Genomic DNA, 144,179 nt, shown 5'->3' on the forward strand with positions numbered 1-144,179 from the left:
TGATGATTCACAGCCGGTGGTTGATTTGAATTTCAACATGTTGCTCTATCATTTCGCTTCGAGGTTCGCGCTTTACATGGAAAGGCGGAACGGAACTGTCCAGCTTCATACACGCGATCCGACTCAATCGTGCAAACCGGTGGCCTAATAAATGTTAGGTACGGGCGCGAGTTGTGCGACAGCAAAAAAACACCCCATGAAACCGATCGAACGTGCAAATGGGTTCGAATTCTCGTACTAATTAAGAGCGCGCATATGTGGTCGAGCAAATTGTGACAAGATGTAGGGAGTAGTGGGTGTGTGAGATGAACCTGCTATTTTTTTCCGGGGGTTTGGGTTGTTGTGTTCTACCCAGTCTCATCAAACTGTTGCACAACTATTGCATAAACCAACCTGCACCACGATGTCGCATGAACGTGACACCAGCATGCCAGAATAAGCGACGTATTTGTATCCATTGGGCTGGGCGACGGCCGAAAACGGACCGAAAGCTAGGTAGGGACAGTTTTTCCACCGGCACACTGTGCCTGGTAGATAGAAAGTAATTTCAATCGTTTTTTTTCGCATTTTTTATCAGTATTGCCAGGTGAGGCCAGGAACAATCGAATCGTAATGCGACCAGGTGGATCGGGTTTCCGACATTCGAGCACGGGCGTCAGCGAGTATCCGGTTTTTAGTGCTGCCTAATTGGTGCTGGGTGTGTGTGTGTTTTTTTTTCTTTCTCCCTTTTCACCCCCTTTCAAACCCTTTTTCTATCGATTCGTGTGTGCGTGTGCGCGATTGGTGGACTTGTTTTGTGAACAAATTTGATTTAACTATGCACAGCAAACAGCGTGCCGTATGACTCTCTGTGCTGTTTGTGTTTGGGTGTTTGTGTCGTTCGATTTTTATTGAATTTTAGTATGTAACAGGTTGGAAAGGTTGTAAATAGGAGGTTGTTGCACATAGTTGCACGTTACTTCCCGGTGTCTGGGTGCTACTATATATAACATATTGAATGATTTACCTTTTTGTGTTTACTTGATTGTAATTGGTGATATTCCTGGGCAAGGCAGAACTCAAGAAAGTTCATCAAAAACCCTGCTATGTAAGGGTGCGATTGGAAAAAGATGAAGTTTCCGTACAATATTTAGTTTATTGTCTCTAAGAACAGTAGTATCAAACATATTGCTTCAAAAATATCTTCCAAGCTAACAAATTCACTCTATTTAGGATATCCAATGACATCCATTTAATGCATCAGTTTGTTGTTTTTACGGTAAACTTCACTCATACGATTGCAACTCTGGGCAGTATTCTTTAAAAGAGTTGGTTCATAGATTAATAATCGTCCTTCAATTTGAAGATAGTACAATTGTAGTTAAAAAGTAATACAATTTAAGCCTAGGATAGATAGAGAATACAGACCAGGACTCATCTTTGTTCTACTTGGCGTAACGTCTTACGCGGACATGCCGGCTTATACAGGCTTTCGAAACGTATTCAGGTACTACGCAGCCGGATAAGTCAGTCTATGTCTATGTCCATGTCCAGTCCATGTCAGGTATGTTGCTAGATCGTGTAAGTTGATGACGTACCATGAGACCGTGCTTACGAAACTTCCAAAAAAGGTAAAAAACAAAGCACAACCTAACCTATCAGCAATATAATCAAGAATTGGTAAAAATTCGATTTATGATTTCAATTTTTCAACAAGATGTCTTCAAATGTTAAATTGAGATTGCATCTGGTAGCTTCATAGTAAATTTCGAGAAAGCTAATATTAATTCTCCCAAGAAAATAATAATGCGAATGAAGTCTGTGGCCCAGATTCTGTATCACCTAAATAAACCATAATTCAATAATTCGCCCGTTAGGATCGTTTTGGAGACATTTAAATCTCATCTGATCGCCTCAACACCCTCTCAGGATATGTGTAGAGCACATATTAGCTATAGAGTCTATGTTGTCTGGTTACATTTGAATGACGAGGTCAACACATCGGAGTGCGCAAACTGGATCTTACAGCTCGGAGATTGTGTAATTAGGGTAAATGTACCTATAGTGGTGGTAGTACCAATAGTGGTGGTATTGCACTAAAATGCGGTTCATACGGCAAATTACAAGTAATTAAGTTATTTAAGTTAGTGTGAAATGTTCTTTAGCCTTTTACAAAGAGTTTAAAAGTTAAATGGGGCCATTCCGTTACTTAGTGACCGAAAAATCCATTATTTTGTGAAATGAGTCAACATTTTTCCAAAATCCTTAGGATTTCATAACGAAACTCATTTTTTTGTTAACGTTCTAAATGTCCACATAACCACGCAATTACTAGTTTTTCAACATAACTGTTATGAAATGTTATTGTTTTACTAAAATTATTTGCCTTTTGACCATATTTATGCATTTTTGAGTGTTTTTTACCAAAGTGCCATTATAGGTACACAAAACAGGCATGTTCCTATAGTGGTTATAGTTATAAAATCTATAAAAACAGGTCGTTTTAGATTTTTTCGAGAATAATTTTGACATGTCGTACTGTTTTCACTAAAATAAGCAACATAAATGAGTTTTATGTAGGTAATTTACCAAAAACAGGCCAAAATTCGCTTATATGGCTGAATGAAAAATTGACTTCAAATCAAGCACACTCTTCCGGGTGTAGGTTGACGACAGGTGTGATGCAGTACTTTAGTCAATAGTTTCATTGATCAAATTTATACATTTTTTTACGATCAAATTACGCAAGAAACCTATATTATGGCAGTAATCCTTGCTATTCATACGAAAACAGCTTCGAAACTAAGTTTCATTGATATTATACACCGTTTTTGATGCATCTTTGTTTACCACCACTATAGGAACACAATACGACGACTATAGGAACCATACCACCATTATAGGTACAACGAAGCAGTCACAAAAATATGTATTTTTTCGTAAATTTGATGTATTTCATGATAAAAATGGTTGTGATTGCGTAGATAAAACATATTCCAATTGCTATGTGTTAAAATATTCAGAAATTATCCTTCCTCACACGTTAAATCCATTAAAACACATCGGTACCACTACAAATTGCACCACTATTGGTACATTTACCCTATAGTCCTTCAATTATTTTGTGCCCTGACCTAAGAAACTCAAGTGACTGACGATCTTGGAATTAAATGATTCCGTAGAAAGGAACGTTTAGTTATCAGCCAGCTCTCTATGGTCCATGAAAGTTCATGCTGTTGTGGGAACTATATGTTGACTTTAAATTGAAATAAATCCTCTGATCTCAATGTAAGTGGTGAGCTTATATTATAGATATAATTCAAATACCAAGAAGTCCTGTCCAATCATTTCTAAACATTGTACCTTATTTGTCCGGTAAATAAACAATGCTCTAAGATACTAAAAATTACATAAAGATGCGATTTTGTATTGTTTATTAGGCCACAACGATACGGCCACGGGGGCGGTCCCGTGGTACAGTCGTCATCTCGAACGACTCAATAATATGCCCGTCATGGGTTCAAGCCCAGAATAGACCGTTCTCCCGTAGCAAGGATTAACTATCTGGTTATATGGTAATGAATTAGGTCTCGAAAGCCTGTATAGGCTGACATGTCCGCGTAGGACGTAACGCCAAATAGAAGAAGATTAGACCATAGAGAGAGACTTTTCTTTGCAGAATATTCGTTAAAGATGTTCTGTTCATCTTATCGCACAAACAAACAAATTATATTCAGTCCAAAAACTCTGCTCAAATGCTCAAAGCGGATTTGGCTCATCCACTCTTATGTGTCATCTACAGTGTAACATCACTCCACCAGCACCAAAGCCACACACAACCCGCATGTTTGTCCCGTTCCGATACCGAGCCCGCCGGTTTGCAAACCGTGCGGTTTATGTTGCGGTTTCCGTGGATTGATTGTTTCGGTTCGAAACGATGGTGTACGGCAAGGTTTGTTTAAATGGCTTTTTTGTGTGTTGCTGCTGATGCCACGACTCTTGAGATGCCCCCATTCATTTGCCAAAGCTTTACGCGAGCTTAACGCACAGCCACCGAGAAGAGCCGGGCCGGGCTTACGCGTGCGTGACGTTTGCATGTTTGCTCGCGCGGGTTGCTGTTTACGAATGCTAGTTTGAATACATTACTCGTTTTTTTACACCCCGTTTGGCATCAAGTCGGGGTCAACGAGTGAAACGAGTTGTGTTTCAGCCTGATGGGCCACCCAACGTTGTGTTGTTTTTTTTTGTGTTGCGTTTGAACGCGTACGTCGTACCTCAAGTTCACACATTAACCTCGGAGCAATGCGTCACTTTTCGCTAAAAACTCGTGCGAAGTGTTTGTGTTACACCGGGCCGTGGGATGGGAGGGGTTTCGCGTTACGTTTGCGTGCGTTATGCCCCGGAGCAAGATCACAATCCACCACCTCGCCTGGTCAAACTCTCCAGTTGAGCCGACTGGCGTGGCGTGGGCTGCATGCTGATAAGCAGTGCGGGAGAAGGAGTGCGAACGGAGCGTGTTTATTCCATTAAAGCTCATCATTTATTAATTTATCATCCAATTCCGATCGGGCCTCTGGTGGTGGTACCGAGTCCAGCCAGTGGACTCTCCGCTGCGCTTCGGCCCCCTTTACGCGCGCGCGTTTGTTTGTTTTGCCGCGCCGGGCCCGGGCACGTCCGCGCACGGCGGTCGCGCTTACTCGCGCTTCCATCATTTCAGCAGGTTTCAGGCTCCAGCTTCTCACGGCCGATTGACTTCCCGCACCGCATGGGCCCACCGCGCGGCTGTTCAGTTGCTTGTCCGCGGTCAATTCTGTGTCGTTTTTTTGTTGTTGTTCTGTGTCTCTATTGCTCTGCCCTGACCCAGGCCCCTAACCGGAATGTCCTATCGTTTGTTTTCCGGTGCAGGAAACTCGACACCCCGCCGTTCGACCCAAGGGTTGGGATGCGTTTGTGTGTGCCCGTGCCCTGGGTGTGTGTATGTGTATGCACACGTTGTCTGTTTTATGTTATATGGACTATCTCTTCCCTTCTCTCTCTCTATCTCTCTTTCTGCCTCACGAACGCCTGCTGCTCATGCCTAATTCTCTAATTTCGACGGCGGCCCTTCTATTTCGTTATTCTAATTCAATCGAGATACGGGATCTTATGCAATATAAATTATCGACAACCGGAAGCCGGACCCGCGCCCGATTGTGTGTATGTGTGTGAATGTGTGAGTGTTTTAGGAGAGGTTTTTTTTACACACAAGCTCAAACAAAGCGGGTCCGGCTAGTATTCTGGAGGTTATTTTTTTACTCCTCTTCACGTGCTATCCGATCTACACGTTTTTGAGGGTCGAGTACTCCCGAACTCCCCACAGGATTAGGCCACTGGCGGTGGAGATGGTGTGGAGTCTTCCTAACTACCCCACACCGGTAGCGAGGCTTTAAATAATTTAATCCGCAACTAGAACCAATGCAAAATGCAAACGGAACTAGTGTGCCTCGTTTATCATACATTTTTGTATTGCGGAGCATAACATTTGCAGCCACCGTGTGTAGAGGTGTATGATGCTGTGCGAGTATGGTGCTGTGTACAAGTATGAACCACAATGCGCGTTACAATAGCCAACAAAAAGGGGTAATAAAAAGGAACGACTACGGGATGATTACGTTCGCTAGCTGCTGCTGCTGCCGCTGCAGCAGCATGCTCATCCCTCAGTTCTAATCTCAGGTGAAGGTAAGTCCTCTACGTAGCTCTCAAGATTTATTGCTGTTTTCTCTTTGTGTGTTTTATGGCTGTGTTTGTGAGTGGGTTTTTGTTGGTGTGTGCAAATTTATGTAGCTTGGAACAAAAACACAGCACATAGAATAGGAATAGGAGGAGCATATGAGTTCATGGGTTTTTGGAATTATGTAAAATATATATGCCCCTGTGAAGGTATGTGAAGGTATGTACGCTGTTTGGAAATAGATACACTTCAATTGAATTTCATTTCAATGATTTACATACAATATTTATTTGATTGTGCATTGGTTTGCTTACCTGTTGTTTCGTTTTTTTCATGACGGTTAGATATAACGTTTGAATTTTAATATTTTTGGATGCATTCATTAAGCTTAGTATTTTACTGACAACTGACACACTAAAATTCTGAATATATCTCAAATTTATTTCTTATTACAGTTTAAATTTAATAGTTCTTAGTTTGTAATAGCCAAAATATGTGAAGAAGACAAGGATATACATAGATTTGTAATTTATGTACATGGTAATTTAGATGAACTGAAGATATTTTAGATATTTTATAACAAAATAAGCTTCTCCCATATCACAATATCCTTATATTGTGCTGTAATTAGGCCTGTTCTAGAGTTTGCTTCAATAATATGGATACCAACTCAAAAATACAGAATTTAACGGCTAGAATCAATCCAAAGAAAATTCACACGCGTCCTTCGGTACCGTCTGAATCGGTCTCGAGACCCTACTTATCCCTGCTACCGTACTAGGTGCCTACTTTTTGGACTGGAATCCCTCGAACACAGGCGAATGACGGCTCAGTGCACTTTCTTAGCTCATAAGCTCATTAGCGGATTCATTGACGCCTAGTCCATTATAAAAAAAAAAAAACATTTTCGGGCCCCTAGCAGGAGTTTAAGGAGTTTAACTTTACCATGTTAATGTGAGTGCAATGTATGGAAAGGTTTATAAGTTATTTTTGTCGGTTTATCTTATGAGATTCTATCAAGGGCGTGGATATGACAGTAAGAGAAACAACGATTCAAAACTCGAGTAGACACTCAACGTAACTTACTATTGAAGTCTTTCGGTTTAAAGCATTCTTCAACTGCCAAGACCTTCAAGATGAAAGAATAACGCAAAAATGAAAATAATCTAATTGACTATTTCACATCACAAGAAATGTTATTCTTCTGCAATATTCTTCTCGTGCTCAGCAGAAATCATTTCCAACCACAATCTCACCGTTCCAATGATTTATGTACACGCCTCATTATGCGATCATTCTTAAGCCATAAAAAAGGCGCAGCTTCACTTAAATCACGCAACAAGAAGCATCTCAGGAGTTGTACAATCCGAAGCGCGCAAAGATTCGCCAAATTTGGAGACTCGTTAATTGAATTTCCTGACAATTTCCGGCACGCTTTGCATCCAACACCGCTCAACCGCTTGCGTTGCGTTCTGTTTGGGGACTGGCTGTGAAGGACACTTGAAAGTGCCGTAATAAATTTCATAAATAGAACGAATGTCCCGAATTCTTTGCCGCATCAAAACTCTCTCCCTCTCTCCTCTTCTCTCCTTCTCCCACTCACACAATGTTATGCTACCCTTTTATTTATTCCAATGAAAAGTATTTTCTGCCGTAACGAGCATCTTTCCAACCAACCAGCCAGCCATCCAGCCAGCCGACTGTGATGCTTGTCCGCCGTCCATCATCGTCAGCCAGGGATTGGGACGGATTTGGACGCTGAGCATACCCATCCCAACAGAACCACTGCCGAAAAGATGGGGTTGTGTGTGTGTGTTTTTTTTGCAGGCATAACAAGATGGAAAAACGTGGCCGTGTGCTGCCGTGGTTGTAGTAAGGTGGACCAGCGGTAGAATCCAACAAACCCCAACCGGTAGGTTCGGCTGTAAACTGTGTTCTTCCCGCGCTTAATTGAGTTATGAAGGCTGCGAGCAGTAAATCTCCGACACCGCTCTCCCTGCGCCAAGTTCCCGTTTCTATTGCGGACGCTTCCGGGTTGGAGGGAGCTGCTGATGGGGTTGGCCGGCTGGGAGCAAAACTTTTTCCCATCTACACACACAAACCTCTACCACGACGAACACCGACGCGTTCCAATTTCACCTTGAATTGCCACGCTCCAGACGACCGGTGAGGATCATTCCAATGTCTGTGAACTCTCGGCGTGGACTCTCGGCGTGGAGAAGGATGAGACTAGCAAGTTTAAAGCCATCCTCTGTTAAACCGATGCCGTGGCAAAGAACGAGATGCAACGAACCAGAGCTGCATTGGAAAGAGAGAATGAGAAGCGTAAAGCACGGCGACCGGGCATCTTTTGCAACTTTCTAACCTCGAACGACCTTTCTTCTTGGTGAAACCGTAATGGACGCTCACACATCGCCGAGCCAGCGGGAAGGGAGTCGAAGCGTGAAACGAAGGCGGAAAAGTTCTGGTAGAAGAAATCTGCCATCTTTCCCACCGCCACTACGAAGGCTGTATGGTTTAGGGGCTGCTGTCCAGAGCCCGCTGGTTCGACCAGTCCAGTTGGAATGCTGGCAGCGTAGAAGGGATTAATTTTGCTGGTGTTCAAATCTTCCGACACGGTTCCACGATTTCTTCGGAGCGGTTTTTGGCTGGAATGCGCCAGCGCTGCCAGAAGGTGACAGAAGGCGTAAGAAATTATGTGCCAAAAGTGTGCCCGAAGCAAACAGTCCAGATAAAGGTTTATTTTATTTGTGTTTCTTTAGCAGCTCTTTAACCCCGGGCAGGAGTGAAAAGACGGGATGGATGGAGCAGTGGGCTAGCAAACTTTTTTTTTCTCCCACAGTTACTGCGGTGTGAGGGAGAAAGAGCGTAAAAGTTTGGTTTTATATTGGCGGTGTAGCTTAAGCCGAAGCGATAGAATTTTTAACGAGCAAAAAGGGTAAATAGACGCCTACGATAGGGATTGAACGGTTGAAGGCAACATCGTAACAGTCGTTACGATGAATATTAACGCTGTTTTGGGTAATTAATTTACCGCGTCATAACGAATTTCCAGCGTAAAGTGTCCAGTTTTGAGAATCATTTTGTATTTATTGTATTTTTTAATTGCTCCAGAAAGTAATTGCGATTAATAGATTAATAGATGAGCATTAATAGAAGACTCCGGTGTTGTGGTGTATATAATTCACTGATCTTCTGTAGTCTAGTGGTTATAGTACTAGATTAATTTAGGTATCAAAAGTCAACTATAATGATGAGTATAATTCAGTCACTTTACCTTTATTGGTTATTTGATTGCATCCTATTTTGTCATCATCATCATTCAGCCTCATTTAGAAGTTATATTAAAATTGTTCTAAACATTTTGGTACATTTTTTTAGTTTATTAATGCTTCAAGTAAGCCTGTCTCGTAGTAAAGTCGTCAATTCGTACGACTTAACAACATGCCCGTCATGGGTTCAATCCCCAAATGGACCGTGCCGCCATACGTAGGACTGACTATCCTGCTATGGGGGGAAATCAATTAGTCACTGAAAGCCAAGCCCACAAGTGGTACAGGCAGGCCTTGACCGACAACGGTTGTTGAGCCAAAGAAGAAGAATGCTTCAAGTTCTCCCTTTGTACTGCATATCATAATTGAAAGCTTTTTCTCTATGAACAATTCATCTGTTTTTAATATTTTCAGATAAAACCAACATATGTAACTATTGGTACAATTGATTTCCCATATCCAATGTATGTTTTAACTATCACACATTGATATCATCAATATAAAAGTGTTACTATTTGTATTTGTATGTTGGTGCCTTTTCATTCTTTTAGTAAGAAATGTAAAGATGATATTGAAAATCAACTCCCAATAAATTGTATAATTTCATTGAAGACATGGAAAGACTTAACCAAATAGCGTAAGTTTGGAAGAAGTTTCACATCGCTTGCTAAAACTCACAACATCTTGTTGTCATTTCACACATGAGTCACACATAATTCCATCATACGGTGGCAGATTCAGATCTAATCTTATCCGAGTGCCTTAACTAATTTTATCAAAATGCAGACCTGAACCAGTTATCCAAGATCATCAAAAATAGGTCACATTGACAAAACCCACTATGGTTATGTAAAGATAATAATGTCAAAATCATTTAATACAAGAGTCAATCTGATTTCAAACAAACAAACAAATACAACTCTACACTGCCTTTTTGACTTACCACAACAAAAAACTTCAAACCTACCCACATCATTCGTCAAATGCAAATCATTAGCGCTGCGGCATCAAAAAGCTTTCACTGTTAACTTAAGCAACTCTTTGCTCTTCGCAACAGCAAAGGATGCTAAATTTCATTAACTGACATGGAATCCTTTGCCAACGAGAAGGAGTTAGTCACAGGTTGTGGAAGAAAACCCGCAGAAATTCGTGCTTTGTACATCTTCCACCAAGAGGTAAACTCGATCAGCTTAAAACTTTTGTTTCCCGTGCACTGTGTTTCAATGCGATTCGTTTGTTTACTAGACTTTTTTTTGTAAATTGCATGGTGGAGAGAAGAAGAAAAAAAAGTAAACTTTCCCTTCCGGTTGTACCTGTCACTACTTTTCCTCCTTAGAAAGGTAGTACAAAAGCCAAAAATAAATGTTCTCTGTAAGTAAGACTAAACAAATCGAACAAACTTGTACCTGCCATTTAATCCTTCTACGGCCTCGGGGAAACATCGCGTCAAAATTAGCTTTCTTCGTGCTTTGGTTTGGCGTAAGTTCTCTCCCTTCTGGCAGCCTGAAGTTCAGACCACCCTGTGTCACCGTCAAACCGAAAAGGCAGAAAAGCTTTATTCACACACCGAGTAAAAAAAAACACGACCAAACAATCAAACACTGCGCAGTGTGCAAACATAAAACCCTGTGTGTGTACACGGTTCTGTACCGCTTTTCGCGGTGTACAGAATGTTGCCTGCCTGGCTGACGGGATAAAAGTTGTGCAAAACTGGCACAAAAAGGGGCGCTTCTGTGGGTGAGCTCAGCTCACCGTCGTGCTTATCGTGCTGGTGCATTACCACCACACCACGGGCCACGGTGGAAGCATTTATCAGCGCACTTTATTTGCACCTGTAACGAGGAAAAAGCCACGTTTGTACCGCGTTTCGTAAAAGGAAAAACCTCACCACTATGGCACTGGGGATGAAATTTCCCACCCAACCGTGGGTGAAACCGACGAAATATCGAACGAAATAATGTGATTGAAAAGTTTCGCATCAGGTAAGCGGGTCCGGGGACGGGGTAAAGAAAGGGGGATACATGGAGCATTCACCGCGCTGGGTGGCGTCAGTTCTGGTACTGGTACTTTAAACTTTTGCGTTGTTACGACACATTAGCCGAGCCGTGGTCTTTTTCCCCGTGGCGCTGTAGCCATACAATTACGGCCAAAGTTCCCATCCCAGCATTCCCCCGTTTGGTCGTGGTTTTATTCTATATCGCTAGAAAAAAACGCACACATTGAGAGTGATTATTTTGTGCATTCTGGAGAGAGAGGTATGCTTCTTGTTCCCTTTTTCCATCATCCTTCACATTGACGCATCGCGTACATTTTCTAACGGCAGGAGACGTGTTTTACCGACAAACTAGTTAATTAACTTCTGCACCCAGAGTATTATAGAATGTATGTATGTATGTATGTGTCTATGTACGAGTATGAACTTTCCCATCGGGACGCTTTTTCTCCCGATTTGCCACGCCACGTGTGTGCCGGCATGGGTGTATAAATTTCAATTTTCTATGCATTGCCTTTTTATTTTAATTATCTTGTTCTCTTTAGCTGCTAACAAAAAACGATAAAGTCCCACTTTTATGCTCATTTTACACCCTTTTTTTTTGTTGTTCTTGCACCATTTTTTCCTTCTCACATCCACTCACTTCATGCTCGCTTAGCTCGCTCGCGGGGCGGGCGTTACGGATGACAACATTTTTGCCGAATGATTGCTGATGTGGTTTAATTTAATTTCGCCACGATTAAGCGGTAAACTGCTGGCCACGATGGGGGGCGTGTGATGGGGCGATGGAGGAGGGAAAAGTAGTTTGATACCAAAACTGGGCTGGCTGGTTAATGTTTCAACACGCACGATGCACGATGCACGCAGGTACAATCGGATGTGTAACGTAAAGTGGAGAGTGGAAAATGATTAATTAGTTTCATTTACTTTTTTTCTGTATCGTTGAGGGGTTTTGTTTGTTTGTTTGTTTTTGTTTTTGTTTTTTTTTATCTCGTATCCTACCAGCCTGACTTTAACCTCTACAATTTATCATATTGATATATTGTTGATAGATCTTTCACGAATTTACAAACAAATCATCCTGCGGTATGATTCCATTGTGGGATGAATGATTTATGGCTTTAGTGTGGCATTCTTTTTGAATGCACGTAAAGTGCTACAAATTTCATTCTATTAACAATACTGGGATGATCCAAAACTTAACGTATGATGATTTATATTTGTTTTATGTAGTCATCAGTTACTATGAAACAGAGTCATCTATTTATAAGATTTTTTATTTAAATAGATTTAGTACGACAAAAAATTGCAAGCAATTGCTTTCCATGTTGGTATATGATAAGGTCAGCAACTCTGATGATGATCCTGGACCTAAAAATGTCTCCATGTCCAACCCATCCATTAAGGTAGTTAAGTGTATAAGAATCTTGTTAACATTTAATGTAAGGCCTTTAGAATTTCAGAGTAGAAGATATTCTTCTCGCCTTCTTGGCATTAGTTTCACGCTGCCGAAAAATCAAGTTCTTCCCTGGATACGGTGATCCGATTGGGTAACGATTCTGTTCTGCCTTATAAGAGCCATCCGATAGTCCACCAAACCCATGCTCAGGACCAACAGCAGATCAACACGAGTAGAGGTCCAAAGCGCCACATTAATGTAAGTCCTGTTCAAGTGTCTAGGTTCATGAAAGGATTCACATTTAAAAGAATGAACATAATCTTTTTCATCAATTCTTCAGACGACCACGGGCCGCTTAGTTTAGGTATTGCTTGATCCGCCACTGCTCAGGACATTCTGGTTAATGGTTAATATCTTTTGAAAAGAATAGCCTCCACAGAAGCTCTCTACGCATTCTTGGAGGTTTATCATCAGTAAATCCTTTCCTTTTTTCCTGAAGATTCTGGGGCACTGAACTGGAGCACATACAAAATGGAACTCGTCTCACATGAATGACCTGTCCCGTTTGTAACAATCAAAGAGGCCAAGTTCCTGAATATAGAATAAATTTAAAAACTCTGGAGCAAAAACGATAACAAGTTTAATTTGTGTTTAAATTAACATCATTTAGCATTGACAAGGGACAGCGAGATGAAGGACCTTGTACGTCGTTACGGTAATAGGACTTGAGGATCTTCATAACTACTTTGAAGTTCTTTTTGTAAGACACTTTTTAACAAAGTTTCGCTATTTTCTTCAGTCCCTTTCCATAATCAATTATGACATCATTTAAAGTTTTCCAACAACTCAACAGAAACCGCAACATCATTGCCGTTCGTGCCATTTTGACTAATGGCTCCCTTCCCCAACAATTAGCTTCTCCAAAAATATTCTTCAAAACCAGATTGCCTTCAATTTAAAAACACATTTATCTACAACATTAAACAGCAATAGTCTGTCGAGGTAGGGAGCGGGCCATAATTTCTTCAAAATTTATGTTATTAATCACTCCGCAAACCGAGATCAATTGAAAGTATAATTGCATTACTCTCTCTCTCTCCTGCTCGCTGCAGTGTGGAACCAGAATCACTTAACACCATTGAAAACCCCCCTCAGTGCAAAAGTGCCCCAGCGATGATGTGATTAAGATGCTCTTAAATCTTCATCCCGCGGGAATCGTAAAAACAAAAATAGGAAACAACCACTCAAACGATGATTGTTTGAATCGCGCTGTGCTGTGCCAAAAACCGTGCACCAACAAACCCATACAAAGCGATCGATCTTTGCCCATCTTTCATCGCAACCGGGTTTGAACGGGGTGGCAAATCATTCCCGTGCAGCGCCACCCGAGTCGGCCGAGCAAACCTAATGGCAAATCGCGGATAAAGCAAGTATGTACCGGAGGAGAAAAAAAGCCACAAAAACAACCTCCATCAAATGAAAAATCGCGATACAGCACACCCACGTAGAGTGGAAGATGAGGCAAAATAAATCTGCTTCCTAATGCAATAAATCTTCCCCCCCAATCTCCTCTGCCCGCGGGCCGGACGAACACATATCGCCCAGCAGGCCACTTTCCAGCAGCCGCAATGCCTCTCTCTACCTCGTTCGCTAGGCACGAAACAGCAACAAACAGATTCGAGATGCTCTTTCATGTCTTGATTTAATGATTTGTCTTAATTATTACCTTCCCTGCACAGGCGCCTGCCCTTTTGGGTTTGTAGAAAAATGCCGTTCCGTAGTTTTTCACTCCGGATGCTGCCATGGGAACGTTCGTTTCGATCGTTCGTTACCAATCATCGGCTTAGAGTGGAGTTGTGTTTTCCAATTTCCATACCATTCCGTACCAGTGTTTGCCACTTTGTATTGCCATGAAGCGAATGTGTGTTTGTGTGTTTTTATATCAAAACGTTGAAGTAGGATCAAACTCGCGAACATCCACTCCAACGAAACGAAATCGATCAATTTCAATCAAACCGCGGGACATTCGGGACACACCCGGAACACCCGCCGGTGCAGGAAGCGAAGCGAAAACGGGAAGGGCAGGCAACACTCGTGCAACAACCGGAACGACCGGAAAAGTAATAGCTTCAACCGGAAGCTTTATCCGACCGGTTCGCAATCGCTGTGGTGTATGTCCTTTACACACCGTGTTTCGATGAGTTCTTTGAAGATGGATGCCACCGGTGGATAGACCGGTGGAGTTTGTTGCCGGCGCAATATCAAGCGCACCGGGTTCCGTCGGGTTCATATCGTCCGTGCCGGCGGAGACGGAGACCATGTGAGAAGAGGTCATATAGTTCTGAAGGTGGGTTTATTTTTTCGTTCCTTCTTGCTTTATTCATCCTGTACACTGATGGACTCGAGTCCGTACACTATCTGCGCGCGACTGTATAAAGAGAGATAGACAGAGAGAGAGAGAGAGTGAGTGAGTGAGTGAACGATTCCGTGCATCGTGCAGCTCACTTGGCCGTGTTGTCTGAGCTGCTGAATTTCTCATACTTTTTCCCGGGGTTTCGGCAAAATGAAGGAGTTTTCCTTTCCAAACACACAGACACCACGTGTGCACTTGTTTTCTTTCGGTCTCTTTAATGCATCTTGTTTCACACCGGGAACATTTGGGAAGCCCGGGCAAAGGAAGCAAAATAACACCTTACGATGTTGCTGGCCGTGCTGCTGCCGTTAGTGCTTGTTTGGTGAAAGTTTTCCCACACGATTCCCCTGCTTCTGGCTGCTGCCGACCAGAGTTCGATCGATCTATTGGAAAAAGGAACTTCGAAATTCAGACTTTGCTTTCCGCTTTCCAAATGGTGGCATTAGTTCCTTCCCTCCTCTCACCTCTTCTCAGCCCCACAGAAAAGTCCTATTCCTAGTTAGCACACACACACACACGAACGGAAAAGCAGCACAACGAAATCCCACTCGAAATCAAAAATTCCTCTTCCTTTTTACAACTTAATCTCCGTTACCGTACCGGCTCGTTCTGCCTGGTGTGTGTGTGTATGTGTGTGAAGAAAACTTCTTCTTCTCTTTTCATGTGCAAGCTCTTTTTTTTGCTCATCACTTGGACTTGGACATACACACATTCATGCTATGCCTTAACCGTAGCTTTTCCTCCGCATTCCAGCATTGGGTTCGGGTGAAAATAACAGATTGGAAGCGAATTGGCAAAAGGCGTACATCTCTTGGTGCGAACGCTCCACACCCGGGACCTCGGGACGGGGGAAGAGTTTGGTAAGGATTCCCACAGTCCTTTTTCCTGACTCTTCCCGCGTTGGTGGCTTCTGGCTGTGTTGCTGTGTGTGTGTTTTTTTTATTACGCTCCTCGTTCGGGAAAAAGCATTTTCTCGGTGATAAATCTAACATGTCACTAGCCGTGATTGCCGTGAGCACGTCGCCGTCGTAGTACATCGCCACCTCCCACCCGGTTGGCGGGTGGAACACGTCAAAAGGCCGGGGTTCGAGGGAGACCGGTTTGGGGCCGAACTTTAGACGAATATCGGCCCAGTTAGGCGATGAAAATATATTGTGCAAGAGTGGAGCAAGCGTAGGGCATAAAGGGAGAGAAAGTGGGACAGGAAATGGAGACGAATAAAAAAGAATTTGCCAACGCTGGAATTGCGGAGAAGCTGTAAGTGAGTAGGGGGGCAAAATGGCTACGTAGGCACATTTTATGTTATTTTAAAGATGCGCTTCTTATTTAATGCTTTTTGTGCTTTTCGGCGTGTAAAAGCAATCACGAGATACCAGATGTAGGATTTAATCGGTTTGAAAAATGTAGCAAATTTGATTTCTTAGAGTCAAATTATAGTTTTTGGAAAAAAACTTCCACTTCCACATCGATTGTATGGTAACAATGTTCGTAATATTAAAGATATGCATCCTTCTGTGTGTAGAAATCAGTCATAGAGGACGATAAGTACAAATAAGGGATTGTACAGGCCAAAGTAGGTACTAAATAAACAGTTTCTTTATGTATTTATTTTGGAAAGATGATAGTTAAAACTGGTTTATTTTAAACACTTTGAACATAGACTCTTTCTCTAGTACTGTCAGATTTTGCACATTTTGTAGAATGAATTCTAAAACAAATCTCTTCAATCGTCATTACTTAATAGGAATTCCGGTATCTTTACTACGTATCTTGAAGATTAATAACTTTGCTAAGAAGTTTAACATGCATATTTGACCATTATAGCTCAAAATTGGAATGATTAGATGATATTTTGTTGAAATAAACTCGCTAGAACAAGGCTGAATAGGTTCGATTCTCATCTGAAACTCATCGTCACATAGCAAGTCTAGTTATCCTAGCGTTTAAGAACGAAGAATAATATGATCATGTTTAATATCTCTTTAAAACGATTCATTATGACAGTATTCCTGTTAATTTATTCGAATTGGTCCATCTTTATCTCACCAAGTGCTTCCTGATTCTCCTAAGTTTACTGATACATTAATGTTATATATGCTCTACAAATTACTACAAATTACAATTTACTGTTCTTAATTTCATGATTGGCATCCATTTCACTACATCAGCTGACCATCTTGCCCTGCTATTCCTTTTTTTTGTTGCGAAATTGGAATTAGAAAATCCCCCATTTTAAATCCTCGCTAGGCATGGCAGGGAAGGAACAAAAGGACGCTCCACCGGTGAGTGATTTCTGATGTCGTCTGTCTGCGATAGGGTGGGTGTGTGTGTAAGTGTTGGCTATATGTCCCTAAATACAAATACAAACACACACACACAGACGCTGTGCGATCGCGTAGGACACGTGACGGACGTATCTTTCGTCAGTGAAATGACGTTGTTCGGTGCTGTCGGTTAAAGTTTGATTTTTAAAGCCACCGCCACCGGTCGATGTCGTTTCGGTGTCAGTCACTTTTTTGCTCGCCCGCGCCTCTAAACATCCATCCATCCAATCCCTTCATGTTCATTCCAAAAAAAAATACAACAACCCTTCCCCAATGTGCATCCCCCGTCCGCGGAGGCCGTGGATGGAGTTATTTTATTTTATAACGCTAACGCACGGCTGCACTCGACAAATATGACGATGCTCGGTGCTCGATGCAGGCAAGCTCGGTATCGGAGCTTTTCCATGCTGGAGATGTCAGCCTCCCTTTCCCAAAGACATGGGACGACATCCGATGCACTTTGATGGTGTGTCGGTCTCATCTCCATCGTCTCCAGCCAGTTGCCTGAACTGATCGACGTTTGCCAGCTGGTGGAAATCGATGGCACTGACACGAAAAGGACCATCGCGGACAAGACCATCGGCGGAAGTGCACGGGAAGCGCAATGGAATGTTATATCTTGTTATGTTACTTTAATCTCCGGCCAAATCCGAGTGTACGAGTGACATTTTGCTTGCGAGATTCGTTTTTTCGCTCCCTCTTTTTTTGGGAGGAGGAGTTCTTTCCATTTTGCAAGCATTCTCAACACTCTGTGATGTGTAAGCGGTTCCGCATCGTTCGGAACCATGTGCCTGTAAAATGTATTTGCGTACCATTTCTGAGTGTTCTTGCATTTTCGGTGAGCATTTGCTTACCATCTTCTTGCGCACGCTCTTCCCCAAACGTCGGCGGCAATTGATCACGTCTTCAATAGGGCGTGGAAAATGGGAAAAAGACGCCGATGTGAGAGCGTTCCCTTTCATGCGATCGATTTTCTTCACGCGAATGCACCTTTCACCAAACGACGCGCCTTGATGTGAGCTTCACACACACACACACACACACACTATTTGGCACAAGGCAGTGAGAAGGAGTGCCTGTTTCGACGGACGGCCTGTCGAGCGCAAGAGGGGAGTCGTTTGGAAAAGTGCAATTATACGGTTGACAAATTGATACCGAGCGGCAGACGGCTGATGGATGCAAATATTTACCCATTCATGGCGCAATTGTTGCATGGTGTAGGGTAATTAGGGGAATCTTTTCTTCCCATTTCTATTCTCCCCGTGCGTAGTACGTGTGGCCCAATCAAGCAGTGCAATTTGATTGCCTATAAGAAGCTAGGGTGATGTATCGATTATTTGTCTGGTAATGTGCGTTGGGGTTTTTTTCCTTTACCCGCCAGACATTATTATGATTGATGATGTAAAAACAGTAATGATATCGTTATCATGGTTCCTATTTTTTCTTCTTATTCTCCAAGGAATTTCTCTCGATGCGTGTGTGGGTGTGTTTCAGACAGTTCAGTGTAATAGCTTGAAGAAATAAGCACTTTATCAAACGCTGCCTTCAACATTAAACTGCAATTAAATTAGTGTAGAGCATAACGTTTTGCAAGGTATGGTACATCCTCACAGATTGAATTTAGATTGCGCATGATTGTGCTTTGTTTGCTGTGTTGCCTATGAAAATACACATCAACTGACAAAGATTGTTTATATATCATTTTTTAAGTACGGAACATTTAAAGTCGCAATTTTTCTTAAAATCTGTGTAGCAGTTGTCGTGTACTCTTACACTTGCTAAGATCCCGGACTTCTCTATTTTCTCTAATTACATTTTTACTTTAGTTTTATACCCTTTTGCTTGTATTCATTTATTGAATTATTTATTTATTTGTTTTAAAATGTACTAATTCATTCATTTACTTCATTCCAAAGGGGGAAATGATAGATTGTACATGCCCCGCAAGGTCCTTTCACCAAAGTATTTGGAAAAAACACGCATAAATACTCGTTATGATCTGCTCGTATTAAGACAACACTACAGTAAATAATTATGGGATTTAACTGTCAATATAGGATAAACTGCTTAAGGAAGCGTTCAAGTAATGAAGTTAATTTCTAAATTCGATAGAACTAGCTGTTGAGAACTCGAACGACTTAATAACATTCCCGTCATGGGTTCAAGCCCCGAATAGACCGTGCCCCCATACGTAGGACTGACTATCCTGCTACGGTAACAAAAGTTCACTGAAAGCCAAGCCCACTTCACTATTGGGAACAGGCAGGCCATGACCGGCAGCGGTTGTTGTGCCAAAAGAAGAAGAAGAATAAGAAGCTATTGAGATATTGAGCTATTTTCAAACATATTGCAATAACATGTGTATTGTTTAATATGCAATAATATTAGTATTGTCAAGTGAGACGGTTGACACACCTTCCTGACTGTTTGGGATATGATTCCGTAATATTTCATATACAAAACAAGGCGCATAGGATCTAGAAGTTATGTCAAAACTTTCGTGCAATCTGAGAAACTGCGACATTGTGTTATATTATGTAGTTAAGCTAGTTTTCTTTTGATTTAAAATGTGAAATTACCTAGCATGTACACCAAACATCGTGTACAAACATGTATACGTAGATGTAAACGGCCTAATATTGACATAACAACTGTCAGAAGAGCCATAGTGTCATTGATCGTACTGCTAACTTGCTTGCTCTTCTGTCAAAGTTAATCATATTTTGTACCGATGACGTTTAATATAGATTAAATGCAAATCTAATAAATCAACCAGCGAGTTTCAAAGTTCTCTTTAACAAACATCACATTCTGTTGCAAAGATAATAGCGCATCACGCATGCTTTCGTTCCGGCCGTTTGTTACAATTATTTGAATCAAAATTCAACAGCACAATATAGCTCCGAAAAGGCCTCATCTCCACCGAGACGCTGTCGAGATTTAAATGATACCAATTTAAAATAGGGCCCCGGCGTGCACTCTTAAATCTTCAACCGGAACGCTATCAGGCCGGGCCGATCATTAAATCGATTTTTCATTGCCCTTTCCATCAAGGAGAGGGGCGGCGTGCCAATACGCCATTTTTCCCCTTTGGCAACCCCATTCAAATCAGTCCGGGGGCTTCAATTTTCTAGCCTGCAACTAATGATGGACTTCACTTCACATTTATCTTTTAATCGAATGCCCTTCCCCCCTCCCGTTCGGTCAACACCGTATTTCACACCGACTCACTCAGCTGCACTTTATCATTCGCAACCGAAGGGATGGTCGGATGCTCTGCCGGATTCGATTTCTGGTATGAATATTCAAGATTATTTTATTTAAATCAACCCATTTGCTGCTAGCTCACTCCTCCTTTTTAGTGTGAATATATGAGCGGGAGTGTGTGTGTGTGTGTGTGTGTGTGTGTGTGTTTGTGTGGAAGCTGAATTAGTAGCAGAGACGATATGTTGCTTTCAATTTAATGGTAGACAGCATTTCTTTTCCTTAACCTCTTAGGAGGAACGTCCCGTCGGAAGCTCCTGGAGCGCTCCGGAAGAAAAATCCCGAACCGAAGCTTCAGAATGAACTGCACCAGAATCTTCTTCCTGTACGGTGTGGCGTGGTTGACCATTTGTTGGTTTGTTATCTATACCCGGTCATGCTTGAAGACGAGCTGGCTAAAAGTCAACAAGCAGAAAACATCGTACAATATGAATATAAATGAATATACATTTAAATCGGTAAACCTCATTCGGCCGTTGCGGTGATCGAGGGGAAGGTAGCAAAGGAGGTGTGGAATAAAAATAAGAAAAACCTCCCATCTTCCTCCCCCTGTCCTGCAAAGAGAGAGAGAGAGAGACACTCACACAGAATCTCATAAAGAGGTGGTGAACATTCCTGTCCGAGCTGGGAGTCCCATCCACCGGTCGGAAATTACCCCGACGAAATAATTGCTTGAAATTGCTTAAAACACATTCAATCATTGGCAGTAACGATTGCGAAAGGTCCATCGTGTGTTACCCCCTCACATCGTGTGTGTGTGTGTACTCGACCCCTTAAGCAAGAATGGGTTCATTTATGCTGTGTCCTCCAGCTCGTCCAGCGGCTCCTTCCAAGCTCTCGGCAACCCAGCGAGACGACGTTCGGCACAGACACACAAGCAGCATACCCCAAAACGTGCCGGATTCCATTATCACCGGGAAAATGGCATTGTTCCTTACATACAACATTTATGTATACGGTACGGTTTCGGTACGGTATCGTCGTGCCTCGTGCATCGGACCGGACTGGACCGGCAGACGGACGGCGAGGTACAACTACAACACCAGAAAACCGGTGTTGGTCATGTCTCCGGTCACATCTAGGGGCTGGGTCACATACACTCACACGGGTGTACTTGAGCGTGTGCCCCATCGTTGTCGTGCTTTTTTCTCCCCCGTCTGTGGAGGAGCATTCCAGGGCCGGGAAGATGGTGGTGGGAAGATTCGAGAGCGCACTTCAACTATTAGTTCTTGCACGTCTTCTATGCTGCCACTACCTAAATGTGCTGTGCGGTGGCTGGCGCTTGCACGGGACCGTTGCAAGCAAGCCCTGAATATGCTCCAGGATGTGCTCCGGTGGTACTTTCATTCTTTCTTTTAGCTCAACCCCATCCCTCCTAAAACTGCACCACCCAAAACGGGATGGCTCTGGGTGAATGTGTCGAAGCAGAGAGTGGGGAGCGGATTGAGGGGTTAGGAACTCCCGCTAAAGGACTCCGGAGCAAACCAGCTGGGAATGTATGAACGACTTTGCTTTCATCTCCGTGTGTGGGTGTGTGGGTACTGTCGGTTCCTCCTCCAACTGCACTTATTCCTGGGAGGAATCTGTCAACTGGCGTTTCAATCAAGCCAACCAGCAAGCAGCCCCGGCTCGGATAGTGTTTCGAGATGCGGTCAAAAAGAAGCATGCGTAGGGGGCGGACGGTCGAAAAGCATTCATCTCGCCGAACAGAAGCACCGAACACAATTGGGAAATGAAAATGAGGGAATTGCCACTCGCTCGCACTAATGATATGATAATGTGTGTTGTGGGGAAGGGCGGAGACCGAAGAGAAGGAGCCTTTTTTTCTGGGTGTAAGGAAAAACTCCCAACAGAGCGAAGCGGAAGAAGGGGCAGCAATATTAATGACACATAATAAGCACACCCCTCGGCGCTAAATCTCGGACTAAATTCATCACCAGTCGAAATTAAATACCAGAAACACGGGTGGGCAAAGTGTGCCGTGGTAACATCTGCCATATGGGGGGGGTAGAAGCTTGCGTTCGTATACGCAACCGTACACACAAGCGCAAGTGATTATTGAGGTTTGGGAGCAGCTTGGAGCAGACGGTTTTATACAAGGAAAGAACCGCGAAAACTAATCCTTTCGCTGGGGAAAAGCAATAAAGAACGGTTTATTTCGAGGAGTTTTCAAGCAAGTTCAATGGCGTATTCTGAGATCTCAATTTTAATTGCTCTTTGTATATACAACGTAAAGAGAGACTCAAAAGAGAGGATTCAAAATGATTGCAATAAAAGTTAGGCAGTTCATAAAACACCAAGGACAGGACCAAAATCACCTAAATCTATTGCAAACAAACAGCTAAAATGTTACAGGCTCAATTTTAAGTTAGCCTTATAGAAACGGGATAAGGAGAAAAAGTCTTACAAAGGAGAGTGTATTAGATATAAAGATCCAGATTAAAGAAATGTTTAAGGGTTGCTGTAAACATAAACACAGAGGAGCGATATTTATGCAGGCTCAACGGGATTAGGCATCGCCCCGATTCTCAGATTACTTAGGTAATTGATCCAAGGGTTGTTTTATTGTAGGTCGTTTGGGTTTTTTTGCTACATTATCTTTTGGAATCCTTTTTTTTATTTTATATATATTTTAATAGAAAATATCAACAAATTGTTGAGAATTTTATTGGGTTTCATCGCGAGGTATTGTGTAATAACAGTTTCGCCTATCAAACCATTTCTTCAGTACAGAATAGTACTTTCCAATTGAATTGTCATTTCGAAATGATGAGGTCTACTAGAAGTCACGATATATGACATTTAACTGCAAAACACAAGAAGCAAATTCTCTAAAGAGATTTTGAAATTTGAGTCAAGAATTGGTTAATGTATTTTATAGTCCACAAAGAGTAAATAACGTAAACATTAGAGGTTATTTTAAGCAAATTTTAGACTAAGGAATAGTTCCTAGTTCTGAAGATAAGTAGCTGTCTCTGTCTTTCAGTCTTTTTTGAAAGAGAATAAAGTAAATTATGAGTAAGATGATATAGAAACATACATTTTAACATTGGTTTGTATATATTTCATCAGTCAATCAATCAGCAGGTGCTCCAGAAGATCTTAGTAGAGCGTCAAGCGCATGGCAAACATTACCAGAAAATCATTAAATCAATGCATAATATTATCCTAAATGAACTGGAGACTGTTGTTTATCTAATAATAGCATCTATTAAGCTATGGACTCTACTTTTTACATTTAACAACCTGTCTTTCAAGTCTAGTAACTAAAATCAATCCTTACTTAAAGCCCCATGCTACGAGTTTTCATAATCCTAGAACATAATCCTCTTTTTATATGATTAAGTATTTAGTTTCCCATCATTGTACACTTAAATCAACTTCAACCAAAATTTTGATACCCTTTTTTTGCATGCCATATCCATCACCCGTCTTTGGTGCTGACGGGTTGATGGGTCGCTTTTGCCTACACGGGCGAGCGTATCAGGCACAGCGGGCACACGCCACACAAAAGCCTGGCTAGCTGGCGAAGGCTATCCGAGATAAGGCACTCCGCAAACGGGGCAGGAGTGTTGACTGTTCGGTCTATCCGGTTTTTCGCAAGAGCCCATATATGTTTGCTTTGAAGTGATGCTGCGTGTGCCGTGCTGCTGCGGTGAGTACATAAAACAGATATCCTTTAATATAGTTTCCAATTTTGGAATGAGAGTCACGGGGCGAAGAGGAACTCGGAGGGAAATAGACAAGAGGTAGGGAAGCGATTCCAGTTTTTGCTGTGTACGGTCGGCTTTACCATCGACGAATTTGTTTAAATGATTTCAACTTCCAACCCTCCCAACGTGCGAGTGTGTGAGTTACGGGTGAGGAGCGACTCACATAAAAGGACTCATCCCCCCCGTTTTGGGTGAGTGTCCTGCTGGCGATGGAATAGGTTATGCTTGCTGCTGTTTCAGCTGTGTAAAGCAGTTTCTAACGGTTGAGCAAGGGTCGGTGGTGTGTGCCGGGGGAGGGGTGGAAACCCAGCAGACGAGGTGAGTGGTTGAGCGATGAAAGAAAAAGTAAATAGAACGAGCAAAAAACACGCCACCGAGCGCGCGCGCTCTCATTTTTTTATGTTTATTTTCTCTGTTTTGGAGTTGGGGGTGAGTTCTCGCTACACCACCCGGTTCGATTCCGGGGAACGTTCACCCGCATGGAAACGATAATGGGAGCAATCGGGAAAAAGGAATGAGGCGCACACACACACACACACACACACACACACACACACACACACTCGTAGCTGGGGGAAGAGAGGGGACGAAAGGGGGTAGAAGTGAAAGAAGAAAAAAGAAACACAAGCGTAGCGAAATGAACTGTGAACTGAGGCTGAATGTTGCTGCGAGCTGCTTAGTTGATGCTTTCTATGTTGCACTCAGCGCCCCGTACAACATTACATGCTGCTGCTGCTGGCCTGCATGCACTCTCACAAATACGCGCGCTCGTTCGTTCGCTCTCTTTCGCACTATCGCCGTTCCCATCGTAGCCGATCCTTGAGGAGCGCGCAGCTACCGCCGGAGGGTGTTTGGGGCACGTTTTTGAATAAGAAATGCTAGGGAAACACGAAGACGGTGAGTGCCGGAAGGGGGTGTTGTAGGCAGGGGGTAGCGCATTGGTACCGATATGGGTGAGAAAAAAAGACTGAAAACTGATGGTTGGCATGAGGGTTGCGGCAGCGAAAGAGAGAGAGAGAAAGGGACCCGAGGGTGCATGGCAATAGAGCTGGCGGCACGAACAGCTGAACAGCATTTGTAAGCTATTGTAGTGTGGATGTGTATACGGTACATCTAATGGTGTGTCTGTGTGTAAGCGGGAGAGAATGTGCCTTAGACCTAAACGCACGCGCGCGATAGAGAGAGAGAGAACGATTGAATGAGATTTGTAAACTGTATGTGTAAGCGATGGAGGGTTGAAGACGGTTAAATGGGATTGTAGAAGAACGCACGGTGGTGTTGGTGTTGATGGTGGTGGTGGTGGTACTGGAAGCACACTACTTGAAATAGCATAATATGACGATCACGAAGCGAGCTGCGAGTGAAAATATTTCAACAAATTCAAATGCTTGCCCGAGCGTCAGAGCGAACCCGAACCTCCCTAGCGGCGGCAGGGATGCCACACATTACGACGAGTTTGAGGAATAGGTATATCATCTATATTTTGAGCCTTCTATCGTTTATGTTCCATAAACGCGTTGAAGTATGTAAAAAAGGAAATAGCTAATGCAAAAATGAACAACAATCATAAAATATGAGCTCTTCAATCAATTTTAAAGATGCTAAAAAGAGTTATTTAACATTAGTTTTCAGTTATTTCACAACAACTCAGACAATTGTATTCAATTCTCTGTTGAGCTTTCGCATTCGTTGCCTTTATTATTAAAAATAAAAGTATAATAAGGAATTTGTGGCAAATTATAAATTATTAACGTAGAGGTCCACTTCAGAAGTGTTTAATTTAACATAAGTAGTAGTTTTAACATATGTTTATTATACTTGATATCGCAAATTCTTTAAGAAAATTATGAAAATAAAATAAATAACTTACGAATGTTGAAATGATAAGTTAAAATTTTAACTGACAAAAATCTACAATCTAAAATCTACAAAATAAATACGAAAAACCGAAAAATATATTAAACATGTGAAAAGATATGATAAAGTAATATTTAATTACACTCAAATAATTACACAATTGTTTCAAATATTTTTCATTATTTTTATTACGTTAATTTGAATGTAAATTAATAACATCTTCTCATTACGCATATGTTTTATTGTTATTACATTTTTTATTATCTATCTTCATTAGACTGCTAATCGCTGGATTATTAAAAAAAAAAAAACAAAACTCAAATGAGTTCCCAACGCTTCTAACATCTTTCCCAATATTTCCCATACAACTCTTAAATATACTGCTCAAAATTAAGGATCAAATTACAATACTTTTCCACAAATAGCTTCTTCTCATAAGCACGGCAAGAAGGCTTTGCTTCAATGTGCTGCTAAATCCCGCAGCTTTCCAACGGCAACTCTGGGTACGAAAACTGTAAGCAAACGCGTCGCTGCCCGCTGCCTACCACCGCTGCCCAAAAACCCGGTCACAGCCACACTTATCCGCACGCACCCGTAAAACCCCTTTGCGCTCTGCACCCTGCTGCATGCTGTCCATGCTACCGCGCGCTTTTCTATGCGAGCCGCTCAGCAACGGTGCTCTGGAGTGTATGTATGTGTGTGTGCGTGTATGTAAAAGAGAGATGTAAAATGTAAAAGACAAGAAGGAGAAAGAGAGAGAGAGAGAGAGAGAGAGCGATAGAGAATGCCAAGCGAAGGCTCCGGAGGGCTCAATACTACTACCCCGTCCGGTTTTATGGGCACAAGTGACCGCGCGTACGTTCGTTAGTTGCACGATCATCATCATCATCATCAGCAGCAGCAGCAGCAGCAAGACTACGTCATGGGTATCGTCAGTGGCATCATCGTCATCATCTGGTTCGATGCTACTATGCAAACGTAGCATCATCCCGCCGTAACACGGAGAGCCGTAAATGTGTGCCGCTTATGTATCCCAGCACACCGCCGCGCTCCCTGGCCTTGCGGAGAGCGCACACGGTGGCACACGGTGGCGTAAATACCAATTATATTTTGCTTCGAAATATGCGTTCCCCATTCCACGTCCCGTCCTTCTGGCGTGAGAGGTAGTGCCTCCAAAAAGGAAGGAGGAGTACATAAGCGAAGGCACCCGATATTAATCGCTACGGGCTTCGGACGCGCACATATGGGACCGGCTTTTCTGGCCGGCTTTGGCCACTGGAACTACTGGGCGAAGGGAATGGTGGAAGGGAAATGCACGCAACCAAACGCAGCAGAACATAATAACGCACATTTTCTTCTCCAGTTCGCTTGTGGGGTTCTCCCCGGCTTCCTATTTCACCGCAAATAGCGAGGGCGACTGTTCGCTGTTGTTTTCGTTCGCCGGGAGCCGGGGCAAGGGTATTGCGGGTGTGTCACAGGAGAATGTGTACAACATTGTTCGCGAGGCTGAGCGAGGGGTTGAAAGGATTCGTCCCAGCCGGCAAATGACTCGCTGGCAGGCGCAGCGGCCTGCTTCCAAGCGCTCGCACTCACGAAGCGTGTTTGGAAAGCAAATTGCTCACGGTGCTTGGCAAGGGGGAAAAGTGGCATTAAGATAATGAGGAAGCAAAGGGAGGGAGAGGAATTGGAAACCTCACAACTGCTGAGGAAAAATACATAATCAAAGAAATGGGCTTCGTGCAAGTAGTGTTGCTTTGCCCCGAGGGGTTGAGTTAAGGAAGTTAGTTAAAATAAGTGTTTTGATATAAAAGGAAAAATAAATTAGATTTGTTTTTAAATATATGTATTTTTAACAGTACCTCCAATAGAACTATCCTAATAGAAGCACTAAAAAGGCGCGCCAAAAACCGTCCAACAAACGAGTTTTACAAGGTTCGGGTGTGTATGTGTTGCGGAAAAAAGCTGTTGCGCGTCTGCGTTTTGCGTAGAGTGAGGCGAAACGGGCGCGACAACGTGGTCAATGGAGAAGCAGAGAGAGAGAGAGAGAGAGAGTGAGAGAGCGGGATGCAATGATGGAATGGGAAAAGAGGGTGAAAAACGGAAGGGGAGGAAAAGGAAAACGACGGGAGAATGAAAGAACATAAAAGAAATATAGTGGAAGCACATAAACACGCAGCGAGCATAGGAGCTCACCGCTGCTTTCATGCTACGGCGGTGAGTGGTGAGTGCCAGGCCGGCGTGTAGTGAGAGCCCTTCACATCCAGCGGAGTATCCTGTACCAACTGAGATCCCGTGGAGTTGAAGTTTTTGGGGGAATTTAAAATCACTTCCCAATTCTAACCCGCGCTCAGGCGGGCAACGAAAACCCGGAAGCCTGTGGAGACCGTGGGAGCATTATTTATGATTTCAAAAAGCCTTTAAACACACACACTCTCATGCACAAGGCTATAATATCACAAAACGCGTCTGGAAGAGCCCCGAGAAATGCCGGCGTTCGGGTCGGGTGTTGGAAATGAAGGTAATAAATAACAGATAAATTAAATCATGCGATCGAGGCATTGAGGTGGGTTCTTTCCAGCCAACTGCCGCCACGGTCGTCTGCCAGGAAAACGATCAACAGGATCTGGAGTTGGGGCTTGGGCTTGGGATTCAGGGGACAGTACATGGGGTAAAGGATTATGATTATTGGTGCCATTATACGCTCTCGGCGGCCCATACAGCGTTGGTGCGTTTTATGTTGGTGTGCCATTCATTCGACGGAACGGAATAAAATAAGCTTTTGTGTGCTGGTTTCCTTCATCGGGTTTGGAGGACCAGGCCCGGGTGGCTTTTTAATTTATGTCTTGCGAAAAAATGGCTGCATCCGTTCTTGTTGTTCGCCACAAACGCTCTCACACACGGGCCCCTGATATGCATCTGTTTGCATACAGAAGGTACGGTAAATAAGCCCACTCTCTCTCCCTCTCCCTTGGAGGCCCTGTGCATTTGCCAATCGATTCCCGGAACGAATCGTGACTGATCGTGGGCTATTTGGCTAAATTTTATTAGCTCACTTTGGTTGCAAATTTCGATTTGATTTTCTTCGAACGGCCTAGAGAGTGGCAGCATAACAACAGGAAGCAAAAAACGCACTCGGAGCAACATAAAACAGGATCGTCCGTTCCGTTCGGCGCCCTGCACAAAACAGGCCTCATTTGAACGAAAGCCATCAACCGACGGATCGATGCCCATCCGAAAGGTGGCCACAGTCTGTGTGTGTGTGTTTGTGATATTAATCTTTTACTGTTACCGCACCAAGGTTCCCCCCTCTGATTTATGGGGGCCATAATTTGCGTTAGGCTGACAGTCGAATTGCTGATTGTCGAACGGGATTGCTCCTCCAGCGGTGGGAGAGTTGGAAGGATTTCACCCCAAAACCCGAGTTTATGCTCGGGCGGGCGAGTCGTAAATATTAAGATTTGTGGTGCCAAGTGTTATCTCACTCACTGTGATGGGGGAACGATTGACAGTGGGTGTCATAGGGGGTGTTGTGTTGTACTGGAGATACACTTCGACGTGTGGACAGATAAAAGGTGTTCGGTGGAAGATCGTTCATCAGATCGGATCACAAAGGGATCGATCTAGAAGAAAACATTTACTACGGAATGTCCAGCTTTTTATTTGGAATTTCAGATTGAGTAGCTTTGAATTCTTCTCAAAATAGTTTCGTTGAAATACCTTCCTTTTTTGAAATAAATACCAGTTGAGCTTACTTATTCTTCTCCCCTTCCTACTCCAACATCCAGTCCAGTTCACTCGGCGAAACCTTATCGTATATGCTAGCTAGACAGCCAGTTATGGAAATGACATCAACCAGCAGCTGCGAGCGATGGTTAATCATCATCGTCATCAGATTGTGTGTCGATGCCTCAGAATGCCCGTTCTCGCGTTAGCATGACTCATACGACTGTGCTTTAAATTAGCAAAAGCATGCCAAGTGAAACGGTTGCGGTGAGTCATGGGTTTGCAAATTATGAGACCAGACAGGTCAGACTATACAACTGCTCTTTGTCTAACTCAGAATTACGTCAGAATGCAGCAATAACTTTGAACTTGAGAAGCAATGCATGTTGCTATACATGAATCATCTTGATAAATTGCAATTTTGAGTAATTTCGTCCTATTTTGTAAGTATTTCTCATTTTTTTAAATCATTTACCCTTATGCAGGCTTATCAGACATTTTGTTCCATTTATATATAGGTGGGAACCAATCCAGTTCCAATATTGTAAAAGCCAATATATCATTCCAGTGCCAAAAAAGCCACTCTTCATATCCTTAATTTATTTGTCTGCTTTGTATTATTTCATTTCATATCAACTGTAAAGCGTAAAATATAGCACTCAATCTTGCATTTATTATAGTGTAATTAAGCCACAACAGATCATCATGATAAGGATTTAGTTGTGCACGTTAGGATTGCCAACGATCATAGTTTGTGCAATTTGCTTTTATCAATAACGAATGAGAATATTTATTCAGGAAAGTCAGATACATACAATCTGTTCTCAGCGTTTAGGGCAAGTTTTTTTTGTCACCAATATAACTAATACACAAAAAATATAACTTTTCTAGACTATTAAAACTATCTTTAGAACGGTCAGTCGAGTCCATATTAATAGAATTATGGTAGAATCAGTTTCCCTAGACTCAATATTCGAGCTATCATCCATCATATTGTTTACTTTGCGCAAGTTGAACGCTAATGGGTATTATGTTTGTAATCTAATAACGTGAAAACGCCCAATAATTCATATTAGAGCAACTACCACAACGTAAGATGATACGCACTATTTTGTATGAATGAACGATATTTTCCGTAAAGATGACCATTACGATTCCCCCATTTTAGCTTGTCTGATAAGAGAGTCATATTTGTTTCTTCTGTCGGGAAGAAAATATTTGAGTCATGATGAGAAGCTGAAGCTTTATCGATTTGGATTAAGGAGTCATTTCAGAATAAATAACTAGCAGTACCCGACAAATTTGAGTGATAGCTTAGTTTCAAGACATATTCGTCTGAGTTAAGATGTTTTATTACAGAAGAATAACCTAGATCTTACCCAAGCTCTCAGATTGTACGCTCTCAGATGTAGATCTCTGTTATGAATTACCGATTAGTGTAAGTATAATGATAAAAATATCGAAAATATCGAGCATCGATCGCCTAACCAAACATTACAGTTTATTAAAATATGTTAAAAATCTTGAAAGCGGGCTATGTACATGTTTGCCAACAGTTCTAAACTCACGCTGCCAATTCATACCAATGTTTACGATTCGATAGTTTTCAATTACACTCATTCCGTGGCAAACTATTTGTTGAATTACTTATGCTTCGCGCAAAACACCCGCGTCCCACCATGGCGGAGAAGCGTTTGGTTGCGGAGTTGTTTGCACGCGGCAATCGCGGTGCAATTTGAAAAGATAAACATCTAACTAGCAAAAGCTTGGCGTATTTTCGCCATTTCCAAAACTCCCCCTGGCGGTGCAGCAACTATACGCCATATACGCTTTATTTTCTAGACAAATATCAAAACACTGCGCTCTAACTACCGGTAGGTGATTTCCACCGGCACGTGTGTGTGTGTGTGTGTGTGTGAATTTGAATATTCGCTTGTTTACTCACAAAACTGTAGCGCTCATCCTCCGTGCCTCTTTCACCACCACGCACTGTAGATCCACAGCAAACCTACCCGAAATGGGATTGCGGATTAATTTTTAACCAAAACACCGAACCCGTACCCGAACCGACCCGGTTTCCATTCTGTAATACATCATCCAGCAATGGGAGGTACCTGCCACTACAGCAGCACCAGGTGAGTACTGTCGTCTCCCCCACCCTTTGTCACGTGGCGTGTAACCGTAGAAATCAACTGGTGTTTTGAATATTTAACGACTTGTTGATTGCATCCATCCTGTACCACCGGTACACTGGGCCGGTCGAAATCGTACCGCAAAAGCGATCACCCGGGCGGCTTTTTCGCCATTTTGCCAAACCGACCCGAAAAAGTGCTGCGTTACTTTCATTTTTATGCCACAGCTTTAGGACCCTCCGTGTAAACAAAACATGCATGAGCACTATTTTCTTGCTTGTTTTTGTGTTTGACTCACCGTCTCATTTTTGCTTATGAAATACATTCTGTCCAGGGCAGAGTAATGCATCGCACGCTTACTTTACCACGCGCCGTGCACCGTCAGCAGCCAATGTTTTCCCACGCTCACAGTGCAGTCAGTTGGAGCGACGGACGGAAAGGACGGGGTGGTTTGTGGGGGACATTTTTGCTGTGTTTCAGGTCAGGTTGTTAGGCCAGGTTGTTGAACCGGGTCGCTCCGTGGCTGAGTGAAGTAACCACCGTACACGAAACCACCAATCGCTCAGGGACGGTGCGTACAGGCTTTTTTCGGAGGCTTTTCCCATTACTGTAACATGAAGTTTGCGCTGGATGGATGCTGATGTGCGTGGTGCAACTAACTGACGGAATAACATGCACACGGTTACAGATGTAGACGAATTTTATCTGCAGTTGTTTTGGATGTAAAGATGTTGTGTAGTTAAATTTTCCAGCCGATAGAACAATCGACTGTGCGTGTTCTTTTCTGATTACAGATACAACGAAGTTCATAAGCATTGAAGTATGTTCAAACTTAATTGAGCAAACAGTGAGATTCAAGGCTGATTATTCCATTCAAATCTCCACTACTCATAGATTAACCAACCCTTTTCAGAATAAAAATCTGTAATTTATTTTACTCTTATTTTGAAACTATAGGGAACTGAACATTGAGCATATTTTATAATGAATTTTAGCTGTAATGAAGGAGCATTTCTTCAAAATTGTCTTGATTGAAAGACCTGAAATGTTTCAAACTATCCTTTAAAGGTAACAAATATCCCAAAAAAAATCAGTCTACTAAAACCATCATAAAAGAAAGGTGCCTATAGTCGATTCATTGTGTTCTTATGCCAACACCATCACTCAAAAAGTCTTAATTTGAAGCAAAAACACAGTTTTTTTTTAATTTGTTTTCTCAAAGACTTGAACCTTTTGGTCTCATTCTGCTCTTAACATTGAAGTGTTTTTGTCAAAAAGCATTGTATACATTTATTTTTTTGAAATTAGTGTAAATCAACTACGGTTTCTATGATACTCAAAAATGTTGAAATAGCATTTCTTTCATTTCCTATGAAGAATGATGCTGCAATATATAATATAATAGTATAATCTGCCAAAAATGGAAGCATTCAACGTTAAATCAAATTGAATAAGAAAGAAAACTTTATATTGTTATAAATAATGTAATTTATCTAAATTTGACACAATGAATACATATCTAAGCAATGCAACTCCTGTTCGCATGGTTATCCTATCTGTTAAACAATTTATTTTATAATATTTGCATTTGGTCTTGCATCCTTTTCTGACCATAATCATTCAACCGAAAATTTTAGTGTATTTTGGAATAAACTTTAATCTCACGTAAGCGATATTCTCAATTTGTTAGTATTTTGCCAATTTTGCGAACGATTCTTTTAAAGCGCTTTTTAAACATGCCCTTCTCTACCCACACTTTTCAACTGCTGCTGACCCAACGGACCGAAATAGATAAGCGCGTTTAATTTTCCACCCTACTTAACGTTTAATACGTCTTATCTGATTCGCTAAAATTCGGGCCCGCACTGTAAGCAGCAGCATGCAGCAGCAGCACCGGGCACCGTGCCAAACACACATCAAAAGATCGCCATCGCTAGCACGCACACAGCCGTCCCACTTCAAAACCCACTTCTGCCACAGCAAAGGGACATTTTTCCTCCCAAATGTTCGTTCCCCTTTTGCTGTTTGTAATTTAAATATGTATATTTTGTAGAACAGGGCCCAAGAGTGCGGGCAGAGCCGTGGACGAGAATGGAAAAAATAGGGCGTGAATATTGTGACAGATTCCGTCCGGGCACGGCCATCCACAGGATTTTAAGCCACCACTTTCCTGTCCAATCTCCTTCGCTGCATGTCACCCGGTACGTTGGAGAATGGCTATTTACGTGGCCAGCCTTTGGTCCTGGAGGGTCCTGGGAAAGGAAAAAAAGTAGAAAGAGAGCCAAAAAAACACATCCCTCACTATCAGGTGTGCCTTGTTGCCATCTCGTGATGGTACAAAATCCGGTACGATTGTGACATTTCTACTTCCGGGCTAACGGCTGTGTGTGTACGAGAGTGTCCTGTGGGTGTGAACATTAATCTGTTCATATGCAAATTGTAGTCTATTGAATTTTCGGTAGAGATATTTTGCGCTCACACCACGCGGCTCCCGGGGGGAACTAAAGTCTGATTCCAGCAACTTCCAGAATGGAAAAGAGTTTTGATGGATACCAATAGATGATGGGAATGAGGGAGGGAAAGAATACAAGAGTTGAGCAGTCGTTTTTGGCATGTCTCCAGCCCGCCCCGGGATCAGTTCATCGTTTCCAGCTGACCGATTCTTGACGTTTTGTCTGATGGGCAAAATAAGTTGCCACTGAACCACGATCCGCAAGGGTCCGGACCACGACGAGGAAACCTGCTGCCCACCCCAGCCGAGAGGAGGATGTGTCACCATTTGCGCATCACACGTGGGAGGACGCCGTTGCACTTGGGCGCAGATGGAATTACAAATTGAACAACCGGGAGCTTCTTTGCCGCTCAACTCCTGGCGGAACGGTTTTCGGTTCACACTAAACAGTTGTGACCGAGAGGTTTATGTTTCATTCATAGCGTGTTTGTTGGAGGGTGCAGTGTACAACATCGGGATGGGGTGATGTACTAGGGAGACCCAAGCGGGGAAGTCCAATTGGAGAATAAATCACTCCCGGGGAAAACGATTGGACAGGGCGAAGCGACACAGATTGAACAGTTTCGGTTTCGTGTCGGGCGGCAGCCGTTCGAAAGCAGTTTGAGCAGTTTTGCAATTTCTCTCCCTCTCTCAGGGGTGTCCTTTGCAGTACCTCAACCCTCAGAAACCCCCCCCCCCCCCCCCCTTTGCTACTGGGTGGACAAAAGTCGTAACGGCCAGGCTTAGTCGTTGCGGTTTCGGTCTTCATTTCCATAACCAAATACCCAAATACCACTGCCCGCCTTTTGGGAAAGGGTACAATGAATGTAAATGCAATGCATATTTCAGAACACACATACTCACACACACTCACACACGGTCCGGGAGTTTTCGGAGTGCAGTTTAGTGCAGCATTGCATTGGTTCGACCTGTTTGCTCCACCAACACTACGCCTTGTTCTTGTTCAGTGCCACTGCGGTCGCTGTCAGTTGCAACGACGCTGACGGTTTGGAGGGAGGGGGGAGGTTTGAGTTGGGTGCCTCTCACTCTCTTTTCAAAACGAAAAACCACAATCAATATCCAGCCGTACGGCCCCCGAATGCAATCGATCGATTGAAGGTTTTATTGTTATGCTTTGCAGGTGCACCACGATGTCCCGCATGTGCACCTTGAACCTCTGCCGTGCTGCTCTCCCACAGTCAGCCGCCAGCTTCGTACCGATTAGAGCAAATAGTGCACCGCTGACATTGAGCCGAGATGACCTCAGCAATGAAAATATTCCATTACAAACCCTGTGTGTCCCTCTCACACACATACACACGACGGCCAACAGCCCCGAGTTGATATTAAGCAAGCATATTTCGGCTACCAATCCCGGCTAATGGGATGGAAAAATATTTGAGTTCTGTTATACAGTCCCCTCCTTCCCCATGCACAGACAGGGAGACAGGGAGGGTTTGAGTTTTCGCATCGGTATTCATTTGAACCTCCACCAACCTCCCACCCCATCGAGCCATCTCTTCCAATTTCAGACAGTAGTAACTCAATTAATGCGGACAATTTGATGATGCGTTGAGTCGTGCACTATTCGAATGCAATTTTGCACGACTCCTCTGAACCCCCTCCAGCCTTTTTGGTGCGTTCACTGCTGCAGTGTTGTGTTGATTGAATCAGTCGAATTAAGCTGCAAAGCAGGGAGAGTACAGCAGGGCAGCGATATTCAGGCGATTGGTTTCAGATTAGACTGGAAGTGCTTTGCATCTCGTCTATCTTTTTTTAGACTTTTTGCTGGTTCATGACTTCTTTTCGTGTGGTTTTGTGCTACAAGATGCAACTCGGCACACCATCACCACCTTTCCGATCGACGCTCACCCTCCTCCTCATCGTCGTCGTCGTCATCGTCTGTTTGCTTTTCATTTGCAGATGTTTGCCAAGACGAGAGCTTTCGATTTGCAAAAGCAACATGAGAACTGCTTTTGCTGTTCTTTCCCATCAAGCAATTAGAGTGGATCGTCGTTCGTCTTAGCAGCAGTTTTTTGGTTTTGTTTTGCTTTTGATGTTGGCTTCGGTTTGTTACGTTTCTTTATTTTTCTACCTGTGCGCAAATGAAGCTATCGATTGCAGGGCGGTGTGGGTGTGTGTATTGGGAAGTAAATTTCATTTCAGGCATTTCATTTCATAAGATCCAACCTTGTTGAGGAAGAACTTATTTAATTTGTACTGCCTTACTTGGTGAAGTCTCTGTAAAATGAGCTTATCGGGAGCGGGGCGTGTGTGTTTAATTAATGTTTACTTAACATAGCTTAACGTGGAATAAGTGTGAGATTCATAGTTGGTTTCATTTGATTAAGAGAAGTAAAGGCTGCTGTCTCTGTTATGCTGTTTTTACTTGACAAATAGCTTCAAGCTGATTATCGTGTGTGAAGTTTGGGTGTGGTTCTAGAAATACATCTCAATGATTCTTCCGAGATACTCAATGATTCTTGCGTACACTTGATATGTTTTCACTTGACTCAATTTTATGTGAATATTCTTCAAATAATTTTTTTTTCATACCTAATACTACCGCATTAAGCCAATTAACCAATAGTAAGGAAAACATACCTCACTAACACCAATACATTTATTAGAAATGTGTTATGTGCAGGTTTTATTTTGAGTTTATTGGCTTTACACCGGTTTTTTGTGCATTATCAGAACCATTATTCTATTCTTGAATTAAATAAACTCATTGATATCAATACTTTCGTTCAGTTACAGCAGATTAACTGTTATATATTTATCACATAGGCTCAAATAGACCTTCACATAAGCTTCAAAATAAATAAAATTAACATTAATTTCAGTTGAGCGTGACTACTAAAAGTGAGGGATCTCAATGAGAAAGAATTTGAATGATGACTTAAACATGACTTGATGACTTGAGCGTTTAGTAGAATAAAATAACTCCTACCGAGCAATTATCTGTTTAAGTTGCATTAATCATTTAATTTATTTATTTATTTATTTATTTCAAAATAACTTCCAAGATTCATGTAGGGATAGACTAAGGCAACACTAGGTATGCTGTTGCTGATGGAACCTCAGTAGGAGGAAATATAGGAGGAAATGTATAAAAGTACTATACAAATATAGCTCGATAAGCAGCAACAGACCTTATCGACATATAAATAAAGCATTTTTTTCTTCAACCTACTATTTCAACCAATATTCCTATTCACCACAAAAATGTTGTTAATTTCCATAAAACAAATATCTCTTTACCGCGTGAATTGTTCAAAAAGCATCAGTCGTATCGAAAGCTAATGACAGAAACCACCACTTGACTGAAATTGGAAAACATTATACACTCCATCCACTGCTGTCACCCCGAAAAGCTACAAAAACCATCAATTCAAAACCCCTTTCCCACACGGACGGCGCACTATTCACTGAGAATATTATTAACTAATTCCTCATTTCTCAATTTCAACTTGAGCAACAGCTGAAATCGAGTTCACTTTTTTGACACTCGAAAAACTATCCCAGCAACAGCAGCGCACATCCACTAAAAACATCTAAAACTCCAAAACACCGGGTCCGAGCCGGTGCCGGTGCCACTCTCGCTCGCATTCGAGTTAATGATTGCACTCGAAGCTGACGAGTGATCAATTAAGGATGCATATCATTTATCACTATCACTGTCCGGGGCGGGTACGGAAGAAGGTAAAAGGACAGGAGGGGGAAACTACCAGTTCCATGTGCAGCCTCGGTGACAGTTTGGAATTCAAAGGCTGGGTAGAATCGACGGGGATTGAGTTTGGATCGTTTTTCAAAATCTGGTCGCGCGGTTTGCTGCTGCCAAGGTAGAGAAGGGCCGTCACACCGCCACACTGTCATGTTTCGGTCAAATGCGTTTGAGTGGTAAGGATTTTGATAAATTATCCTTTTCGAGTCGGGTGTGTGTGTGGTGATGGTTAGTTCATATTTGGTTGAAGTTGTTTTTTTTTTCTTAAAGCCTCCAAGAATGGGTATTGGCAAGAAGCATTTGATGGTAATGAATGAAACCACCACCAGATACGTGATTGAATGGCTTTAATCCTACGCTGGAGTTGCAGCGATGCGGCTAACATGCTGCACAATCATCTGGCATAAGAAAACGAGGTAAATTAAATATGAATGAATTAAATGCTTCATCTTGTGCTGGTCGAATTGAATTAAGAATGCGGCGATCTTGGAAATAAATTACCCTGAAGTAGAGGGCGCCATCCGGACAACGGACCAGCGGCTAGTTGTCTGACCGGTCAGACACTGGTCCGGCTATTGCAGACAGTGGCAGGGAAATTAGAACCGTAATAATATATGTAGAATAATTAGTAAAATAAATAATCGCACTGCAACCCGTTGCATCCCTGGGACGCGGCGGTGCACTGCTCCCCGTCGGGTGGGCTCTTTTGCGCTCGGCTCTTCAAAAGAGAGATAAATTAATACGCATTTGTAGCAGGGGCTTTCGATTGAATTCGTTCGCAGTTTGCACACGGAAACGAATGCATGTCTTCTCATTTTCCACATTAAAGAACCCCGTCTACGTGCTGCGTGTGGTGCATTGGTAGAAGGAGGAGAGGTTGAACACGACTCAAACCGGGCTTGTATCTTGTTCGCTCGGCAGGTTCATCTCCGGGACCGAAACCGAAAGGAAAGTCTACCGCCAGCAAAGCCGTTCCTTCGCTTCCTAAAGATGGATAGTACAAATTGAACTTGCGGTTGTCTCCTCGAACATCGTTGGGTGCATCGTACTACCCAGCCCAGACGAATAGATAATGTGTGCCTGCTGGTTAGGAAGCGCACGCCGCCCGGTCCACTAGCTCGTAACGGCTACAAACTAACTGGAAGCTCGTCCATCGGAGACAGAACAAATTTGAACTTTGGAGGTTTTGGACTCCGGGCCCGGCTACCGAATACAACGGCACCACTTGCAGCTCGTATCGTAGTACATGCTCTGTGGACATTGGAGCCAGGGCCCTGCGGATTGATTGTGACAACAAATTCCGATGCGACATAGAGCGTACAAAGTGTGCACGCTGCTGCATACGGGAAGCATGATTCACGACGACGGATGCGTTGCGGTTGCGATAAGATGTGGCCTCCACTGATGTGTATGGTGTATGGCCGTGGCCCCCTGTACCACCCGGTTCTATTTACTTTTGATGCCGAACGTCGCTGGCCGGCATGTGTGCAGTAGCGTCCGTTGCACTATTGCATTATTGAGAGTAAAATTGATGAGTGTGTCAAACGACGAATCGTATGAGGGAAATGGGAAAAATGGTCATGCGGGTATAGTTTGGGGTTGTGTCGGTTCGGGACAGGGACAGGACACAGGTTGATAGGTCGGGGAAGGCGATAAATGGGATGATTTTGAAAACGGAATGGAAGAGCAGCGGTGTTTGTGAAACTTTAAAGCTTTCTCGATGGAGTAGGGGGGGAAAGTTTTCATTCAAGCATCGGACTAAAGTTTCCTAGTGGACAGCAAGAAAAGAGGCCTTTGATGTTGTGTTTCATCAAAGAGGCCGGTTGCGTGTATGGATTCAAGAGGAATAGATTGAGTGATGCAGCAAATGATAATGTGCATTGCTTCAATTAGGTGACCATGACTAATTTTTGAGTGGATTTTGTTTCTCTTAAAGCATCGGACTGCTTAGGATTTAAGAAATTCTTTGATATGAAGTACACAGTCTTGGTGAAGAGATTTGGTAGGCTTTAACACTGCAGTTTGCATATTTCATATTTTCTCAGTAGATTTCAAACAAGTGTTAGATTGTATAAAAATCAGTTTCACACAGTCACATAGTTTCTAATAAAACAGGGCAGACCTGGCTAGGTAGTGTTCGATAAAACTCTCTGTTTAATCTTTAATGCTCTAAGATTGTAGACTAATTAAATGTAAATCTACTGGTTCTGTTTTATCAGTCGTTTAGCTAGTTTTTACAAATAAATATGTTACTAAACCAGTACTCCATTAAAATTTTCGCAGAAAACAGCCAAATATTTGGTGGTTAAATTTATTTTGTATTTGTTACCATTTAATAAATCCTTCACTTTTGTTATCAGAAGTTATTGTCTCTGAAAACCATAAGAAGTTATAGGACCCATTAATAGTATGACACTTTAGTAGTCCGACAAAGCATTACATTTATTCAATTATGGCAATTCGAATGAAAAAGCTTCCTATTTTATACTACTGACTAGCTTCCATTGTTGTTATCAAGAACAGCAACAGAATTCTACGAGACAAGATGTTATTGATTCTCATCTGAAACGTGTCTCAATAGCAGCAAGAACTGGATAACCGGTTGCGTGGTAAAGTTAGTGAAGAAATAGGCATAATCGTGTAGGTCCAAGGTTACTCAAAATATTCAGTAGCTGCAACTGCATAGCAAATGCGCCCCAAGCGTATCACAATACATTCTTTGCAAACAAAACAAGAATGAGACAAATACGTTTAATTTCAATCTGAAGATGTTTGAGAGAATATATCAACCAGTAATGTGAAGCGTTTACTGCGGAACCTTTCAGTTAACCTGTTCCTATAAGGTTCTTTACCTATTAATGGCAGACATTTGAAAATATATCTAGATCTGAGTCCGAAGTCCCATGTTCTTTGTAAAACGCTTCAACAATTGAAAAAAAGCGCTTATTATAAAAATTAAGTACATGTATGATTATTTCTGTTCTCTAAGCCTGAATGTGAAGCAATAAACGGTTCAATCATTCCAGTTGATTCTGTCAATATGATTGCCGCTCAACCATTCCAATCAATAATCAGCAGCATCGATTAGTGGCTCAATGTTTCCTACAGCATGTAAAACATCATCTAATTTAGCTTATCCCGGAAACTCACCGTTAGCGTACCTTTGTTTTGAAATCGGTTTCCAACTCATTTAATCCATTTCAGTTTGACATATCCGCTTCGTCTCTACATCATTATTGCACACTATTTTTAGAGCCGTCACCCCAAAAAAACAGAACCATTCATTTGACAAATGATGCCAGCGGACGGCTTTGGCGCTCGATCACCAGTTACGAGATTTCAATCAGCCCATTTGCATTTGACGCCCCGCTAATCGCTCCTTAATTGCAGCTGGCCGTAATCCAAAAATCAAAATAAATAACTATCAAACAGCCGCGTCACCCGGGAGTCGAGGGTATCTATCGGAACAACTATGAAAAGAATTGAGGCATACAGAATACAGCAAAGTAGGGAAAAAACATGATCACAACATATGTCCGAAATGCCCCACTCGTCGCCAAACCTCAACTATCGAAACACATCAAAATCCGTGATAATCCAAATCAAAATGTTTGTTCTCGTCAGCATTCTGTGTTCGCTGTGTAAGCGGGTGGTTCTTTTTTCTCCTTCCTTCATTCCTCTCCCATCACGCTTTAGGTTTCATATTGAACCATCAAGAGGGGCAGCACACAAACGCCCACTGGTCCCAGCACGGGGACACAAGAACTTCGGCCGAACAGGGGCCAATAATATTCAAATTCTATTCCGCCCACCTGGGACGCCTCGGATCGTTAGGCGTTCTAATGTTTGAAGAGTGTAAGCGCGCTAGCGTAGCGTAGCTGCGGCTGACTTCTAATCCTCGGCGAGGGTGAGCAGAGCAACATAAAAAAGCCAATAAAAAAGAATAAATAAGCTGCTGATCAAGGCAAACTCCGGGAAGTAGTCGACGGACGCACAATACACACACACACGGACCGAACGTACGAACGAAACGAACTGAACGGATGAATGAAGTCCATACGTGTCATGTCAAATTGGACGTTTTTTGGATGCTGCATACCCCTCGCTCTCGCTGGGCACTCGCTTACCGGAAAGTGAAGTTCCCATTGGGAGACGGTGCGTTTGAAGGATGCTTCCAACGCCGAGCAACCGGCGAGTTGCCCGACGAAAAGGTGGAGTTTAAAAAAAGAAACAGAGTAAAACAAGAAAAATATACGTAACGTACGTACGTACGTCGGCACACAGAAGATAAACACACTCATAACGAAGACCACTGATTAAGTCGCACTCTGGCCGTACGCGCCGGTACGGCCTTATCTGTCCGTGTCGAAGGTCTTTCCTGCTGCGGCAAGGCATGAGCGCGCGTGCCCGTGTAGAAGCTTCAGGCAGTAATCATCTCATCAACATAATAATTGAATCGTTCATCTCTCACTCGGCAGTGCTGTCGGTTTATTTTTTATTTTTTGGAGACCACGAGAAGAAGACGATACAGAAAACGTAAAAAAAAAGACGCGGTCGGGAAATAGCCACAAGGTTTGGTTGGTGTTACAAAAAAACAGCGCGCGCTGTCTCCTAAGTAAAACACCAAAATGAAGCCACTGAAGCGAGAGAGCGGAAGGTCTCCCCTTGGGAGTATGTGTGGGATGAAATGATGAAGAAGACTCCAAACACTTGCCGACCCGAAGGCAGAATGTGTCTCGTCATCGCTCATCGTCACCCGAGCGAGTTGGCTGGAGTTGGTAGAGGACAGCTCCCTTAGTACATAGGCCGGTAGTGTGTAAGCTTGGTAGAGCGTTTACGTTTATACCTTTCCGTTCCAGACTTTGTGTACTTCCTTCTCCCACTCTCACCCTCTCCACTTTGCCACTTTTATCGTCATTTATTTCCTTTCTATTGGTCCTACTTCTGGCGCGGCCGTGCTTTCCAAACGCCTTTGACTTCCTGACGGCCTGAGGTTTTGCTGGTCCACCGCTGCACTGGGAAAGGGACTTGAATCAATGAGAGGATTTTTTTGCTTCTTTCTCTTCCTCTCTTTTACTCTCTTCATCCTTTTTATTCCTTTACATTTCTCACCGTACATTTCCTGTCCGTCAAGGATGGTGGTTCGATGTGGAAGGATGCTGTTGCCTACCCCATTGCCCCAAGGGGCTATCCCAGGAACGGGGGAAATTTCATCAAACTCTCCCATCCACTTCTTTGGGAGTTTTTGTGTGTAATTTTTCTTCGCAAAAAAAAACCGAAGCAGCATCCCCTGGTAGAAGCAAGAGGCACACCAACAACCACACGCACACGAGGGACTTCCTGCCCGGCAGCAGTATCTACCATCCCACGTTGTTCCGCATTTTACATCGTATCACATTGAAGCTTCACTGCCAAGTGACTGATGTTAGCAACAATTGCACAACGAACCGTACCGGGCGAATGGCAAAAGTATTGAAACGCGTACAGTACCCACAAACCAACCTCATTGGCCGGTAACCGGAGAATGACACGACTGACTCTGGCTCTGGCGGTTTCTCCGGAGCTGACGCGAAGCGTGCAGGAAAATGGGCCGCGAAAAGTAATTTCCTGTCCCAAGAGGTGGGAAACATGGGAAGGCAAAGAGGCGATGGTTATGGAGGAGTAGGGCGGTAGATCAAAAGTTCCAATCGATTGGGATAGTAGAACGAGGGGAGGTTGTTTTTTCCTGTCTCTGATTTTTCTACATTCTTTTGGAGTGGTGTTTTTGCCTAGCGTTTTCATTTTTCCCGCTGGAAAAATGGAATAGTTCATAATTTTGCTTCTCTTGGTTACGTTGAAGCATTTGAGGCAAGGACCTCATGAAAGGAGAAATTAATTTTGATAAGTGATAGTGAAGTGTTGCAGCAAAATTGATTAAAGTGAACCGTTTCGTACCGTTTTGCTGTCTTCAATAAGTAAGGAATTGTTGAAACCGTTTAAGATCGATGTTACAGATACATGAAACCATTATTGAACTAAGGATATTGCATATTTAGTGTACATCATAGAGGAAAAGAGAATCCAAAGATTTACTGAACGATAGCTGTGCACAGGTTCCAACAATAAATCAAATCAAACCTGCTCAGCGGTTGATGCTACTCCAAAAGCTCAAAAAATATACTGAAGCTTACCAGCAACGACTAGACAACGTAGCAAACTTGAGCGAAACGAACTTTGGGAAGACAATTTTTCATAATTCTCTCCTCCCTTCTCTCCTTAATGGTGCAATATGGTTTCCAAATTGTGGTCGCAACGAAGCTCTTCACGTCTGTCGCTTGATCCTTCACGGTTTACTACAACCCACCCACAGACTCGCGATGCCACAAAATGAAGTCTCGGAGCTGAGATCCCAGCACCGATGATCCGAGAGATAATCCGCTAGCGAAATTTGCTTGCCTCTCGACTAGAGTCAAGCAGTGTCGAACGGAACACCGCAAAAAAGCGAAACATACTGCTTACTACAACTCAAAAATAGCCCAAAAAGGTGCTCTTTTTTATTATTCTCTTTTTTTCAAGCTACCAAAACCTTACAAAACCCGAGAAGCTGCTGCTACACTCCAAAAGTCTTGTCATCGTGGCCGTCGTTCCTCCCATTTCGCTACCCTGCGGTGAATGGGCACGTAATAAAAACAGCAGTTTGCTAAAAAAAACACTGCGTCTGCAGAGAGCTGCGATGCTACATTACGATGCTTACTGGTGCTACACACACTCGTACCACATTATTCAATCACTCTCGCACTTGCCCCATGGCACTGTCGTACTGGGCAGCTTCAACCCCGTTGTCGAAAGAAGGGGAGGGGGGGTTGCGGCAATGATCATCGTTTGGATCAGAATGCTGACGTTTGGAGCAATGTTGCAGTGTTTCGCGAAAATCCCCGTGCGCAGGGCTAACAATTGCACAGTGAACAAGTGAGCTGGTGAACATAAATTTGGTAATGGTATAAAATAAAGAAGGTTAAGGATTTTTGCGATGTCAAGAACTTTCGTGTAAAAAATGAATGTATAAAGAAAGACAAAGATGTATTCCACCAACTATGGACCTAATATAATGGCAATTATTTTGAAATTAAGCTGCATTTTGAGCTGACTAAAAGCCTAAATATAGCTATTTATAGATGAGCTAAATATTTCTGCGAAAAGTTCAAGGTCTAGTAGAGAAATTACTTCAATCTACTCATATCTCAATAGCTATATATGATAAGGAAGTACATGCCTAGATTAAACTATTCAAATACAAACTTACTTAAAAAAATTGCGACCATCATCTAAGGTTGTTATCAAAAAGAAGAAAAAGGAAGTTTATAAAGCCATAGTTTAACTCATATCATTACAATTGCCATGAAATAAGTTAGACATTAATTAAAAATAAATAAATTGAAAGATAAATATCAACATTAGCATGACCTAAATAGAGCCTAACGTCCTTCATACTAGTACATAATTGTCTTTCATTTAATTTATTGTGGAAATACTGCATTAGGTATTCCTGGAAATCAGAATTATCTTAAATTCTTCAAAATATTAACCGAATTAAAGAAACATTATTGACACGATGAGATAGCAAAGCTCTCCTGGATAAAGACAATTTCCTGAACCAAAGGGTTCATCAACTTATCGTTTATTAACGTCAAGAGTGTCATTTTCTCGTAGAATTTGTATGACTTATCAATGGACCCATTGAACTTACACCACTCCACTAAATTCGGGAACAATTTGCGGTATTTGGGATGAAATATCCTTTCAGATTTCAACCCTTGAGGGACTTCTTGGGAAGTCTGACTGTTCAAACCCCATCCTAATACGATCAATGCCGAACTATTTTTCTATAAAACAATAGTTTAGTGAAATATACTATAAATATTGTTGCTTATTTCAGCGCAAATTTTTGACCGTGTCCCTTTTTTCCCATCGGAACTGCCCAGTGTTCTCTTCGGCCAATATAAAGAAACGTCATCTATTTACAAGTTTTGTTGCAATTGCTGCGGTGGCTGAGGTGCTTTCGCAACAACCTTGCCGATTCTTCCCAGCTCGTTCGCACTATCCCTTCCACACATTTTGCATCCACTAACATGCAAGCGCGCTGTGGAGTCATCACTTTCTCACTACCCAACGTGAACCGTTCCTTATGCTACGCCGCATACAGCTCCGTTGGCACCCCGGCGGCTATCTAGCGCTATTGCAAGGGATGGCTCCATAAAAAAGCTCCAAAGTATGGCTCGGTAGCTAGGGAAAGGCTACATAGTGAACACACACAAAAAAACACATACACAAGCGTAATACAAAATAGCTACAGAAGAGTTGTAGCCTCAAACAACAAGACCACATGGCGAAGATCGTTAGGTACGGAGGACCTCGGAACCGAACCCAATAAAAAAACAGACTGCGAACCCTGGGCTATTCCCTGGGTTCCCAGGTGGGATAGGGCCGGGGCTTTAATAACGGGTACAACGGAGACCGATGGAGACATACCGCAACAGTGCGGTGTGCCGAAAGGAATTGAGAGAAAATTAAAAGAAAACTTGGCCGGGCTTTGGAGCCCAAAAAACTGATACAACGCGGCAACGTCGTCTACGATGGAGGTGGGAGTGCGATGGGAGCAGCATAGCTGTAGGAATTCATTTGTTGGCGGTTTATGATGCTATAAAGCGTGTGTTTTGGTCGACGGATGCGTCGCAACCGATAGCCTAAAGCCTTTTTTTTGGTTTGTTCATACAGCGAGTAAGCGAAAAAAGCGGCAATCGCTTGTGAAGCTGCTGCTATGTTTTTTTTTGCTGCCGTTGCTGCTGCTGCTGCTGCTGCTACTGGTCATGTAGACCGGACCGGATAGAGCGGATGCCAGTGGAGCTAGATTTATGAGGAGTAAACAGAACGTAAAACAATATAAAAAGGATAACGTATTTGATGAGGTGGGGGGAGCTACCAGGATGGCCGCAGGGAGCAGGAGATGGAATAAAAATGCTTTTCTACCCTTTTGTTATCGGTAAATTTAATTTCTTTTTTATTTGTATCTGTATGTATGTGTACAACACACTCCACAAGAAGGTTGCAAAACGGGGGGATTTCAGGGTTTTGTTTTACTCTCCTGTTTGCCCAACCCCATCAAACTGCTCCTTAAAGGTTCGCTCGTCGTCTAGGGCTGTGCAGTGCTGTAGAGTGCTCCGTGCCGCATCGGAATGTGGACAAAGTATTGCAAAAATGTTTAATATTCCACGAACGGGTTTGAGTGGCGAGTATTGATTTTTTATCACAGTATCATATCATGTCGCCAGCGTCGTTGTCTTGTGAAGGCTGCAGTTCTTGTAGTTCGCTTTCCGCTTTATTAGAGCTTTCGTGCTTTCGCTGCAGCCACCGCCACAACAGGGCGCGGTCTTCTATTTGATTAAGATCATTGTTCGTTACGGTAGTGACCGAACCCCAACCCTCGGTGATGCGCTGGACGTAGTGGCACAAACGGCATAATAAATTGAATAAACTCCAGCAAATTAATCTAAATTTCATCGGGGTTTGTAAAAGTTTTGTTTCGATGGTGGAAGAAACCTGGTCGTTGGGACGAACAAAGGGCAGGTTCCCACCAACTACGATGCTTTGTTCTGGGCTAAAACAAAGCACATAACGCAGTGGAAAGCAATAAACCAATCGCGCTGACCGGTTGATTGAATTGATTTTTGAAAAGTAAATTGTAACTTTTTATGAGGAATTGTGGTGATATTAGAAGATTAACTGTTAGCCTGAAGCAATTGAGTGTTGTTGTATATGATTCAACATCGATTGTTCTTGCTTGGATTTTGATTTTTTAAACGTTTCTTAACATTTTTCTCTTCACTTTCATGCAAAATCTTTGAGAAATATGAAAAACTATGCCGTACAAGTGCCATTTTCCAAGAATCCAAGTCCAATTTTGACACTAATTTTGCAAAATTACAACATGTCCTATGCTTGTTGTTTAATATCGTTCAATTTATTGATATATCGTTGATGTTGACAATGGAGAGAAGTTCACTGGTCATCTACATTTGATATCTACTCAAGTAACATGAGGATCCACCTACAGTCACCGGGTCACAACTTAGGTATACAGTTGCAACAAAGCACTTTCTGCAGTTATGTGTACAATTTAATGGTTCAAGGTCCTGAAGCGAGAATTTCTTGCAACAAAAGACATAAATTAGATATGAACACTCACAGATCCTAGATTCTAAAGAGGAATTTCTGGAAAAGGAGATACGTAACACCATTACAAGCCATTAATTAAGATGAATCTTGTCCTTTATCAGGTTGAAATTACAATGCTCTTTGAAGTCTACAACATAAATGCATGTATGAATAACATGGTCATACGGGGTTGTATCCTGAAATCCTAATATGAGTTCTATCCTGAAATCCGGAATCTCTTGCTATGGCAAAATTCAGAGTTAGAAAACAGCATGACTGTGGAAAGTTTTATTTTTATTCAGTTTCTTGTAATACTGCTTGTTGTATCCTGAACATACTTTAAGTTTTGATTCTTTGATGATACATATGGGAAACATTAAGCAAGATAAATCACATCAAAATCAATTTCAATTCAAATTCCTCAGCCTCGCCAACGCACATGCGACCAACCACAAGATACTTGTGCTCGATGCTCGCGCACACCAAGGGCCCGCCAACTCCGCAGCATACGCCTACTTTGATATCGATACGCACGGAGGCCTTGGGCGTTGAGTGATGCGAAGCGCGAGCATTGAACTGGCACATGTGGATCGATTCGAACCGGAGAGTTCACTACCTGGCGATCATCCGGAACGTTTCCACTCACTCGCGGTCTGTGTGCGCTAGAGCCTAGGCAACAACAAAAACAAGTAGAAACACAACAACGTGCAAAAATAGACTGGTCGCGTACCAGCCGAGCGATTCTATTAGTTTCTAGAAATAGTTTGCCACTCGATTGATGGATGAATTCAACCTCCAAACGCGAGAGAGTGTTTGTATCTAATCGAACTTCCTTCTTGCAAATCGCCATCGCTCATGTGAGCCGGCATGAGTCAGCAGACGCAGCAGACGCTTAGCATTTATTTTCATTCCACATTCAATGAAATCCTCCTTCACTCTCTCGCTCTATTCTAAAGCTAGCTGTTTACACTAAATTATGCATCAACGCCTTCTGCTGATTGCGACAAACAGCATCACCACAAACAATTCAAAACTTATTCTTACAAAAAAAAATGCACCACGAAAGGAATAGATTTTTTGTGTTAAATGTGACGACAACAATTAATCGTACTATTTTGATGGTGGTGTGGAGAAAACTTCGCCTGCTGCAAAAAACTACAGCATCCGGCTGGATATTAATTATCGTTTAAATTTACTTTCTTGCCGTTTGTCCGTGCCACTGATAAGCTTTTTTCCACTTTTCCATCCACGCTTCTTCCTCCCTAGGTAGGTGGTAGATTGTGGACATTGTTTTCGTACCATCCAGAGAGGTCGTCCCTTCGCTACGCTTCGATAATGAGAAAAGTTTATGACAGTTTTGTTATTGCCCTTCGTTCCTTTAGCTATACCGTCGCCTTCTTGAAAGTAAAAAGAACTTAAAAGAGAACTTGCTCAGAAAAAGTAGACTGAGGAAAACCCTAGAACAACCTTGCCGAAATTGAAAACAAACGATAACGATGGTCAAGTAAAAACCATCAGTCCCCCCAAATCGAGCCACTGAGGCTGAATCGTTTGAAACGCGAAGCACGTTAAAGAACTGGCCAGCTGGCCGAAGAAAAGGAACAGTGAACGGTAAGGTGAGAGCAGGGAGAGCTCACACATACGTTGAGGGGATAGAAGAAAAAGAAGGCGAAGAAGGAAAAAACACATCGTGGAATAATTAAATGACTTGGCAGGTTTTTGAGGCGGAATTAAAATTGATCGTTTGTTGGAACCGTTCGAAAGCGCGCGCGCAGCACCGCGTTGCTTTGGAGGATGTTATTTTCATCCTCTTACACATTAAAATAGATAGCAAATAGGTTGGTTGGGGAGGTGGGCGAGGGCAGTGTTGATGTAAGGGGGAGATTGCAAAGAGGATGTGAGACCGTGTCGATTCGTGTGATTTTTCCCATGGGAGTTGTTATTTTTGTGGCCTGAGGGGCTTGGATCATTGGTGAAAATTCTGGGAATGTTAACTTACAACAGGCGATGTACATGCGATGAGGCGATGAGCAAGTAGGCAACAGTAAACTCAAGAATCGGTTTTTTTAAATTTATCTGAATTTTGTTCTCTTGCATTTGCTTTTGTTTTCTGCTCTTTTGAAATAGTTGTTATTTTAACTACACTCCAGGCAGTTTAAGGCAAAACATTTCAGCGAGTAGATACAGTTGATGCTTCATTTCGATGTACCAGTGAAATATCTAGTCTAGAACATGTCTTTTTATTTGAAATTTGTAATTTGCTCTTACTAATCCTTATCTTAGTATCTTCCCTTAGTTTCAAGAGTTTTACGAGCAACGTTTTAAGTTTTGTTAACATCCGTTTGCTTCTAGCCAATTTTATAATCAAACCTATCTTGTTAATATTTGTGGTTCATTTCAATCAATTCAACACTTACTTTTAGTAAAGTAAAACTAATATCTTATCGTTGTTGATTGTCTCTAGTTGTTCTATGGTGTATTTAGAACCATTCAACTGCATTGCTGTTTTTCGGCTTTAAATATCAACTATCGTTACTTCTTATTTTATATTCTACTTTATGTAAATGATTCTTTTATTGTACTTTTTAGGATATTTTTTTTATTTGCGATAGAAAAGGTCAAACCCATTTCTAAGTTCTTAGTCTAAACTTAATTCCATTTCCTGATTACCAAAATCTTTCAAACACAATAAATCATCACACAAAATCATGAATACATAATTCACGCTAAGCGCGGTCGAAAAACCGTCCACAGCAAACTTGAACGCTCAACCAACGAAGTAATAAAACTTTCCTTCCGTCGTCCATCCGTCCACCCAAAAGGGTAAACAACACGGCCAACAATCGACGCGCGAAATCCATCAATCAGATCATGAGGCGCGATCATGATCAGCAGCGTGCGTGTGCGCTCGAGAGCGCGCTCGCCTGGCCGCGGCCTTCGAATATTAAAACAGGCAATCTTAAAAGGCTGTACGAGTGAACGTGCCAGTGTCAATAGGTGGGAAAGAGATGAAGCAGTACGCAAAAGGCCACCAGCTTGGAGTCTGGCGACATCCAGTCGCGCTCCGGGGCGACGACGCCGCAGTGACAATTTTTCCTCTGTCCGCTGTATGGGGGTACGACCTCGCCAATGGATTGAGACAATCGAAATTCAATCCAGCTTCAGGTTTAATTTGTTTCTTTATTTTAAATAAAATTGACCACTCACATTAGGGTGTAAAGAAAATAAGAATTATTCAACAAGTGGTTAGTAGTTGTCTTCTTGTTTTATGCTCCTCTGTCCTTTAAAGCCTGAAAAATACTCACTTTTCGTTCTCTTAATCGTGTCGATCTTCATATCAAGTATCAAATTACGCACCATAAACCTCCGCCGTGCGCTGAAGCATTTTTGTACGCAGCAAACTGTGATGGTATTGGTGGGTCTGTACTGACGGTGTACAACACCACAAAAAATGCGTGCACACGATTGGCGCTCAGGGACGCGAACGGATGCGCTGTTGCCGTTGTTTCGATGTGCAAGTCGCTTTGTTATTGGAAGTGTGGGTCTTTACGTAGAAATCGCCTCAAATTGTTTTGTTCTATTTAACAACAGATAAGCAATTGATAAGATTGGAGAAAAAGTGTTATCTTGCAATGTAACAAGGTTTATTAGGAGGGTTCTTGGAACGATTTATTCATTGTTTATCTTAGTAGCATTTGGTATGAACTTTGCGGAACTTACAAAAATGATGTGTAGAGCAAAAAAAGTTACAACAAAATTTAAAAGTAGTTAAAGATGTATTTCTTATTGTTAGTGAAATGTTGAAGAAAATTAATATGCCATATGGTAGTGTAAGCTTATTTGAGTTGTTATTTTTTCAAGTGAAATCATCATGCCCTTTGTCGTCCGTATGAACTCATCGGTACTCACGCTGGAATGATTTTTTTTGTACATGCGCATATATGCTTAGGAAGAAGAAAATGTATGGTTTAACATGGTTAGAAATTCAAAATAATATCGTCAGCATATTAAAGAAATTACAGGAATTTGTGTTTTATTTTTATATACTCTGATCACTATACCAAGGAAACGTATAATATCTCATGCGTTATTTTAGTAATTTCTATGGCCGCTATTGTATGATGCCAGAAGGTTTAATACAACCCAGGTGACTTGTTGAAATGAAATAAATATAACTACAAAATAAGCTACCCAAAATTTGACGATTGCTCATTACAACTAAAATATCTTTATTCGACAAAAGTAGTCAAAACGTCTCCAGTGAACCATAATACTGATTAAGAAATAATCTTATTTTAAGCAAAGGATTATCTCAATTCGATTTAAATTTACCTTAATCTTAAGCACAAGAGAGATGTAATTAATAAGTAGTGACAAAATAAAGCTGTTCAATGTATTTTTTTCTTCAGTTGTCGTATCTAATATAAAAAAAACTATTATAATAAATGTAAAATGGTGTCAACCCTATAGAATATTTGTCCGAGCCAAGCTCCAAAGAACATTGTATTTCCAAAGGGCCTATCGTTGTATTTACCACAACGGCAACGTTGTAATAATTATCTATTTGATGTTCGATTTTTCTCGATTTTTAAACAAATTCGTCAAGATTTCTCAGATTCAATATGAAGTTTAGCTTCTGTTGTACTTTTGTCACAAGATTTCATCATCAGATTATAGAAAACGAGTTGAAAAAAGGTTAAAATAACGCAATTTTGCGTCTATTTCTACTGAAAAGACGCACCCAGCTTAGTTCAATTAAAGGTTTCTGCCGCATGAGGGCGATCAACGCACACTTCCACAAAATTGCACCCACGGTGTGAGTGTGTGAGGAAATGAGCGTGAATCAGCTATCGCTGTGTTGGTTTGTCGAAAGAGGCCCGTTTTAAGGCCAGAGTTGAAAGGTCCAGTTTATGCGGTGCCTTAAGTATTCGTATTTTAGAGTTTGATTTTATCAATTTTTTAAGACTTGCAGTAAACATCAGATAAAATTATGTTATGCTTTTACACTACTCTGATTTAGCCGCGCATAATACGTTTAATTGACTTGTTAAGCGTTTGTCAGCCTGTACTACAGCTCAGTTGGTATGAACTCATCGGTACTCATCTATGTAGGGAAGTGAATAATAAATCATACAAATATGAAAATAGTATGATTCCTCCAAGCCAGGTATGCCCAATGATTAGTTTTTGGTTTGTATTATTGTTAAATACGACAAACTCTAACCATGTATAATAGTTTTTTAAGCCAATCAAACTACGGGTACGACTCACCTGTATGAACTCATCGGAACTCAACCTTCCAACTGGTGGAAGGTCTTGTAATGAATAAAATCAAAACTTTCTGATTGACTGCTTAAAATTAAATCCAGGAAAATGCTAGCATAATTCGTGTGATATTCAATTACATTATTTTCTTTGTAAAATAGTTTGTATGAACATACTGAACATAATTCAGACAATCTCAAATGAACTCTGATGTATCGTACGTAACGACGAAAGTTTCAAAGTTAAAAAGCTTATTGTAAATTGATGCAAAAAAGTGGCCGCACAATTTGGCCAATCCGATTTTACGCTGTTGTAATCAAAATTTTAGATATGCCATTTGACTTCCGTCAAATTTCGGCTTGATATCAGGCTGGATAACGTATCGATTTCCTTATAATCCGTCTTACATACTCCCATCTCCTAATGTAAGCATTTAATTTGTTGACATATTAGTTAGCTCACATAAGGACGACGGCAAGTAGAAAGTTGATGACAGTTTTTTCCCATGGAAAAATAACCATATGGATTTTTGAAAAATTTCTAGAAATAAAAGAACATTTGGTTCTCATAGACATGGTGTAATAATCATATTCATATGGATATGGATTTGTTTTTCTTTGAAGTTATCAACGAATGGATTGTTTGATTATACACATATTTTAAAAATCAAATATATATCTTCTAATTTTCAAATATGTATGTCATACATAGTAAGAACCACATATTTTTTTAATAAAGAAATCTTGCACAGGCAGTTCTCATCGTAATTTTGGAATAATGAAGGAAATAGACCTACGCCACACAAACAACCATTTTGAATGTGAAATAATTTGAGCTAATAGTAGCAATAAATTTAATTTTGAAGATGAAAATATTATTGTTATACAGCATTTATATAGCAGTTGTATTGGAGAAGTGTTTAAATTTATGTGTAGTTACAGAGCAAATATTAACATGTAAGCAAACATTAACAAAAACGCAATATACAATGCAACAAAGCAATTTATATGGTAATATTCAAACGATCTTCTTAATTTGAATACTTTAACAAAAATAAAACTTTAAAACTAAAAATTTAATAGCCGTCATATCCTTATAAATTGATACACACCTTTTTCCTGCTTCCTGTCATCCGTTACAGAAATAGGAGTTACAAATTGTCGAACGCAGAGCGAACGTATGAACTTTGCGGAACTCGGCTACATAAGAGTTTTCTAATTTCGGAGAAAACAAAAATATTTTAATGTGTAAAGTGTTACTACAATCCTAAGACAAACATCAGCAACACACATAGCAGAAATAAATGTTACTTAAAGATCTATACTTTTCATAATCCTTTATTTTTGTTTGCATTGTCGGCTGCTAGCGACGTATGAACTTTTCGGTACTCACGTTCGCTCAAATGTATGCCGTACAACGCGTATAAAATGTAGTTGATTTATAGTGTAAACATGACTAAGATTGAAATGTACCTAGAGTTTTTTGTAAGATATCCCTTTTTAGTTTACAAAGTATTAATTAGAATCAGATTTTCAACACACCTATGCCCACCAAGCCAATAATAGAAAGCAAATAAATGATTTAAAACTACTACAATTATTGTTGAAGTTATATGAATTCATACAAAAATTTAAGAATTTGCTCTTTCATCATATGGCTCAAAAATAAACTTGATAAGTTTATGTACTAATGCTCAGGCGTTTAGGTTCAGTAGGTGATATTTGTATGTTACTGGGATATAGTCAAGAAGATACCACAAATCGTATTATTTAATAATATTTTCACATTTTGCACAAGTATGCCAAATATTATTTACATTTAAAAACGAATTTGCAAATCGAAAAACTTTGTAATTGAAAATACGGAATTTGATACTAAAAAATTGCCGTCGGTTGTTTATTTAAAAATTTAAATATAATATTTTCTTCAACAAGACATGAAAAGAACGAATCTACGAAACATTTTAAGAACAACAAACTGACTCATTTTTCACACAAGTGATAAGTCTAACAAACATAACCCCGCGTTGAAAAGTTATGCTATTTTTTAATTTAAGTTAAGAAGTAGTCATCATTCACAGTCTTCTAATACGCCTGTGCTCAAATACCATACCAAATAATGAGTTTTGTTCAATATGAACAAAATTTTCAATGTTTTATAACTATTAACTAAAATGGTAATAATAGCAATGTAATAATAATTGTAATAATAATATAATTCTTAATAGATGCTACAAAATGTTTTTTTCGAGACTCTTTGTAAAAATGACATCCAAATTTTTTTTATCATTGTCTCTTTTTCTTTTTTATTTTTGTTACGCTCTTAACCTTCGGTTTTTTATCTTCCTTTTTCGATCTCATGCTCGTTTATCATTTCCTTCTCCTCTTGCTCATCAGCATGCTCGCCATCATGTTCTCCTTCTGATTCTTATTCCTTTTTTGTGCTCCTCTTCGTCATCATTAGCACCATTATATATTTTTGTATAGTTGTGCAGCTTAGTTTTCTTGGATTTCTTACTTCTTCTTTACATTACGTTTCACTATTTCATAGATATTTCTATTTGATGTGTTGGGAGAAATTGCGTTATTATATGTGTGCTTTACGAAATAAAGTCAATTTGTCCAGTTCATTGCTATTTTTCATTTTTAAACCCATTGGATAATCCAGATTAAATAGACTCCAGCACATTTTTTGACGCTGAGTTCAATCGATTCATAATAATATGTCTGGCTTCTTGTGTATTGTCTATCTTTTTCAAACAGTTCTTGCTACAAATTTGCGTCCGATAATGATGAGATAAATCTGAAATCTGAAGATTCTTTCTTACGTTTACCGCAAAGTCCTTTTCTGAACAAGAAACAAAACCTGTTAATTGCTTAACACGTTTTGCCCTACGGCAGTCTCCAGGGACCGGCGGAACGGAAACCCTAACTGCAGCAAGTTATGCTAAGCTCTATGTGTTGCTTGCCTTGAAATGTTCAAATATTTGAAATGTTATGACTCCCCGAACGTATGAATATTATTCAATTCATTATTCATTATTTAAACTATGAAATATGTTTGTTGATTGATTCGGGATTTGAACCGACAACCCCACCCAGAATCGTTCGGAATCGTCCAAAAATGTCGAAGCCCGTCGGAATCGACTGGAATCTTCCGGAATTGTCCGGAATCATTGAAGAAACAGAATTGTTATTTTGCAAGCTCGCTTTGCTGTTTTACGGCTTGTACTTTACGTGTATGTATGGTAACCAGGTCTAGAATTGCTTCGGACAATAGAAATGTTTCTGATAATTTCAGTCAGGTCTGACGGTTCCACACGGATTCAGACTACTTCCCTTTTAGCTTCCTTCAGAAATTGATTTCAAACAAATTTCACAACCAACTTTCCGTCCCACCAGATAAAACCGACATGGAAAATATTATAGAAAAATAGCAATTCGATGAAAGGTTAAGTATTATCAGCCCTGCATTATGATGTATCGATCCCATCCTAGTGTAGCGAATGTTTCAGATCTGTGCATCTGAGGCATAAATAATATCAAATAGATAAAGAGGCAAATGTATTAAAGAAGGAGTAAAAGAAAAACATGTTTTTTTCTGTTTAAATTTCATTATTTTTTTATTAGACCATTACTAGTACAATTCTCGTCCATTTCCACATCTTTTAGTTTAATTCTAGTGTTTCCTTCTATTTCTTTCCTTCTAGTGTCCTTCTAGTGTGTTAGTTAACATGGCGCATAATCCAATTTATAACTTCTTTGTTTTATCTGGATTTCCACCAGGTATCAAGCGTTTAAGTTTTAATACAAAAGAAATACTTTCGCGTTTAGGACAAAAACCGTTGCTTAGTACTCACATGCAACTGGCTTACCGCTACACTGTACAGTAGCAGATTCACCAAACAAGAAAATACAACCAAAGTAGCGCATGGTTTGTATTCTGGTTCCTTAAAAAAAAAGAAAAAGTGGAGCTAAGCAGCGCAGCAGTAATATTTTGGCCTGCTAGGATCGATTTGTTACGTACTCGGCTTGGGTGGCACTTTCAGCAGCGTTCGGGCATTTCTCGGCACCTTCAAGTTTGTTTTCTCCCGCAGCAAGGCTAGCAGTGAGTTTAGTGCAAACCGTGTCTGCTTGGTAGAAATGGCCCAAGCTCGAAGATTTTGAACAAACGTATTTGATCCATAGTCTTCATCATCTGTACTGTCTTCAGTATCGTCATCAGTCTCACTGTACGGATCAGAACTGTCAAAAATGCTCCATTCGTCTTCGCTACCTACGTCGACGTCGCTTTCCTCCAAGCTATCAGTGGACTGTACAGATTTCTGCGGTGCAGTTTCCGCAGCTGCCGCCATCGCTACAGGTCCATCTAAAAGCAAAGCGCATACAAAATTATTGCTTCATTCTTACAAACAAACACAAACTGCTCGTTTCTAGCCAGAGAACATACCAGGTGCTGGAGAGTTGCTTGTCGGTGCGATTGGACTTTCAGGACGCAGTTTCGTCTGCCGTTCCTCCGCATCTAGCAAACGTTTCCGATTGCTGCCAATAGTACCATATCCACCCGGAGCCATTGATTATTTGATTCGCACCTTACGAAATAACAAAATTATCGCACTTGCTACGAGCTTTTTGCAACTGCTGCTTTCCTTGTAAGATTGATCACACAATTCTAAAACAAAAGTTAAAGGTAATTCTCCGTGCCGTGTGCGATCAGGAACGCGATGGTCAGAGTACTGAAGTTAAGATTGTAGAAAAGAGAAAGAGCGATAAACTGTTCGTACGCCAGAATGAAACAAAAGACACGTAGCAAGTGTCCACTGCGCGTATGAATGTGTGAGTTTGGTCCAATACAAAACAGAGCTTTTTCGTAAAAAAGCGCGTCAAAATTTTGCTTTGGCAGCTTTAGTTACTAACTTTCAAAACCAGAGGGCGCGTTAGGGCAAAGACGGATAGATGGTGCTAATATTTGAATTGAACGTTAAACTGGTATAAAATGGAAAATCAAAAATGAATTGAACTTTCACGATAGCTTTTAGCTGAAATCTTTTAAAATGAATGTAACGCATGCAACAAACAACTGGAATCAATTAAAATGAATAATGTATTCGGATAATCTAGACAACAAATTTGCTGCTGTTCGGTACAATCAACATTTGAGTTGATAAAGATTCTGTTTCTTTATTCGTCACATTTCATGGTACGGCTTCTGGTGAAGCGCTCTGCCTTCAACATACAGCTACAGCAAACGGATATCTGCATAGCATCGTTTAACATCCTAGCTCGTGGTAACTTTCCTTGCGTATCGTGTTTTCCCCTTCAACGTAGTGGCTTTTGGGCAGCGCAAGCCCTATACCCCTCACTGGCGGTGCAAATGTGGTTGAGCTACTATAACCAAAGTGGTTTCATGCATCTCCTGCCCTTCTTACCTCAATGAATGCAGATGAAACAACGATTAGATCCTAGGTGTAGATGTAGATATAGCCTACCTTACAGCAGATACGAGAAGAAAATCGACACGAAAGGGTGACACATTTTGGGCACGACAAACATCGATTTTAAGTAGTTTAAAAAGTGGTTCGTTTTTTGTTTGTTAGTTTCCCGTTCAATTATGCTACCGAGGCTGTAGTACACCTTTTTCTGCTGTTACATTTGATTTCCATACCCGCGCAGAGTAGTTTAGTGTTTTGATTGGGTGCGTGTGCGAGGTGGCTATGGTTAGTGCATGCCAATGTGCGTAAGACATGTAAGAAGAAACGTGATTTTTTTCCAGATGGACTCTATGGATCATTTGTATGAGGGTTAGTTTTGCGCTGTATTGTTAGCTACGGTAATATGCTCTGTTACTGCTCAATGTGTTTTACGATGTTATTTGCATGGAACAGGTTGGAATCGAAAATGTTCAAAACAAAGGCATTTGAATAGGTTTTTCTTAGGAAAAAAAATACAAATACATCAACAAAAATCTATACCAAACTGTATAAGGATACTACAACAATAATATTACAACAGAAAAAATCAAATACAATCAAAATTGATTAGTAGAATAATAAAGAAAATAAATTCAATAATGTTAAACTTACCAAAGCAAACAAGTCGTCAAAAATAGAAAGTAAGGGGTAAACAAATTTTAAATGGACGAATAAACAAAAACACGAACAAATAATAGTGAATAGGAAATAGTAGCAAAAGAAATATTAATAAAATAGAAAACAAGCAAACTCTTTCAAAAACATCAGAATAATTAAAGAAAATCGACTTCAATAATTAACTCCATAACAATATCAGAAAGAAACACATTAAATGATATTTTAAATGAAAGAACAAACCACAAACAAGTCTATTTTAGCAAACAAACATACAAAATGGAATGTGCTTTTTTAAATTCGGGTTTGTTTGGTTTTGCAACCTACGCATACGCACGTGAAAATGGTTTTTATATCACAAAATCATTGTGTATGTCGAGTAAAACAAAACTAAAAACCATCCACTACATTCGCACCATTACATGCCATTGTTATATGATAGTGTAACATCTAGAGAGGCTTGAAAATGTTTCAAATTCGTTTTACGTACATCTTTTTCGTTTGATAGAGCGTATTTTCCATTACATTGGGAGAGGGTTTGGTCAGAGGATGGGGAGTCATATTAGGCGCATTATAGCAATATAGATTTAAGTAAGTGAGTGCTAGAAAGAGACAGAGTGGCTTAAACGCTTAAAGTGTGTAGGTTTTGATTTGCCCTTTTCGGGTGCGATGTATTAACTATCTTTAACTACACAGCGAAATAGTTGGGCGCGGTACAATTTAGTGTTTTTTGCTCGTTTTTCCCCCCACTTTGAATGAGAAAACTGTCCATTACAACATACCCAATTTTTTGTTCAGTAAACAGTGAAACAGATGAACTTTCTTTGTTTTGTTTGTCTGCTACCCCTATAGAACTACTACCCTGTTTGGCTCCAATAGTGTGGTTTGATTTATCTTCTTTTTTCAATGTGTCTTAAATTTAGTTTTCCATTTTGAAGCAGTGAAAATGGAAATGGAAAGCGACGAAGCAGTGAGATGAGAAGCGTGGAAGAGGTGAACATGCCATGCCATTGTGTTGCGTTCTTCGTTTCCCTGATCTTAACTGGCATCATTATGGGGTGGTTTGTTTGTTGGCATACAGCCTCATTTGGAAATTGTGTGCTAGCTCACAGTGAAAAGTTTATTAGCGGTGTAAAGTTGCAGTGCTGTTGCTTGCTGCTGAATGCTGAAAGACGGCATTGCAGAGTAGAAGGGAACGGGTCACGGAAAGGTAAGTCGCTAAGGCGAAAAATCGGTTAACGCAAACCAACAAAGCAAGAGTGAACACGTAAACCGAGCGAAGGTTTTGGTTAGTTTGATGAAAATAAATTGCATTCCACAGTGTGCAGTGCGCGTGTGGCAGGAAAGGAACGAAGCAAAACTAACGCCACGAACGTAAATGTAGCGCGGAAAAGCTCACCAGCACCAGCAGGTTCTGCACATTTGTCACCTGGATTTTCGGTTTTGGTTGTTTTGCTTTGCTTTGCGTGTGTGTTTTGCTAGTTAGGCTAGTAACTCTTGTGTGAAACATTTTTGTTTTTTTCTGCTCCGTTACCGCTGGTACTTACAGCTTTTGTAGCTTTTCCTGATTTGCGCGCTGTACGTATATGCGTGTGACGCTTGGCTACGTGTGTTTATACATGTAAAAAACTTACTAACGTAACAAAATATGTGTACATCTTAGTGTAAACATGTGTATATTTATTCGATCTTTAGGGGCGATTTCAGCAGTCAACAGTCTTTTTACTGTTGTTTTCTATGTGTTTGTTTTGTCTTCTTTACACTGTTTTGATGTTGTTGCTGTTTGTTGTTATTTTAGTTTTTCGATTTTGATTTTACCGCTTTTAAACTTCCATTTTGCTTCCACTTTACTTTATTTGATTTGTGTTGTCGTCGTTTGTTTTGATTTATCACTCATTCTCTCGGATATTCTCATAGTCGCTTCGTTTTGTTTGTTTTTGTTTTTTTTTTCATTTCCACTGCTTCTATTTTCATCGTTTTACACCACTTTATTTTTCTTTAACGACATATATAACGATTTTTTGTTACGTTAACTTAACTGCTATTTCTCAATCGAGATACGATCGATCCACTCAAGCGTACCTCTAACTACGTACGTTCCGTGTGTGTGCTTTTTTAACTGGACAATGTTGCTTCCGGTGCAACATGTGCTACACGACCACCACCACCACCGTCATTTCACTCGAGTTTTTAGTTATACGTTCTAGTTTCTGACGAAGGTTTGCGACGGTTTTTTTCTTGTCTAACCCTTCCATTTTTACCATTAATTGAGGAACATTCTCTTGGTGCTGCGTTGGCCTGAGTGTACGCGAGTTCGCCTCCTCCATATTGCATCAATTCCGATGCCACTTCTTTGTGTATTCCCCCAGCAGCTGCGTTTGCAACCGACATGTTGCGCTTCTTTTTTTTGCGAATCGATCGGTGGCTACCATTTTGTCACGTTTCGCCAATTGCTGTGCTGTGTGGCAATGTGGTAAAACTCTTCTCATCGCGACACGGCGGACATCGCGCTGATGTGCTGAAGTGTCTTCCGTATGCATGCACCAGCCACAGACGTGATGTGGAATTTCACGGACGACTCCAGCCAAAACGGGACGAACCATCGGGGGCGGCCATTTGTTTTGTGCCACTGCGCTGCTCCCTGTTTGTCTCAATCGAACGCTCGGGGGCTGATCGAAACCTGGCTAGCCCTGGAACCTGGGGCAGCAGCCACACCCTAGATGTACTTGCCCAGGTCGTCATGAAAGTCGTGCAAATAGGCAATTAGCTGGGGGAACGATGGCCGCTGCTTGTAGTCCGCAAGCCAGCAACAGGACATTACCGTGTAGCTGCCGAAAGAGACGGGGAAAAGCATTAGTGTTAGCGGTTTGTGGTTGGAGGGTGAAAGAAGAAGCAAAAGAGAAGCATAAAAGATGAAAAACGCGATCGTTAGAATTCTTCCCCCTTCCCGTTTTCGATTCCTGGCTGGCTGGTTTTTTTTTTTTTGGAGGAGCTGAAAATGGAAATGTTTTAAGCTTCAAAGTAATTTGCATAGTACACCATCGGCAGCCAGTCGAATCGGGGAGGCTCGGTTGGTAATGCAATTTAATAACGAAATGACATTTAAACGATTTTTTTCTTCCAATCTTTCTCTCTCTCTCTCTAGTCGCTCGAGCTGCAGTTTCCGGGCGATAATTTATTCAGGTGTTGCACATGTGTAGCGCAAAGAGGGAAGGTTTCAAATTTAAATAAATTAATGAGTGAAAGAGGGGAGAAACTCGGAACAGAGAGAGAAAGCAATAGCGGAAAGCGAAATGCTGACATTCAATTAAAAGAAAGGTTTAGGTATGGATTGCGCTTCAATTGCGACAACAAAATGGTGCGCATCATCTCATCGGTTGGTTGGAGAGGTTTATATTCGATTTTGAAAACTATTTAAATCAAAAGTTTAGCTATTAGGTAGCATGAGCAACTTTAAAACTATCCTGTATTATTCTGCACTATAACTAACCATTTTATCAAGAGCGGGCGTCAAGTTGATAAAAAAGGGCTAGTAGGTGATTTTTAAAATATTCAATCGAACGATTAAAATCAGAATACACATAGGATAGGCTAAATCTTCGAAACATGGACAACAAAGTGCTTATTATTCGAGTCGCATAGGGGCATCAAATAATTGAACTATAATGATCCACTTTGCCTCAAGTCATTTTATTGTTCTTCAGTTAGATCAGCGTTCGAATACTCTTCAGTGCTAGTTGATCCTGTCTGTTCTGGATGGATCCAATTCATCGGACGCATGCTCAATGGTCATATCGATGCTCCCACTCTCATTGAGCAGATCGGCTTCTTTTCTTAAGTTTCTATTTTAATCTAACTATCTATCTATTTTCATGTGCTCAGAGTTCTCTTTAGTATTAAAAAATAAGATAGGTTAAGTTAGGAATTAGTTAGATTTAGGAATTGTTAAACCATTAGGCTGACAATTTCAATAAACTTGAATTGAAATGAATTGAATTGAATAATCAAGTACAGACCGGACAAACGATAAGTAGACGGGCTTTAGACAATGAAGAACGGATGAGTGACGGTTAATAAATTCGAGCATTTTCTGGGCTTTGCTGATAAGTGTCTCATATTCAACACAAAAATATAATTTGCTGTCTAACCTGACCCCTGCGTCGCGTCATACATGCGAGCGTCCTAGTGTAGCACCTAGTAGCTTGTAGTAAAATATCACAGGGGGTTTTAAACGATCAAAGGACATCACGTTACATTTCTCGACTGAGATCGTCAGGCAGTTTTTACGACACCAAACACTACACCTGTCTATTAGTTTCTGTGGTGCAATGCAGTCAGAAGTTTAGGTTCGGAATGTTGAAGTTTAGATAGCATTTGGAAGAAGTCTGCATTATTCAATGCTCAGCCTTTAAGGTGTTTCGATTAATTGACTGATGCTCATAAGATATTAGCTATTCATAAACATATTATGCAATATTGGTTCAAATAGCATTTGATAAAGCCTTATAGTGTAGAAAGAAAGCCTCATATTCACCACCATAGGTGTGTTAGGCGTACACCCGACTCAAACGCGAAGCAGCATGAATTGGATTGAGAATCAATGCGACGAAGACGAAGTACCTGCTTGCTGGTGACTCAGACCATCTGGGAAGCAGTGTATTAGTTGACGGCGACAGTCTTGAGGTCGTAAAGGAGTTTTGCTATCACGGGACGGTCGTTACTTCGGACAACGACATCAGCAGCGAAATCCGGAGGCGCATTGTCCTGGGGAATCGTGCATACTATGGGCTTCACTGACTGCTGAGATCCAGAAGACTTCAAGCCCGCACGACATGTGAGATATAACGTACATTGATTCCCTCGGTGGTCCTCTATGGACATGAATCCTGGACCACCCGAGCGGAGGATGCAAACGCTCTGGGCGTGTTTGAGCGACGCATCCTCCGGACCATCATTGGCGGTGTGTTCGAGCATGGAGCGTGGAGGAGAAGGATGAACCACGAGCTTGCTGAGCTGTACGGCGAACCGAGCATCCTGACGGTGGCGAAGGCTGGCAGGATACGATGGCTGGGGCATGTCATGAGGATGCCGGACTTATGCCCCACCAAGAAGGTGTTCGACAGCGATCCCCAGTTCGGCATAAGGCACCGGGGAGCACAGCGAGCTCGATGGCTGGACCAGATGAAGCGAGACCTGACGGAGATCGGATGTCTGCATGGATGGGAAGCTGCAGCAAGGGACCGAGCATCCTGGAGAATTACTGTTGAACGGGCCATGTCATATCGACGTGCTCTATCGTAGCACAAAAAACGTCCGCAACAGTAAGGGTTTGGGAAACAATGATCACTTGTACATAGTTTCACGCAAGGAAAAATGCTGCAAAAATTTTCCACGAAAAAAGGCAATGTTTTTAGAATGTTCTGTCTCAATAAATACAGATGAACTACGTTGCACTGGATCTATGATGCCAAGCTAGACAGTAAGGCTTCCAAAGGTACTAGAAAAAGAAAAAGTTTATTTCTAAATTGGAAACAACGATGGACATGCTATTATTGCATACCACTCGTCGACAGTGCCACGGGGACAGCTTATGATCATAATGAGATCTACAATAAATTAAGCGCTCTAAAACGACAATCTTTTTGGCCTAAACGTCCTATGTAGACTATACAGGATTTCGAGAGCTACAATACAGCCCTTTAAATTGCTAAACAAAAGCCTTATGCTTAGATAATCTATAGACCTCATTCCATTACGGCTTACACCAAGCTTAGCATTTTATGAACAGCGACACAGCGTCACTGTCAGACGGATAGTAAAACCCTAAAATTATGTCCAAATAAACCGTTCGCGCGAGATGATAATCATTCGTCCACTGCAACCCTCCAACCAGCTGGGACAATTTTATGCGTCACTCAACGTCCCAAGGCTGGACTCGACTCGTCGGTGAGATGAGATAAAATTTATTAGCACAGACATATACAGTGGAAACTGCCCGAAACGCTCTTCATAAAGTGTGCGGTTCTCCCCTCACGAGAAGGCGCGAATCGGAACGGATGCCACGATAATTGAATTAATAAATCTAAAGTGATTAATTTGTCTTTCAATTAGCTTGCGGGCGACATACACTTTGGGCTGGTCGCGGTGTTTTTTTCTTCTTCTTGTGTGGTTCTTTCCTTGATATGGAAGATAGTTTTGTGTGGTTGTTAGGTTTTCTTGTCGCTTTCGGCGAGGGGAATTTATTTATCTCAATTACTTCCCCTACATCTCGTTGTAATGACCAAATTGTGGCTGCTTCTGTATCCCCGACGGCCCCGGAAGCCTGCACTCGATTCAATTGAGTTGAAATAATCTACGACACAAACACACGTACCCGAGCAAAAGCAGCACCATCGTCAGCCAGCGTTTGTTGGTGAAGGATACGGATGTCGTCCAGCAACACAAAGCCCAAGGACAAGATCAAAAACCATCTTCTACCCGTCAGTGCAACTGTTGTGTTCTCCGTTAGTGCTGTTCATTTTTCTTCGATCCCGTTGGACAGAAGGACAGATTATAATTTGTACGCCATTTGGCTTATCCTTTTCTTGAACCGGTTCGGAGGTGGGCCTTACCATCCATTCCGCTAATGTTACGGCGAATGGAGGGGGAGGGACGGCCCGAAAATATGACGCAAGTGCTTAAGCATTCATTATTCAGTTGGCTCTGCTTTGCATAAAGCTGTAAACAATGGTCAAGTGCTTAAGTGGCCTCTTGAAGGCGAAGGAACAGATACGCGAGGGACGGGGGGACAATGCCTAAAAGCCGTTCCGTTGGTTTGGGCCATAACACAACGGCCAAAAAGGATTGGCATGTTGTTTGCTTTGCTGTCCTCATCTCGTGTTTTTGGCTGCTGCTGCTGAGCATTGTTTCGTTTCGGTGGCGTGAAGCATCTGCAGCGTTCTAATGGAGCAGTTCGCATTTCATGCAGCTCACAAAAAAGAAACTGTGAACATTCAAAGAACAAGAGAGTGGCGGCATGGGGCGAATTATTGCAGCTTAAACTTTTGTTAATTTTATGCTACATATTTGCACAATGGCACCAGTAGGGTAAGGTTTAAGCGATAGAACAACATTTGCATTACAATAGCAGAGATTGGTGGTGCGACAGTGGACAAAGACAATGGTTTCTTCGACAAAGCGGCGAGCAGTGTTCGCTGGGTGGCATATGTACTTTGTTTTATGAAGTGAATAAGAAATGCATGTAAGAGATACATGTAGGAGCCTTACTTTTTTGTAATTAAAAATACAGTGATTTCATATTGTCTTGTTTGTTATGAATTTGTGTTGTAATACTCCCTTTGTTTTAAATATTTTGTATTGCCAATTGCATAGAAAAAGAACTATGAGACTAGTTCTAGCTATGTGATACTTTCTCCTTCTGCTTTGGCATAACAAAAATTGGTCACACGTCCTCTGTGATTAAGTTTAAAGCCTCGTTAGTAGAATTTTTCGTTCTTGTAAATGGGAGGCCGGGCCGGACGAGACTAGAACCAAATCTGACTGTGAATGTAGCTGAGACCTTCCAAGGTGGCAGAGAACCTCACAATGCAGATAAACAGACAAAGATCAAACTGATGGATCACCAGCAAAACTTTTGAAGGAATGACGTACGGATAGCCTTTTTGAGGTTGTCTAAGATTTCATACATCTCGGGTCAAAGGTCACCATCGATAGCAGCATTTAAACTAAAACTGTACCGTTCAATTTAAATATCTTGCCACGACTGATGATCCTATGGCACATCTATATAGTAACACAAATCTAAATACCAGCAGTCAGAAAGATCACTGGGATATGAATATTGTTACAAATCTGACGAAACCTAGTCCTAGCCGCATTCTGGATGAAGATGATGAGAGGCATTTTTGTCCCTTTTTAGAACTGTACCTCATGAAACTGATCGACCAGTCCTGTAAAGTCCTTTTAGAGCATCTTCAAGGAACGAGAGAGTCCAAGTTAAGGGAACAAGTAGGCCGAGATAACGGATATCGCAAGACCGTAAGCGTAAGACCGATGCTCAGAAATGCTAGTTCTTCTAAGCGCAATGCTCTATAAAACATTTAAAACAGAGAGGTTTGTTTTGTCCAAGAAACAAGGTTAATTTGCAAATTAAAAGTAAACAAACAAACAATAACAACAGCTAAAAACGAGCAAGAAATCCTGACAATCACCCATAAAAACCAGATAATTCAATAGCTTGATCACAACGAACGAATCAAGGAAAAAAGTATATATCGGTGTGATACATGTAAATCAATGCTTACAAATGGCTAACCAAACATGACACCAACAACAAACAAACAATCCAACTTCAAACAAAGTATAATAAAACGCCATCGATATAAAAACAAAATTAGTGTCGCAAAAAAAAGTCCACAGCTCTCAAAACCAATAAATCAAAACAGCAACGCACATCAAACCGTACGAAGAAAAAAAACATATCGCATCCAATCTGAACACCAACTCCCTCCCATCACCTCCCATAATATGCATCCCTTGTCCGTAAAGCTGTCGTAAAATGAGGTTCATTCGCGGGCGACAAGCAAGAACAAAAAAAAAAAAACAAACCGAACAACTTTTCCCTTAGTTTATGCTTCACTTCCCGTCGCGTTTGTGCGCTCTCGCAGACACGGTGAAGGCTTTTATTTGCACTTTATGATCCCGAACACAGCGGAAGCGGGCGACACTTTTTGGCCATACTTTAGTGGAAACTTTTCCCATCGAACGTGTGCCACTCGAGCGAGAGAGAGCTTGAGGCGGGATGTAAAACGGACCAACTTGGTGATGCTGTGGGTTGTTTTTCTTCTTCTACTGCTCAATGTCTGTTTGTTTGTTTGTTGTGGTTGTGTCCCTGTGTTCCCTGTGTTTCCTTCTCAAAAGCGCTATCGGAAGGAAATAAAGATTGGCGACATCGTTACATCGCAAACGGCAGCCGCGATCCTTTTCGTCGTGTTCGTGTTTTGCATGCAGGCTAGCGCTGCCCGTGTGGTAGTGGTGTCTTTATTTAAAAAAGTTGAATTATTCAACTCCATTAGCCTGCAGTGCACGCTTTCATGGGGTGAGAGAATTCCTGCTGGATTTATGCTTGCCTGTGCAACGCGCGCGTTTTTGCGCGCCTTGTCCAATGTTGCGCTTGTCGCGACATGAAACCGTTTCATCCGCTCTGCAGTGCGATGGTGAGAGGTTGGTTTCCGGGAATGGAAATAGGGAGCGCTTTTGGGTAGAATCGCTTACAGCTTTTTCCTTACAGCTAATGGCATTTGGTTCTTGCATCCAACGAGTTGGGGGGGGGGGGGGGTGTTTTGTTTTGCCATTTCCGAGCTAGTGATGAGGCGTTGCGGGCGTATACTTGGAATTGAACCACGCGGTGCACAGCGTCACCAAAAGGACGTGAAGCGTCTTGGGCGGTGCATCAAGGGGGGGGGGGGAAACTGTTTTGGCGAGATGGCGTTTCCCAGAATCACCGATAATGGGCGAAGCTGTGCGGAATAAATGAGCATTAAATTCCAGCCCAGTGATGGTTAGTTTTGCCCTTCTCTTGCACAGGAACTTCCTTCCTAGAACCGTGCGATACGATAGTAGTGAACTGTCCTGGCGATAAGGGTATATAGACAGATGCAAGTACGATCTTTTGATTGTGTTTTCCCGCGTGGAAGATGCGTTGCATTGCGATGCTTCGATGGGTAATGGGGCGATGCGGTGGGAAGATGCGGCAATTCTAAGAGGAACTGGCAAATCGTTTGGGCTGAATGTTTTGACAGCAACAACACGAGCCGTGAATGTCGGTCGTTATTTTAAGCACCCGCCATTCGGTTTGCTGGCGAGGCGTAACGGTATGTAAATGATTTTTTGTGCAAGGAAAAACAAAAACATCGAGCAAAGCGGAAGTGCAGAATGGATGAGTCGGAATAGCTATGTGCCGGCGGGCACAAGCACAATAATAACGCGAGAAGGACACTTGCCTAAGGGCTGTTTGTGGAGTTGTTTGTTTATGAAGGGTAAATATTTAGTTTAGGGTTATGCTGACAACCGTTGTGGGTGAAACTGCAAGTTACTAACTTGGGTAATAGTGATGCAGCTTTACTATGTTTGGTTAGTGATTGATGCTGATATTGATGTCCTAATGTTGCTGAGTTCTGTTCGAAAATCTGTTCCCTTTATCGCTTCGAAAATATTAGCTTTACGTCATTCCATGCAATTTTTTCGTAGTAAGCGGATGTTTTATGAGAAACATTTCTTATCAATCAATTTTGTACAAGGAGCTCGTTTACATTTTGTTAGATTATTGATCTTGAAATGATCATCAGTTCGTTTGGAATGAGGAGGACAACCTGTTAGGTTAATAGGATCACATTCAATTTGAACCGAGATGGCCTAAAATACGAAACTATATTTTTAAATAGGAACTCTAAACGTACTGATACAGTGTTTTCCATGAGTTCTCATATTTGTGGAACACTTCCTAGACTCTTTCTTATGGGAAGTGAACGTCATATGATGAAAATTGGACTATATGGCACCCTTTTCGAACAGGCTCCTCGAAAATTTCTATTGGATTTATTCAACAAGGGTGCAATAGAGTCCAATTCTCATTACATTAGGCTCATTTCAAGAAGGAGCAAACAAAGTGTCCCACAGCTATGAGAACTCCTGGGAAACCCTGTAACCTTTTCTTCCAATTCTTATCATAAAACTTTGTTAATATAGTTCTGAAGATTAGATCAACATATACATTATACTACATTCCTGGGGTAATGCTCATTACATTTGTCTGATGTAGCTATTACATTACGCATTTAATTCGTTAGGTTCGGGAATAGTTTAAAGGTTAGCCTGATAGCCCGGGAGGATATGTTCCAGAAGATACAAAATGGCATTTTCAGGCACGGAATGGATGTCGGATCGGTTCCAGGTCCAGGTTGGGTTGGGTCCAGCAGTAGCTCTAAGATCGTTATGAATAAAGGATTCAGTGCTCGGTATGGTTTTTAGGGGATCAGTCCTAATATCAATAATTGTCGAAAATATGTCCTGTTCCTGGAAACATCGTTTTAAACCGCTGTTACCTGGTGAAAATATGTAGTATGATAAATTTACAGCATTCACATATGGTTGATTCAACAAACAATGAAGGTTAAGTATCATTATCCTTATTAACATGTTGATTGGATTTTCAAGACTACAAAATACTGGATAACAACAAACTACAGATGCAGTGTGAATTAATATGGTAGATTGGACAGCATAGCTTATACTAAAACTAAGAGTCGCAAAAGAACGACCAAAATCAAAACACAAATTCATGAACTATTCGAATAAAAAATGTGGAAATTTTAAATTTTCAACAATTCCACTCCGACGTATCCTCCATACTTTCATAGACATTTTTAACTGCAAAACCATACCTTTTCCGTTTTGTTTTGCTTTTATTTAAACCCAAAATTCACAGATCCACATCTTCCAAAAATCCACTGTCGCTTATTAGCCCTACCATACCCGACCCATACCCGGTACCGGTAGCCATTTTCCGCCGGAGGTAATTTTATTCATAAACACCTCGAGGGCTCTTCGGCCGTTCCCGGCACCCACAACATCTGCCTGCCGCACCATGTGCAGATGTGTGGCAGGCTTCTTTACGGTCGTGCCAAGATACGTTTTTATGGGTCGACATAAAGTGCAACTTTACAACCGTTACGGGAAGCACAATCGTGCTTGCAGTGAGGTGAGTTTTGTGGCCATTTTTTCCCCTCTCTATCTCTTCAGTGAAGCGTGCGTGTTTGTGCTGACTCTCATGTACCATGACCATGCGGTAGCAAACGCGCAAGGTAGATGATCTTTTTCGCTAGTGTTTAACAACCTGCAATTTGATCATTTACGCCACGTTCCGTTGATGTTGGTGTTGCTGTACATTGTTTCACGCAAAGTCATTCCTTCGCCAAATCGCCTGTGGCAAAAGCATATTTTGCGAGGTACAGCCCTGCGATCAGCGTGTTTAAAAGATTCGTATCCGCGCTTTTTGGCACCGGAAGTGCGACGATTAGGGAAGGCTCATGCAGATGAATCAAATAATCTGAGTCGTGGGAGTATGGTTAGGACAGATAGGAGGAGGAGGAAAAAAAGAATAACAAGATCATCGTTCCAATTTCCTTCACATGTCGGCAATGGCTGCAGCGTGGTTGTGCGCGAACCTGCACTCTGCGCCCCGATGATGAAGGATAAACATTTTACGATGTGTTGTTAGCGATTTTATTAGGGCAGCAACATGGCGGCAGCAAATTGATGGTTCACTGTGCTTTTGAACAGAGACGCCTATACGCAAACACGCACATATGAACAAACGAGTAGCGGAATTAATTTTTCGGCAAATTCTGCTGATGAGAGCAGTTATTTTGCGGGGCCGGCAGTCGCTCGTTTAGAAATGGTATTGAATTTTTACGACCGAAACCATCAGAACGTGACGCATAAGTTTAATATGGGAGCGAGAATATGATTCAGGGTGCAACTGGGAAGTGTTGCTGAAATGGTTCGTTAATTATGAGGATAAAATGGGAAATGTTCTTTTTTTACGTTTCTGTTTTATAATTCGGGTTACTAGCGGGTTCGCATAATTAATAATGAAAAGCTATAATGATGTAGCAAATGATGGATTTGGTTTTCATGTGTGATTCATTGCATTTGGGTGTTATTTCGAGGTGAATTTTTTGTGGATGGAGCATTTTAATGGTGGTTTCTATAAAAAAGGATGCACAAGATTCCACATGGATGCATCCATTCCAAAATGGATCTTTTCTTATTCAGACAGTCAATCCCTACCTAACTGTTAGTGGTGGACAGTCGAGATTACTTGGTTCTTCAAACAATTCTGGAGTCGATTCCGGAATCAATTCTGGGACCAATAGCTCAATTGATTTCGGAGTTGAGTCCGGATCCAATTCCGATTATTTATTAGAATTAAATTAGATGTATTCTAATTACATTGAAGAGACCACCAATAGCTAAGACCTCTTAGCACAAATTTCACCAAATATTTAGAACATCGTTGAAAATGATCGAAATTGAAAACTTACCCCGAGCATTGAAACTAAGTTAAATACCGGAACGGATTCTGAATCCAAAACTGATTCCAATTGAAAGTTCAGATCAGATTTAAATTTAAACTTAACAACATGCCCGTCATGGATTCAAGTCTCGCTTCGACCGTGTCCCCATACACGGTTCCTGCTATGGTAACAATAAGTCACTGAAAGCCAAGCTCACTTCACTAGTGGGTACAGGCAGGCCTTGACCGACAGCGGTTGTTGTGCCAAAGAAGGAGAAGAAGAAGCAACTATACACATGGAATTCTAATCAATAACCTTACTGCTGCTTAAGAAATTCACAATTTATATTTGTTATTCATCTGGTAAGAGTAAAGTAATTTTTCTGAGTGGAAACCATCCAAAACCAGTCCAAAACCATTTAAAGCAGTGCACAGAATTATAACTCAAAATTGACAATCATAAACCGCCATCATTCTACAGCTATATTCGTTTACGACACAAAAAAAACCATCTTCAATTTAGTTTACTCCATGGAATTGCTCAGTTTAGTGTGAAAACGTACTCCCACCAAACCGTGTTGAGCTAGGTCATCCATATAATCAAGATCAAGCAAAGTGTCGCTTGTCCAATACTTCCATAATTTAATCAGTTTACCCTACCTCCTTACACACCCAAAACCAGCCATAGTCGTAGAATCAAAACAATCGTGTGAAAGGAAAAAAAAGAGTAATCAAGGGCAGATACTTACAACTCATCCGGACAGTTGACGGGCTGTGCTAACCGATAGCCATCCCGTAGGTAAGCCGATAATTCGAAACAGTCCACCTCCTGCGAAAGAGAGAGAAAGAGAGAAGGAGTCACAATACAATGTCGCATCAGTACAGTAATGCAGAACGACACTAAGGAGTAATCCTTTGCAATGCCAGCTATTAAAACGACGATGGGCAGGCAGCCAGCAAGCAAGGACAAATCTCCACGCGCAAATGGGACGGCGCAACGGAAAGAAGAGCGCGAAGTGGACAAAACATTAAGGACAATCCATCCATAACGGGGATGCGTTAAGTGAGTGTGAAAAGCAAATAAAACTCTCGTGTAAGGGACTTATCGGGACGCAACGGCGGACAGACCTACCCCGACAAACGGCAGAAAGGGGTGAACATTATAGGGATGAAACGGAGCAAAACTGTGAGCACACGGGGCAAACCAGAAAGGAAGGAAGGGATCAAAGACAATGAAATAATTTAGTCCCCAGGCCACCGCACCATCCACACACCGTTCATTGTGCGGCAAAACAGGGCGATAGGGGAAGAAATCTAATATCTTTGCAACAGTGCGAATGGGGAGGAAAAACAACATTCAAAAAGGATGGGAAGCGTGTGCGTCCACATTTGCTTTGCCTTCGCTCTCTATCTCCCTTTCAGGGGGTATGGCGCATCCCGTCCGCTTCCCATTCCATGGCCCATGATCAAAGAAAGGAGTGACCATCGGTGAAGGGAAGTTCTGGAGGATGGACGAAAAGAAAGAAAAAAATCCCGGGAAATGGGATGTGTTTCGCAATTATGCTGCTGCTGCCGCCCGGGAAACTCTCATAAGAGCGGGAAAAAACGATGCTCATAATGGCAGGCAGACTGTCGGGGTGAACAAAACATTATTGCCTGGGCCTAAATATTTCGTCTGACCACCCTCCGGCCCCTCCCTGGAAGGGAATGAAAATGGTACGAATTCTTTCCTGTAATGAGCTGCGTAATGGGCAATGTAAGGAATCATTTTGAGGGATAGAATGAGAAAGAGAAGGGAGAAAGAGAGAGTTCCTTCAAGTTGTGAGTTTGTTGTAAAATTTGTTTTGCTGCATTGTTTTCCTTGCCACAACGTAACGGAAAACAAGGATGAGAAGTGAACAAAAAAGCAGCAGTAAAAAGTATTCCCTTTTGCCCATTACTGCCCATTTCAGCTTGGATCCCGAGTTTTGAGGTATGAGTATCGAAGCTGGAAGACAATATTGTACCGATGAGGCTAGTAAATAAAATGAACCGGCCAGCTTATATAAAACCCAGATCTGGCAAAGGACCTCGTCCACTCCAGTGCACATGAAGAATTGAAAACGATTAGCCGGATTTATGAGCCGCCGGGTTGCCAGCGACACAATCACGCTGATGCCATCGGAAGCGAACGGGAAGCAAGCGCGAAATGATTATGATTATTGTTGCGCTTAAAGTGTTATTACCACGCTGCCTCTCGGGACCGTCCACTGACCCGTCCGCTGGGTGTTAGGATCTGCAGCGGAGAAGAAATCCCACAAGGCAAAATCCGCCGAAGCTATCCGATTGCTGCGGGCACATTTTCGTTTCGCGTCTGTTTGGGTTTTCACTGTTGGGTTTGGTGTGCGGGGCACGAAGATCCGCGGAAAGAATCAATTTAATTAATTGACTGTTATTTATTATTAATTCATAATCAATGTAATGGCTACACACAAGCGCAGCCTAATGCCCATAGTGGGCTTTTCGGAAAATGCTTTACCGAAAGCCTATAAAACACAAACACACATAGAGAGAGACGCACATGCGACGCAGCTGTGGTGGAATTGAAATTGGAACTTGAAGGCAGAGACGGTAACACATTACCAGGGAGCGAAAAAAACACCCCCAAATGTTCTTACTGACTGGCTCCTCGGGGGAAATTTATCATTCAAATCAGACCAGACCGACCGACCGAAGACTGCTGTTTATTTTGTCCAATATTTCCAAACGATGCGGTTTTGTGGTCTATGGCCAAACCGGTCAGTTTCGATGATTTGGTCGCTGGAATGTGTGTGTGTGTGTGTGTGTGTGTGTGTGTGTGTGTGTGTGTGTGTGTGTGTGTGTGTGTGTGTGTGAGAAAAAGAGAGGACCCATCAAAATTACAGCACTCGACAGTGTGGAGGTACGAAAAGTATGGCGCCGACGATGAGTGCACGATCGGAAATAGGTCAACGCCATCGCCATTATCGCTAATGGGGCAGACTTGAAGGGTGTCCCGTGGGTGACTATCGGACTACTCCACCACCGCTCTGGTGTGTCATTTCATGCCGTTGAAGTACATTGCGTTGGGTTCGTTCCGGTGTTTCCAGTGCCCGATCCGGGCGGGTGTTTGCAAGTGACGAAATCATAAATAAACAGACAAGCCTGTAGCCATTAGTGTGGCGCACGCTTCGAGTCCCCGTACTGGGTAAGAGTAAATATAATATTTTAATGCACCGCAACCGTTCACGCGAGCTGGAGCAGGTGGGGGAATTCTGATTGTGATTGATGTAATGTTAGCATAAACGGTGAAGTGGTCACTGTACCCTATCGTCTAACCTGGCACTTACCTCGAACGGCATCGCGGCTAGCGTTGCTAGCTCCCAGAGCAGCACCCCCAGGCTCCAGATGTCGCTCGATGCGGTGAAGAACTTCTTCTCGAGCGTTTCCAGCGCCATCCACTTGATCGGCCGGTTTTCGTTGTCCCCCAGGCAGTGGTAGTCGCTCGGGAAGACGTCCCGGGACAGGGCGTTATCACAAACACGAACGTTCAGCTCGACGTCTAGGCTGTGGGGTACGGTTTTTTGGTTATGGGAATGGGAAGGAAAGACAAAAAATGAATCAGATTTTTTCCTGCGCTTGTTGTTGCTTGTGCTTCTGCGGCGAAACTCGTGATGGCTGGATCAATTCCCAAAGGAGTCGTTTTCGGGCGAGATGAATTGTGGTTTCTTGTTAGTGTGCGTATACTTTTGAAGCCGACTTACGGGCCCATTATCTGCACGCAGATAGATGGCACAATGTGGGATGCGGCAAATCGGTTTAGAGTCGTTTTGTTTGACAAATGAAGCAAAATCCCAGAGCAATTTTAATTAAAACAATTCTTAAATAAGCTTAAAAATTGAAAAGACAACAAATGTGTGTAAAACATTCCAAGAATTACAAGGTTTTTGGAAACGCATAACATAAATATTAAATTTCTTCAATATTAAGCTGTTGTTCGTTGAGTGAGATTCTAAATTTAAGTCTTTTCCAAACAAAGTAAATCAAATGCCTATATTAAAGAGAATTAGAGTCTATAGAGCAAACGCACGCGTACTAAAGAATCAAAAACAGTTCCTACATGGTTAGGTAGTGTTTGGCCATGTAAATTGTACAGAATTAAAGTGATCTAAGACACACAAGACAGCGATAATGAGAAAATTCCACCGTTTCAACTGTAGAACTGGATCAGTTTTCTTTTAGTTTATTTAGTAACGATTTATAGAAAAATGTACTTTAAATATTTCACAATTGTGTTATTACTTCACACTCTTTCTGATTCAAACTTACGGTTAGATTAGATAATTTTCTCGTTGAAAATTTCATTTCATCAATGACGTTGATAAACTTAACATAAAACATAAAAAGTCTTAAAAAGTAGAATATACAAATTATAATAAAATAGTTGAATAGTTGAAGTTGAGATGTTCTTCCTAATTTTTATTATTATTTTGTAAAAAATTCTTCGCTGGTCATATCCTTCATAGGTTTTTTAATAGTTTTTTAAGCTGCTTTTTTAATAGTTGGCATTATTGTATGTTAACTATTCATGCTATTTCAACGATTCTACAACAAAATCCTTCATAAAAATCATTGCTAAACAAGTCAGCAATAAACTGAAACTGAACTCAGTCTCCATCCATTCTATCAGACGTTAATGAAATGCGTAGGACGTTTTTGCTATTCCATCGAACATTATTTGCACCATTTCTTTGCCCACTCAGTCTATCCTCCAAGTAACGCTGTGGCGCCACCGAAACCCATCCAGAAGCTTTCAAACGCAGCCTCCACCGACAGCGACAGAAACATAACCGAAAGCCCAAAACAAACCCAGCACCCATCATTCTTTACCCCCGGAGCGGTTGGAGATTCGGCCCAAAATGTTGTTATGTTGTTTTGGGACCAGCGCTCCAGTTTTCAAGCCCGCCGGCAAGAGATTTGATTTCCCACCGCTGCACATCAGTTACAGATGATGGTGATGTTTATGTGACTTGCTTTTATACCCCCCTCTATTAACCCCCCCTCCCCCATTCCACCAAACCCCGCCCGTATTACTTACACACAGTTCCGGGTAGCGATGTCCTTGTGCAGTACGCCGAGCGAGTGTAGGTGCGAGATGCCACGGGCTACTTGCAGCCCAAACTCCACCAGCTGTCGGGTGCTGAGCTGCGAATTTTGAATACCGATCTCCCGGCAGCTTTGCAGGTAGCTGGATGGTAAAAAGAAACGGAAAAAAGCAGAAGAACCGAACGGCAAAGCGTGGTTCGCGGTCAGCCAGGATGGTAGATTGGCAGAAGATTGGTTTTAAATTTATGGTGATTTGCTTTCTGAGGTTTTGCGCCCGGGACAAACATACGCTAGTGGAGGTTTGTTTTTTCTGCTTACTTTTGACGAGCTGGGGGGATGGAGATAATCTCGCACTCGAACATGGAGCAGCCCAAATTGTGAGGTTAAATATTGACAGAGAAAAATTGGGAAGTACTTGTACGGGGTGTATCATCGTGCATATCATCGTGAGAGACCGAAGGGTTTTTCGTTACATAAAACGATTTATCAAAAAAAGGAACTGTTTGTTTGGCTGGTGGAGCAGAATCCCGATGCTTGGCAGTGAATACGATATTCTGCCATCTCGATTCAATGCAATCGTTTCATGTGCTCAATAATCAGTCAGAATTCATTCCACCCGCATTGCTACACCAAAGGAAGGGAGGTCCCTTTTTCTTGGAGCTCAGCCTGTGTGTTCTTTGAAAGCGGGCCTACATCAAACCGCATCATTCAGCGCGTTTAAGGACGGCATATCGGTTACTCTTAAGATGCTGCAACCCAAACCGTAAGGGTAGAACATGAAAAGTGAAGTAAAAACAAAGCTGAAAGTGAAACGTGTTATCCCTAACCCCGAACATCCGTTGCCAACATTATGTGGCATGTGGTGGCTGGTAAAAGGATACCGAAACCGGTAGAAAACATTCCAGCGCAAAGGATGGCGCATACCACCGTTTGCCACGTGGAAAATGTATGATTTCTTTTCCAGCGTGCGCTGCTTGTGTTTGAGCCGGAGGAAAACCAGAAACCTTACCCTTCTAGCATTGGCCTTTTATCCCACATCGACAAAAGGTTCTTGCCACTTTGATTTCTCCCAACGCTAACGGTTTGGCTTGCTAATGTCTATTTGATAAATGTAGCACCGTTCAATCGGGTCGACAATGACGGGGGACAAATCGGATGCCGGCAAAGAAACGGCAAAGCAGAGGTTGGAGCAGCCTTATTGGAGAACGCTTTTGCAAGCTGGCAAGTGAATACATTTCCGGTGCTTGCTTGTAGCAATAAAAGAGAAAAAAAGGCCGCTGTGAAAAAGAATCCAACCGAATGACATTTTGTTTGTTGCTTTTCAGACGGCAGTGGCTAACAGAAAAAGAGTGACGGAAAACCTTTGCAGAATGCTGGGTGGCTCGTGTGCCGAGGGTTTTGGAGTCATTCGAGCGAGGCACCGTCTTGGGATACACAGCAGTGCGGTGCGGCAGATTCTGAAATCGAGCCCAACCGAAAAACACAGGTCGTGTAATGTTTATTCAGGAACTGATGCGAGGTTGTTTCGTCGTGCCTTTTCGTTTTTAAAAAGAAACTCGACATTGTTTTTCCTGCTGGTGTTTCATATTGTCTTGGCACCAAAAAAAAAAAAAAGCCACGATCATGATGTGTTTTGCAAACAAACCAATGGATGCGGAGCGTAGAAGCAATGGAGAACTAAAGATTGGACGTAGTAGTATATAAATCTTGTTTTTACATTTGCTGTGCTATTGGCGCACGTTTTGGAGGTGACGTTCGGGACGGTAGTAGAGCAGGGCAAGCAGGGCTCAAGCAGAAGACATTACTTACAGTTTGAGGTTTCCTTTGGCCGCCAGTGGGTAGGCGACTTTCGGTGGCCCCGACAGCTCGGTGACGGCCGCCACCGGGAACAGGATGTTGGGATGGGAGATGCCACACAGGGTCGATCCTTCCGACAGCAGATAAGCCACCTGGCTTAGCGAGGCACCGTCTGGGTGGGAGAGAAAACCACAGATGAGAAGAAAAGTCAATGGATCATTTTATTGGAGAGAGAACGGTAAAGCTCTGGGCATAGTTTGAGCAGTAATTTACGTTTCGATAGTTGTGGAAATGTGTAATAGAACTGTTTGAATTAAAATGAAGAATGATTAACTAGAAAATTTAAGGCATCAAAACTAAAACAGTTAATATAGTTGACAAGAATTCTGTACAAACAATATTTATTTTGTAGCGTTTGCTTCTATTTTTGCCTCAAATGTATCCAAATCACAAACATGTAGTTCTTATTACCTTAAAAAGCGCTTCAATTAACAAAACTGCTTGAAGTTTTCAAAATTGGCATGAAAATCGTAAAAAATTATTTGTGAAGCCCTTTTTTGTAACTCAAAATAGAAGCCACAACGTAAAAACACATTAAAAGAATTATTTATTGTTGCACAAAGTGTCTTACTGACAAATCTTGATGGCCATAGCGCAAAACTAGAGAAATTAAAAACTAAAACTAGGATCTGCTACTAGAAATAAGTGGCTCAAAAGCGAAAATGTGTTACTTTGAGGCAAAGGTTAGGTAAACATACAATTACTTTCCCCTTAGGGACCATCTCATCTCTAAAGTTTATGTTCAAAATGCGCTTCTTTGTGTAACTAACTGCCCAAAGCTGCCCGCGGTGTATTAACCTTTCCCCAACGCAAACGATCGTGCTCCACGTGCACTGACCCTGCCCATGCACGCTAGGACCACCCACGGTACTTACCGACCACGGTTTTGATCAGCACGTCACGCGTTTCACCGAGCGGATGATGCAGGATGCCGCTGTAGATCCGGCCGTACGTGCCCTCCTGGACGAGCTGCTGGCAGAGGATGGTACCCGGGGACACGGCAATCCGTCGCAGCTTGTCCTTCGGGTTCGAGCCGTTGCTGTGGATGCTTCGCGCTGGCGTCGATAGGCTGTAGACCTGCGAAAACAGCAACAGCGGAAAGCTCCATTAACGGTCTAACGTCTAACGTGGGCCACCGACGTTCGATGGGGTTCGGATTGGGTTGGGAAGTAGCGTTAGTGCAGCGACAAACAGCACCACCGAACGAGGGATTTGTGGAAAATCTCAACCAAATGAACAATAACACCGTCGCACTAAAAGATCTCACACGGCGCTGGTGCCTTTGCTCGCTCTCTCGTACTATTCTCAAACTGACGTTTCGGGATTTTGGGGTTTTCCGGGTGGTACGGCCCTAGCACCAAGAACAGGCATCCGGCACATCCGACACCGAGCCAAGGCGGGCAAAAAGCATAACCTGCCCAAAAGCATTCCGAGTTCTATCACGCAGAGCCTACGCAATTACCAACACGTCAAGTCGTTTCGCCCGGGCTTCGGGTTCACCTTCCCGGTTTTCCGAGCCGCAACAGCCCCGGACACAAAGACAATCCTTTTCTCGTTTTGGAAGGTGCCTGCTTGTGTTGTCTTTTTTTGCTTTTCTGCCTATTTGCGTCAACGACTGTCATTGCTTATTATGGGGACATTTGCTTGCTGCTTTCGGAAGCTCCGGTGACTTGAGTCACCAGCGTGAAGATTGCGTGTCGAAGAGCCATTTCACGCCGTGCCGACCGACACAGGAACTATCCTTTTGTCGTTTTGGCGGGTGGAGGTGGAAAATGAAATTTCAGGCCCGACTGCACAAGAAAACCCTACGCAACGCCTGTCCTACTATATTGTCCTACCGGAGGAGTTGATTCTTTATTTGTTAAGCTCGAACGGATTCGAACGGACCACAAGATTTGGACGTAGGCCCCAAGAGAATTGGTATTTGCCCGGGGTCTTGATATTGGACATTGGCACGGTTGGAGCAATGGGGGTTTCATGTTTATGGCGCTTCATTGATGATTAGAGAAATTTGATAAGCCAACGTAAAGCTCCGCTAACAGAATCGATACGGCTGCTTTGGAAGGGGTGAAGGTATACGAGCGTGATTATCTCGTCGGCAAATCGGACGAGGCCCGTCGTTGCTGTCGAGTTAATATGGTTGGGCGGTAGGCGTACGCATTACTTTCATTAAGCTTCGGATTAGGTTAGCACTTTGAAAGGATTGGCGAAGGTATCAACGAGCGCTGGGTGATAAAGATTTAGGACAGATTTAAGGGATTAATTTCAATCGGGGACGGGTTCGATTGTAGGGCAAAATCTTGCAACATATCAGAAGCTAATCGATCGCTTGGTAAAGTATTGATGTCAGTAAGAGATTTAGAACATGTTTGAGAAGGATGGGCTCATCAAGAATAATATTTAAGAGCTCTTTTGGGGCATTTTTGTGTGCGCTTCTAATAGATAATGAAAATGAAACAAGGAATTCGCTTAGTTAAAGATGCACCCTAATGAACCATCGATTTAGTGCGCTATCATTCCCACTCCCGTTGAACTCCAGAACTAATCGCCCCCGCTCACTCGATAGCATCTCGATAATTGAGAGCTTTTTCGTTGGCGAAAAATTGCGATTGCATTGCATAAAGCCGACCGGGCCAGCTTTCTTACCCGTGCTTGTGGATCCCCTAAAGCCTGCTGAGGGACTCACACCTCCTTGCTCATGTATAAAAATCGTGGTTCGTTAGCAACGCGCCCCCGTGCATTTGCGCAAATATTGAACAGTGCGGGTGAATACGGAAGGTACCGACCGAGGTTGGTCGTAGTGCTTCTGGTCTGTTTCTGCCTGCTGAATAAAACATGGACCCTGAGCATCCAATGAACGTCGTTGTTGGGTGGTATTCATTCGAAAAAGGCGTGAAGAAATAGCTGCACAAGAAGTACGAGCAGCATCTCGAATCGCAACCGGTTAATGGGTAGGACGGGGTTGCGGCACGGCACAACCCGGGAGTCCCGGGTTGATAAATGGATGGCAGAAGCCGCTGGTCAAAAGGATGCACTCGCGCAACGGGGGGAAACTCTATTGTCAGTTTGAACTCCGGTTTCCATCCATCAACACCCGGGCGTTTGTTGAAATCGGTGAGAGAAAAATTGTACCTCACCAGCATTTGCACCGGTGCTGGCGCGGGTGTTGGAGCGTTGGGTGGATGGAAAAGTTGTGCGAAACTCTTTACTCCGTCCTGTTTAATTTTTAGTTATGTCATCAGATGACTCATGTTTTATTACAGTTCTAGTTCAATTCACCGACTCCATAAATTGAGTGAATCACTACAATTTATTGTATTTGATAATCATTTTCGGGAACAAATTTTATTTTAAACAAATGAAAGTAGTAAATGGGGGACACGTAAGGCACAAATCAAGAGAGTTGAAAATGCGTTCAAATTGGGGTATTTTTAGACTTTTTTTGTATTGAGTTTGACATCGGCAGGCTGAAATGACGTCACCACTCCATGTAAAGCAACATGTCATCACTTATTCACTAGATCACTTACTTACTTTGACTGCGTTCTGACACCTATCTAACAAGACATGAAACCCCAACAATCGTATAGGATTTGACAGGTTAGCGGACACCTTTATCCAGGACATATTAGCGGATGCTTCCACGCCTTCTAGCCACATCAACTTAGGCCTACCACGTTCCCTCTGTCCTTGTAGTCTTCATAAACGTGACATACTAGCTTAAAGATTTTGGCATGAATCATTACAGCCCAGGCAAACAAACTTTTAGTTCTTACCTGGTAAGTTTAACATGAAATAGGTTAAGGATAGTTGGACTGTCTATGGAAGGATCATCCCTTACTGGGCTTGAACTCACGACGGGTGTTTTATAAAGCGCATGCTTTGTTTGGCACCAAAAGAACACAAAACTTTTCGACACACCCAACAGTGCTCGCTAACCAACGAAAGCGATGCAATGAATTGCTGTTTCGAAATTCTTTCAGGAACAGGATACTCTACTCAACGTGCAAGCACCATCAGCAGCAGCAACCGGCATGGTCAGACTCAAAAAAAAAAAAAAAAGAAAGAAAATGCTCCACAAAGTAAAACGAACTCAAAGCTCAGCAGCTGAACAGTACGGCAGCGGCAGCACGTTGGTAGACGTAGATGAAAATATTGCAAGACACTGCAGAGAAATGGTCGCAGTGTAGCTGTACGTCACCGGATACGATTCAGCGACAGTGAAGGGAGATGATTGATACAATGAAGCGCTTGGTAGCTTGGGATTTTTCCTTCACTGCTCACTGCCGCTTGTTACAGTTTATGGGAAAGCTCTTTGTTTTGTGGATTACATTGTGAGAGGGTTGTATGTGTTCACAGAAAAATAAAGAGGTTTGTGAAAAATATTTGAGAAAAAACTGTAAAAAAAATATCATGATGTTATAGAGTTGTTGGGACTAGAAACGACCCCGTTCTACAAGTAACCTTTAATCGATTTTAAACTGACCAGTTCAAGTGAGCAAGTGTATCAAAGGCACCAGCACCGAAAGCACAAACAAGCACTCTCGCTGGAATGCAATAAATCGAAAGCAAACGTTCCGAAAGTGACCATCTGGGTTCGTAGCTGATGGGATGATGGTGAAAAACGTGCCACACCAGTGTGGCCAGTTACGTTACGGTAAAGATCAAACGCTAACCAGTGTGCTACTGCTCCTGTGTGCATGTGCTTCCACTCGGGGATTGTGTAAAACGTCAACGATTACAAATGTCGTACCGAACCGTACTCAACAAGTCCCGGTTTGGCCGGTTGCCAACGAAGTGGAATGCGAAACGGGCAGTTGGAAAAGAACAACTATTCGCAAGGATTTTACAAGTGGTGGCGTTGACAGCGGAGAGTGGACTGGCCAAAGGCGTGAACGATAAAACGCTTGATGATTAATTGCATCAATAGTTCACCGTGGCCGTGGCGCGTTACAATCAATTACAATCCCAACAGTGGATGAAGGAATAGAACGCGCTAAGAGTTGCTGCAGCAGGGTTTAACAGTCGATCCCACCGCTAGAGGGAGCTATTAGCCGCCATATTGTGCTATTTAGACAATTATCCGTACCCAATAAAGTCTGTTTGATCATTTATTTAAACCGAAATTTCTTTGATCTATGAACGATACCGTGCTCGTTAGGGTGGAAAAGGATTCGTGAAGAAATTTATTAACAAACTCTCCGGTTTCTAAGGTGTTTCCCTCTTTCTTTCCCCATGCGTCGCATGCTCTAAAGGCACATCATTTAACCATGAAGCATTTCATTTTTAGAGCACAAGTTTACCGCAGCATATTTTTCACGTTTTTGCTTCAACCAGCGGAACACCTTCGCAACTCCTTCCCTCGCTTGCCGAGGGAGAATGTTTAGAGGGAGATATTTTTGGTTTCGCAAACCAAACCACACCACGACTTTCCTTCGCTGACAGCAACACAACACAACACAGAAACAACAACAAAAAAGTACAACGAAGGTTGTCACCTTCCGGGGCGCCGGCAGCCGGGATCTCATTTCCCGTAAAAAGGGTTGGGGCTGGGTTTGCCCCGTTGCTGTACTGCTCATTTCTTCAAACACCCCGCGCGCCACGAAATATTGTCTCGTTCACTGTCTTTCGCCCGGTGCGTAGCAGAAGCCGGTCAACCGATCAGGGACCACACGGGTGCTGCAAACGATGAAAGGAGCTGCTGAACGGTTTGTTTCTTTCCACCGGTGGAACGTGCCAGCCAGGAAGGATTAAAAGACGGAGTGCTTCATTGTCGTAGGTGTGCGTAAAGGGGCGGCATGGTTTGCAGCTATTCAAAATTAATGATGAAAATGTCATTAAAACACACACACCCGACAGGCAGGAGAGTAGCGCCGGAGGGTACTGTACTCTACTTGTCACCTCGGTTAGGTGCTGATGCCTTTTGTGTCCTGCAGGATACGGGAAAACTTCTTCATCTGAGCATAAACAAAACTTTCCCCGCCGCCTGGGTGTCGGGCTGTCATTAGCGAAAGAGTAGGTGGCAAATGGAATGTGAAGTATGTGTGTGTATGTTTGTGTGTGTGTTGCAAATGGTTCGAGTTAATGGTCTCATGTGTCAAAAACTGTAAACTCTCGGAAGTGTGACATTCCACCGTGATGATGAGCGTGAAAAGGCACAGGAAGCGGATATGGGAGGGTGGAGCATTGGGGTCAGAATGAGGTAGTTTCTTTCGAATGTTGCAAATTCAGGCGTAGTTTCACTTCAAAATGATTGTTTTGGTTGGATCATTACTTAAAAATATTTTTTTTTTAAATTTTTGGTAAAAATCCTCCAATCCACAAGCAAAGGACATTACAGAAAAAAGGGTTTTGTATGGATAAAAGTAGTAAGAATTGAATTGAGAACGCTCTGGAACTAGCGTATTTTACAGTAGTTCATTGTATTTCATATGACGTTTGTTTTACCACAACATATAGATGAGGATTCCATTTAGCTCTGTACGGTCTATATATGTCATCGTGATGTATGAAACTCCACAAAATCAATGCCTTCTCAGTGCAACTTCGCATTCTAACGAATACTTATACGTACACTCAATGTAACTCGAAATACACAATGAATTTTTTAACTCTCCGTGAGCACAATACAGCTCCACACTCTTCTGTAGCTCCGCAGAGTAAATATAGCTCAGCACAATGTATGCCACTTCTCATTCTAAACAGATTTACGTTCTTTGATGTAACTCTGCGCTATTACTGCCACTATGTACTCTCAATGTATCTCCATACGTTCTACGAGCCCGTGAACTCTTCTTGAGCTCAATGAAGCTCCACACTCTTTTGTAGCTCCGTACGCACTTATGCAAGCTCTGAACACGTACAGCATGCTGTTTTGCGTATGAATCAAAACTACTACAAGCGTTTTGAATGAGACTCTTCATACTAAATCAATTTTCAATTGTAATTTCAATTGAATATTCTCGTATTCTATCTACACATAACTAAATATAAAACCATTACGCGAGCTCTAAGCATTCTTTTTCTACAGGAGAAAATTGTGACTCTTGTATTCCTTATACCTGCATACCTATCAAATGCGCAAGTGCTGCAAATTTGAGCACTATTAAAGTGCTGACTATTAAACTACTATAAAGCAGACGGAATTCCACGAGCTCTTTTGGTGTCATTTTGGTATAACAAATATTCCTTCAAGCTCAGCTAAGCTTAATTTTTCTGGACTCATAAGTCTAAGTAACTCTACTTGAACCATCCCCTAAAGCCATCATTAGCGCCGATAATTTTATCTCACATATCGTTTCGCCCCATGCTCCCATAAGTTATGATAAATGATCATTTGCTAACGATTTGCAGGCATGACTATCACATTACTCTATCGTCATCGTCAACGAAGCGGCGCATCAACATCAGCACACATCCAACTAATGCCCCTAATTTAATTATTGCTGTATTTAAACAACTACAGATAATTGATCGCAAGCCGGTACGACCGGGTATGCAGGTGCGAAAAGTAAACATAATCACTCGGAAATGCTCCAAATTTAGCACTATGCGAGTGAAATGCCACAGCTTAAGCCCGCTCTTTGCCACGAAGCGAAATGCGCGCCGCACCGCAGTGTCCGGGATTAGTGCGAAGAGACTTATGTATCATTTTCTCACCTTCCGTCACGCGCCATGCTTTTGTTTTAGGGCTCGCTGGGTAGGTTCAAGGAAAACAAAACAAAAAAAATGGAACTCCCTTTACTACGCCCTTCCTTTGCCGCATCGCTCTGGCGCACGGTGAAATATCTGGTTACAAATTGTGTGCCCAAGCTTATGTTTTTGCCGCAAGTACGCTTGTCGGTGGCCGCAACCTTTTTCGCTGTGGCCCCAGAGCCGGTGGCAGTGGCTTCCTGAAGCCCGAAAAGTGTCACCGTGTCTTTTTTTCTTTCTTTCTTTTCTGCTTTGTTTTGCCTCCTGCTCGCCCCCAGTTTGTGTCTCTTGGTGGACGTTAGTATTTGCTGATAAAAGCTAAAACCGAACACTGCAGTGTGCCGCGACTGGCTGTGCCCGGTATCAAGGGGATCATTTTCCCATCCATTTCCTCTCCTGGATGCTTTGGGCCTGGCCGCAAGAGGACGTCGCAGAAACGGGGGGCAATTTTTGAAAAGGATAAAGACTAAGGAACCGATCTGCTACGATGCAGACACGGACACGCAACGGGAAGGCAGTCCGGTGGGGAAATTTCTTGTGAAAAATGGCTGGTCTCATCTTTCCGGCGCTGCGACAAAAGAGTCTCATTATTGTTATTAATTTTTAACTAACACCTCTGGCACCGGGCACAAACGGGGCGGTACAATCGAGGGCTCGGTGTACCATTCACTCAATTTATGTGTCCGCCGGTGCGGTCGGGGCACGGTTTGCGATGATGGAAATGGGGTACATTTGCACCACCCGGGCTGAGTTCGTGACCGGGGTGGCGTAGTTTTGTGCACGCTCTTCATTAAAGAAAGGTTTCACAAATTATGATGCTTTTTGAAGATTTTTTGTTGGTGTATTAGGGTGTTTTTTATGTCGCTTTGTTTCTTAATTGTGATAATATTGTAGAAATTCTAACACCGTTTAGGATACATGACACAATACTGCGTTTTACTCATTGATGCCTTTGGAAGAAGTTTTGAACATCAAAGCTTTTCCATTCTTTTAGCCTCTAAATCGTCCAAGGAACACCTTCAAATTCGATTCATTAACTCCTCCCTGCCGGTTTGCTTTAAAATTCAATCTCCAGCAACTCCAGCCCAACCAACCAACGGTGCCCCAGCTGCCCCAATATCGACCTGCTGTCCCAGACAATGGTGCACGCTTTGGCTCCAACCTGCGGTAGCTGCTGATTGACACTTTGCTCCGGCACGATATTGACGAGAGGAGTGGAGTGAAAATTCACCATTTTTGCGCCGGGGTGATCGGGATCGAAATTCACCTCCACACGATACGCTTTCTCGAACTTTAAGCGGAGCGGATGAAAATGGAAATTCCTACTTTTCTATTCAAATTGCTTAATTTTCAATTCGGTGACAAATTTTCGATACGCTGTTCACGTTACGCTCGAGGTGTTTGAGTTTGGGAGTCCGTCCCGGGCCGCTTTATTGGGGGATGATTTGGGGGAAAGAAAAACGCCCCCCCCCCTGTTTTGGCCTTTATCTTTCAGACACGGTAGATTACAAAGGAGAAAGGAGCTTTAGAGTTTTCCTGTTTTTCATGTTTTTTTTCTTTCTTTCTTTTCGGTTCGGTATCATTATTTAGGCGCATAAGCGAAACTCATTGTTGTGCGGAATGGTTGGGATGAAAATGAAAATTATGTTTTTTTTTGGTCTGCTTTTGCTATGAATAATGCTACGGTCATTATTGATTTTTAAAGGAAAATTATGTCCTGCCTGCCGAACGAAAAATAACAGATGGGGAGGTTCTTTTGTCCCCGCTTTGATCTGGTTTTTGAGGTGTTCCAGCAATGGTGTCGGCAGCTAACGCAGAACCATTTTGATGCAGTGTGATGTTTCGTTTTAGAGAGTAATATTGGATATTGAAAAAAAAAACTCATATATTAGACATTAAAGAAATTACCAAAAACCAAAATAAAATAGAAATTAAACATGAAGTAAATAGAGCAAAAACTCCTCTACGTTTTAAAAGATACTTCTTCGCATTATTACGAATGTTTAAGGTAGAAGCAGTGATCTGAAATATATTTAATAATTATTGAAGGTTTCAAGGAATGATTTTTAAATGTTCTTGATACCTAATTCCTCCAAAGTGAGGAAGCAATTATTATTGTGGTAAGACTTTCCTCATCGTTCTTTGTGCGCGATTCCAAATAAGTCTGCTTTTTCGCTGTCTGTACCGAAGGCAAAAACACCAAAAGCTATCGTCTGCTTTGTGGCTCATCCTTGAAAAATAAGAGTTCTTCTAACTTCTATTCCAATGCAGTCAAAAATCCAATGCACTATGAATTTACAATATTTTATTGTGTTTAAAGGCAAACTGAAAACGATGTCAGAATAATTAATCTCAAAGACTGATTTGAAATGAAACCTTATTACATTTTGCATTTAATTTACCTCACAAAGCTGTACTTATATGTTTCATAAATATGAAGAAAGTAAGCGCTATTACATATTCAGAATTGAAAAATCAATTGTAAACCCCTGAATGGCGTATAGAGAATCATAGAAGAGAAAAATACTACTCTCTGCTAAAGTTTACCAAACGAAAAAAAACATACTTTAATGGCATTTTTTAAAATAATTATAGCTTTCTTTAATGCGTTGAATTTCGTTGTATTGTATTAGAGAAACTAAATATTTTGACTCAATTTGAATCAATGCAAGAAGTATTAATGCTCAATCCCCGCTCCTGCCGGTTAGAATTCCTTTATGTGTAAATATTGCATATTTTGCGCCCCTTGCAAACACGAGCCCATCCGTACTTTATGGCTGCACGATAAAAGATATCAACTGGGCCTGGTAGTAAATCAAAAAAATGAATAGACCGTCCTGTACAAACGCTGCAGAGTGAAGAGCAAAAGGAGCAAACGAAAGAAAGGGAGAAAGTGTAAGGAGAGCTCTCCAACACCTCCTGTACATCCTGCACTTGGCCTGCCTCGGAAATCAGAGCTCGTACACCCTTGTCAGACAATTTCAACAAACCATCGTAGCGGTAGTGGCCCTAGTCGTAGTAGTAGTAGTAGCTACACAAACGCTCAGCAGTTGGGCGCTGCACAGGCACAGGGTGGATTGTTTGTCGAGTGAAATGGACAGCGCTTACCTGAGTTAGCTGGGATGAAGCGTAGTAGGACACCCGGGATGGACAGACCGATTCCGGCTTGGCGTAGACCGACTCCGTCCCCGTTCCGGCGGTACCGTTCTGCCCGAGGGGCAGCAGCGCTGTCGCGTACGGCGACGGTGAAGGGGTGCTGCGAAACCCTGCAAGTGAACGTGAACGCCCGGAAGCGCAATGCGAGAAACACAGCGATTGGTGTCGTTTGTGTGGTGTGGGATGTCCATTTAGATACGGTTCATGTTTATATTCGCATAAGGGGGAAGAAACGGGGGAAGTGATGTAGAACCATACATGCAGGGTTCGTTTTTTTTTGTTTTGTTTGGGGAGGGGGGATGACGACGACAGGACAAACAAAGCGACCAATACGGAAATACGGTGTGCTATGGGGTGGCAGAGGGGAGGCAGAAATCAATTTGAAACTTAGAAACATTTAATTAAAGTAAATTTAGCAGGAAGCACAAATTTGGCGTTGAAAAAGGATCGCGCCATTTGCCGAAAACTGGGAATGTGTTGAACGGACATCGATAGAAAATAAAGGAGGAAGTGGAGGAGGGAAATTCATTCCCCAAGAGTGACACTTACACGACTTTTTCGACTCACTGATGGGATATTTGTTGAGGCTCGCTATCGTTGCGTAGGAACCACTGTTCGCGCTGGGCGGCCGTCCCAAGGGATCCAGCCGGATGAACACATTCTGGTGGCTGCCGTACGCCGCGGTGGTGAAGCTGGTGCTGAGGAAGGGAAGTAGAAAGGGACGAAAAAATAAAAGCATTAATAATACACCGTACATCGATCCCACTCGGGTTTTAGAGTGGAAATATTTACAAACTGTGGACGCCAACGAATCGATTGCATCCTGGGAAAGGACTGGGAGAAGGGGAAGGATTCTCACGACAAGGCACAACGGTTGCATCGACTGCACGGCAGGCAGGGTGGACATGAGACATGAGCACAAAAAATAACACGAATATCGATGAAGCATAAATTCCCTGCCATCCTGCGTCCCTCCCGTAGCTACCGGAACGTCCTCTATCGGCCGGCCGGCAGAGAGTGGAGCGTCAGCAGGAGCTTCGGAGCAGATCGGAGAACAGAAAAGGGATTATCTGCCCGTGTGTCCCGTGTGTCTTGCGTTTCAAAAATCTGTTCTGGGCGCCCGGGTTTGGGGTTTGGCTCGGTTCGTTGACAAGACGGTACTGTTTTTCGAACAGAACGGAGGTACCCGGCGTTCTTCTTCGGCGTTCCTCGTCGAGTTGTTCCGTTGCCACAGCTGGGTCTGAAATGAACATGTTCGGACATGTGTTACCAGCCCGGCGGATGGTTCGGAGGGGGTCGGCGAGTGGACGGCCGGTGCAACGCGACAACGCTGCTGAACGATGGTGCATGTTTTCTGCTCCGAGAAACAAGACCGATATTAGCACGTTGGTCGGATGAGATTGCAAAACACTGGCATTAAAAGTAAAGGGGACATGGTGGTGAACGGGGACGGTGGAGGACGGGGTACATGGGTAGGAAAGTATTACAACGTGCCAGAAAACCGAAGAAAGGCAGGTTATTGTAACAGCCGGCGTACGGCGTATGCACTTGTGGGCTGTTGAATCGTGTTCATCTCCTGCGTGGTGGATTATATGCTCTTGATTTATTAAATATTTGATATGTTTGGTAGCAAATAAGCGTTTGATGGACTCTCTCTCTCTCTCTCTGCCTCTGATTACTAGCAAAGAAGTATTTGTGGATCGTACGAGCTTCGCATCAATTATTGTAAATTGTATTCAATTTAATTTTCTAAAGTAATATGCTATCATATAAAGCGTGTAAGTGTTTATCTCGCTTTTGATAAAAATGAGAGCTTAAAACTTGTCATATCAAAAGAGTAAATAAGAAATAAGATGTGAAAACCGATTGTTAATTATTAACGGTCGATTCGCTGGCACAATGTTAGTTCTTGTGATTCGCGAACGAGGGCGACACGGATAGTGGTTAGTGTGATCAATGTCTACCACTGATCGGGTTGAGCATTCCCGAAGGATCCCGATCTAGGCTAAGCGAAAAATGCAAGGCTAAGCGAAAGATGTACTCTTTAGTCAAAGCCTATGACAAGTAACGGATTTTTTAGCGTCTCTAACGAAAAAATAAATAAAAAGACAGCTTACAAACGCTTGGTTTTTCTTAAAAAAATAATTATCAACTGGCGAAAGAAAGAGTCCTGTTGCAGTGTGCAACACCAATAGTATTTTTTCTAATTTAATTATGTCTCTCTTAGTAACAGTTCAATCGAATCTATCTACTCTAGTCTAAGTAAGTAGTAATTTTGCATTTAATATGAACCTTTATGTTTTGGCAGCAAGCCAAACATATTGCCAAATGAACTTATGTGTAATACTCCTCCTGTGACAACTGTAAACTGTAAACTGCAATCTTAAATTGATTTACTTTTGAACGTTTTTTGAAGAAACAAATTATATCCTTTCCTTAAAGTCCAGTGTCTGCGTAGAAAAGTCTAGGCTCAAAAAAAAAAGTCAGAGGATCTAAGATGGTCCAAGGCGCGAACTTATGATGAGCAGTACAAAGGACTAACTGACGAAGATTATACGAAGAGCTGATTTAAATTCGAAAGTGAACAATTGTAGCGCCTCGAATATTTTTAGTTTAAAATGTTTAATGGCAACTCTAAACAGTTGTATTTTGGTAGCAGATCAAGACACAATTTAAGCTCACTGCTCTATATGATGCGTAAATTGAGTTTGATATAGTTATTAGGGTTTATATTATATGAGATTATGTAGTTGATTATGTTATGAGGAAAAACACAACCGCGTTTCTAATCAAACTTTGGGGCCCTTCACGATTCCAGTCAGTTTTTTGTGTGGAATTTGACAGTTGGAGGCTGAAATCATGTAAACACTCTATACAAAACCACACACAAAACTAGCTTGCAATTTTCAGTCTAGATTATTCTAGCCTCAAAGCTAGAATTAGATTCGAGTACCTGCTCGAAAAATGGCAAAACAAGGTGTTGTTTACATTTACCCCAAGGTGCATTAAAGAGATCTGGTGATGGAATCCAGAATCAAAGTGTATGTAGTCCAGGTGGTCTCATAGCTTGTTTTTTTATAATTAAATTTGGTCACTTTTTGACAGGATGGGTGTAAACTTCTGTTCAAACAAGCTTTATGGAGGCTTGACGAATATTCAAAACACTCTTAAAATCTTCATTCAGAATCAGAAGCAATAAAAATCAGCCTTCTGAATACATACACCTTGGGATAAGCCCACCTGTATATCATACCCACTTAGATAGCTGCTCGAAAACTGCTATACAATGAAAACAGCTGACAGGCTGAAATTTCAGCCTACGAACTTAAAACGGAAAGGGCCCCTTTATCAGCAATTAAAAATCGCAGATAAAAGGTAATGAATTTTATAGGTTATTTTCCACTTGATCTGGATTGTTGACTATGAAGAAAGATTTGGCATCGAACGTTTTTCGGTTTTATTCAACGAAAAAAAAAATATTTTTATCACTCTGTAAGTAAGTTTATGGATATTATTTGCTGTATGTTCACAGCTACCAATAGTGTTCTGAGTAATCTGAACCATGAAATTGCTTATTTAATTATTTTGCTACCCTGTGTCGCTTATGTATTTAAAATATGAAAGAAAATTAAGTTGTTCTAATATATCTAAATTCATTTAAAATATAAATACACTCATAATTACGCCTAGATTATGGGATACGTACTGTAGCGAGTCCTGCCGAATCTGCTTCCGGGCACGCACGTACATTGCACTGGCAATGAGTCCGACGACCAGCACGAGCCCCAGTGCACAGGCAGCCGCTCCCAGTAGAGCCGGTCCTTGCTGTGGTGCTATTTCAGCCGCCGGGAGACGATTCCTTGCCGGATGCATGCCTGAAAGAAAGCAGAAAAAACACACACAGAAACCATAACAGATATGTATGCTTAGTGTAGTGTAGTACAAACGAAGCTTGTTTGTTTAATAGCGCCACCCCGAAACCCCGCTTGACACACATTCCCAACACAATCGAAACGCTTATTGCTTCATAAAGAACCTGTTGTTGGTGAAATTTGTCACCAGCATTATTCATGGTGCGGTTTTCAAATTCTTTGGCGTTTTTTTGTCTACAGCATAGTTTCTCCGAAACGGTAATGGTAGCTTTTAGAGGTTGTGGAATTTATGCTCTCATTTGCTGCTTGTTTGCCTTGCCGGGAGGATGCTTCGGACGTATCGCCGATAAGCAGCAAAAACAAACATTATTTTTTATCGACAACACGCGAAACCAGGCATTAGAAGGCAGGGCTTAAGGCTTAAGGCGGTGCTGCTCCGGCTGCCCGCCACATAATAAACTCGCGAGAAAACCTCGATTAATACCCGGCCTAGCTGTGGTTTGCGCGCAATGCGGAAGCGTATTTAATGTTTCACTGCGTCCGCTTTAGCTCGCGAGGGGATGTTTGAGAATTTCTTTGTTTATTCACCAACTAGGAAGGAACGGTTTGGTGGGAATTAATTGAAATTTATCACATTCTTACGGTGGGCAAAAGTATCGCGAGGCGAAACATTTGAACCCGCCGCGTGGGGAGACGAACGCACAAGGCAAGCAGAGTTTGCTTAAGACCAGCTCAGTGAACTGAAGCAAATAGTGTTTTGCTCTTCTTTTAGGACTTATCTCGGATGTATTTTGGTTTGGTGGCTTTTTTAATTAAAATAATATATAGACAGATTTTATGTCAATAATAAAGCAACGGAATGATGCTTGTGGAATCATTTCCCGAAATAAGCGGGAATAAATTAGTTTGACTGCACAATGAAGCGCACGCAAACGGGCAATGCAAATCAAAACCCCTTTGGAAAACAGGCGTACACAGTGGCTGTGGCTTTTTGTGATTGTATGCGTGTGAATATTTTATTCTAAATAATCAGTTCTAAATCGGTTCTGCTCGCTGCCATTCATTGCTGGGTTCAAAAATTGCGCACTCTGCCAGAAAGGAAGGAAGCAAAAAGGAAGGAAACCAGCAAATCGAAGCCATCAATTTGCATTTTATGCCGCATCGATTTGAAAAGCGATATCAACCGTTTTTGGGCCTGCTCCCAAAAATGGAATTGAAAGGGAGGGAAATAGAAATGGACAGGGAAGATAGGTTGAATGAATATGATGCAATCAACATTCGATAGATTTGGGTTGAGCGTTGGGGTCGCAAGGGGACGGTATGGCATCGTGTGTACCAGTTCGGGGCTGGGAAGTTGCGAAAAACAGGACGATAAGCTATTCAGTAGAGCGAGGCAGGAAAGAGGCATTATTTCCATCCAGGTTGTTGAAAAGCAAACAGGGGAAAAAAGGATTGCAATAAAATATTTGCCATTTATCTGCATGCATTTTGTGCACACTGTTTTGTGTGTTGATAATCAAATTATGCGAGATGTGTTCGTTGAAAATATGTTGCAAATTTTAGTAAAATGTCGTTTTTTAATCAAGAATTTTAGAATACTAATACGATGTAATGTAAGATTGAAGGTAAAATAAGGAACTCCAGACCGGAGCTTTAAAACATGAAAAATCATTATTTATAACTGTTAATTATGTAAGGATCAATCAATAAATTATTTTAATTCGTAGAGGAACTACAAGAATAGTTATAATGAAAGTTCCGAATTCTGAAGCCTAATGGTCAATAATCAAAGTAATACTAGGGAAAGGATCCTAAATAAAATTATATTTTTTTCCGGGCATGCTAATTGCATACCTTCAGGCGTCTTGAGGATACAGAAGAAGAGAAATGTAATAGAACGAGGTGTCAGAACTATGTATAATAATGAAAATATAATAAGGAAAAAGAGAATAAAATGGTCCATAAACAATAAAAAGATAAGCCTCTTATCTGAAAACTTCAATATTTTCTTACTATTTTTATTTTAATACGGAAACCTTCACCTTAAACACTATTGCCCAATGAACGTTTAAAGTCGTGCATAAAGAATTTTCACCCCTCGCTTCCTCACCTTTGATGCAAATTTTGTTCCGCTTGATAATCAACTTCGTGTCGTTATGCTTGGGCGGGCCCTCGACGTGCAGATGGATGCCAACCGGCACCTCCTTGGTCACGTTGCCCCAGCAGACGAGATGCACGGTGAAGCTTTCGACCGTCATCGGGATGATGCCGCTGGACGGAATGTCCAGCTCGGGATGCTGCAGCGCTCCCTCGTTGTCATCGTAGTGTACCGATATCGTGTAAGGAAGCTGGCAAAAAAAAGAAAAAAAGAGCCATTAGATACAGATAAGCGTGAAAGCTCGGGCGAGAAAAAGAACACACCAGCTCGTTGCTGGAGTGTTCAACTCGAATGGAACATCCTAATTGATGATAATCGAAGCGATGTCTCTCTTCTTGGCCCGGGGACAGTAATCATCGCCGGGACGGACACCCGCTCAAGAGAGTATAAATTAATATTCAATATTTAATCAGCACGCAGTGCTGATCTATGCCCTTTCTCTGCGCATAAATACGTTCGCGATAATGATGTATCGCTGCTGAGCGAAGTGAGGACGGCGCATTTTTATTCCAAGCAGCGCGTTTAATGAAGCGATATTATCGTTTGTGCAATCAACCGGCAGCGAAACTCGACTGGAAACGTTGCTGGATGGATAGAATGATGGACGTTTTGCAAAACTTTCTTTGGCAAAACTTGCTTTTTTTTCTTTCACTTCCAGCAAAGTAATTGCGGCTGGGCAGAAAGTATGTAACGATGCTTTTAATTAAAATTTTCGTGACCCACTTCGCGTGCAAGCTGGGGGTGATTGATCTTTGAAGCGCCGTTGATTGAGTTGGTGTAGTTTGTGTGTTTGGGAGTTTTCGGCGGTTGCTCTCGGAGACGGGAAGGTTAATGAAGTGAAGCAATTTTGCGATCAACTGAAGCACGAACGAGGCAATTAAAATATTTCACTGTCTGTGCGCTTTTTTCGAGCTTGGAAGAAGGCATTCTTCTAATCAATCGATCGAGCGCATCAGAAGCCAACCTGGGCAAGCCGAACTTCCAACCAGCTTGTAAAACGTTGTGAAATAAATTGTGTAAAAATTAACAGCAGACAACTCAATAAACCACTGTATTATTCACATTCGAATCTCCTACCAAACAACTCCAAACCCCAGGCACGACCACTCATCAAGCACTGCTACGGGGGCGAGGGAGAGGGCGATAAAACAATCGAGCCCTGTCTGACACTCTCGGAATCTAATTAAAAACAACAAAGAGAACTAATTGATTCCCGTCTGCGAATCCCGCCGGTAATCGCATTACGGGTGCAAGCAACAAATAGCCTCCCAGTCCCAGTCTGCAGCTCTATGGGGGAAACGGAATCGCTTTTTTGGTCTGTGTTCGTTTGCGGAAGCTGTGTTGAATGGTCGAGCTGGACCAAAACCGTCTGTGCTTTTCAGTGGACACAGAAGAGTGTTACATGCTTTGTAGCAGAATAGGTTCTTTTAGGGATTGAAATAGGAAAGTAGTTTGGGGCACTACCGTTGTAAAGGACCTGGACAGGCAACACATGTTTGTGGTGATCGTGATGTTCCTTTACACCGTAGTTTTGAGTCGAAAACATGAAAAATATTTCCTATTTTAGCTTATTAAATAACATTTATTTTAACAACCTAATTTGATTGACCGTCAATTTTGATGCTCCATTTTGCATACGGGGCAACACCCATCTAATACTGTCCCCAGTTTGGCTAATTTCTCCAACCCAATCAGGATGTATTTTGATTGAATTTTGATTCCCCCGAATGGTCGTATCGTTTGTGCCGCAGATGGAACTCTGCGGGACACTTACTCTTGGTGCTTAAAAACCAGACATCGGGCCTCACGCCGAAAAGTCGATTGATTAATTGAGTTTACTTTTGGGCAGATTGGTGCTGACTTCGGCTGAAGACCTTTGGCAATGTCTGCTCTATCTCTCTCTCTCTCTTGCACTGACAAATTAAATCAAAGCCGAAGGATGATTTAAACCCACCCTGGAGAAGGTCATTCAGGGCAAGGACGACACAGGACAGGCGCAAGGCGATATCGGTTTGATTGCATTAAGGCAGCGTGGCATGGAAAACAGTTTCCACCGTTTTCACAAGCTCGCTTTCTCTCTCTCTCTCTCTTTCTCTCTCTCTCTCTCTCCCTCAGAACGTCATCCAACAAACAGGACGATCGCTCGCTCTTTGCATAACTTTATTAGTTCCCGTCCGTTTATGGAGTTTACTTTCGCTAAAACTGACTGACTGTAGCTCTGTGCCTTTATTTCCGTTTAGCCGAACTCACTGTGGATGAGAGGATGAAAGAGTCGATGCCCGAAAAGATGCCGAGGTTTTCCATTAGCGTGGCGAAAGTTGTAAACCGTGCCCCTAATGGCGTTGCGTGTAATTTTATTACGGCGGTGCGTTCCGAGAAAAAGCGGCACAAACTTTTATTTACCAGCCCAGGACAAATTACAAAGCCCAGATGAGGAAGAGTTGAACCTGACAGCAATCCTTTTATCCACGCGGGCATGCTAATGGAACGGTGGAAGTGATGCAATGATACGGCCGCACCATGTTTGCACCGCTGTGCGTGTACACTTTAAAATTTGAAAGATTGTACATTATCAAGATTTATAAAGGCAATCAAACGGAAGCGGGGAATCTTTCCCTAACATCCTCACCCTGGCATATACCATCACTCCCCGTTTTTGTGTGCAATTCCTGAAAAAGGTGGTTTGGGTTTCGGTAGGAAGTAATACCGTTTTCACCGGCTTGAATGATGTTCGGCAAGCTATTGAGAGATAAATTTTCATTCCATTCGGTTCATTCTGCCACCAATTCCCCAGCGAGGGGGTGCAGATGCTCGGCAAAGCAGACCACACTGGCCAGACCGAGCATCTGTTGAATGAAGGGTTACTGTGGTCCAATCGTAAAGTGGGGAATTTGCCCCTCCCCCCCCCCCCCCCCCGCTCTCCGGAAGTCCGCCATGCACAGTCAGCACAAAGCAAAAAAGCACCCACACTGAAAGGAAGAAATTCATCGCACAGGATCCGCTTTGCTGCAGTTGGCTAGGCATGGTGGCAAACGGTTTTCTAAATTTCCGTTCGAATGCCACCAATCGTGCAAACAAACCGCACTTTGGGGTTTTCACACACAACGGAGGGGTCTTTTTTTGTTGCTGTCACTTTTACCCGTTCTTTTTTTACTAGAATGGCACTAAAAACTGACCACTAGCAGCACCCAACGGTCGCGCGGGGTTTGTTCGATCCGATCCGTGGTTCGAATGAAATTGAAATTTATGGCCATTTGTTCAAGCGGAACTATTACTGTATGTTTGTGTGCGTTTCCTTTTCCCCTTTTTGCTACATGGGTCTTGTGTGTGATTGCGTCTGTTTGCAGTAAAGAATTGGTTCTTGATTTAAATTAATCCACTCTGGGTATTGGAGAGAAGGAAAAAAGCTGAGAGCCATATTTTCCGGTTAAAGGGGTTTCTTTATGTCCTGTGTGTCCTGAAAAAAAAACTAGCGTAGTTTTTAAAGAGGTGAAAATGAAATATCTATAAGTATGACGCATTCTTCTAGAATTCTTGTCCTTACACTCAATAACATTTTGTTCTCATCGCGATTTAAACTTATTATCTTTAATTTAAAATCATATTGTGAAATTATCCATAACTGGACAGATTCTGACGTGTAGCAATACATGGTTTTTCAGGAGTTCTCATAGCTGTGGGACACTTTATTAACTCTTTCTTACGTTAAGTGAGCTTAATGTAATGAGAATTGGAGTCTATTACACCCTTGTTGGACAAATCCAATAGGAATTTCCAAGGAGCCAAAAAGGGTGCTATAGAGTCCAATTTTCATCATATCATAGTTCACTTCCCATTAGAAAGAGTCAAGGAAGTGTTCCATAAGTATGAGAACCCCTAGAAAACTCTGTATTGAGGCCCCTGTCAAGCCTGTCAAGGAGTAGTCATTAACGACATGCTTTGCCGTACGATCAATGGATGGTTTTACAATGACCCTACACATGCTTAATATCTCTATTTAGTATAACAACTGTATGCCTGTCTCAAGCTGATATGGACTTGGCTATCTATGACATGATAACTTAACTCGTGTCAAAATTTTTTGTAATGTATGCGAGAGGCTCACGCCACAAGCAATTAAACCCTTGGCGGGCATGATGATAGATCATAGGATATGATGGCTGTAACACGAGAAGGGATTAACTACTGACCACAATCCTTTAGTTAACGTGACGATTAAGCTTGTGAAGCTCTAAATTCAAACAATTTATAAGAACCGTTGCTGGTGCGTGTTTGATAAATTAAGCAAAAAACCGAAATTGTGAACCAACTTCGGCCAAACATCCTTCAATCGGAATACATTGTGAACTAATTGGAACATAAATCGTACGGCCAAGTGGCTTCGATAGATCAAGCAAGTGTGCCGCTGTCATGGAATCTCTGGTATCCTCAACTTGTTCAAGCATTTACAATGAAGTGTTAAAGTGCTCTGTGGTCTTACGATAAATTGCAAGACCCTGACTACTAAATTTTGATCATAGAATGTTTGAAATTAAAAGTGATTAATATAGATTACGGATATTATCTGGTTAAAACTCGCTGTAAACCCACAGTATAAGCCAATTTCTTAGTACAGTCGTCAACTCGTACGACTTAACACCATACCCGTCGTGGGTTCAAGCCCCAATTAGACCGTGCCGCCATACGTAGGACTGACTATCCTGCTATGAGGGGAAATCAATAAGTCAATGAAAGCCAACCCCACAAGTGTTACAGGCCTTGACCGTCAACGTTCAGCCCAAAAGAAGAAGAAGAAGAAGAAACCCACAGTATCAGCGGAAAAATGCTAACATTACGAGTAATTTGTTCTAATCTTGACATTTGGTCGCTAAATATGGAGTATTATTTTTAATAAACTTGATACAACATCGTTCAACGCTATCAACCCCATAGAAACTTCTCGCCTTTCCTTATCTGCGAAAGTTTGCTGTTCTCCTGCTCGTCGCCACCGATGATGCGTGTTCTGCCGTGCTTATCCCTTTTACCAAAGGTAAGAAACTACGTTTGTTTTTTTGTATCAACAAATGTCTCTATTCATTTCGCGTGTTACTACATTTCCACTGGCGCTAAAAACCCCAACAAAAGAAAGGGCGGAAAGGGCTGGATCCTTCCCCAAAACACGGCCCACGGAACTGTCATCGAATAATTTGCATAAACGGAAAACTGCCAACGGCACTAATGGAGCACGCTCGCCACAAACGGCAGCCCGTGAAGAAGTAAACAAAATTAGAATAAAAGGAAGAAAAAACAGTTTCCACCATTTCTCAACAGTCGCTAAACAAATGCAAAACAAAGTGTTCAAATGAACCGCACACCGGGTTTTCCTGGCGATTGGCGAATGTTGAAGTTTTTATTCACCTTCTCCGGCACCGAAAAAAAACAGGCACAGTGGAGCGAATGGTGTTGTAAAAACTCTTGCAATCCCAAGTACCAATCGACATGTAAAATGTGAGTGAAAAAGAAAATAAAAAGAAAGAACCTTCGGCGGTAAAGACGTTGAGGCGGTTTGAGGGGGTAGAAAGTTGTCATTTTCCCACCCTTTCCCACTGGTTTCGCGAAGTTGTTTGCTTATCAGAGGATTGCGAACGGGGTGGGGGCTGTTGTTGTAGTTCCTTTGCTGTCCTTAACCAGCACAACGTACGGAACGAACGGTGTGGCCAGGCGTTTTTCTTAAGACTCATTCACTCTTTGTCTCCCAGGTCAGAGCGCGCCCGTGTCTTGGCTTAGTGATGGTGTATTTTGTTAACTTCCTGTCGTTCCGTTCCCACAATCGGCAAGCGGCGGTGCAAATTAAGCTGACCTAGTTTGTCGTTTCCGGTTGAAAGTTTTTGTTCTGTCCGTGAAGGAAGTAAAACGATTTCCCTTTCCTTCCATGTGCCACCCAGGAACGATTGTCATCTGGTTCAGGTTGTAACAGCTGAAGGATATGGGTGATAGTTTGTAGCTTTTCGTTTGGGTTTTGCGTTTGTTGCAGTGAACTATGGAAATTTTATCGATTTAAGGTAGAATAATGTTTCTGTACTTCCATAATCCATTTGAGAGGTATTCATAACTAAACCCCAGACTCAGCTTCATCCAAATCCGTAGGCTTACTGTCGGCAATGGGTCTTAGTGCAAGAAAAAAATGTTCCTTTTATACGCACGGTTGCAAGTTTTTCGCTCATTGTAGCAAAAACACGATGTACAAGCAAGGAAGAATGAGCCGAGCTCTCCACTATTGCTGGCACTTTCTGCAAATGATGCTGAAAAACCGCCACCAACACAAAAGATGATGAAGAATGGCAAAGAAGAAACTGCCAAGCTTTCGCTCAATTTCCAATCCTCTTCATTGTAATGCAGCGCGCTACACTTCCTCGTGTGCCGGTTCGTGCAAGCATACGAGCGGTCGAGTAATCCACGCTGTTCGGGATCTGCGCCAAAAGCATGCGAACTAACCACGGCCCTCGGCCCAGACATGATCGGGCATCGGGCAGCGTTATCCGCAGTATCTTCTCCGACGGGCTATCGCATGCAGGGAAGGCATTTTTTCACTCTCTTGCGAGCACTTTTCCCACCCAGCTCGGTGGATGCAATTCCTGCTTAATGGTGCAGAATCGGTATCCATTGTTTACACTGCGTATACGCCGCTCGTGTTTGCACAAAACCAGGCGCTTTTTCATTTGTAAAAGAACAACGAGCAAAAACAACCCCGATCAGACATCATAACCGTGATGGAACGCAAAAATTTGCGGTTATCGCACGAACGATTGGGCTTGATTCGGTATACGGTGGTGGTGGGATCTATTGCGAAAGCTCTGCGAAACGTTGTGCTGTGTGCATTCCGATCGAATAACGCACCATTGCACACTGTCGAAGCGAATCGGTATTATGATGTGTGTGTGGAGAAAGATGTAGCGCATGATTGAGTTGATTGTTTAGTATGTTGTACAGTGCCTTTGCTGAGTGGTTTTGTTTCTCCTCCAAAACTAAAAAAAACTCTTTTTCTCCATTGTTTGCAAACACTTTTGAGTTGTTTTCTTGCTATCCAATACTTACCGGGTAGGTTGTACGGCTTTGCCAGGAAAAGCGCAAAAAGTCTATGCCGGGCTTCATCGGCACGACGAAGCTCATGGCGTAGTCATTGATCGCACCGTCCCGCACGTAAAACAGATCTGCCTCGATGCCTGAAAGTAAAATAAAAAGAATTTTAAGTTAAAAAAAACAGTCTATAAACTCTACAAAACGTACTGGAAAGCTGACAAATCTTTGTATGGCAATATGGCAACGAAATGCAATTTGACAAAATGCTTCTTTCACCACAACGGAAATCCCTGAGAGGCAAATTGTCAACCACGGACACCAGGAAAGGGAATTAATGGAGTGCCCCCTTTTGTGTGGGCACACTTTACTCGCCCAGCTTTCAAATTTGTAATTAAAATAAAATATCTAACCCCTTGTTAGCAGGTAATGAGGTTCGGAAAGCTTTTCAACCCCCATCGCCGGAAATGTTTGCTGACGCGTCGCAGACGTGTCCCGGGCGTTGCGTAATTGTTGCAAAATCCTCGCAGAAGGGTTTACGTGCAGCAACAGCTCCGTGATGTCCCATTCGGTCGCTAGAATCAGCACAATGTCAGCCAGCCAGCTTTTAGTAAACGTCGGCAATGTTGCGTTACTACACACACGTACACGGTAAAGGGGAGAAGGTTGGTCCATAAAATAGAATGACAAACGACACACGTATGGGAATGTGGCACTGCCAGCACCGTACATGTCTCACTTGATTAAGCAACAAAACGTGGCACTGTGTGTATGTGTGACTGTTCGGTAATGCTTTTGCCGAAGTCGACGAGGTTATTAGGGTACGGTGTTGGTAATTTAGCACGATGGGAAATTCGGAACAACAAGCGCGCCCGGTAGTAAGCTAGTACAAGCACCCTTTTCCCCGCAGCCAAGTAGGTTTAAGCTTATGGGAGCAAGCACGTCACCCACAGCGGCAAGTACAAATGCGACCGTAAGTGCGATGAATCTTGAGCTGAAATTTCTCATTTCCTTATGAAAGGCGCCGCCAGGCACCACACCATGGGGATATAGTTGCGAAAGTTCATTACACTGGTCGTGAGGGGAGTGGGACGGGGTTTAGGGCAGGGAATTGAACAGGCAAATGGAATTGCTCGGTGGTGCGATGGGATTGTATGTTTCAAGAGCGATTTTAAGCGCAACAGCGAATGAAAGTTTAGCTTTTTGGATTAATTTGTAAAGGTAAAGTTAGTAAGCGCCAAATGTAAGGAGAAAGGTGAAATGACATGTCTTGAAAGTAATTACTCGGATTACATTAAAGATTAACACTCTTATATCCAAAAATTTGTTGTTACATAAAATAGCTGTGGATATACATCTTCTAACATGCAATGTTTCTAGCTACAAAACTATTTCATAGCACAAAAGGATTAAGGAATCTTGGTTCATATAAAACATTGGGTTTTAAATATCATACAAACTGAGAAATTATCGTGTGAAAAGTGCAGATTAATTAAAATACAATAATCAGTTAACATAAAAGTATATAAGAATCAGTCCATACTTCAAGCTAGGACAAGTATCTTTACAATATGAAACTAAGGATGAATCACTCACATTGATGTTTCTACAAGTATAGTTAGATATCGTCGTCAAAGACCGAAATAAAGGTTCTATGAATGGGAGGAATGATAGGCGTAAAGTAATAAAACGACTGAGATTAGAACACTTCAAACCCAATCAACGGTTAGATGTATCAAACAAGGACAAACGAAGTTAAGCAAACACAGACTTATGTACAATTTAAAGTATTGTACAAAAGATTACACAAAATTCCTGATAAAAAGGATGCTAGCTACAAAGAACGGGAGGAGCTTCGTGTCCATTGCAATACATTTGCTTCCAACAGCAACTTCTGATGTCATCTGACGTCATGATGTTTAGCAAACCTTTTAACGAAACAATGCATTGCTGCAATAATTCTTTGTAAAAGATGCAATAATATCACTAAAAGGGAAATCTTTCTAGTACAACGAGCCTACAATACAATTCTTGAGAATAATATTATGATTATGTGATGATGTCAAAGTCTTTCCATTGAAACGATCAACATCTTGTTCGAATCATTGGCTCCTTCTTTCCAAGGGCCATACTGTGGCATTTCTACTTATGTGGTATGTTATAGAATGCAAAAAATAATGTTGTGTACCCTTGAATAAGGGGTGGATGAAGGACTTTCAAGCCAGTTTTCTCAACACTAGCATTAGTAGACTTATTTTAACAACGCTATCCGGGTGATTAGCTCATGACAAAACGTATTAAGCAATGAGCAACAGACAAACCTTTCCCCACGTTTCGAGTCTGTATTTCAAGGAAAATGAATTATCATTATGTTCTGAATAAATGTATAACTCATTTGAAGTAGTATCTCACTTTATTTCAGGTTCTGCTGTAGATATAAATCGAAGCGATATTCCCAAACCACCGCTTCACTGCTAACGTGTGACGACGCAAAACTTACTTTACAAAATTTCACCCTCTCACCGTATAATTTCCGGCTAGCGCACAACAGCTCAAAAATGAATCAAGCAAAGTAATGCGGTCGAGATGACGCTCTGCTGCGGAAGAAAACCACACTCTGATACATGGGGAACCAACGACGAGAACGACGATATGATGGAAATTATGTTAAGTGACCAACTTTTGTACCAACTATTACCATATTGATAAAATGTGTTCTCTCGCCATGTGTGCGCACACACACAGCGCACTCACACACAAAGTCACACAGTCTGGGTTGGAAGCGCAGCGGAGCAAAACTTTTGAGTGGCACAATGTGAGAAATTGCGAAACATTCGCACCGGAATGCAATTATCATCATACATCCTAAGGGGTAAAAGTTTGCCAGTGGACGGGCATTCGATGGTACGGTGAGATGTGTATGTGCCCATCACCGGTAGTTTCGTGAAGCCATTCAGTCAGCCAGTTGAGCGAAAGCAGCGAACGCCCAACACTCAGACTCAGACCACTATCAATTTTATTTATCATGAAAATTGAATACAGAACGTCCCGTTTTTGCCGTCTTCTGTGCAGTGCATAACGTATCCGGAAGATCCAAGTCTGCTCCAGGGGCAGAAGATGTTGCAAGTGTGTCCTTATTCTTCGGGATGAGCTGCTTCCGTGAATCCTGAGCGCTAACAACTGTGAGGTAGCAAACACAGGTTTATAAAGAAGAAGTAGCTTGACTCTCTCTCTCTCTCCTATCACCACCACTTGCATCCATGCTGGAGGTAACAAATCCCACAAAAACTTATCTGGCGTCTGGCACAAAAACCCCGCCAGGCGTTAACCTTCCGGCAGAAGTACAGAGTTGTGTGTGGCTTCCAGGGCGAGATATTTCCAACTGAATACACACGCATTGGAATCAGCCCAAGTACTCGTCCAAAATCGTCCACAATCGTTCTATCTGTACAATTGAGCAACCATTCAAAGCAGGTTGAGGGAGAGTGAGGTTGCGCCCTGTGGGAAACAGGGCAGCACGTTGCTGGAGGTTCATCTTATCGCGCGAGAGGGCGCGAAAGAGCATCATCATCGGGTGTGTGATGCGTGCACCCGAGGAATAGGAGTGTAGGATTGGGTTTGAAATTAAAAAAAGCTAAAAATGGGAACCAACCCACTCAGCCACAAAGCGCTCTCGGGAGTATAGGGAGAGGAAGGGATGGGACATTTACAAAGCCAGCCAACGCACTTTGATTTGAGCCGTCTTTTTTCGGTTGTTTGTGACTTGGGTAAGGGAAGGGACAAATCTAGGCACAGAGAGATACATTTACATCCACTCAGGAGCAATTCCAGGCCCCCTTTTTAAAATTTGGCCATCTTCTTTTTTTATATTGCAAACGAGTCATGTAGAACGGAAGAGGATTTACCTTCATTCTTTTCATTATTTGTTTTTATCTTTTTCTATCCAACAGTTTCATGCGAGTGTTGGGCAGGGAATTAGCTGCGTGCTTCACAGAAAAGGCAAAAGGGGAGAAGTTTTCCAAACGTATCACACAATGGTAGAATGTTGAAAATAATTCCATTCAAGCACTGCCAAACACAAGGGGTGCGTTGCTATTGGTGACTGAGCGAGAGACTGGATTTGAGACAAAGTAAGTCGCACGGCAAAAGTAATATGGAATTATGGAACCCCCAAAATTAGCTTCTTATCGGTGCGGTGCGAAGCGTTTGTTGAATAAAAAAAGGGGGCGAATATCTCCCAATTTAAACACAAATTACTTAACCGGAAACTTGTAAAGGAGGATAAATTCCGTGATATAGTACTTAGCAAAAAAGTCCCTCCAAAAGCCCCCCCTGTGATGAACTCGAAATGAACTCCAGCATTGCCCGCGTCCCCTTTGCTGAACGCGCCCACTGCTAAGACGCTGCCACAACTACCGCCACAAACAATCACATGATGAGTTGGTGGTTTGCTGTTTTTATTTTTTATTTTCGGCTGCTGTCAAAAGCATAACCTTCCGCTTGGCTCCAAACGCAAAACATCAAAGCCGTTGTTTTCCCACTACTCACATTAAAGAACTCGCGCGGGCGCGCTCGCCCGGTCCTAGCCGGCGGCATGTGTCAAGCATCACGGGGGAAGTGGTGAGCATAAACCGTTTATTTACGTTTGATCATTCTTTTAAAATCATTTGTTTTGTTACGCACAAACAACAAACGGCGCTTGGAATTGAGGATATGCGCAAGCAAAAGCCAGCGCAAAAATGAAACAATCATCCTCTGCAACACTGGAGAAAAGCGGGAGAGAAAAACCCGCTCAGACGCAGCAGACGGAAAAAGTAACAAAAACAACAGCGAAAAACGAACTGCATGAAATATTCAGATTGCGTTTATGATGCGTGGAGACGAAAAATCCTTCCCCACAACCTTCCCCAGACAGTGAAGAACGACGGACGAAGGTTTGCAAAGAAAATGCGCCAAAAACTTTGGGCACTGAGCGCGATAGCGCTCTAGCGAAAGTTCATAAAATTTCAACGTTGCATAAAAGGTTTTTCTTCCCTCGCTGTGCTGGGTATTGCTATGGTGATTGGAGGCAACCAAAAATGAGAAAAAATCCTTCCCCCAGTATGTCCCTTTTGGCAAGCATTGGAAAACTCGCACACATACGAACGCTTCACTTTGAGGGTTTTTTGTGTCTGTTGTGACTGGCATTGGCCGGAAAAAAAAGATATTTTTTGAGAGAGATGTGTTGAAGCGTTTGTACCGGCATTTACGGGTAGGTGGATTTGGTGTCGTTACTGTTCCTGTTCATAAATTGCATTTAGATAACGTTTAATGGGCTCTCGCTTTCGCTCGAAGGCTGGCGTACACGTTCGTAGATGTGCCGCCCGCTTTTTTATCATAGTATGTGCTCTTTAAGATTTACAGAAGAGTAAAACTGTAGTTGATAGTTGTTGCTAGAAACAAGGATAACAACTACGTGTATGTCTGCCGCAGAAATTCGAGACGTTCTTGGGGTTGTTTTTGTTGCCACCTAGCTTGAAATTATGTATTCAATTCGTTCATGTTGGCACGCTGCCTATCGTGAAAAATTTGCATCAAGTTGTGGACGTAAAGCCGGAACATCCCTGAATAGTTAGGTACACAATTGGCGCACATAACAAAATAGGCTCTCCGTGTGATAAGACAAGTTGTTACGTAGCCAACGAATCCCTTCACATAGCTGTCGTTTAAGTAGTTGCAAAATTCAAGTTGTTGGACACTTTTAAATAGATTCCTAGTTGGCAAAATAACCTTCTCGAATTGTGATCAAACATAAAAGAATAACATGCATGTAATTTCGCAGCACTAACAAACAGTCCAGGTTCCAGCGCTTCGCCAGTATCTTGCAGTGTTGATTCCAGTGCAAAGGCACGGTTACGCTTATATGATACCGGTTGCTAGTATCTTCCAAGAATTCATTCATGCCGTCAGGTTCGTTAGCTTGGCACGGGGATGGGGTACATCGGTCGTCACACAGCCCATATACTAGACTAGACACCACTACTAGGCCAAACTCAGCTCCCAAAACGATCCGGTTGCAGTAGTAGAAGCAGCAGCAGCAGCAGCCGCTGCCATGCTTCATAAATTCAAGAACTGTCACGATGGTGCAAGATAAATTTTGGTGCCATCCAACACAAACATCCGCTTTGTGATTTTAGCATGATGACACAGAGCGAAGTACCATCGGTGAATACCCCTCCCAATTTTCTTCCTAAACAAACTATTCACATCTGACCGGTTTTTGGGCTGCAGGTTGACTGAAAAGCGACCGTCTACAGTGGGCCAAGTTTTCGTGTTTTGGGAGAGTGTACAAACTCTTAACTGATGCAAGATATGGTATGTTTTTAGGTGTAGTGATACTATGTAGCCAAACTTTGATTGAAGTGTTTTTTATTAGAAATTGTGCTTATATTTTTAAACAACAATTGTATTCAATACTGAACCACCTATTTTACTTTTCAACTCAAACTATGTTTTAAAGTCACGGGAAGAATTCTAGAGAGCGCTGTGCATCGCGGTTTGAAGTGACATTTTTGTGATGTCATGTGTAGTGACACGGAACGATGATGATATTTGGGAAAATGTAGAAGGATGGTGATGAGAATGGCATAGTTCTGCCCATTGTCTTGAATATAGGCCATGTGTGCATTAATGTTCCTGTATGTCACCTGGATGGTTGGATGTGTTGCACAGCCTTTAAACAGAATAATTTAACGTTCCTCTAAAGGCCTTTAAGCTCTTCATAATTTTAAAGGTAAATTCGATTATCTATCGAGTTTTTAATTTAGCTATTATCCTTTCTATTACTTCTACGCAAATATTTCTCTTTTGTTTTATTAACCATCGTAGGACATCGTAGACCTTGTAGAATATTTCATAAAATAGTATTTCACTCGTCGAGGAATAAAATAAGATATGAACCAACAATTAAAGATCAGTTCCGATTCCAGCCAAAACTGTTCGATGGTAAATTAATGCGTTTGTCGTAAAATGAGTGAGTGTAGAGTGTATTTATCATCAGTCGTTTCGTTTAAATGTCCAAAGCTTTACTGCAAACGTACAATGCATTTGTTTATTGCTTCTACAATATGCTGCATTCAAGCAAAATGCATTGCAGCACCCATCTGTTGTATCTTGTATCTCCAACTGCTTTTCTTCCTCATGATGTACTACACAATGTTTTAAAACACAATTTTCACTAAACAGCAACAGCCAGACCGGTAAATCATTCCGCACGATAAGTTTTAAATTGTCCTGCGAAAACCGTATGGTTTGCACATTATCAATGAGAGCGAAGGAGCGCAACAAAAAAAATCAATTTCTACGAAAATAATTTCCTATTTCTTTCCTTTCCCATCCGCAGTATGTTTTTCCTTTCACTGCACGCAATATACGTACCAAATACGTACGAGCGGAAGCGGCAAAAAAACTTTACAAAAGATGCTCCGTGACCAGTATTAACATCCTGTTTTTTTTGTTTGGTCCATTTTCGTTTACCGATCCTTCCATTTCGCTTCCATTGGCTCGATGTCTCAAGACGGTGGATCACGGTGGACAGGGAGTAAGGCTCTCGCGTACATGCACTCACACACACACACACACACACAATTCCATTGCACTATGGAGCCAAGCGATGGATGGTTTATGGGACGCTATTTTCGCCCTGCCAATAAATATTGGCGGATAATAAATTGATTTCAAGTGACATTTATGTCGATTTATGGTGAAATAAGATGTATGACGTTTGGTGAAAGCTGTACCCGACGGTTGTGTTGGAGGAAGAGAAGAGGCAAAGGGGTGACGGGAAGACAACAATCGAGACTGGCCGCTCGATGGGTTTTGGGGAGGCTTTCATGTTTGCGCGTTCGTGTCCTGTCTGCAGCGGAGAGTCGCATTGCAGTGCGGTTGTCTTGAGTGATATGAAATATGTTTTCTTTCTTTCTCTTTTTTCAAGACGCACAATGTGGATCATACAATTTTTGTCAAATTTATTGAAAAAAGGAGTTCAATGCTAAATTAAATTATTTTAAAAGAAAGATTTCAACAGCTAAAGTTTCCCATAGAACTTAGATAGCGACTGATCGTTGATTTTGTCTTATTGTCTTTGACTTCCATACCGAGTTCCTCTTCATCCGATCGGCCACTGTCTGCTCGATTGACTTCGTGCAAGCTAGCAAAAAGCAATCATGAAATTATGAGCTCGTGGAAAAATTTATGAGCCGTGAAATTGATAAATCGCCCGGATAACTGGACATCATCATGACACTCGCTGTCATCATTCCCGGTAGTGGAGCCTTTTGTTTCGCTTTTCTTAACGATTCACAGAAAAAAGCAGTACTGTCAGAAGGTTGTCATGTGGTAATGAAGCTATTGCGAAGACGAAATAATCGACCATATTGAGCTATTTTTCTTGAATTGCACAAAAATGCGTTGAAACTAGCTCTTTCCCTTTTTTGATTCATAACTGCGACAAAAGAACGGTTCCGTTGGAGGGTTGGTACAAGCGTGGGGAAAGTATGTATATTCTTCCATAACCCGTCGCACCGGTCACCATGGTGAGTTGCTGCAGTGCATATAACCATAACCGCTGGCCCTGGCTACGGCTCCAGGGCTTCAAACCCACTTCACGGATCTGCAGCGCGGCGTAACGCCATTTCTGGTGGCGATTTGTGTTAACAGCTCACGCATCACCGCCCGGGCACGAATCCGTCCTGCCAAATGGCCATAAAATATGAAAGTGTTTGCGCTAGTTACACACATGACGACGGCGACGACGACGCGTGGTCGTTATGGGAAATCGATAACGATTCGACAAGTATTTCGACGTGTGCTTCTGTGCGAAGAAGGCTTTTAAGAAAATTGAGACTTTCCAATAGCTCAACTCGCGTAGGATTGTTTAATACAGTCATTTCAATGCGGGCAGTGTTTCGATGGGTGGCATAATTTACGATCCACCAGGCAGGGATTTAGTGTGCGGCAATGTCTGTAATTTACATGACCTTTTTTGCTCACTGTGCGCATGATGTTTACTCTCTCAAACAATCCAATCAGCAGAACGACAAGCACGATTGCTTCACTCCGTGTGAAATGTTGGGTGTAATTGTTGTCGTAATGTTTTCCCTAATGGTTTGAGAAACATTTTTTTTACCTTTCTCGCGCAGTCCTTATCGTACATTCGCAAACCTTGCTGCGTTCTGTACTGCAAATCATGAACGACTTTCCGCCCGGTTTTGCTGTTTGCGCTTATTTCCCAACAGTCGTTAGCGAGATTGTATCGCTAAACACCTGTTCATTGTTGAGGGATGGTGCAGAGCGATAAAATTATCAACAAATGACTTCCTGGGAAGGAGAAAGTAACATTGTTAGACAGTTTATGGCCGTAACAGTGCGGTGCGAGTGTTTCCGATAACGGTGCACTGGTGTGGGACGTGTTAATGTCACCATTCAGATGATCGGATCTTTTAAATTTCTTTTCAGTTGGAGAGTGAGAAGAAAGATTTTACTAAAAGAGAATTTTATGACGAAATATGGTTTTTATCAAGTGTAATGGGCTTTTGAAGTAGGTTTTCATTATCAACCACTCAAGTTGATCACCTGGTCGCGACAACTAACTTTTTTGGATGTCCGGAGGGTGTAGATTTCGATCAAGAATTTAAAAATTAATTACTTGAAATCATCTTTGTGGTTTTGTATATTGATTGATATTTATCACAATTCATATGAAATAAAATTACCCTTATTTATTCACACGTATGAGTCGGTATAAATGGGATCTCACATAACTCATTGTATAATCGAATTGGAACACAGGAAATGCAAGGCCATTTATCAAAACCAAGCTAACGTATATCAGATATTAGTCTTTCTTTCAATTTGTATTCTAAGGATTAATTTATTTGAGCGTGAAGTTGACGAATGTATTTTGCTTCATTTTCTTCTTCTTCTTCTTCTTCTTCTTCTTCTTCTTTTCTTCTTCTCCTTATTCTTCTTCTTCTTCTTCTTCTTTTTCTTCTTCTTCTTTTTATTCTTCTTCTTCTTGTTATTCGGCGCTACAACCATTGTCAGCCAAAGCTTGTCTGTTTATCGGGCACTGAAAGCTTGGTTATCAGTGATTGATAGACTACCAATTGCAAGATAATCAGTCCAACGTATGAGGAAACACGGGCAATATGGGACTCTTACCAATGACGGGCATGTTTTCAAGTCGTGTAAGTTGAAGACTTCACCACGGGATCGGGCCCTTTCAAAAATACTAATGATGTAAAATATTTTAAAAACATCAGTTGGCATAATGGAGCCGCCCAGTGATCTATTCGATGGATACTCTGAGAAAGAATAAACTTTCCTGTTGTGTGATATTAACAACGCTGATGGCCTGCACAGACTAGCCAGAAGAAGACATTGAAATCAGCACATCTGCAGTTTGTTACGTTAACTAAATTGCATTAAAATACAACCTAATGAATAAAGTTTATATTGTGTAAGTTAATAAGCCCTAAGGAAGCATGAGCACCTCAGGATATAGATTTAAAGATACGATATTTGCTAATTGATTTTTTGTCAGCTCAGGTTACTTTAAAACCCAAAACACTGACATAATGTGTGGAAAAGTGTTAAAGAAATATATGAAAAGCATCATTAGAAAATATAGCGCAAGGGTATCTAAAAGATCTTTTTGGCATAAAGTACTTTTCAATAGTTTATCTAAGCTGTATTCTGATTTCAACTGAACCTTTTGATGCAATAAATTAAATGAAGCCTTTGTAGCTTATCTAACCAACACAACAAACCAAACCTAGTTGCCTCTATTAATTTGATCGAACGCAACGAGACGCACTTTAGCAGTTCCCAGTTCTCTCCGTGTTCGGATTTCGGTAAACGTAAATGCGATGTTATCCTGTGGCTTGTGGCATATACATTAAGTGGCCTCGGGCATATGTACACTCCGTCTGTCTGCTATGGGCCGGACGAAAAACGGATTTTTGTGTACGAATGCTTAATATTGTCCCCATCCCCGTGTGGTGACAGCGAAATGTGTTTTGTGGTAAGGACTATTAGCATCGTAGCTAGTCGTACGCGCCCAGACTAGGCGCGAGATAAAGGGCACAATGCCGCCGCGAGTGGCCGACCGGGTGCGTGTTCGTGTTTGTGCGGTCTGACCACCGAGCTCACCGTCGATAATGATGGGAATCGGTTCAGATGGCGTGCTTTGCCAATCCCACAATCGGCGTGGTTTTGGAGGGCCTGATGAATATTGATTAGGGCATAATTTATGCAGCAACGATTCATTTGCCCGGGGTCCGGTGGGAAGATGGGGGAAGGGCAGTCGGGACGGGCCCCATAAATAATTCCTCACCCGTAACGAGTTATTAAGTGTGAAGTTAAATTTCTGGGAAAGTGTCCTTTTTACTCCTGGTTGGGATGGATCGAAGTTTACCCGCGGGCAGGTTCGCTGGGCTTGGGGCTGGAGTGGATCGTCCTGGGGGAGTGTTAGGTTAGGTAGGCAAATCGGAAACTTAAACATTCGTCTTAACCTTACCTCGTTCCACAGTGAGGATTAAATTAAAAGAAAAAGAATGAAACAGGTCTTATCAAAAATCATTTCAGGTCAAGGTTGTTTGAACCATAAACAAGTTAAATTGTAATGTTTTCTCATGATTCGTAATTTGTACTACATACATATTCATTTGATCGTGAAGCTCTTTAAGCATAAATGGGAATTTTCCATTGCGAGGTTTTCAAATTCTTGTGTAGAGCAAATCAAAACCGCTAAAACTGCCACGAAAGCAAACATTCCAACTCTTTAACTCTTTCACCCCAAATTCCAGCAAAAATGTATGTAAACAACTCTATCCGCGGCGAAGATTTATCGTTTCCTTCTTTCCAACGGTCGAGCGACGGCTCAGCACCAACAAAAATTCGTCTAATGCTTTAAACGCCGCTGATGGCTGAAGCTTAAAGTGGGGTGAGTGCCCACCTCTTTCACCGTGGATGGACAGGAAATGTCTGTACCCTTTCTATCTCTAGGGAGTCCCCAGTTTAGGGTGGACTAATACCCGAAAAACCACTTCCTCCCCCCCCCCTGCTCTGACGTTCAAAACCAACAGCACTGACCGGTGGGTTGCGTTCAGCCGTCCCTTTAACATTAATTTCCCTTTCATCTTCCAAAAACGGTCACAAACGAAACACGACCGCCCAGGGACGGTTTACAGGGAGGGGGCAAGAGTGAAGGAAATCAAAGTTATGAAAATGGTTGTACCTTTGGTTGATTGATTTCCATTTAGAGTAAAAGCGGAGGGTGGAGATGAAACTAGATTTATTTCCCTGCGGTTAAAAGGGCCCAAAGGGCGTGCTTGGGCCACGCAAGCATTTGCTGATTGTTTCGACTGCTGAAAGCTCACACCCCTCCCCTATTGGGTGGATTGATGTTGAAGGTTAACCGTTACTGTCTGACCCGCTCGTACAAACAAATTGAGGTAATTGTTTGCGAGTGTGGAGAGTGGTTTTTGGATTTTCCATTTTAAAGCCACCACTTCGAATCAGTTTCCTGAAAACAGAGTCCGATGAAGGGCGACCGGCACTGCCAGGAACTTACCCATCAGTTTGATCACTTCCGAGTGGTTGAGAAACAGATCGAAGTAGCCGGTCACTGGCGGGGGTAATCCACAGAGCAGAACCGTCACCAGCAGCAACCGCCAGGCGATGGAAGAACCGATGACGCTGCGAAGTGGCCGAAGGGACATGGTGCCGGTCTCGTGGAGCAATATCTAGCAGCAGCACACAACAGCGCGAAAGGCACTCTCACACAGCACAGCCGTTGCACCGTACTGCTACTACTACTACCACTACACACATCGCTTCACCGGCAGGATGCTGCTGCCATGGCAACTCGTACGAGACACGATCGAAATGGGACAAGTGGCGATAAAGAACGAGCGAGCAAGAACGACCAACGGGTAGAGAACGGTGCAGAATCTCGTCGCGCACAGTAAGGGTAAGGATCCTGGGAAATGGAACACTTGTCACAACTGCAGCAAAACACGTAAGGAATTCATTTCCTACTTTATGCACAGATGCCGCCTCCCGCTTGATGAACAATAATATTTGCCGATAAACACAACCGGGATGGGTTTTGCTGCTTTCGCAGATTAGAGAAACAATTTCCGTAATTTAAACTGCTGGCATGGTTGCCACTTGACACACCTACGAGTTACCTACACCATGCACATAGACTACAACACTCAACTGCCACTAATATAATAATAAAAATATTATATTAATTTTCACCAAACCACAGACACACTTTGAGCAATTATTTTTGCTTTGAAAACCTCACATTTTCACCCACTCAATTCGCGTCAACCAACGATAACCAAGCAGCATTCGGGCCTGGACTCGACACTTGAGGCTTTGCGGCACCGCGGCGACAGGCTTTTAAATTGGTCAGCGGAGACCACTTGCCACGGATTTGATGGTGCGCCTAGCCGCAGCGCAATTGCAATTACGCACCGCCAGCGTGTGATGAATATTCATCGTCGATTGGATTAAAATTTTGAAATTTTAATTACCATCATTTCGTTGCCCCCGGACCATACACACATACGCACACATAATCCGAACCGGTCGGCGCCCCCTTTTCCCTCGAGTCTCGTCCAGCCACACACGGCACACAGATACGATGATATCTCCTGCACGGAATTGCAGCACGTAATGAATTATTTCACTCGCTCACGACACACAGAACGGGGATAACGACCTGGCAGGCAAACGTGAAGCTGTGGAGATGCATTTGACGAGTCTCTGAGGGCCATCCCATCGCACACCACCGTTTTTGGTTTGTTTTCCGTCCGTCACCGTTCAATTAGATATTAATGCGTACGCCGCTTTTCCCGCGAAATGATTCATTTGTGTGTAATTTGATTAAAAAGATACTCAGAACGGGAAATTCGTGGTCGCTTCAGGCTGTACCGCTTTCCACCACAACGTGTGTGTATGTATGTGTTGACAAACAATCGCTTCTAAGTACGCCATCACCACGGCAAGCGCTACGAGTAATCCGTTTGCCTACGCTTCCCAATCCAGCCGTTGCCTGGGTAACGGGAAAACATCACCCGTGTGTGCCTTTCTTGTGCGCTACTTTCAACGCGCCCCACTTCACTTTAAAGCCAAACCCGAACGTATGAAACGCTTGTGTTTTTTTTTTGCTTCACTTCCTTCCCGTAGATCGGTAGACGACACTACGTCTGTCCCGGGTTCGATTGAAAATCAAATACACTCTCACTAAGGCGGGAGAAAAAAAACAGAGGCCACTCTACCGGCACCAAAGACACTGACACCCAACAGCAGCTTGGGCGGCCAACTTGTGCGTGACCCTTCCGTTTTCGCGTGTCGATGCAAACTGACACGAGCGGACATTCCGACCGAGCGGCGGAACCGAGCCAGGATACGAAGGATATGCCGGTCGCGTCTACGCATGTGCTACACTTCCGAGCGCTGCAAACTTTCCCCAGCTGCATTCCCAAGCATTAAGCCACGAAATAGCGGGTGAGAGCGAGTGTGTGTGTGTGTGTGCGAGTGTACAAACTTGTTGATCTTACAGCAGCTTGGGGCAGCAGTTTTCCACCTTTTTAGACCACATTCACCCCAACATTCTATCGATGCATGTGGCAAGTGTTGCCGGCCTGATGCTCCCGTCTGCCCCCTTGGACTACGCGAAGTAATAAACACCCCCGAGTCGCTGCAGGACTCGTGTTTACATCGTACATTCTTCCTAACCTGTGGACGAAAGGGTACAGGTAAAAGGAAGAAGGAAAATACAACGCAAAAAAACGCACGTGTCAGGTTTCCGGCATTTCGCTCGGTTTGGTGTTAAAACGGCATGGCAAATCGGCACCACCGCTGGAGCTGTGGCGCGCGAGAAGAATGCCGGTGGTACATTAGCATGCCGCTTCATACCGGGCGGCTGCGTTGCAGCGTGGCTGTTGTAAATTGAGTGTGGTGGACCGTTGGGTGTGGGCGGTTGGTGGTGCACGGTACGTATCCCTTTGTGTATTTTTGTTGCGTTTCTTTTTCTTCTCTGTGCTATCGCGTAGAGTGGATAAATAATGCAGCTTTGCTGAGAGAGCGGTAGAGGGAAAAAAATCACAACACCAGCTACGTGAATCGACAGTTTTTTTTACGTTAGTTTAAAATTGTTCAGGAACGATGGATAGCAAAAAAAACGGAATTGTTTTCATTTAGTTGTTTATTACTCCATCGGTGTGATGGCAATGAAAAATCTGTTCAGAATGTATCCACACAGTACAGCGTGATTTCAACATGTGTAGCTAATCCTGCGTTTTATGTTGATTAGTTTGGGAGTTTTTAAATACATTTTGGTCATTTATCGTACATCTACCATGACATTTTCTTATCGGCTCATAATTACCACAGCTATAAAACAGGTAACACAAAGTTGGACAAACATTTAATTGAAAAACTTGAAAAAACTAGGAAATTTTGCAGCTTTGTAGTTGATGTTATCATTGCTTTTCAAACTTCGCATTATAATGGTTATATATAATTTTGGTATTTTATTAAAGAAAACAAAAAGAGTAAAGTATTTGCAGACGAGCTATCATACCGAATGACCAAGCCAAATTGCAAATAAAAACTGTATTAATGACTGTATTTCTGATTTGATTTCTATTTTGCTTTTACAATGGAGCGCCGTTTATACGGGCTTCTCGGGACTAGACCTCGTCCGGATAAGCGAATATTACGGATAATGAGGCAAATGATATATTTTATCACCAATCCCTGATTAGGTTTTGGAAATTTTCTTATTTTTTGATAAAAATATTCCAGTTTCTATTAACTTCATGTTTTTACAATGAGAATATTTGAAGTTTGCCATGAATTATAGTGTTTTTTGTTATGACAATGTGCTCTTATAACCGTTTTTTCAAATAACCTCCTCATAACGCAATGTCACCTTTGTATTGAACTGTCATTTCTCAACAGCACGGATAAACGGAAAGCCGGATAAAAGGTACCCGGATAAATGGCGCTACACTGTATTTTATTTTCTAAATATACCTTGCTTACTTATTCTCTTTAATTCTCGTTTTTGTAAATAAAGCGATTGAATCGCAATCAAAAATTGATGCTTTAGAGACAAAAAATGATGCGCACTGTCAAAAATGTATGCCTTTGACGCAAAAAATGTGACACGCTGTCAAAAGTTGGTGCTTTCGAAACAAAAATAGGTGCGTTAGAGCCAAAATTTAGCGGCAACGACTTTATTTATGTGGAGGATGTCTCCACCCTTTATTACTACCTCAAGCTGGGCCTACCACCAGGAGATAGTCACGTGGAATATGTAAAAAAATAAAAAAATTAAACAACACGGCCATTTTGCACCGTACCTCCTGAATAAAAAAGATGAAACAAAAATTGAACAAAAACCAAAGGAAAAATGTACAGTTTTAGTGAGGCTGATTAGTTCGAATGCTTTGGCATAGCCACAGCCAAGGAATATTTGCTTTTTTGGTGTTCAATGGCAAAGTAACTTGAAATATTTACTTTATTATCATCGACAACAGTCAACTATTTGCTTTTATCTCACATTTGATCTTACTTCTATAACTAATGTTAATATCTTGACTAACAGAGAAGTGCCATCATAATGTGGATAGTTAAATTGCAAAAAGTGAAATCAACCAGAATAAGATAAATTATATTTTAACTGATTTGATACGCTTTTTGAGGATCTTTGGGTGGGTCTTACGATAACTTTGTATGAGGTTTAAAGGAGCAATAATTCGTAAAATTTACCTTCATTTTGGAATCAAATGCTTTAAATAAGTTGTAAAGTCCCTTCAAACAAAAAAAACGATACAAAACGTTTTACACGTCTTCGATTGTGTTTAACTACCAAATTTAAATGAAATCCTCAGTAGAGCTCACTGAATTTGTAAATCTTCCTTTCGTTTTCCTTTCCCATTCCAGCATGCTTCTACATCAGTAGAAAACGTTTAATCTTATGGGTAAATTGGCGAGCGAGTCAGCCGTAAAAGCATTTTGTTTTTAATTCAAATTCTCAGCTTACATCCATTTAGCGAGATGATAGCGCCCCGTGCCCGTCCCTTGCTGCTGGGTCTGGGTTGGGTGTTCCCTATGGAAACCGAAGAAGGCCCCCTAATTTTCCATCCTCATTGCCAAACAAGCACTTGGCACTTGAGGCACTTGTGATGCCCGCCATTCCTGCGTTATACGCTCTTCACCCAGCACCGGTACAATCCATCAATCCATCATCATCCGTACGGCCCGAATACGATTGCAGAGAGCACGCGGTGGCACACTGGCTGCTTGAGCATAAATTTAATGCTCACTTACTTTGGGCTTTGAGTGGTTGCTTTTTGAACAACACTTCCGAAATTCGACGACGACGAGAGGGTAAACATTGGCCGTTGGATTACATCGTTCGAGTGTAGTTGCGTGCAACTGAGGGAATCCCGGAGGGGGGATCCACGGGGCTTCCTTCCCGGGGCTGCATGCTAGTGAGCGTGATAATTGGTTTTTAACATTCGCGTACGTTTGCGTACGGGGTAGCGTACCGTCCCTACAAACATCGAACCCTCGCTCAGAACCCTCCAATGCAGAATATCAGAAGATGAACATTACTTCAATTTCAATCCTTTTTACGTTGATTCCGGTCGGTTTGATACCAGCACCGCCGCTCATGGAGAATATTGTGGTGAAGGGTTTTTTGTGCGTGTGTGTCGAATCGAGTACCGATTCGTGAAAAGGGATTGTGTTACATTCGACAAGGGCTGTTGTGGACTTCTATACCATCACGAGTGAAAACAAGGTGCTGCTAGGTGATATGTAAAGAAAAATGAGATGAAGGTTAGTGTTCAGTACCACACAACAGTCAATAGAGGAATCATATTTGTAACATATGACACATATTAACATTTGTTATTTTAATTTTAAAGAATGTAATTGTTTCGTAATTGTTTAAGAGAATATTACTTAAATTGCGTATATTTGGCAATATTAGCTCTTCTACTTTTTCAATAATACAAAAAGGTCAATATATCAAAAAATACATTATTTAAAGCAATAAAAGCATACAACTTATTATTAACAGTGCTTTTATGACTTGAATTGATTTCAAACCTAAAGGAATACATTTTTGAAACCAAATTAAATAAAATAAATAATAAATAAAATAATAAAATAATAATAAAATGTTTCCTGTAAAAATGTGGTCATTCTAACTTTGGCTCAACATTTTTCATGCTACCCCATGCGTAACTTCTATCTCTTAACCACGTGTTTTGATTGTAATATGTCCTTCTCATCCTTTGGAAGTGAAATTTTCCTTTCATTAAATTAATTGCTTCACCCTTACCGGATGAAAGATACTTGAGATACACATTAGTTCAATGTTGATTACTCACTCAAAGGGTATAGAAGAATTAATACATTGTATATATATATAATGCATGCAAATTCATATTCATATAATTCATTCATGCAAGCAAAACTAAAAGTAAAACGTTTTAATATAGAAATTAAAGCTAATGATTATAATGTGTCGCTTAGGCGCTTTAATTTGACTTGTATGAAATAATAATCATACTGTCTAATAATTGACCTACTGTCTAATGATTGTTTTGATCCAAAATGTACCCAAGAAATTCAAATTCATCAAGTAATTGATCATATAACACATATCTGAAAATAAAAATAAATGAAACAAGTAACATATTTCATTCGACTTAAACTACAATTTCTACGCAATATCAAGAATAAGGGTTTTATTTCAAAAAATATTGCTGCAAATGCATCCTTTATTACCTACTGTTAAAATTTAAACTAAAATTGTTCGATTTGAAAGCCTCTATAGAAATGGCATCTTTTAATATCTGAAATCAGTAAACATTCCCAAATTTGACACATGTTCAAACCAACCAACCTACCATTCAATTTGTTTGTGGTTTCGATCAACAACCTTCTTCATGTTCTACCCATTTCCACCTCGAATTACACTTTCCGATGAGCTTAATTCTCTTACCGTGCCGTTTGCACCTCGGATTGAGACAATGGCACATCAACCTCAGGCACACCCACCCACACCCACCAGTTCGATATTTCACCAACAGACAAATTACTACGCAAGCACTCCACTGCCTTGCTGTTCGAGCCTTCTTTTCGGTCGCATGAACCCACCGACGGGACGGTTCCGTCCCGAAAAATGATGTAATCGAACACAAAGGATTCATTATCCTTGATCCTTTTCAGATGTTTCGAGCTGTTGATCCTTCACAGGCAGCGTCGGTTCCCACCTAGTGGCGCCATCCCCAGCCCGACCCAACCCATCCCAACATCAAAAGCCTTTATTATCTGCCGCTGAGGTTGATTTTAGGCGGTCGATTGAATCTCATCCCCGGCCCGCTGTTCCCAACTGTTTGGCGCTCCCCACGGGCCTCCGGGATGACTAATTACATTAGCTGCCAAACCCCTTTCGCTGGCAGGCTGGCAGGCAGGCTGGCGAACTTTGCGTCTAGCTTGAACCGTGAACCGTGATGAGCCGCCGCCATCGTGTCCCACGAAATGTCGATGGCACGACGCAGAGAAATGGTTGCGTTATTATCAGCCTTGTTGCAGCGCCAAGAAACATCAATCAATTGAACATCAGTCATCGGAATCGTGCCGGCCGGGCGGGCGGGCGTGCATGGAACCCAGTGGGCCACCCATGTTTGCAGCAGTCTGAATAATGAATATTTTAAGCCATTAATTCCCGATGAAACGTTGAAGGATGTCGTCGCACATGGGTTGTCGCCGTCGGATTACGGACGGGGGTTGAGGTGAGCCTGACGAAGAATAAATACTCTTACTCGCTTAGCATATCATCGAAACGTACCCGAACGTACTTGCCGAGTTGCGATCCCTGGGGCTGTCTCTGTCGCTCTCGCTCTTTCTTTTCGGTCGGAAGGATGTCGTCTGATTGTAATTTACGGTTTTGAACCCCGTTTTCATTCCGCTAGACGAAGCATGTTTTCCGTTTGGCTCGGCTGGTGTGATGCAGAATGGTGAGCGTTTGACCTGGAGTGGTAGAGAACGCTGGACAGTAAATTTTCATCTCAACCCGTTTGCCCGTGACAGCGTTCTTGCGTTGGTCCTGGGCCAGCTCAAACAGAAACGTTAGTTTTGTTGTTGCTCACGGGTGGTGGTGGTGGTGGTGTGACTGCACTGAGCGTCTGTCACACGGGCTTAAGAACCATTCCCATGCCCTTCGTTCGTTCGTTCGTTCGTTTGATTAGCTACAGTCTTTCGAGCAACAACTTCCGGCATTGGGTGTTTGGGTGAAGCATGAAAGAAAAGCGTGTCTAGACGGCAAGCGGAACGGTTCGCAAATAAAGTGTTGCGGGCTGAAATGAAACTTTCACTACAGGTGAGACTGTACAGGGTCAACGTTTTCTTACGTAGTACTGAAGAAGGAATGTGTTTCTTGGATAATTAGAAGTTTAAAGATATAGAGAGCTTTTTGTACTAATTTTCTTTCAGAGAAAGAATGCAGACCAAGAGGCTCCAAGTCACTATTAGCAAAACACCAACCAACCATAACTTTTCTTTTATTTTTAATCAAGCCAACACACTCAATTTTGAGAAAAATATATCAAGTCATCATTTCCATGATAATACCTGATAGTTTTTATTCAATTTTTAACACTTGTTTTTGTTTTCAGTATTTTTTTCCTTCTGGAAGGCATTAATCTCGAATCATTTGATGTATTGAAAACCGTGCTATCGATTCTTATCATTTGTGAGTCTGTGTGTTGTAACATGTCTTACAGATACTATATAAAATCTAGAAAAAGCTATAGAACATCAGTTTTTAAGCAGAAAACGTTTGATAATGACTTATATTCATCTAACACTTTTTTAGCTTTTACTAACAGAAGCTCTAAGTTCTAAGTGAAGTTTGATCCACGTACATTTTTGTTGAAGTGGCTGCAACTGAAAATAATCTCAGCCTTTTTTTTACTTCAAAATAAGGATATTTATAATTCCCAATATTTCTTTATAATTCTCTGAAATATTACGGCAATTAGTTCATTCAAGTATTTTTTTTAAATCAATTCGATTGTTTTCATTTGATGTAGTGTTGTACTTTTTAATCGTATTGTATTTTTTACTATAAAATGATATCAACTACAACAACTAGTTTCACATGATTTTTCACGGAATAAACCCAGTTACAATAGGCTCAAGGTATAAGGTTAAGATATCGTAAAAAGTTGAAATGTGATCTACCTTTCATTTTTTGTGTGGGAAAATAATTGAACCAAATTGTTCGCTTCACTTTCATATTTTTGTGTGAATGCAACAGATGTGTTCGATAAGAAAAGAACAGGTATCAGCATACCCTATCACAGCCACAGCCGTCCTGCCTAATTTAATACCGTCCCGACTAGTTGCATGACAGCGTAGAGAAGGAATAAAAAACCATAGTGAATCTAATAACCGTCGAACAAATTTGCATAATTATATTAAATTTCGACGTACTCATGGCATAATCACGTGTCTCCACCGCCGCAAAACACATGATGGAGAATGATACGGTTTCGTTTTAAAATCATCAGCCACTCATTGCATATGGAAGCGCTTGAGGTGGAATAAAAGGGCTAAGGTACAGTGGGGTGTTATTGCTTATACCTAAAAAAAGAAAAACAATAAAAAAAAAATATCGTGTTAAATGTTTAATTGATGTTTAAAGCAGATAGAAAGAGTTTCTTTAAGGACTGAAACTACTTTTAAAGTTATTTCAAAATGCTTTATAAATTGTCATTCTGAACGTACTTCAAAATCCACTACTGTCAAAAATGCACAACACTCGCAACACGCGCCATATCAACGGCCACCCATGGTAGAGCGAATTACACAAACGCGGATGGAAACTATCGCACCGCGCCATGGGGAATAAATCTTCATAATGCTACGATGCAACGGGTTGGAAAATTTCTTCCTCCATCTTTTCCCCCCGGAGCCCTCTAGCCTTCTTAGCCGTGGTGCCGTTTGCCGGTGTATCTTATTAAGTATCTTAAGCTTTCATCCGTCAAATTTACCGTCTGCCCACCACACCACGATTCCCGTGAGGCCCGCCCGTGACGGCACCAGTCCCGTACGACTGAAACGACTCGACTTCACTCGGAGTTTAAGAATCACACCCACGGCAGCCGGCCTAGGTGGCATAAGTAAGAAGATCATAAATTATGAGTGCCACCACCCGGTGAAGAGATAGTTTTGTGGATGAGAAATTTGCACGCGCGAACAGAGTAGTTGGTAAGAATTGTAGAGTAAGCAAACGGTAGAAAAGTTTTGTATTTTGTTTTGTAGAGGTGGGTTTTTGGCAGATAGTTTTTGCTATTTTTATATAAAAACGAATACAATGAAATGGCTGATAATTTTAAGCATAATTAAGAAATGCCGCGTTAGGCATGATTACCATTTATTTAATATTTAAGTATTATAATCGACAACAGAGTGAGAGAACTTCTAATCTAATGCTACGAATTTCTATCTTTTGTTATTGCAATCTTGCTTAATAAAAGCAAGGCCAGCTATTAGCCCAGTGTTACTGTTAGCTACCACTGTATTCATCTTCTCCTTTTCCTTCTTTTCTTAAAAGTCATCATCGAAGTCTTCAGAAGCAAGCAAAGAAACAAAACAAAAAAAAGGAAACGCACACCCAAGAGAGCCAACAAACCATCGCTGCGGGCGGTTATCGAAATACAAACAAGAAATGAATTTCATCTCTTTTGAAGATAAACGTACCGCGTTCTACCATTTACATCCAGACGGCATCCAAGGGGAAATTGGGAGTGGATAGATGGAACCCTCCTTCGGACGCAAACAACAATATCCGATGCCAAACGGCCCGTTCTATCCCCGACTGTGAGTCCGACGTTGGTCCAACAACGCGTTAAGAAAAATACCTTTCCATCTCTGGCACCTGAAGAAGCAAATCGAGGGAGCCGACTGTTCCGACTTCCGGTTTCGGAGAAGGGAATTAATATGTGGCTAGGGCTGGGCTGGGTCCCGTGAGCCCTCAAGCCCTGAAGCTAACGAAACCAACAGCAGCGGGGTTGGCAGCAGCTACGAACGGGGGAAGATATTGCGTTAGCGACCGTTAGCTCAAGATCAAGTAGCAATTTGTAGGCAGACGATATTTCGTCCGTAGTTTTGCACGGGATAGATTTGGATGGGTGCCGATAGGGAAATGGTAGACACGATTCGGAAGAAAGTTTCATCTTACAACGGGTAGAAAATTAAATATGATTTGATGGTTTGCGTTCAGATTGAGGAATGGTATAGAATAGCTAACAGAACTTTTACTTGGCTAGGTGATTTGCACTGTTCTGTTAGTTCTATTCAATTCTAGCATTGAAATGTATTAAAAGAGATACTATTTCGTGTATATTTTGTAAAATAACCCACAAAAATCCTCAACATTTATATGTTTAAATTAAACGCTCTTTAATATGCATTTTATCCCCTAATACATTATTTCTTATAATACTCACATTTCACTTAAAATACTCATCCTATCTAATACCTGCTTGTTGCAATTCCCTTCCCATCTTTCCAGGCAAATCTTCAGCCTAATCAGTAGCAGCACTAGCTCGCCCTAGCGCCTCAACACAATCTAATTGGAAATTGTGCTCATCAAAAATTTTTGCCGCGCGCCCAAATAAATACGGCATCCGAAACAGGAAGTGCCAGGGAAATGAGTATGAAGGTGGAGGAATGAAATTGGCTCGGCTGGTTAAAGGGACATTGACGTTAGGGTAAATAAAGCTAACGGAGGAACGCCTTGCGCCGGAAGCGTACAATTCATCGCCGGGTTTGGGGGAGGGCGTTTTTTTTTGCAAGGAAATTGGAAGCAAAATCCATAATGTGTTTTTTTTTTGTACTATCTTCACTGTTTTTGTTGCTTTTTTGCTCGGTTTCATTTCCGTCCCGTTAGCTGGCAATTCTCGGGTAAAGATGGTCTTCCTGTTTGGCGAATCCTGGATTTTTTGAACCATTTTTTACAACAGGATTCTTGTGCGGAGGAATCCTACTTTTTGCAAGGTTAAGGTAAACATTCCATTTGTAATATGGAAATGGTTCTATTTACTGTGCCGTATTTAGTTCAATCATTTTCAGTTTAATAATTTAGTATCGAATATGCTTTAAATACTTTCCAGACAGCTAAAATATATTGTCTACATACCTCAAAAACTTCTATATAATTCTTTTTCTAACTATAAAACACCTCTAATAAAACAAAGTAAGTGTAAAAAAAATCATCAAAAAATATATTCATCTCATAAGAATACACGAAACAATAAACAAAAGAACCCCAAAATCAAATCAACACAATGAAACACACCTAACAACACAACGGCATAAAAGAGGGATTGGAAAAACTTTCCCAAATTAGTCACTAAATCGGAACCAGTCGGCTAATAAAGCAAACTAACCTATAAAAGGCTTTCGACACCTTTCGACAGTCGGCTTGTCCAAATAAAGGAACAAAAAAACTAATTTGGATCAGTCCTAGCTTTATGGTCGATAAAAACCACACCCAACAGCTCACCCAGAACTCGACTCGTGTTGGTGCTGGTGTTCGTTGCCGTGCAAAAAGGCATAAAACCTGGATGATAAATCTCTGGGTGGTTATGCAACGGGAGAAGAGCAACACAATAGCGTCGATGTGTGGATGGATGCGTTTGATTTCACGTCGGTCTATTGTTGTAACCTTTCTGAGCCTGTTCTTAATACCCTCTACCGTAAGAAAAACAGGAACAACACAATGGTAAAATCGATAGGGAGGTACTTAATTATCCTGAGCATTTCTGATTAGAAGAAAATGTCATTAAGCAAAGCAATTGATCGACAACAAGTATGGCCCGCATGTACTTCAGTGACCGCTTTCGTGCTCCAAAAACCATACATGCTTCTTCGATCGTAAACCTTCCTCCAACGAGCGGAGTGACCGGTGTGGAGCTGGTATGCCGATTTGCTGGAATTGATTTTAATTATCATTGCAGGCAGCGGATAATTGCCGGTCATTTGTGCACTGAACCGATTTTAAAACATTTTAATTGAACTCATTTGCCGCCCAGCACTCGACAGTCAGGGTACTCGGATAATGATGCCCAATGCTGCTGGGTTGGATGGGGGCAAATTCATTTCGGGAAAACTGCATTTCCCCTGCGATGTGGGAGCTGGGTGGTTACGATGACAACCGTTGTCACGGCGAATGGTGGCATGTTCATTAAGCATTCGCATAGACGTCGGGTGCATTTGATTGGGAGGGCTTCAAACGCTGACCTGTAGAGCGCGTCCAGTAATGCGCCAACCCGGGGAGATGGGAAAATATGTGTTTGTGGTGAGTATTTGGCAAACCTTAAAGTTTGAACTCTTTAAAGTGTTATTGTGATCCGCTTTATTTTAACATAATGTAACATAATATTGTAATTTTATGTTGTAATATACGAACAAAAAATGACTGCTTTGTATAATCTTTATTAAGGAGTTTTAACTAAAGAATGCATGCTAACTGAATTTCACACTTACTCAGCGATGGCACAAATATTTAAGTTTTTTATATGACATTTATTGACATAAGAAGGATGCCGTTGAAGGCATTGATCGAGATAGATTGGCTGATATAGAACTGTTTCGCTTGTATTAAATGTCATACTTATAAATGCAATTTAAAGGTTTCTTTAAGCTCTTATCGATAGATTCGCAATTCTGTAAAATACTTGTATGTAATGTTTCCTAGTTTTGAACAGATTATAAATAAAATAAATTATTAAAATACCTAAATTGATCTCAAATCCTAAATCCTTTTATAAGCAAAGTGCAATCAAAGAAAAGGATCATTTATAAAGATGCTTATGCTTTTTGAGCTTAACACTCCGATGTGTTATAACAAATTAAAAGCTAAAACCATTTTCAATTCCAATTTATGCTCTAACTCAGTGGTCTCCAAACTACGCCTTACGAGCTTATAATGTGGTCCACGATGACTTTCCAAAGGTTAAAATAGATATTACATTATTTTGATTTTTTAATTAAAATTGTATTTTTACTTTTCTTAGACACAAATCAAGCTTTAGTAATACGAATCTGTACAAGTCTCGTTGATATTTTGTTATAAAAACGAGATTTAATCGTTCACTCATCAGTTAAAGGTAGCGTCAAATGACCCTCAGCATAGTTATTTTTGAAGCAATGCGGCCCGCGACATGAAAAGTTTGAAGGCCCCTGCTCTAACTTAATCTCAAATTGCCCCTACAAGTTAAACAAAAAATCAGCTTATCATTTGCAATTCATACACTCAAATAAAAAAAAAATACAACTGCCACTAACGATACGCTATCGAAATGACACACCCTGACAAAGGTCCTTCGAGAGTGTTAAAACCGCTTTACACTTGCACCGACTGCACTGTGATAATGTAGTACACACACACCCGGCACAGCACAGCAACAGCCACGTGCCTGGTCCCGGCTGCACATGTCGATCAAGTGTAGTGCCCATTTACAAACTTGTCCAGCCCTTTCACTCGCTCCCAGCGCATCGATAGGTTCGATTTTATCGCACCCACAACTGTATACACTCGAGAGAAATTACTGTAATGTGCGGTTTGTCAAGCGTGCGGTTAGATTAGTAGTGCAAGCGCCCATTGTGAATGGTGCCATCAGCTTTTCTCTGCCTTTCGCTGTAACCTCATTTCCTTTTTTCCAATCCCTCTCCAACAGTCCCAGTGGACTTTTCCCACACCCACGTGAACTGACAAATGTTCCCAGCCTTTCACTCACTGTGCACCATTCGATGCAGAATGCTTCCAGCATGTACAGCCGAGGAAAAAAAACACACACAAAAATCTCTAGAGCTTTATGTCATGAAATTTATTTGCATTTACCGCCCAGTGCGGATACGTTTCGAGCAGTGCGACGGCTCTATGTGCGTGTATTTTATAGTTCGACTGTTCTGAATAGTCCCTCCCCCTACTCGGGACCGTGAACCTGCCAAACGTTGTACAGACGTCGGCGAAGGCGTACGCCTTGTATCAAGATTGACCGCGTACATGAAAAAGGAAACACCCGGGATGCTCGTGAAAGCGACTGCCTGGGCGTCATTAAACGTTTCCCTGACAGTGCTGCCAATCAATCTCGAAACTACCCACCTCCAGCGCGTTGTAACTGAGCAAAGAAACAACCCCTTTTTTGGGGGAGGGGAGGGCCCACGAGCCATTCACGATTTGCGTAAAATACGCACGGGATTTTGATGTGTTTTCCCTCTCCCCATGCCATATTTTGGAGATTTGCAATTTCGCAATTCCGTCCTCGCCCCGGGAATGATTCGCTCCGGCCGCTCCAGAGGTCAAAGGTTATGCGCATCACACCAGTGCAAAGAAATGTAAGATATTTACCGAACAAGCCGTGTTTACCGTCGATGCTGGGAAGCTGGGGTTCAATGAGGTAGGCACAATGTAAATCCCATCAATGTTGTCCTCATCGTCGTCGTCGTTGCCTTTCTTGCTCAGTGCGTGTACTTGGCAAATATCGAAGATTGGTTTCCCGCTCGGGTGCACTTTGATGTGTGGATCTTTCGAAGCAAACACGACCACGACGGTAGTAAAGATTACAATAAAAGGGGTTGAGAGAAAGAGAGAGAGGGAGAGAGAGAGTGCACAAAAAAACGCTTCGAAATTTAACCTTCTCCAAGTGGATGTTCCAACGGTTGGTTGAGTATTGAAGATGGAGATGGAGGACCCGGCCGGAGCACATATTGCGATTGTCGATTGAACGATTGAAGCCGCCAACGCCGCCGCTGCCGCCGACTGGAGAGTGATGAGACAGGGATTATGGATGTAAAATATTGGATGAAAATGGATATTGATGGGTCGGAGAGCAGTTGTAAGCGCACTCGAACCGATTCACCTCGCCAAAGGTTGTTGAACTGGAAAGATGGAGATTGAGTAGCAGGCCCCTGCACACGCTGTTGGCTGGGTTCTGTAAATAGTGATTGCTGCTGGTGGAAATTGGGTTTTAGCTTACAAGAAATGTAATAATAAACAATTTCTCTTTTGGCTACATAAAATCGCAACCTTCCCTGTGCTATTCACGGTAAATACTTTTTTTTTATTTCTAACACAATTACTGCGCCTCGTTTCGCCTGAAGTTTGGCCGGCGTTTTGCCTTTCCTTCTTGGCAGGCGAGGCGTAACTGAAGATGATAATTGTAGCCGGTAGGGGCGTGTACCTACCGGGAGTGCCTGCCTTCAAGAAAGGTTGAGGTGACACTTTCCACCCTTCGGTCAAACAGTGGAAACCATTTCGGAGGGTGCACTTGACAATTTTTTTCCCCGCGGCTGCTGCTGCCTATGAGAAAGGAAAAGCAATTCCAACAACCCGCACCAAAGTGCGTGTAAATGCGAAGGTGAGTCTGTGAAAATCGTCCCGCTTGGGTTGCTTGTCCCCTATGGTCGGTTTGCAATTCGATCTCACCGCTCCAATGGGTGGTGGAGGTGGTTTTATTATGTCGCTGATATGATTTGCACTTCATTTTGGGACACTTTTTTGTTGTTGTTGTTGAGCCGCTGGCACGACTGTTGATGTTTACACACGCCACGACACTGTCGGATCGATTATTTCCCCATTTACTGCACAGCGTGGAAGACGTTACTTTTGTATCTTGTGCTTAGGAAAGGGAGTGGTTGAGAGTTGAGGTGACATGATTCGGATGAATCATCGTTTTGGTGTAGCATAATACAAGCGTACGGATTTGCAGGATGCTAAGGACTCGTTTGCGAGAAGCCTATCTCAGCCTTATCTCAATGTTGGCTTTTGGTATTGCGTTGAATGATATGCATTTACCGCAAATTAATATCAATATTTCAGTTTCAGAATGTCATTGTTAGCAAACAAAGTGAAATTGGTATGAAATTTTGATAAAGCGGTATGCACATAGCATAGTCATGGATAAATGGGTATAGCTTAAATATGAAAACCACACTGTTAAAGCTTAATTTTGGGATGTATCAACGATTTCAAGAATTCACACTATGTACAAAATTGTATAATATCAAGCTTTGTCGTGTTACTCTGAGTCGTTCGATCAATCATTGTTTACTCAAGTAAGTCTACCTTTAGTAGTACTGTTAAACTGGTTGCTGGGCTATCCTTCAGAAATCAGGATCCAGAAATAGCAAAAAGGATAGTTGTAAAACTCTAGCAAAATGATAGTTCTTGATGTAGTTGAAGCTACAAACAACATGAGCGCGTCATCGAAATTATTTCAAATTGTGGAATGGAATCAATGCTTCGTTTAAGAAATATGCAATTACTACATCCAAAGATCTTTTGCCTGCCAAAGAACTCTCAAAAAATCATTAGGGGAATAATGACAACTTAATTTGCTGTAAAATATAAGGATAGCTTATTGAAATAAATACGATATCTTAATACTACATTCACACAAGTAGATGAGGTCCTGCATTTATGCCAACTGTCCACGTGTACAGCCGTTCAAAACAAACAAACAAATATTGGTAAAAGACCACAGGTAGTTGAAAAATTCTCATTTCTGTCATGGGAAAAGAATAAATATCGCATTTTTACAATTTTCATTCGCTTCAAAAAAAAAACATATCATGCGTAGCTCTGAATCAATATATTTTACTCATTAAAATACATTTTATGTAATCAAATAATCTGACCATGTCCGACTCCACGCGAATCCTTTCATCCCAGCATTTGTTCCAATCTGGCTGATGACACACAACAACTCTTAAATTTAATCTCGCTTCTTAATGAAGCGGATTTTCCAACCCGGGTCCGATTTGCTAGATAAAAGCGATAAAAACGAAACACATCCCAAAAAAAGTGATTGGTTCGCATTGGTTTGTAGTGTATTGTTCGCAGAAAACCGAAAAAGTAACAAAAAAAAACTGAAAACAAAACGATGTTATGAAATATGATGAAATTTAATCATCTCGTTATAAATTCGGTCACGCTAGCCGTGGACACAAACATCCGCTTCATGCATCGATGTAACCATGTTAATGTGATCGTTACCATAGTCAATCATCGGTGCGATATGCGCATACTGTCACCGATGCTTGACCATCACCAGCACCTCCCAAACACCCAACGGGATCGTTCAGTGCGTTCACAATTGTATTCGGTGCATGTGTCTGAGCGGATGGTGGAATTGCTTGTCACTCGGATTCGCACGTCCACTCGTACCCGTGTGCTTCGAGTACAGGAAAAGCCACGCAATTAATTAAAATTTATTGTGAAATTGTAAATGATTTATCGACGCAGAGCGTCACCCCAAAACGGGAAGCTGGGGTTGAGTGGGCGAAGTTGAACAACTTTTTGATTGGAAAAAATACAATTTGCATACAAAAGCCCGGCCACCACCATCACCACCGGCAGGATGATTGACTGGAGCGTTATCAATCAGCAATGATGAAAAGAAGGGGAAATTGTGGTACAATCACTACGAAAAACCAAACCCACCACCAGAAACAGTGCTCGTCGTCGTCAAGTCTCAAGGTGTGTTTGTGTACGTAAAATGGTTCCATTTTTTTCCATAGCAGCATTAAATCCACATCAATCAAACGGCCATGGCTTTGGAGATGAAAGGCAGTGATCACTTTGAAAATGCAATTTTTATGACCCGAGTCTCGGTTAAGGAGATTGAAATCAAATTAACCTCCGTGAGGATAGGTAATTGGTGTTTTATAAATCATTATTTATTATTTATTCCTTGCAAGTGTATGAAACAGAAAAGGAAAGGCCTACATTATTGCAAATAGGATTGAAAAGCATGAGCAAATGATTAGAAATTCTAAAGCCAACGAAAACTGCCAAACAAACACTCCAAACACTTTTATTCACTCTTGCGTTAAACGAAACCTTTCGATATTGCAATTCCTGCTGAAGGTGCACGTTTAAAAAAACTATATACCCCAAGTGCCCGGTAAAACACAGACACGACCAGACATCGACCTGCAAAGCCACTTTGTTTGAACTAAGCGACCGGGAAGCTAGGAACTTCCCACCCTCTTCCGAGCAAACTTCCACCACAAGGGCAATGAAAGTCTGCTTCATATTCTGATGCATGAAGCCGATACCATCTTTCAAGTAGATTCCATAAATTACATTTTTATTGGCAAATTTGTCCCTATCAGCACTCATCCTCATGCTTCTCCGCGCCCTCGTGCTTCGTGACCCAACACACCCAACTCCGCTGCTTCTCCACCCTCCGCAAAGTGGTGCAAAAGGTTGAATCAAACTTGAAATCCACTTTCCGCCAGAACTTTGAATACACATACACATCCATAGGGGCACTCATATCTTGCGAGCAATTCAAGCATCGGGGTTTTTCGCAGTGACGCGTGGCTCGAGATGGGGCAACGTTAAAAAGGGAACCCAAAAACCCATTTCCCCAGCGAAACGACGACGACGACGGCGACGGCGGGCTAGAGCCGGGAAGCTAGATAAGGGAATGAATTTTCGGGTTTTATGGCAGCACTATTTAAAATGAGTAGAATAAAAGACCCTCTAGGGGAAGGGAACCTAAGAGGTATGAGGGGAGCACAGATAAAAACGGTAGTGACAGTTAGATTTCATTGCCTTTTGCTCTCTCGCTCCCTTTTGCTGGCAGTAACTTTGTCTATAACGCGGTTCACACAATGTCCCGTGGATGTGGGAGAAGGGAGAAGTGACGGAAGGTGGGCAGTTTCCTAAAGTCAAAACTGAGACATTTCCTGGGGTATAACAAATTGAAAATGTCTTATCAACTCATTTCCTAAAACATGCAGTCACATATATTGCCGAGGGAACAAGACGTGTAGTATTTGGCTTTGAAGGTGGGGTGGAAGGCAATCCATAGTTGGCTCAACTTTCGACAAGCCTGATAGACTGAGATCAAATAGAGACAGGTCGGTGCAAATAGTTTTTGCAACACGGCTGTGTTCGACAGAATTATGCGGGGCGCATTGGTTTTTTGGCAAACATAACTTTTGCGCGAATCGGTTGTAGGGGAAACGCAATGCCTAAAAATTAGGAAGCAATCAAAAGTTTCTAGCAAAGGAATTCATTTCCAATTTCAGGTATGTTTGCAGTTTGAGTGTTTTCTTTCGGTTTATAAATAGTTTCAATTTTCAGTGTGTACGCAGGCCTGCTTTGGTGAACGACAAATATGTTTCTACCATTTGACTGGTCCTTGCTATATCACTTCTTCCTGTCCTTAGGGCTTGTGCCTGGTATTACTTACTTCACGTACATGTTAGCTCGGATTGATGTGTAGAACAATACACACATCTAAAGTAAAGTAGTTACGATCTAAGATTTTTTAAATATTAGGAAGTTCAATATAACGATTATTCGTAAGCAAATGTGAAGTATTCTTAGTAAGATGTACATGATCTTGATGATTGTCTTATGAAATTAAAGGTAATTTACCTACAACGTAACGGAAAAACGTAACTTTATGAAACTAATACTCATGCATGCCTTAGAGACATAAATACTCTGGAAATATGACGAAACGATGCCATTATGGCTTGCCCAACGGTTTGCCCAGTTGAATGCGTAAGACTGAGAGCAGTTTCAGAAATTACTTAGTCCGAAACGCGGTTGTTATGACTGATAATTACTTATATTCTTATTAATTAAAATCTTCATATTTCATCTTCCATTATTTCAAAGAATAGACCTTTATTGAGTGTCATAGTTTCATTTTAGAGATTGAAATCCAGAGTAGCAATGCAACAAAAATCTGGAATCACTCCCTACTGAATATCAGAACCCTAAAAGGTAGTTGCTTCCAACTTGGAGCCGTCGAAACCGCTGAAACCATCGGAATCGTTAAAAGTGTCAATTTCAAACAACTCAGACGGCACCGGCGGCCGACTTGCGTTTTAATACGACTCCAAACGTCTTCAACGGCTCTGAGCGGTCTCGTAACTTTGATTTATCCTGCATTGGAGATGGTGAACGATGCTTAAAAGAGGTTCGGTGTCGTGGGTGCAATACTGAGAATCTATCAATAAACGAATAGATTATGTAGTATGTATACTACGAAAACTGTATTACACAATGATGAATTCAATAGCATCTCATTTAGGTTGGCTTAAAATTTTAATTATTCAAAATGTATTTAGCCATCCAATTACACTATTCGAGCTTTTATCTATAAAGCCTAAAACGAGTTATGCAGCAATGGTGAAGAAAAATGATATCCTCCATTTGATGCGCTTGATGCGTCTTCCAAACTTAACGCTGGTAAATAGGGAATTCCATTACATGCTCTACTCAAGTAAAAAAACACAATGAAACATTTTCTAGCGTGCGAAATAATATCCCGCTTTCCCATAGCAAAACTCTTTCACAACACCTTTTCAACTCGAATTAAAAAGTAACCGTGCCCGAGCATGCATTGTACAACAGCCCGGCAAAGGCATAAAATTGAGTCATTAAAGCAATTATTTGCGGTAAATCACAGACCCCTGTACTATTTTTTTTCAGTTTCACCACACCACATGTAACCGTCACGCTGGCACTACGACGTGTTAACGGCGTGGAAAGAAACCAATAATAAAATGAGTTGTTGGCTCCATCCTTGCCCGGTATGTTGGGTTCCTCCGTACCCGTGAACATTTTTTCCCCGTTCTACTCCCAGCAAGTGTTGTACAGCAAGTTCAGGGACACTGCAGTGTGACAAAGCCAGCCCACACACCGCTAAATCACGGACCAAGGGTACACACATAAAGAGTGTTTTGTTTGGATGGGGCCTAGCGTATACTAAGCGTATAAAAAGCCTCGACAATGTCGCGTGTATGACGGTCGTTTGGAAGTTTTGACTTGTGATTGATTTTTTCACCTCACGAAGACTAGTGTTAAGTCAGTTTGGGAGAAAACTGTGACAATAAAACGGACTATTTATTGCCTATTGATAGTGTGATAGGTACAAAAGCACCTATTTTGAATGCATTATCATTGTTACTGGAATGTGATCGATACTTATAATATGGTTTTTATCCCAATTTCCATCTCCCTTGAAAATATTCTTTGCATTCCTCTAACGGCCATCCCTTCCAAACATCAGAATTCCTTTTCCACCAAAGCCCCATTTCGGGCAAAACCTTCGAGGTCACGCATTAACTTAAATTGGCGACAAAATCAATTGAGCAGAAAGGCTGTGTGCTTGACAGCCGACATGTGTTTTTCCCATCTCCAGGTTTTCTCCCGGTTTGAGGGCGTGTTTGGAGAAGAACATCCAAAAGCTGCTGCAGACTTACTGCCATCCACAAAAATCAACATGAACCAAAAGTCACCACTGCTGGGCGGTAGGGCTAAGAGGAGACGGCTAAAGGAAGCATAGAAAATAGGCATAATAAAATACATTTGCGCACAACTTAACACAAGGGTCACACACACACACCCACTGAAGGGAGTCGTCGGACATCATTGGACAACTTCGAGAGGAGAACTGGAGGCAGATTTTTGTTTGCAACCTTTCCATTTTTTGTTGGTTGCTACTGTTCGCCGACCCGCCCCACATCCAACTGGCCAAAACCCTTGTCAAACCGTAAATTGCCCGGAAGTCAATTTCGGACTAAAGTAGCGTCGGTCAGCGCAGAGCACCCGGTCGGCCGTGTTGTGACAGACATACACACCGGGGCATGATGAAGGCACTCGCTTTATTGGAATATTGGAAATGAGCATAAGCGGTACGTTCGAATGGGTTTTTTTTCGCCCAATTCGTAGCATAATGTTTGAATGAATATTTTGTTGGAAAAGGTTTAGCTTTGTGAGTGTGATGCGGGTACGATTGGAAAAGAATTACAGCCACATTTGCTTGGATATTGAATGTTTGAAGTAGTTCCTGAAATTGGAAAAGAAACAGGAAACAGGGAGAATTAGATCAATTGCAGAGTATAAAAGATATTAACCAGAGTAAGGTCGCAAGGACGTAAACGTGTTGTTTTGTTGAGCAAATAAAAAGTACAAATAAAATATTTCTTACATCATTACCCAGCACAAATCACGCCCGCCAGGTCACGTGCCGGGATTTATTTCGCTTCCCGACTCCACGAACTTCAACTTCAAGGAATCGGCGCAGGAAGCAGTACGTACGCACCCTATCCGCCTTCGCAGTATCCGTAAAGATCAAACGGATCCTGCGCTCACCTGTGTGTCGATAAAAAAGGAAAAGCAATATACAAAAAAATACGCAGAAATCGCACAAACGTAACCGAAGACGGAAAGATCGGAGAAATTCATTTCACGATCCCCACCATCCCCCTTCGAGATAGTTGATATTGCCTTCCGCAAGCACAGAGAGAGAGAGACTTGCTATTAAATTTCAATCGGAAGCTGACTAAGCGTTGCAAATTAAATGTCGTTGCGTTGGTTCGTTTAGCCAAACGCACCGTAGTGGGGCAGAAATCAAAGGAAAGAAAAGACCAACCATCGGTTGCTGGCGAAAGTACCTACCCAGCCAACCGAACCGAAAAGAAAAACCTCCCAAACCATGGTAACACTCCGTTCCCAGAGGAAGCACGCAGAGAAAAGCGCTTCAATTGTGCTGTTGTGCGAGGCACCGTGAAGCGTTCGAATCGTACCAATTACAGGAAACACTTACCTTTATCCGGTCGCTCACAGTCTGCTACCACCTCAGATCGGTGCGCCTTTTTTTCGCCCCAGTGGCAACAGGTTAAGTTACCACTTCAAACGACAGTCACGATGACGACGACGACGACGACGACGACTGTTTGCAGAATTCGCAACCGAACCGAGCGTTCTGGGGACACAATGGAAATAATTAATACGGACATGATTGCATACGGATGCTACCGGTGGTGGAGTGAATAAACAAAAGCACCTAAGTTACACAACAAAACTGCCATGGCAACTGGGGCATTTCTTCTGAAACTACATTACTTCCAAAATGATGGACAATCAGGACTCTCTTTACCAGGCTCGTCCCAGGCACACTCCCAGGACACTTTCCAGCAACAGCAAGAAGGGTGAATAATCCCCGGACAAGGGAAATCGATAAGCATTATGCTATTTGGCTGGAAGGAGAAATTCTATCCCCGCGTCACACGCCACGGAACGGTGTGGTAAGATTAGTCCCGACGCTGGTCGAGAAAGTGCAGCAAACTCCACGTCCATATCTCATGCGTAATAACAAGCGTTTGTGTGTGTGTGTGTGTGTGTGTGTGTGTGTGTGTGTGTGCGAGAGACAGTGTAGACCACGTGTCACACTCCATTACGGACACCCGTGCTTGCACTAACCTGAAGGATAAGGATACGAAATGAGGTACAAATCCTTCGCACCGGCCATTGCAGCAAATGCGTGTTCGAAATCCCACTCGAGCCGGAGCGGGAGAATCGAGGAGGGTTGAATCTTTTATCCAGAAGGACACATCCAGAAGGGTGACAAATCGATTCCACTGCTGGGCTATGTGGCCCCCTTCGTGTCAATCGGCTGGAATTGCGACTCTGCTGCACTGAAACCTATAATTTGCCATCCGGAAAGCTGTTCCCCTTAGTGTGGCGCACTCATTTTAAATCAATACACTTGGGAGAAACGGAGAGAGAGAGTGTGTGTGTGTGTGTGTGTGTTGTAAGGTTTTTACATTTTAGGGCATTGTTTGCACAGTGTGGACCTGGTTACAGGCGGAGAAGATGTTGCCGAATACCCCCTCGGGGCCTTCACGGGTTTTTGTTACTGACAGCTTCATTCGGCGCACCGTATGGTTCGGCACTGTATCGCTTCCGGGAGCAGGATCGAAAGACAGTTTACTAATGCACTTTCACCATCGCACTGCTTCGCAAATTGTTCGTTGCAATTGAGTTTGTGCTGGCGAGAAATTGCATATTTTAAAAGTGGGGTAAATTAGATTTACCTTGAAGAAATTGGGCGTGTATGAGTGTGAGTATGTGTGCCTAACTGTGCCTAGTAACATTATGATGTATTTGAAAGAAGACCATGTTAAATTTGTAATATCATTTTAGTAATAAAATATACTTTATAGGGGAAGCATGGTATAACAAAACATTGAACTTAATAAATTCTAATTATCGTACAATACGCCACAAAAGTTTACAAAAATTACGTTACACAGAATGCCACTTATAATAACTGCATTAATTAAACCAAACAAAATCGTTTCAAAAACATCAAATATCAAGTCCTGATATCGGAACTGTGTATGCGTGATTACACTTAAGAGATGTTAAAATTATAACAAAACAAAAAAAAATACCACGAAGCATTTTGTTACCAAGCTTATTACGTCCAAGGATTTTGTGAGAAAAGGTTTTGCGTCCGTAGGATTTACGTATGTGGATTTAACGTATGTGGATTTAACGTATGTGGATTTCCCGTCGTGATTTTAACCCCAAATTGGACCCCACAGCTAGGACTGACTATCCAGCTCTTTAACTGATTATCCAGGTACTTAATAAGTCTCGAAAACCTGTATAAGCCGGCAGGACCGCTTAGGTCAGCAGTCGGCAAATTCTGCGACCGTAAGAGCCAAATTCTACAAAAATGTTCGTAGAGTTTCACGTGAAGAGCCAAATTGTTTAACTAAAAGCAAAATTGTGTGAAATATATATGAAATATATTAACTGTTGAGAGCCGCTCGTCTAGAGCATTGTATGATTATTTTCAGCTTGGTAACACTCCAAACTTAAATCTAAAATCCAAACAATAATATAAGAGTTGACCATCTACTGCATTCCGGAAGTCAATGGTTTATGTGATTTTTGCTAGACTTTTTTCATCCAACAAACAATTTTTCCATTTTTTTGGCACTAAGAACGAATGAGTTTTTGATCACTTCCATTGCTCCTGCTACATACTTTGTCCCAGAAACAATTTATTGGTACAATTTTGCAGAAAAGCGACACTTTAACTAAAGCGAATACTTTACGCGTTGCTTGTTTTCTCTGCTTACTCTCTCCTCTGCTTTCCACCCGCTTATTTCTACCTCTACCTGCACCGGTCAAATTTTCCATCCACGGAAGCATAACTTTTTAACAAGTTGAAAGATTTTTCGTTTGCAACTTTTCCCCTCCCGGGTCCGTGGACCCGCTTTTCGCCCCAACGCCATAGCAACGCGCGTACTGAGGCTAGGAGCCCTCCACCGTGGACTGGATCCGTTCGGATGTTGGGCGCTAACAATTGGTTTGAGTGTCACTTTTAATTTGTTGCCGGAGGGAGGTTACTCTCTTACCACTACCACCCCGTCCCAGCAGAAAAGGGAACAGTGGACTGTGCAACTACGTTATGAAACGCATTATGAGCCTGGCAGCAGTTTGCACCACACGCATCAGTACACGCACACTTTTCTCTTGCACGTTGAACGCAGCTTTTTGTTCCCGGTTCGGCGCTTGTTTGGTCGGCGATAAGAGTTGGCAGACTGCCCCCCCCCCCCCCCCTCCTGGAATGAATAAATTCATCCCCATCGCTCACGGTTGGCGTGTGATTGGGGCGGGGAAGTAGAATCCAATTAAAATTTATACAAAATTTCATCAGCGAGACACAATTATGCGACCTGTTTGGGGCGGATGGCGTTCTGGGATGGGCTGGGCGAGGTTGCAGCTGGGAAAGTGTGCTGTTGAATGCTTACACGTTGCACTTCGCTTACAGCACAGCTGAAAAGGAATGGTGTAGGTGAATGTAATGAGGGTGGCAATAGTGTCGCAGGTTTCGTGTGACAGGGGTGACAAGTTTTCCCCGTTTGTTTCGGGGACAACATCGACAAACGGATGAGAAAATCGTTTTAATTATCCTCCAGAAAAAATGCCTAAAAAAAGTAAAATTGATTTACAAGTTTCATGGAACTCATTTCACTCATCCTTTAATCAATAAAATCCCAGCTACACCTTAGAACACGCGGCTCAACAGTTTTGCGGAAATATGCCACCAAACTCTAATTAACGGGCAAACGGTACGATACACGCTCCTTTCCCAACCCTCAACCAGCTCACGGTTTACAGGTACAACGGTACAACGGTGATTATCCGGTAATAACACGCCAGTTATCAGTAGCAACTGCGGCTCACTGAACCGAAATCGGGAAAAGTTATGCAAAGCTTTCCGACCGGCGTCGATGCGGTGCGTTACCACGTTGGTTACGAGCCGACGATCGCTCCAGCAACCGGGATGAGCAAATTGGGAAACAAAATGGTACACTCCTATCATTATCGTTATCAAAAAACTGTTACCATATCAACTCGTTGTAACCGGTTATTTCCAGGCCACAAGCTTCAGACCAAACCATGTGGTGTGGGGGAAATTTTGTAGCACATTGCGGGATGATTAGCAAACGGTAGGAATTGTTTGGAAAATCAGTCATTTTTTATTGAAAGTAAGCATTGACTTATTGAAATAAAGCATAGCAAATATAAGTGAGATTTATCTTTGATGTACAAAAACGTAGATTTGTGATTTAAAAAGTCAGTTGAGATAATTTGTACATTCATGGAAAAAGCACATAACCTTAGGCTGTAATTTAAACCGCTCCCTTTGCCTTCAAGTCGTTTCCACTCTCCACAGAAAGGTGTCACTATCTTGCCGTCAGATGTTGTACGATAAGAATTCACTACCATTCATATGCGATTGCTTGCACTGCCTTCACTTCATCCATGGCCCGAAGGGATACAGTAATCGAGCGAACTAGAAATAATTTTCCATGAAATTTTAATTCCGTTTACCTACGCGAAATGAGCACACTGCCGTAGAGAGTGTTGCTTGAAAGGATTCACCGGGTTTTCGTTCGCATCTTCGGATGGGAATGGAAGATAAACTTGAAAAGGCAGGCATCACGGATGTCTGAGTGGGTATGCAAATATGGGAGTAGCAATCGAAATGGAGCAGAATCGTCGAGTGTAGCAGTGTGATGCTTTAAAGTGATTGAAGAATGAGTACAACTCGCTGTGTATTGCCGTTTTTTAGAGGCAATTTTAGAATAAAACTAATGTTTTGTAACATGTAGATACATGATCAAAAATATCAAATGTATGAGCATTATACTGTTATATTTTAATTCAGTTTTTGACATTACATTTTCCACTAAATCTTTAAATTTTAAACAGTTAATCGGTGTATATATTTCACTACAGCAGCGCCAACTATTACAATATTGTAATTTTCCACACAAGTATTGAAGCCTTCCATTGATCTTTCATTGATCTGATTATCTTTTCATAATCCGTAGCATTTACTAAAATCAACAAAACATACGTTCATGCATTGCTTGACTAAGATCCTTTAAAAAAACTCACAGAAACACACACTGGATCAGCCACCAGCAAAAGGGCTAAAAGGGCTACAGGCATATCCGCGTGTTTACTTTAGTGATTTAATATCACAAACTTTTGCCCCACACGTTTGCCGTTCGTGTGAGCATAGGATTGAGCAAACAATAAAACCAGATTAAACCATTTTAATAGACTTTCGATGAAATGGGGAGGTCCAAAAATGGGAAGACCGACTCCACGGGCAAAAGTTTCTACAACTTTCCCGCTACAATTGACTTCCGGTTTTGCTGTTGCAAAGTTTGAAGCGCT

At 42.0% G+C, this 144,179-nt stretch overlaps 2 protein-coding genes across 4 annotated transcripts; both read right to left on the reverse strand.

Annotated features, from left to right (window-relative positions):
- Positions 1–57,046: 57,046 nt before the first annotated feature.
- On the reverse strand, positions 57,047–58,210 carry LOC1277015 (uncharacterized). Its single transcript, XM_061644975.1, has 3 exons — positions 57,903–58,210; positions 57,480–57,821; positions 57,047–57,402 (listed from the first exon to the last, which is right to left on the reverse strand). The coding sequence occupies exons 1-3, from the start codon at positions 58,024–58,026 to the stop codon at positions 57,302–57,304; spliced, it is 567 nt and encodes a 188-aa protein (XP_061500959.1). The 5' UTR covers positions 58,027–58,210; the 3' UTR covers positions 57,047–57,301.
- A 3,044-nt stretch (positions 58,211–61,254) lies between these two features.
- On the reverse strand, positions 61,255–117,936 carry LOC1277016 (tyrosine-protein kinase Drl). Of its 3 annotated transcripts, none has more exons than XM_061645134.1 (13): positions 117,841–117,936; positions 116,121–116,776; positions 103,526–103,653; positions 96,404–96,641; positions 94,128–94,296; positions 90,971–91,119; positions 90,374–90,531; positions 80,449–80,650; positions 79,526–79,685; positions 77,709–77,858; positions 75,961–76,177; positions 73,363–73,442; positions 61,255–62,366 (listed from the first exon to the last, which is right to left on the reverse strand). In XM_061645134.1, exons 2-13 carry the CDS (start codon positions 116,266–116,268, stop codon positions 62,255–62,257), a joined length of 1,911 nt encoding a protein of 636 aa, XP_061501118.1. In that variant the 5' UTR covers positions 116,269–116,776; positions 117,841–117,936; the 3' UTR covers positions 61,255–62,254. The 3 variants fall into 3 exon arrangements, with proteins under 3 accessions (XP_061501118.1, XP_061501119.1, XP_061501120.1); XM_061645135.1 differs by having other exon boundaries at positions 117,860–117,924; XM_061645136.1 differs by lacking the exons at positions 61,255–62,366; positions 73,363–73,442 and having other exon boundaries at positions 75,996–76,177; positions 77,711–77,858.
- Positions 117,937–144,179: the final 26,243 nt, after the last annotated feature.

The sequence above is a fragment of the Anopheles gambiae genome, chromosome 2 (assembly GCF_943734735.2).
Source record: "Anopheles gambiae chromosome 2, idAnoGambNW_F1_1, whole genome shotgun sequence".
NCBI classification, from domain to species: Eukaryota; Metazoa; Arthropoda; class Insecta; order Diptera; family Culicidae; genus Anopheles; species Anopheles gambiae.

Excerpts from the sequence above, each read along its gene's own strand:
- LOC1277016 (XM_061645134.1), bottom strand. The coding sequence starts at position 116,268 with ATGTCCCTTCGGCCACTTCGCAGCGTCATCGGTTCTTCCATCGCCTGG. Across the intron at positions 94,297-96,403 it reads GAACAAAATTTGCATCAAAG|GCATGCATCCGGCAAGGAAT; the intron begins GTGAGGAAGCGA and ends GCTTTCTTTCAG. Across the intron at positions 79,686-80,448 it reads GCTGATCAAAACCGTGGTCG|ACGGTGCCTCGCTAAGCCAG; the intron begins GTAAGTACCGTG and ends TCTCCCACCCAG.
- LOC1277015 (XM_061644975.1), bottom strand. The coding sequence starts at position 58,026 with ATGGCTCCGGGTGGATATGGTACTATTGGCAGCAATCGGAAACGTTTG. Across the intron at positions 57,822-57,902 it reads AAGCAACTCTCCAGCACCTG|ATGGACCTGTAGCGATGGCG; the intron begins GTATGTTCTCTG and ends CTTTGCTTTTAG. Across the intron at positions 57,403-57,479 it reads GAAAGTGCCACCCAAGCCGA|GAACCAGAATACAAACCATG; the intron begins GTACGTAACAAA and ends TTTTTTTTTAAG.